General features: G+C 44.4%; 12 protein-coding genes across 17 annotated transcripts in view; 7 read left to right on the forward strand and 5 right to left on the reverse strand.

Annotated features, from left to right (window-relative positions):
* Nucleotides 1-5035: 5035 nt before the first annotated feature.
* On the forward strand, nt 5036-62201 carry OTUD7B (OTU deubiquitinase 7B). 2 transcript variants are annotated; one of them, XM_043878311.1, is made up of 12 exons: nt 5036-5345; nt 37532-37681; nt 42131-42319; nt 44252-44479; nt 45926-46027; nt 48159-48286; nt 52636-52748; nt 54453-54580; nt 54988-55137; nt 55719-55833; nt 56826-56910; nt 58126-62201. In XM_043878311.1, exons 2-12 carry the CDS (start codon nt 37597-37599, stop codon nt 59332-59334), a joined length of 2532 nt encoding a protein of 843 aa, XP_043734246.1. In that variant the 5' UTR covers nt 5036-5345; nt 37532-37596; the 3' UTR covers nt 59335-62201. The 2 variants fall into 2 exon arrangements, with proteins under 2 accessions (XP_043734246.1, XP_043734247.1); XM_043878312.1 differs by lacking the exon at nt 5036-5345 and having other exon boundaries at nt 37543-37681; nt 44386-44479.
* On the reverse strand, nt 9265-9779 carry LOC122677976 (60S ribosomal protein L23). The gene has a single exon (XM_043878316.1). The coding sequence runs from the start codon at nt 9747-9749 to the stop codon at nt 9327-9329; it is 423 nt and encodes a 140-aa protein (XP_043734251.1). The 5' UTR covers nt 9750-9779; the 3' UTR covers nt 9265-9326.
* A 3282-nt stretch (nt 62202-65483) lies between the features above and the next one.
* MTMR11 (myotubularin related protein 11) lies at nt 65484-74539 on the forward strand. Of its 2 annotated transcripts, XM_043878313.1 has the most exons (17): nt 65492-65811; nt 66156-66246; nt 67382-67503; nt 67730-67790; nt 67961-68103; nt 68546-68624; nt 68752-68887; nt 69138-69225; nt 69383-69471; nt 69557-69681; nt 70127-70193; nt 70418-70488; nt 71158-71324; nt 71584-71757; nt 72479-72661; nt 73093-73386; nt 73662-74539. In XM_043878313.1, the coding sequence occupies exons 1-17, from the start codon at nt 65746-65748 to the stop codon at nt 73806-73808; spliced, it is 2103 nt and encodes a 700-aa protein (XP_043734248.1). In that variant the 5' UTR covers nt 65492-65745; the 3' UTR covers nt 73809-74539. The 2 variants fall into 2 exon arrangements, with proteins under 2 accessions (XP_043734249.1, XP_043734248.1); XM_043878314.1 differs by lacking the exon at nt 71584-71757 and having other exon boundaries at nt 65484-65811.
* Nucleotides 74540-75324: 785 nt separating this feature from the next.
* Nucleotides 75325-79076, forward strand: SF3B4 (splicing factor 3b subunit 4). Its single transcript, XM_043878315.1, has 6 exons — nt 75325-75427; nt 75882-76010; nt 76244-76786; nt 77105-77311; nt 78292-78465; nt 78665-79076. Exons 1-6 carry the CDS (start codon nt 75394-75396, stop codon nt 78850-78852), a joined length of 1275 nt encoding a protein of 424 aa, XP_043734250.1. The 5' UTR covers nt 75325-75393; the 3' UTR covers nt 78853-79076.
* Nucleotides 79077-89303: 10227 nt separating this feature from the next.
* On the forward strand, nt 89304-103485 carry SV2A (synaptic vesicle glycoprotein 2A). Of its 4 annotated transcripts, none has more exons than XM_043877512.1 (13): nt 89304-89458; nt 93081-94047; nt 95568-95748; nt 96535-96686; nt 96801-96934; nt 97506-97595; nt 97828-97938; nt 98108-98196; nt 98863-99027; nt 99242-99375; nt 100231-100437; nt 101030-101189; nt 101603-103485. In XM_043877512.1, the coding sequence occupies exons 2-13, from the start codon at nt 93426-93428 to the stop codon at nt 101784-101786; spliced, it is 2229 nt and encodes a 742-aa protein (XP_043733447.1). In that variant the 5' UTR covers nt 89304-89458; nt 93081-93425; the 3' UTR covers nt 101787-103485. The 4 variants fall into 4 exon arrangements, with proteins under 4 accessions (XP_043733447.1, XP_043733448.1, XP_043733449.1 ...); XM_043877513.1 differs by lacking the exon at nt 89304-89458 and adding an exon at nt 90349-90500; XM_043877514.1 differs by lacking the exons at nt 89304-89458; nt 95568-95748 and having other exon boundaries at nt 93910-94047.
* Nucleotides 103486-106328: 2843 nt separating this feature from the next.
* On the reverse strand, nt 106329-107303 carry BOLA1 (bolA family member 1). The gene is made up of 2 exons (XM_043878254.1): nt 107169-107303; nt 106329-106818 (listed from the first exon to the last, which is right to left on the reverse strand). The coding sequence occupies exon 2, from the start codon at nt 106813-106815 to the stop codon at nt 106408-106410; it is 408 nt and encodes a 135-aa protein (XP_043734189.1). The 5' UTR covers nt 106816-106818; nt 107169-107303; the 3' UTR covers nt 106329-106407.
* Nucleotides 107304-116900: 9597 nt separating this feature from the next.
* On the forward strand, nt 116901-117459 carry LOC122677083 (histone H2A type 2-B). Its single transcript, XM_043876876.1, has one exon. The coding sequence runs from the start codon at nt 116993-116995 to the stop codon at nt 117383-117385; it is 393 nt and encodes a 130-aa protein (XP_043732811.1). The 5' UTR covers nt 116901-116992; the 3' UTR covers nt 117386-117459.
* A 70-nt stretch (nt 117460-117529) lies between these two features.
* Nucleotides 117530-118009, reverse strand: LOC122677084 (histone H2A type 2-C). The gene has a single exon (XM_043876877.1). It carries the CDS (start codon nt 117938-117940, stop codon nt 117551-117553), a length of 390 nt encoding a protein of 129 aa, XP_043732812.1. The 5' UTR covers nt 117941-118009; the 3' UTR covers nt 117530-117550.
* Nucleotides 118010-118226: 217 nt separating this feature from the next.
* Nucleotides 118227-120541, forward strand: LOC122677085 (histone H2B type 2-E). The gene has a single exon (XM_043876879.1). It carries the CDS (start codon nt 118264-118266, stop codon nt 118642-118644), a length of 381 nt encoding a protein of 126 aa, XP_043732814.1. The 5' UTR covers nt 118227-118263; the 3' UTR covers nt 118645-120541.
* A 16294-nt stretch (nt 120542-136835) lies between these two features.
* Nucleotides 136836-137411, reverse strand: LOC122677561 (histone H3). The gene has a single exon (XM_043877694.1). The coding sequence runs from the start codon at nt 137308-137310 to the stop codon at nt 136900-136902; it is 411 nt and encodes a 136-aa protein (XP_043733629.1). The 5' UTR covers nt 137311-137411; the 3' UTR covers nt 136836-136899.
* An 860-nt stretch (nt 137412-138271) lies between these two features.
* On the reverse strand, nt 138272-138847 carry LOC122677562 (histone H2A type 2-A). Its single transcript, XM_043877695.1, has one exon. It carries the CDS (start codon nt 138773-138775, stop codon nt 138383-138385), a length of 393 nt encoding a protein of 130 aa, XP_043733630.1. The 5' UTR covers nt 138776-138847; the 3' UTR covers nt 138272-138382.
* Nucleotides 138848-139022: 175 nt separating this feature from the next.
* LOC122677563 (histone H2B type 2-E-like) overlaps nt 139023-139495 on the forward strand; it is a 1062-nt gene continuing 589 nt past the window's right edge. Inside the window, exon 1 of the mRNA XM_043877696.1 lies at nt 139023-139495. This exon is cut by the window's right edge and continues 589 nt beyond it. Within this exon, the coding sequence (XP_043733631.1) occupies nt 139117-139495 (379 nt within the window). The 5' untranslated portion in view covers nt 139023-139116.

Consider the following 139495-nt stretch of genomic DNA (forward strand, 5'->3'; position numbering starts at 1 on the left):
TCAGGAGTTTCAGCTCAAGGGGCTCTAGAGAGCTGACTCAATAGTTGTGCACGGGCTTAGTTGCTCTGCAGCATGTGAGATCTTCCTGGACCAGGGATCAGACTGGTGTCCCTTGCATTGCAAATTCTTAACCACTGAACCACCAGGGAAGCCCACTCCTAGGTTCTTAACTTAATTGACTAAATAGTTGACAGATGAGTAAATGCTTGTGAAGACTAACAGTTCAAGGCAATTACTGGATTCCAGTTGACTGGTGTTGACTAGTGAAGACATTTATAATTTAAGATTTTATAGGATGTCTTTAAAAGTGCATGATACAGGTTAAGCCTTGAACTCCAGTGAGAAAACTTATAGACAGAGGAGAGGAAGGTGGGTAGTAGCGTGGTAGAGTGCTCTTACTTGCTTGCTAGTTGGCTAGTTGGTTGCGTGTCTCTCCCCAAGTCTGTGTTCAGTGACATCACATTAGCAGCATGAAATTAATCAGAGCAGGAATATTTACACCATGGAAATTGGTAAATGCTATAAATCAGGGCCTTGTCCACCTGGAGAGCTGGTTGTTAATATTTACCACTGGTGGTAAAGAAAGCAGAACACAAATGGAGAGATGGAAGTTAACAAGCCACTTTCTGGAGTTAGTACTAGACTGGGATCAGGTTATATAGGATCTTACAGGGCAGACTGAGGAACTCTGGCTTCATTTTATAGATACTAAGGAGTTGTTGATGGCTATATTAGCTGAGATGCTTTTCATTGCAAGCAATAGAAAAACTAAGTTCAATGTAGCTTAAACAATAAGGAGGATGTATTCTTACATAATAAGAATTTCAAGGAGGATGGTTGAGGGTTGGCTAATTTAGCAGTTCACCCAAGACCCAGATTCTTTGCATTTTTTTGCTCTGCCATCCTTAGTATGTAACCTTGTCCTCCAAACAGAACAGCAGCTCCAAATCCAGCCACACTCAGCAGCAGAAAAGAATCATTTCTTATTTCTCTTTCTTTGTCTCTTTGTAAGAGCAAGGAAGTCTAGTCGACTTCCTCAGATCTCACTTTGGAGAGAATGTTATCATATTCTTAAGCCAGGCACTGGCAAGGGCAATGATCCCCGTGATTGGTTTAGATCCATCAGTGTTTCACCCATCTCCCTCCCACTTAGTCCCCACCCTCCACTGGAGTCAACCTCCCTGAAGTCCATGGCCACACTGAAAACGACGGCTGCTTAAACGTGATCAGGATTCTATAAGCAAAGAGAGAGAAGGGGAATGGATACTGGTTAAGTGGCCAACATGCTGCTACAGCTTTTGAAAAGAAAGGAAAATAGCGATGAAACATTTTAGGAAGCATAATCTAGCTAAGGTATGCAAGCAAATAGAAGGCCAGGAAATAGACCCAGTTATATTATTCTAAGTCTAGATGTGACTCTAGTATAAATAGAGTCTGATATTTGCTACCAAAGCAATGGGTCTCAGCTGTCAGTTTCTTCATTCATTCATTCATTCACTCAATAGATATCTAATGAAACACTGCCATGGCTTAAGCAGTATGCCAGGTACTATAATTAAAAAATGGTGAACATTTGCAATCTAATGGATGAAAAAATGTAAATTTATAATTTAATTGTTATGAAGGAACCCAAGATTTTTTTCTATTTTTTTAAATTGAGGTAACGTTCACACTGTGAAATGTGCAGATCTTCAGTACACAATTTGACATACATGTGTAACAGCGATCACTGTCAAGATACAGAACATGTCTATCAGCTCAAAAAGTTCCCTTGTGTCCCCTTTCTATTCAATCCCTACCTCCACCAATATGCAACTATAACTCTGATTTCTGTCATCAAGGTTACTTTCGCCTGTTCTCGAATTCATATAAATGGCTCCTTTTCCCTCAACAAATGATTTTGAGATTTATCCATTTGGTGGTGTTTAAATGGGGTTCATTTTTTAAAGATTGCATTCCGTTTTTTGACTAGTGTATTTGTCATTTTTCCATTGGTAGACATCTGAAATATTTCCTGTTTGGACCTGTTACGAATAATGCTGTTATGAACATTTACATAAAAGCTTTTTGTGAACATGTTTTCATTTCTATTGAGTAAATACCTAGGAGTGGAATTGCTCGGTCATTTGCTTCCCTGGTGGCTCAGTGGTAAAGAATCTGCCTGCAATGCAGGAGACGTGCGTTTGACACCTAGTTTGAGAAGATCCCCTGGAGAAGGAAATGGCAACCTACTCTAGTATTCTTGCCTGGGAAATCCCATGGACAGAGGAGCAAGGTGGGCTACAGTCCATGGGGTCACAAGAGTTGGACATGATTTAGTGACTAAACCGCCAGTCACCGCAGGGTAGGAAAACATTTCACTTTATAAGAACTGTGGATATTTTTAAAAAATATAGATTCATGGTCCTCAGTCCCAAGAGTTCTGAGTTAGTCCTCTGAGGTTCCCAGGCACAAACAATATGTAGTTTTTAAAACTCCACATAACCACTGGCTAAATTATAGTGATAGTAGTGAAAAGGAAGTTATTTTGGTTTGGTTTTCTTTTCTACCACAAAACCATATAAATGCAAACAATTGCTGTTTTTTTTTTTTTTTTTCCTGGTTAGCTGCAAAATAGCTTTCTCTGAACATTTCCCTCTAGTCTATCCATTAGCCCCAGTGTTGAAATAATTTCTCCTTTTAGTTCCTCCGCAGAAAAGGCAAAGCTCTTTTTTTCTGTTCCTGCATAAAGTGAAGTGAAAGCTCTTTTAACTCCTTGGAGCAGCCCTTAGAATCACAGAAACAAGCCTTTAGGGAGGAGAAGAACTTTGTACTGAATGGCAGATAAGCGTGTGTGGCCCTGGGAACACAGGTAGGGCTTTCTCTGCTGTTTTTTACTTTCTTTCCTTGCTATTCTTCTGTCAGAAAAAATAACCAACTGTGTTCTGGCTGCTGACAATGACACCGGACAGCTGCTTCCGAGAGTTTAGCACAGTGGCAGCCTGAGGGACCACATCACTACAAAAGAGGTCCCCTGATCCTAGGCAGAGAAACTGACACGTAAGAATAGGGAGTCCCTTAATGGATCAGGGGCTGGCTGAGCTGGGACCAGAACCCAGGTGGCCTGGCTCCCAGCCCAGCTGACCACACTGCTACCCACACAGCCTGGGCTAGCCCAAAACAAGCAGTCCATTGAGCAACTGCACAAACAATGAGTGATGGATGGTCAGAGCAAGAAACAGGCACACAGCAACTGCAGCTCCCTCACTTCCTGGCCCCTACATTTCCAGACAAGCCTGTAAAGTGTGGTCACTTAAATGAGTTTGACCAGCAACTTGGCCCAGCTTTCAAGTTTGGAAACTTTTCATAGTCACTGCCAAAAAGTAAAATTAGGCCTTGTACTGAGGGTGGAGCGTGCCTTTGAATGTCATACCTGATCCTAATAAGTCTGTAGTAGTGGAGTCAAGACTAGAAAGACATAGTTAACAGATGGGCATAATCTGGTCCTGGGAGGGCCTTAGTGAAACAAGACAGCTTTAGATTTTTGACTGCTCATCTGTGGACCTTTCCTCCTACTTCAGGTTTAGCTGGCAAAGAGGGTGGGTGTGACCTTAGTCTGGTCCCAGGCTCAAAATCTTCAACTCTAAACTCAGGGTATTACCAAGAGATATAGCTGTCTAGGAAGTTTCCTGTTTCAGGTGTCAATTTTCTGGTCTTGAGTTGGATAATTCTCAAGTGTCTATGCTCCTCTCCTTTCCTTTAGAATCTGAGGACTTCAGAAAGTAGTCAGGGGACAGAAAAGTCAACTATTTGTTTTTAAATAGGCCTAATGGGCACAACATTTTGAAAATGCAAACCAGTTGCCACAATGTTAGGAATCTGAATTAAAATTCACCATTTCTTTGGCCCTATTTTGTGTTTGTCATAAACAGGTTGTTTTTAAACGGCTCTTCTTACTTAAAACAGTCAACGTTTGTCTAATATTTTATTCACTCAACAAATATGAAAAGTCTGCTATGTGCCAGGCAAGGCTTATGTTCTCATAGCCATAGGTCCTCCTAACTCACACAGCACTTAACGTGAGTTCTGCTTTATATAATATGGGCTTCTTTTGTGGCTCAGATCGTAAAGAATCTGCCTGCAACACGGTTCAATCCCTGGGTGGAGAAGATTTCCCCTGGAGAAGGGAATGGCTACTCACTTGCCTGGAGCGTTCCATGGACAGAGGGGCCTGGTGAGCTACAGTCCATGGCATTGCAAAAAGCTGGACATCACTGAGTGACTAACACTTTCACTTTATGTGTTTTACTAAAGTGTAAGGCCCTTGATGCCTGGAATTACGTCTTATTCATTTTTGTGATCCTGATTATCAATGAGCACAATGCCTTGTACACAGCAGGGAGTCAGTATTTGTGAATTGAACAATGCGATAGCATAGTTTAAAGGCATTACCATAGTTTAAAAGGCATTACCAAAAAAGCACAACAAAACTTGTTTTGATTACGCTGTCTAAAGTAGATATGTCAAGAGGGTATAATTGTTATGCAAGTAAATAAATATTGAGTGTTTACAGAGAAAAGCATGTTCACTACATGAGTGAAGGAGAGAGAGTGGATAACTGGGTGGAGACAGATCTAGAAGAAGCGTTGTTAATTTTCCTCCAGTTAGTCCAGAATGACCGAGTAGGGTAACTAGAATTTCAGTCTTCTGGTTCTCTGAGAATTTTCATCCCTCTCACCTCTCTAGAACTATCCCGCCTCTTTCTGCTTCTTCCCAAAGGGCTGTGTCCAACTGACTACACCTCAAAGTCTCAAGAGTCCACCCAGTGCCCATCTAGCTCCGGCTCAAGAACTCTCCAGACCAGGGATTTTAGGAACACCAGCCAGGAAAACACGGGTTCACGAGCAGGGCAAGCGCCAAACTGGTCGCAGCCAGGGGAGCGGCGCTCAGGGCGGGGCTGTTACGGGGCGGGGCCGGGCCGGGCCGGGCCGGGCGGGGCGGGAGGAGCCTCTGGGGCCGCTTGGGTGTCACCACCAACCAGCTCCGGCCGGAAACTGGCGCTTGTTTCCGGCCGGACGGCCGAAAACCACCGATCCTGAACCAGCAGCCGGGAGTCCGAGTGGCGACCGAGTGGGGAGCAGGCAAAAAGCCACTCGGGAAGCCAGTCTAGATCAGTCCTGTCTGGCTCCAGCTCCTGATCCTGTGCGGAGCAACAGCCGCGGTCTCAGTCTCAGCCAACGCCTCCGCCTCCATCGTCGACGGGGGAGGGGCCGGCCGGACCCCTGGGTCACAGCCGAGGAATGAGGAGAGGCAGCCGGGCCCCGCGCTCCGCCCCGGCCTAGGGCCTTGCCCCAGGAGCCGCGAGGGTAACGGAGCCCCCGCATTGTCACCCTCCCCCGTCTGTTCCCGCCCCTCCCGCCTCTTCAGACTCCCAAACTCTGACCCTCTGATCGCCACTGTCCCTCTTCTCCTTTCTGATTGTATTTCACCCGGAGCCGTCTCTTCTCGGCACCCCCTCCTCGCCCTGACTGTTCCTTGCTTGGTCCCAACCTTTCTCCCGTTACTCCTCCCTTTCACCTGCGTCCCACCTTCCCAGCCCCCTTCCCCGTTCGTGGCCTCCCTTCCTCAGCTGTGCTGGGCAGTTTGGACGGTTCTCCTTATCAGCTAGACTTTCGGGGAGGGATGGTGGAATTTTAAGGTGGCCAGGAGTGCCGGCTACTACTCTCATAGTACGATAAAGTTCATTTTAAAGTCTCAAAAGTAAAATGAGCAGAAACCAAACTGTTCTGCCATATCGGTAGTTAAACTGAGGTGCGTCCAGTAATGGAGGAAGGGAGCGAAAAAGAAATGTGTATATGAGAAAGAGTGATAGAGAGATTGATTCTATGGTAGGCTTATGAACTTTGGAAAAAAGAAAAGTTGCCATGAGCCGATGGAAACTTTAGAAGCTGATGATGAGTAAGCCGGGGGCTGCGTGATCTCACTCCTCTTCTCATAATTACTAGGTTAACGGTGTGGCTCCGGTCTGGATGGAATGGGATTTGTTTACTGGGCCGGCGTATTTTTAGCTTGTCGGCTCACAAGGAGCAGCGCTCTGAGTCTCTCTCTCCCCCTCTCTGTCCCTCTTCCTCTCTTTTTCTCACTCTTCTCTCCCTCTGTGTATAGGTAGTCTGTCTCTGGAACCTAGGTGGCCTCTCTGGGCACAATAAATATAAAAATTAAACTAAAATAGCTTTTATATAAAAGATTCTCCCCAGCTCTTGAGGGAGTTTTCATGAATGCAAAGGCAAAAATTAGTTGACTTGTAGTTCATATATGTATAAAATACTTTCTATAAAATCAGAAACGGGTAATTGTTTAGTCTTTGACTCATCATCCTGTGTATTTAGATGTTAGAGGACGCTGGAACCCTTTGTCTTTCAACCTATTTCTAAAGTGAGAAAAGACAGAGGGAAGAAGTAGTAGGAAGGTGGGTCCATAAGGGTAGCTAGTCTTAAATCTTTTAAAAACATTTTCTATACTACGTAACTTTAAAAAGAGAGAAAATTTCCTTCCTAATAAATGAGGTTGCATTCTTGATGGAGAAGACAGTAGGGACTTAGGTTGGGTGGCTAGGGAGAATCAGACTTGTAATTAAACATTTGCTGTGCATAATTTACAAATGAATACATTATGGGCAAACAATTATACTCTTTGTCCTCATTGTTTTTCCCAGCTTTTCTTTTGAAGGTTAATAACCAACCTGCTGTGCTAGTCTATTGATATTTTGAAGGCTGGACAGAACTGTAAAATAAATGAAATTGATGATGTTCACAGGGAAGCCGAATACCAGTCTGTTCTAATTTCTACTGGCTACTCGGCGTGCCTCGGAGCACTTGCCTAAGTTGGTGGCCAGTTACTATGTACTTAGAGATTAGAAATGAATACACATATTAGGTCATGCTAGGAGTAATTGAGAAGTTAAACGTACTGAAAAGATTTTCCAAAACGGAAATAGATTATTTTTTGATTTTTTCCATTTTGGATTATCAGCACCTTTCTACTGATAGTCATCCATTAACATGAATGAATAATTTAGAATTGAACAGATACCCACTTTGGACAGTACGCATTGAAGCAGGAAAGAAAGAAGGAAAATAGTTTCCAAACTATCATTTTTGTTGTTGTTGTTGATGCCTACTTTGACTTATCCCTTTCATTTAATGCCAAAGACTTCCTTGTAAAAAAAAAAAGGGTGAACCTTTGCTAAAGGAAGGTCTATATACTGACTTGTATAAGGCAGGCTGACCAGTAATGGATTTTAATTATTAGTTGGACTTTGATGCAGTTATGTTGCCAGTAACTTGGAAATTTTCCTGACACTTTTTTCCCTTAATCTCTTTGTTTGGGGCTCCTATTGAAATGATTTAATTTGGAGGGTAATATCTAATTTTTCAAAATTACACACACAGTCCCGGAATCTTTTGACTATCAATAATTGTTTTAATTTGTGAGTTAGTTGGTGCCATTATTAGTGATGATATGTGGCAAATTCAGCTTATATCTGTATTTAGCAACTTCCCCTAGTTGAACTGCCTGTGTTATTCCCAGGGTTAGGGTTAGGGGTGGGGATTGAAGGGGTGAATAAAATTTAAGAATAAGTGTAGGGCAACCCAACAGCCCATCACTATTTTCAGTTCTCAGCAGGCTTTGTTGGTAATTTGGAGTGTCAATATACGTTACCAAATGAATTATGATGGAATAACTCAGTATTAAAAATAAGTTTTCAGATTGTCATGGGGCCACTTGTTAAAGTTTTAGAGCTCCTGAATGTCTCAAGCATGCTAAGTATGCTGGAAGAGGGCATTGTAAGGGAGCACTCTTTCTCCTTACTCCAGACACTCATCCCACCAGGGAAAAAATCCTGAAACAATGCTTTGAAGTATGACTTCAGCAGTATCTTTCCTATGCAAGCTTAGGAGCTGTGGAGTGGCAGCCTGGAATCCACTCAGCAGCGCCTGATAAGTGAGATAATTAAAATCTGTGTAACTAGAATATAGATGGTGTAACTAGAATATAGATGGTGTAACTAGAATATAGATGCAGAACAGCTTTTTCATGAATGCTTGAAATTAGTTGATTTTTCAGTATGATAGAAGGAAGTTGATTTTTTTAAAGTAATAAATCCTTACTGAATAATGATTGAACACTCCTATGGATAAGACAGTCTCCAAGCTTCAGTGACAGGCTTTGGGGAGATACAAAAGATGTAAAAAACAGGTGTTCTTGCCCTTGGGAGAAGGGTGATGTTGGGGAAGGCAGTATATAAGTGAGAAGGCAGACTGTTATTATAAGCTTTAACATTTAGGAAAAAGCGTGTAAGCAAAACCATGTTTAATGTGCTACAAATGGGATATGTGAAGACTAGAAAATTTTAAGTAAAGTATGAATGAGGTAAATTAGAGAAGATTTGAATTAGGAAAATTTGAAATGGACTTGGGAAGTTATGGATTAGAGTCATAATGATGCGTGGGGTATGAAATTAGGTGGATCTTGGTTCAAATTGTGGTTCTTCTGTGACCTTGGACAATTTACTTCTCCATCTTTATATAATATATGTGAGCAAGTAAGTGAAATAGTTATTTTGTGTTGGGAGTAAAAGGAAATAGATCTTCTGGGCAGAAAGTATAGAATGTACAGTGTGCAGTTATGGTATGAATGACTAAGTTGTGTTTGTGGGGAGAATAAATAAGAATGACTAGAGAAAATGTGGGTTGCTCAAGTCATGGGTAGAGCAGGGGAGAGGGTGGAGGGGACTCAGAGGCCAGACTCTGTTGGGTGTTGAAGAAAGGGTCAATAGAGTCATTGTAGGTCCTTGAACAAAGGATGGATTTAGTGAGAAGTGAGCCCTCTGGTCCAGGAACTCAGGGACAAGGAGTGAAGCACCAATACATTGTGACTCTCCTTCTTTTCTGGACTATCCAGGCCTAAAGAGGTCAGCCAGGAGACCTAAGATTCCTTGTAGAAGTCTTTGTATTCACGCACCTTACTCACTATGTTGAACTCTGCTTGTTACTGTCTCACATTGTACCAGCCTGTGAGGCAGTCGTGCGACTGTGGTTGGATTCTCTTCAAGCTTATGGTAAGGACAGTGTTGTGTTTCAAGTGCCTTTGACTTTCAGTTACCTCTGCTATTGTAGGGAGCACTAGTTTAGGTAATTCAGAGCTTAAGAAATTTCTTGTTTTAAAAATCATACTTACTTTAGTGTTTGGGGATCATACTGATAGAATGAATTTGCAGTTCTGTTTCTTTTTTTTTTTTTTTTTGGGAGCAAATAATTTTTATTTTTTACAAATACACCAAAGAATCATGCAATGCTGCCAGCATTGGATGCAATCCTGGGCCACAAGTCTGCACATTCCTTTGCAACTGGTCCTGTGATGGCAGAACCTTTCATCTCGCCTTTATTGTTTACTATGACCCCTGCATTATCTTCAAAATAAAGAAACACACCATCTTTTCTCCGGTATGACTTTCGTTGTCGAATTACCACCGCTGGATGTACCTTCTTTCTGAGCTCTGGTTTGCCTTTCTTGACTGTGGCCATCACCATGTCACCCACACCAGCAGCAGGAAGTCTATTCAATCGTCCCTTGATCCCCTTTACAGAGATGATATACAGATTTTTGGCTCCTGTGTTGTCAGCACAGTTGATCACGGCTCCAACCGGAAGACCTAAGGAAATCCGGAATTTCGCACCAGAGGACCCACCACGTCCTCGCTTCGACATCTTGAAGGCCGGAAAGGGACAAAAAGCTGCAGTTCTGTTTCTAAACCTGAATTACCTGATAGGAAAATATACTGATAGTCAAGAAACATCAGTCTTGAATTAAAAATTTTGCCTCAGAAATCCATAAAATGAACAGTCCATATGAGGATAATTAAGACTGGGCTACACTGAGTCTGTTAATGAAAACCAGTTTCTTTTCAAAATCTGTGTGGGTCCAATGCGGCCTCAGGCTGTCTGCTTTATTCCTAAGAGCGATTGGTAGAAGATGCCTATGTTGCATTCTGAATAAGTCTTTACGCACAGTATCTGGAGGAGTCCTGTTGCATCATACTACATTGTTGAAGATTAAGCTGGCCTTTTCAAAGGATTTGAGCTAGAGGCTCTGCAGGTATTAGCTCCTTTGAAAAATCTATTAGATTTTTCCTCCTGAAGTAAACTTGTTGAAAATATGGCCAATTTAAGAAAAAAGAGAAAAAGGAAGGAGATGTGTCCACACTTAAGAAGTAAACAAACAAACAAAAAACTCACACAGCTGTTCTTCCATCCTTGTCCTTTCAGTTGGCTTGTTTTCCTTCATCCTTGCCTCCCCCAGCCTTCTCATAATCATTACCAGACTATGTGCTTGTGATGTCATGGGCACAGGATTATTATTTACCACTGAAGTCAGGAGATTGTATTTCTGAGCTAAAATTCAGAGGTGGAAAAATCAGGCATTTTCATTTATGCAGTTTTGTCCAGGATTATTTGTAACTGTGTTTTTTAGAATTATGTCTTATACCTTAGACTTTAAGAAATAGTTTTGCATAGGAGAGACCACTAAACTATTATTTTTTGTGACTTGCTGTGAAATTGGTTCTATCAGGTGGTATGGAGGATCAGGAAAAATGACAGTTTTGTGCCCTTGAGGAATTTACAGTCCAGTTGGGAGTAAGGGGAGTTGCTTCGAAGAGGTGAATACCTATTGAGCCTCTTTATACCAGAGAAAATTTTAAAATGTGAAAGTATATTATCAATTGCATAATACAGATCTCAAACCATAAGTATTTTGGGAGAAGAATACTCAGGTAATTATGAGTGATCTCACAGAGGAATTGTAGTTTACTACAGATCTTTAGAAAATTGTATTAGGTGCAGGAAATGAAGATGAAGCAAATAACAAAAAAAAATCATTTCATTTTGGAGCTTGGAGGGATCAAGCAAAAACTTGGAAACAGGAATGTACTTGGGGTGTTCTTGGGGCAGTGATGAGACTGACCTGAGTTGAAGTGAATAGTCATAAAACAAAGGTGGTTAGGTTGGTTTGGAGCTGTGGTTTTTAGAGGGTCTTAAAAGTCAGGCTTGTAAGTTTAGATTTTAAATAATGGAAAACAGCTAACCACTGAGAATTTTTTATTAGGATCATAATATGATGATAACAGGAAATAGATTTGTTTGGAGGGAAGGGAAGCGAGCACCTGGGGTGTTTGCGGTGATGAGACCTGAGTTAGGGTTGTGGAGGGGAAAGAGTGAAAAAAAAGATTATGAAGGGAAAATCAAAATCAGGGAGGACTGGATGTGGAAGATGAGGGAGGGTGATTGATCAAACGTGAATATGGCATTTTAAGCCTGGGTTTCTGAGACATTGACTGGAGTAAAGAAGTCGGGGAGGTTTCCTCATTTCTTAGGGAAATATGAGCTCAATTGTAAATGTTTTGGACTTAAAAAGTGGCAACGAAATGTCCAAATGAAAGCTGTTCCAGTTGTTAGAGATGAGCCTTAGCTGGTGGAGAGGTGGGGGTAAATAATGCTTGAAAGTATGGTTTTGGAGTTCATTAACATTACTGTTACAGCTGTAGCCAAGAAAATGAATAAGCTCTCTAAAGACTAGAGCTTCGGAAAAGAGTGGAAGGCCACAGATAGTGGTACTGATAAGCACTACTATTGTCTACTCTTCAGGCCATTTTAATCAAGTTTTTCCTTCTCTTTTCATCTTTTCCATTCCTGTCTTCCCTACCCCATCAAATATCCTTTGAATGGGTCTTACCTTGTAAGCACTGTCTTAGGCACTGAGGAAGCGGATAAGTTAGACAAGGTCTCTGCCTCCAGGGAGGTTATGGGTCTAGTGGGAGATAGATGTGTCAATATATAGATGAAGTGAAGTGTGATTGATGTTATGATAAAGGTATGTAGGGGGCAGTTCTGCCTTGGACGTTCAGAGGTTGGGAAGTGCCTCCCAGAGGAGATGATATTTGAGCTGAGTCTTGAAAGATGAGTTAAGGATGTACCCTACAGATGAGAGAGACATACACTTGAGGCCGAGAAAACAGCATGAGTAAATGCTTAAAGGCACGAAACGGCCAGACTTCTCCAGGTAACGTTTAAGTACTTATTAATATTATGGTTGGAGGATAGGGTTGGAGGTCAGGGATGAGGCTGGAGAAGTAGGTAAGGCTGATCATGGACAGTTTTATCTTGTGCTGCATGAAATGATAAGCCATTTAAGGGTTTTTAAACATTGGTTGATAAAGTTTCATGTTCTAGAAAGATTATTTTGTCAGTGGTATAGAGTAGATTGGAGAGGAACAGAGCAAAAGACTTTTGAAATAACTTACTAATACATTTTTTGTCGAGTTATCATGTTTGTAGAAATAGAATCAGAGAACAAGAGGGACTGTTCCCCTTTCTTTGTCTCCTTCATTGATTTTCAGATAGAATACCTGAGATTTACTCTGGATCACAGAAGTAGTGAAGTGATGGCTTAGTCTGAAATTCAGTATTCATGGCTGTAATGTAGTGGGTGATTAATAATTGTTAGCTCACCTCTCTAATTCCCTCACAAGTCCTGTTGCAATGTTTGTTCCATTCTGCCACGCTGCATTGTGCTTGAAGACAGAAGGACTTCTGTCATTTCATTCCATCGTCCTTTTTTCTAGTTGAGAGTGAACAGTGCTATTTTCCCGGGTCTGACTGAGGAATATTTGCCCCAAGAGTGCCATGGGGATTTGGGGCTTTGGCCTGGGGCAGTTGGATGCCCTGGAGTGGAGTGACTAGGGTGTTAGAGTTCTTCAGTGATTCAAGAGATTCAGATGTGGAGGGATGTCAAGGTATTTGTTTTATTGTGTGTGCAGATGTATTTATCTCTCCTGCTAAGTTCCCTTCTAGTTTTCTTTTAAACTTAGTTTTAAGCTGTATCAATGAAACTTTGATAAAAGAAATAAGTTATGATAAATTGGGTACCAGCAAAAAGTATATCTAAAAAAAAAAGATTTGTCATTATTCTTGGATTCTACCTCTTTCTTCCCCATGTTTTTAATGTCATTGGGTTTTTGTGAAGGTAAATTGTTTGGGTTTAAAGTGCAAAGTAAGAGTTTGGATTTTGTGTTTTACGTCTTTTTTTGCTGGAGAACAGAATAGGATAGAAGACCTCTTAGAGGTCCTTGGGTTCCCCTGGGAAAGTTGGAACATGAGGGGGATGTGGAAGGATGGATATCTTCCATTGACAAGCCTTCATCAAAACTTAACTGATTTATGAGCTCCTTACTCCTTCCTCTGGGCTCTGTCAACATCTTCTCTAGAGAAGGGCCTTGGATTGGATACTGTCCACTTTAGCAGAGCTGCCAATTCTTAATTCTTTCTCAAGTGGGCAAGGGTACATTTTGTTTTTGTTTGTGAGTGTTTGGGGGAGGGGTGGAGAGAGAGGAGGCACAGAATAGCTACTCATAGTGAGTCTTTATCTGAATTCCTATGTAACTGGAAGTTTCCTTGGCTTTGTTTTAGGGGAGATGACTTGGTTACGCCGGCATTTAAGTTACGTGGGAAGGTGGTTCTCACTCCCTTCAGTTATCTGATCTAGGATGGCAATAAATACTTCTTTCTTGTCCATATTTGTCAGCCCCCCGCCCCCGACTTTGCTCCCAGTGCCTTTTCTGCACATTGGCTGAGGGATGTGAAGGGTCCTCTTCAGTCTCAGCTGAGCTTATCAAGGGTCCTCTTCAAGTTTAGGGGAACCTAAACCAGCTCCTGATTATTCTTGTGTGAATGACTCCCCTATTCTTCCAGTCTCCCGGCCCTTTCTTAATTTTAACATTTTGAATAATAAGATATTTTAGATATTTTGATAAGTTCAGGGGAAAAAATCCTAACATGATTTTGAGCCCACAACCCAGATTTAATGGATATTAACATTTTGTCAGGTTTATTTTAGATTTCTCACTGTCTTTAAGATATAAACTGTTAAGTATTAGATATAGCCAAAGTCCTACTCTGCATCCTTATCCCCTTCCTCGTTCCTGGGAAATGAATACTGGCCTAAATTGGTATGTATCATTGCATTTTATCTTTTATACTTTTAAAAAAATGTGTAATGTAGGCACAAGCAACATATAGTTTTCTTTTGAAATCATAAATAGAATCACACTGCAGGTATTTTTTGCAACCCTGTCTCTCAGTGGTGTTTTTCAGAATTATTTTCATGTAGATCTAGTTCATTTAACCACCTAATCTTTAAGCGTGTTTCCTCTACTGCTCTCCCCACTTGCCTTGTGAAATAGTCTACCATCAAAGTCCCAGTTTAAACCCTATCTTCCATGAAAACTTTGCTGATTTTTTTTTCTCCTGCAAGCCGTGATCTTTCCTATTTCTGAAGCTGCCTATCATTTTATTGATACTGATCTGGTCGTAGTTATGAATTTTTGTGTTTTAGTTTATTTATGCCCTTGGCTTGCCGCTCCTTGAAAGCAGATAAGTTTCTTTTATCTTTGTATCCCTCATGGCACTTGCCACAGTAACATAAACATATTAGGCATTTAGTCACTATTAGTTACTAAATGGTTAATTAATGAATAAAACAATAAAAACAGTCCTCTGAGTTGGTGAGCTGTGTAATTATGAGCAATATAGTGTGGCCTTTATGAAAATAAAGCTTATAAAGAAACAGCACTGGAAATTATATAAAAATGTACATAAATGTTGAGTACATTCAAGACTGACTTCCTGTGGGAGATGAGAGCAAACATTCCTGAGAAATGAAATGAAAATTGATTGGTGATATCATCCCAGGGAGGAAACTCCTGGGAATTGATCCTGATGGCATTTGAGGCAGTGTACTTCTGTGGCCAGACTCATTTCACTAGCTATCAAATTCTGCTATTGTCATCAAGGTCTTGATACCTTCACTGGAGATTTACATTGGTGGTGAGAAAAAGCAGCCTATCTGTTCACTTAATAAATACTGCTGAGAAACAGGAATTCTTTGGCCTCTAAAAAAGAAAGCCTAATAAATGTACACATTTGTGTGTATATGTACATGTATTTTTAACAGCACCATTTTAATCAACGAGACCAGATTGTACCTCAGCAAAATATTCTTAAGCTTTTAATTCTGGAATGTGTAGTACCAACATAACGTTGTTTAGGCCTCCCCAAAGCCCTTCCCTCCCCAGCCAGGAAGAAATTAAATGTTAAGTTGAACTATAATGAAATTGCAATTTTATAGATAAAATAAGTCATATTACCAATGGTTATTCTTTAAACTTATATTTAGGTTGTTAGGTTTAATGGTTATTGTGTTAAATGGTTATTGCTTAAGCTTGTATTTAATGGTCATTGCTTAAACTGTGGTTAAACTTAATAGGTCAGGTCTTGATTTCCTGTTGGAGTTCTAAAGAACATTATCATAGACCTTTTTGAAGTGAATAATTCCAACTCTATTTATAATTCTAAAATGCACTTCTGAACTTTGCAACAGATTTTCTTTTTGTAGTTATCTTTAGCTCCAATTTTTGATAAAACGTTCTTATTTCTCAGCAGATGTTTAGTATATTTGGGAAGGTTGTGGGGGAATGTGTGAGGGTTTTAGGGCACACAACCTCACCTCAGGAAAATGAGCCTGAGATGAAAACTCTTGCTGTCAGTAGCTATAATACATGTAATTGATTGAGTTGATTTTAATGAACTTACAACCTTTGAGTAAATGACTCCCCCACTATCGTTTCCTGCCACCCTCTCATGTCTTTTCTCTAGTCTTGATAAGGGAGATCTGGAGTGGTGGGGAAAACCATGGAAGAGAAAATTTCTTGTCACCATTGACTTTATCTGGAGACTTAACAGGGAAGAGTGTAAGAGCCCTAACTCCTGGCACCAGATTCCTACCTGTGGTTCCCCCAACAGTTCTTAGGTTAAAAGGGAAGAGGAATGCAGATGTCAGGGGAAAGAGCAAAGAAACAGTGTAGAGAGCGGGAGTTAACAGATATCATAGAATAGGACTGAGGAACAGGGGATATGCATACAAATTTAAAGAGGTTCTATTTCCTCCTGTCATTCCAAACCTGGCTTAGAATTCTTTATAAACCTTGTACCTTAACTATACCAAAGGTGTATCGAGGAGGCCACATCAGCTTTGAAAGCATCATCTTTGTGTTCTAAAATCATTCTTTGAAACGTCAGGTCACTTTAAATGAGGTGGTCTACTAGCGCGTTTGGAATCATTAATAGCCAACTTTAAAAGAAAAGAATTCATCTGAGGCTTTAGAACTAATCAGTCTTGATATTTACATGAAGATAGTCCCATGTGAGGAACTGAGGCAAGATAATGGGAACATATAATAATGCTAACAAAAATATTTTAGTATGCTCTCATTTCTTTTAAAAACTTTCCTGCTCTTTTGAGTTTCTTTGTGGGTATTTGCTTTCATTGTTGAACTGGGAGCTCACCTGGCTGAGTGTTTAGACTCTTCATTTTCTGAAAATTTCCCTTAGTACTAGGGGCAAGATTATCTAATATGAGGAATACTTGGTCCCTGTTTACTGACCTGGGATAAAGACTTCCCAGATTCCTCAGAAGTCTGCAAATAGAATTTGAGAGTTAGACTTAAGATTTGCTGCATCCTAACTTCTTTGGATGCCTAAAGTAGATTCCTAGCTATTTGACACAAGGTGACCTCTCATTTTAACGTTAAGTTCCTTCTGTCACACATCTTTGTAATTGTTTGTAGTATTCTAGTTCATGATGGAAATTTAGATTGAAAAAAGTCATGTGCAGAATTCCCTTGATGTTTGCTTCCTGGCTGAGATGATAGATTCCTTTTTACTGAACACGTGCTGTGTACTGGAATTTGGACAAGATGCTCTAAGGAGATGCCAAGGTTATGTTACCTACTAAATAAACTAAACAAGTATTAGGAGAATTGGCTCCTTGGGAATTTATATTCTGGGTTAAAATAGGATACACACACAAAGACACATTTAGAAAAAAGAAAAACAGACTGCATAGTATTATGTATAATCTCACATAGTATTTTAGAATGGAAAAGGAATTTACATATTGTCATCATTTTCTAGGTGAGGAAAATGAGGCCCAGAATATTTAAATGACTTGTTCAAGGTAGTTACCCTTACCAACAAACATTTTATTGGATATCTGCCCTCTGAAAAGTTAGGCCTCAGGTATAGAAAGATTAAAGTCATGAAGAACTTAATAATTAGTTATGAAGACTGAATGTTTGCATAAAAAGATAACTAGTAATACAAAGTCATGGGTATTAAGTGTCAGTACCCATTGACACTGCATATACTCTCCAACCCCCAGTTTTGAAGATAAAATAGTCCTTCCCCCTGCTTGTAGGTAGGTTGCTCTGGTTACAAACTGTAGGTGAAGTAGCCTCAAAGGCTGCATTAGTCTTTTTGGGGTAAAGGGATAAAGATATATAGTTATACAGAAGTCTAGAGAGAGTGGATAGGGAAAATTTGTACCCTTAGGATAATCTAGGCCTCAGAGAGGAGAGAAGACTGGGTAAGTGTAGAGGGGAAACATTCAAGGTGTGAGAACAGGGGGCTGAGCCTGTCTTGTTTGCGGGGGGCAGAACAAGTAGACACAGTGTTTCATCTAGGAGAGCAATGAGGTTAATAAAGCTGGAGGGTTAGATGAATTGGAGAGGACCTTAAATCCCATGTAGAGGATTTCAGTTTATCTTTACAACAAAAAATCCTTGAACAGGGAATTATGTATGTAAATCAGCATTTTCGGAAAATTGTTTCAGCCATGTGGTATGAAATGAAAGAAGAGAGAGCAGTTAGAAGACTATTAAATTCTGGGAAAGGAGTCTTTACAGGGCCGATGGGAATGGAGAAAGGGGAGAGATTCAAGTGATTTGAAGAAAACTAAACACCATTTGGTAACTGCTTTTATAGGAAAGGGATAGATAAGAACAATGCACATGTTTTTAATCTGGGTTATAGCAGTAGGGGAGCTGGTTGGTTTCTAATACATTTATTCTCCAAAGGAATGCCTTGGTGGAAAAAAGCAGAGTCTAGCCCAACATTCAGATAATACTGAGCACAGAGTTTAAGTGACTGGTTTGCATGCCTCGTAAGTATTGGAACTTGGTGTAAGCCCATGCTTTTGACTGTTGTCCAGTGCTATTTCTATTATATACAGCTTACAAGGGGGTGGGTCAAGTGGTTAAAAACACAGAGCCTAGAAGTGAAATGGGAAGTTGAAGACCACATTATGATGAGGTTTAACCACAAGCTGTTTCAGTTCTACATAGGTTTTCCTTGTAAATGTGTATAGTTCTCTCAGGCTCACAATGTTACAATGACCTGGGTTTCTTAGAACTATCTTCTGAGTTTCACTTCCTCACAGTCAAGGAAAAAACTTCCCTTTAGATTTTGGACTTAATTGCATATACTCTCTGACCCCCAGTTTTGAAGATAAAATAGTCCTTTCCCCTACTTGTAGGTCGGTTGCTTTGCTTACAAACTATGGATGAAGTAACCTCAAAGGCCACCTTAGTCTTTTTGGAGTAAAGTGAGGAGAGTTCTGGACCCAAATCTTTCAAGCTTATTTACTCTGTCAGCAGTTAGGAACAGTCTCCTTACACAGATCTTATTACCTAAAAAGGGCTGTAAATTGTATGGATCAATATGGTATTTTTGCTAATGGTATGTTTTTAGAGAATCAAATGGCCTTGTGAAAAATCATTTATATTTTGTTTTTAAATATGTAGTCAGGTATATTTAAGGTGGGACTCTTTCTTACACCTTTTTTCCTTTTCTTTTCTTTCCCTTTCTTCCAGGGTTTTACCAGGTGTGGTAACAGATACCTGCAGACTCAAAATAGCATTTTCTGGATCAGCTAACACTTACTATATATCTGCTGTAAGGGTCTAACACTGTTATGTAATTTCATTAGCCAAGATTAACTATTTCTAGATTTTATGCTAAGTCCCTACTAGCCAGTGTATTCCAATGTTTGGCTTCTACAATTCTTATCCTATCTTAATCCTTGCCATGACGCTGCTTCTGTAACTTTTTCTTGGTATGTAATTTTATTTATTTATTATTCAGGCTGTGCTGGGTCTTCGTTGCCGCCTTCCTCTAGTTGTGGAGAGCAGGGTCTGCTCTAGCTGCGGTGCGCGGCTTCTCATCGCGGTGGCCTCTCTGGTTGCAGAGCATGGGCTCTAGGGCGCGCAGGCTTCGGGAGCTGTGGCTGTGGGCTCAGGAGTTGTGCATAGGCTTGGTTGCTCCACAGTACGTGGGGTTTTCCCAGATCAGGATCTGCCTTGTATTCTACGTTGGCAGGCAGATTACTGAGCCCTTCTTTTATAAAAAAAGGGAAGCCCTTCTTTTATAACTTTTGCCCTGGCTAGGGAATAAAGGGGAGAAAACTTTACTATTTATTAGTGAAGACCCTACGCTGAGTTATACTAAGGGCTTTATATTACCACCTTATTTAGTACTAATAACAATTCCGTAGGTTAGATATTCTTATACCTGCTTGCAGATAATTCATCCAGAGCATTTATTACTATGGTAATATTAATTCACCAGGATATTTCGGCACAGTGTAAGGTGCTGAGGGATATCACAGTGAATATCAGATAAGGTCCCTGCTAAGGCATAGAGAAGTTAAATAGCTTGCGCAAGGTGACATAGCAAGAAAGTGGCAGAGCTAGGATTTAAATATAGATCTGATGGATTCCAAAGGGAATGTCTGCAACAGTTATTATAATATGCTGCCATTTACATATATTACATGTTCTCTGTAACTGCACATATCAAGTTGTAAAAACAGGTGAGTTCCCCCAGTATTTCCTTTTTAAAGGGCTCTTGATGAGTCCAAGAGAGAAATCTGCCTTGGTGCTGCCAAGGGCAGCTGCACAGTTCTTTTCCTCTCTTCCCCCCCTCTCCCCACTCTGTCTGAACCCACTCATACCTGGCTTTAAACTGGACAGCCTGACCTGCTTTGGCATTTGGATGTGTTTGTGCTTTGAGGACTTTGTTTCTTTGACTTCCTTGCCCACTTGCAAGTTCTTTCTTGTAGCACAATGATGAGTAATATGTTGTTAACATTGTAATGTGGTCATGCCAGTTGGAATTTTTTTTTTTTCTTTTTCCCTTGGTTCTTTCTGATGAGTGTGTGACTCTTGGGTCAAACTTGCTTTCTACAGCTCATTCAAACAGAGAAGACTTTCTGTATTCAGAGGACTAGAAAATAGTCTCGAGATTGGGAGGACTATTAAAATTCAGTGTCTTCTGCCCAGCTGAAATTCAATTTTGTTAGCATTTTGGGTTTATTCTTTAGCAAGTGTGATCCAAGAGAGTACTTGTTAGATTAAGGCCATTATTACCATGTGCCATATTTGGAATGAGCAGTGTTCTGGAGTTAGGAGCTTAAAAATAGGCACAGGTTTTTTTTTTCATGAGCATTACATAGTAGAAAGCATTAAAAGATGCTTAAATCTGTGAGAGTGATGTGCTGAATTCCAGTAGGAACTGTATTCTAAGAACTAATAAGGTGGGATCAAGGTTGTAAGTGTTAAAACTAGTATTGGGGATCCAGTCAATTTAGCATTTTGATTCCAGGAATTTCTGGGCATCACTCATGAGGTTAATGAGGTGATTTATGTGCATGTGTCTAGCCTAGTGCTTGCTACTTATTTGGTGCACAATAAATGTTAGTTAAATCTTTAAAAGATACTTGAATACGGAGTGTTGTCAGTTTGTTTTTCTAGAGCAGCTTCTTCATCATTAAGTATTCCTTCTTTTGAAGAATATTTGTTGAGCCTTTAACTGTGGGTAAAGCATTTGGGACAGATTTATAATAGCAGATTCTTACTGAGTCTGTGATCTTAACATTTATAAATTGAATCAGTTAGGCCTAGTGTTTAATGGGGAATTTGTGATTTTACTTTGCTAGAGTCAGTCCTTTGCTTTTTTGATAGAAATAACTTCTTGACTCTTTGGTGGAGTTAAAAATGCTTGCTTTTTAATTCCAGTTAAACTGGGTTTGATTTTTTTGATATTTGAGATAGTTGCCTATGATGTTCCCTTTTATCCTTTCTTCATTTTTTTCAGTAAATAAGACAATATATTTGAAAAATGTATTGTGAATTGCAAAGCTAGTGGTTGTTATCTCCACAACTGCCAGTACTAATGTTACGGATTAGTAATGAATAGGATTCATTCTTAACAGGGGTTAGTTTCCATGATTAATTTCAAGGAGAAAAACTCAGAGGACAATGGGATATTTGCCATATGATTTGTGTACTAATTGATGATACCTTTTGTACTTTTTGTGGAAGGGAGAAGGAGAAGCAGAGACTTGTCACCCTGAAAACTTGGCCTGGTGGTCTGTCATTGTGAAGGGTTGCCTTATACTATTTTGCTGTGCTCTGTAGTGGCAAGAAAATTAAGCAGGATTTATTGTCTGTTAGAAGCTTATAGTACATTTTACTGGAAGCATCTGTCTACACAGGAAACAGTTCATCCCAGTTTGTTGGTAAGATCAACCGCATTCCTACATTATAGACCTTATAATGAATAACAAAGTTAAGTTGGTCAGTCCGGGGTAGTATCTGCCTGGCCTCACAGTGTAGGAAGATTGAGGAGACAGTGCCATTGGCCAAAATATTTGGTTAGCTGTTATCATCAAAAGCCTTTGCAGTCAACTTCTGATGACTGGCATTTTTGGAGAACATGTGATTTTTATAATCCAAAATAAGTTATTTGGTAAATTTTGAAAAGACTACTTACTTTTCAAAATTTCCTTTTCATCTTTTTCCATCTTTTGTCCCTCTCCCTTAGTAAATCTTTGTCCAATAAAGGAATTTCGCTGATACATATCTGGCGTTTTCTGTGGAACCAGCCCATTAGATGAACATATAGAAAGCAGGGATACTGTCTCATAGCTCAGTTAGTAAAGAATCTGCCTCCAATGCAGGAGACCCTGGTTCGATTCCTGGGTTGGGAAGATCCACTGGAGAAGGGATAGGCTACCCACTCCTGTATTCCTGGGCTTCCCTTGTGGCTCAGCTCATAAAGAATCCATCTGCAATGTGGGAGACCTGGGTTCAGTCCCTGGGTTGGGAAGATCTCCTTGAGAAGGGAAAGAGTATCCACTCCAGTATTCTGGCCCGGAGAATTCCGTGGACTGTATATAGCCCATGAGGTCGCAAAGAGTCCGACCTGACTGAATGACTTTCACTTTCAGTTGATGCATGGTGTGTTCTCTTCACTCAGCAGGCTGCCTGGCATTGAGTGGGTCCTTAATAAGTGCTTACTGAATGACCGAGTCCGGAGGCTAAGGTTTTCATTGGGGAGAACTGTATGACTCTCAGTGCTACTGTGCTGATAATGGCCCTTTCTAAGAGGACGAAGCAATGTAGCTTTCTTGAAAATAAATGTGAATGCAAGGAAAGTTTTTGCTTTGATATTTGCAGGCATTTTACATTTTTGGACAAGGAGAAGTAATATGTTAACGGTTTGTGCTTTCTCTCTTGATTTTTGTGTTTTATTCTATTCAAAGTTTAATTATTGCTATGATATTTTAATAATGTATGAGAAGCATAGCTTCATACTATCAATAGAAAAGAAAAAGAAAAATCTCTATCTCACACATAATTTTATAAAACTTCAGACCTGAGGAATGTAAGTCTAGAAGAATATCGTATCTCAAATCCAATTTATATTTTTAGTGTTGTTGAGCAAAACAAAAATGATGATTTGATTTGAATGTGTCTTTGTGATTTTCTTTATAAATGACTTTCCTTTTTTAATATGGTTTACTTAAGTAATTAAATTTCCCAGGTACACATTTTTTTCTTTGATATACATCTGTAGAAGTAAGAGATTTAGCTGGGTAGCAGGAGGAGATGGAATTTTCATAGATAAATCCACAAAGTGGATTACATGGAGAATTGAAAGTTAGCAGTATATGTGAAGTCAAGTGAAGATTTCTGGAATAGGAGTTAACCAACTTATGTTCTACACAGTTTTCTCACTAGTTAGCTTTGGGCAAGTCACTTAATCTTGCTAGTCAATTAATCTCACTCACCTGGTTCTCATTGTTCTAATCTGTCACTTGAGGGTATGGAATGAAATGATCTCTGATACCCTGGTTCTAAAGTCCGTAATTCTAAAGGGCCAAATAAAGAAAATAGACTGACTTTTGGTCCCTTACCACCAGCCTTGTTCCACATAAGTTCTGAATGTGACATGCTGATTCTGTAAATAATAGAAGTGTATAACCTATATTCCCAGGCAGACTAGACTTGTCAGATTGTGTTATATGCTCATAATTGATTTTATGTGCATAAATATAAGAGGCTTGCTTGCTTTTAAAGGAGCAATTATTACCACAAAAGGCACAACCTAGGAGGCGCTAGTGGTCAAGAACCCGCCTGCCAATGCAGGAGACATAGAGCTGCGGGTTTGATCCCTGGGTTGGGAAGAGACCCTGCAGAAGGAAATAGCAACCCACTCCATTATTCTTCCCTGGGAAATCCATGGACAGAGGAGCCTGCCAGGCTACAGTCGATGGGGTCACAAAAAATCGAACACAGCTGAAGCAACTTAGCATGCACATGCATACAAATGAAAGGGACCCCAATAATGCTCAAGATACCCTGGGTTGGAGTTTCTGCTTCTTACCTGTAACCTGGAAATAGGAATATGTTTGTGTTGGCAGGCTTGGTGGAGGGCAGGAGAGGGTTGTGGTGGCTAGCAGACAGTGTGGGTGAATGTGGATAGTAGTTATAAAAGCAAAATATTCAAGAGTTCTCCAACCTGTGGACTTTGCATGGCTAGACTGATTTGACTGTGCTATAAATCCCTGGGGAACTGATATGAACCCTGTGTTGTATTCAAATTCAGAATACGTAGGTCCAGGCTCCTTGCTGTCTGGGTAGCACTTAAGCTTTGTAAGCTGCTCTGTGTGTATGTGTTTTCCATCAGAAAACGGGGGATAAAAGTCTCAATGGGTATTTTTAAAATTTTTATTAAATGAGGCCATATTTGTGAAAATGCTTTTAAAACAAATAAATTACAGCAAAAGAGAAGCTATTCTCGTGAACAGGAAGCTGTACAAATACATTTATTCATTTAGATCTTGATTATGCATATCTGTGGGTTGAATGGTGACATTTAATAATTCAGAAGACTATTTTAGGTATTTTTTTAGGTATAGATTAGCTCTCGATTATCCACATACATGTACTAGCATGAATAATTTAGAACCACAAATATTTGTTAGGCATCTGCTATCTGCCAGGCAATTTATTAGGCCTGTTTAGAATTTTTTAAAGTACAAAATAAAGGTGCCAACCTCAAGGATCTTAGTCCTACCTAGAATGCATCTTGTTTTTCCGTCTCATGAGCTCTTACACATCCTAAAGCCTCAGTTTGAGAAACTTCCCTAACCCATCCAGGTAAACTAGTTGCTTCTTATACTTCTTACCCCACTGGGCACTAGAAACATGTTTAGATTTCTCACACCAAACTGGAGTCCCTTGAAGGTAGGACTGTGGCTTCTCCCTTTGTATCCTCAGGCTGTGGTGGACCCAGCTTGGTAAATTTTGAATGAATGACTGATAGATTGGTGAGATAAATGTCAGGAAGGCCAACTAATATGACAAGGTAGTATATGGTATCAGCAAGTGCCAGTGAGCGTTTCACACATTGTACCTATAGGGGTTCAAATGAGGTTTAGATATAGCCAGGAAAGGTGGTTCCATGGAACTGCATTTGAAGAATTAAAAAAAATAATAGTGATTAAAGTATCTTTCTTTGAACTGAATTATATAATTTAAAAAAAGAAAAATTTCTTTTTCCAGTTGTTTGAGGCTTTTATAAAAATTAGTAATCGTATGGCGAAGGAAGTTAATTTATCAGAAGAAATTTACAAAGTGAATTAATTTCATGTGGGTAACTAATCTCAGATGGGATAGTCATTGTAATTTTTTTTCCTTCTGCTATTTCTTCCCTTAAATGGAAGTTCTGTAATTGACAGTGAAATGACCATTAATTAGGAATCAATAAGGGGAGAGAAGGTTGTCAACTACTGAATATTTGAGGGTTGATTCTAGAGAAATGGTGTGTTATTAAACTAGCCTGTGTGGTTTCATAGTATTTATTTTTCTCTCATGTCAAAAGTTCAGTAATTAGAATATTTTTAAGGGCTCGTAGAACTTTTGTTTGTTTGTTTTACAGGTTTTTCTTCTAAAAGTTGAACTTATTGGTAGTTGAACCTTGGTCTACCCTTGACCCTAACTGAAAGAAAAAAAAAAAAAAATCATTGTGTGGGCAAATAGGCATACTGGTCTGGATCTAAAAAAAAAAAAGTAAACACTAACATGGTTTCTGTTTCTATTCAAGTTACTCTTGTTGTGCCAATAATATAATAATAGACCTTCTTTGTGACTCTCTCTACCCTTATTTTTCCAAAGGTCACTTCCATTGTACAAGCCTTCCAAATTATTAAATTTCCCAAATAACTATAACCCAGGGAGCCTTTTATCAGTAGCACTGAATAGACATGCCAGTTCATAAGGAGTTCTCTGTGAGCTTCTCCCTCATCTGTATATTAGCATTTGGCTGTTGATGGGATTTGTCCTTTAGGAATTCATTTTGCTGTTTGTAGCCTGATTTTAAAAAAAATAAACTAGAAACTTTTGGAAAAAAAAATAGTTAAATCTTGTTCTGACACATACCAGTGGTAGTGATAAAGCCAGAGGGCCAATTCTTGAATCTTCACTAGTGTGTTTCCACAATAGCCTATGATATACTGATAAATTGTTTTGGGGGTGGTAAATTATATGATCGGGTTCAGTTTTTTTGTCTTAAGTTTGTTTCTGGGGGAGAAAATAGACATTTGGAATGAGTAGGATAGTAAGGGTTAAGGGTAGGGAAGTAGGGCTGGTAGATTAAGGCATGAGAATTTTGGTCAATATGTGGGAAATTGCTGTTCCTGGAGATCTGGGGATAAATGAACTATTTAATTGTGCCAGTGCAGGAGACGCAATAGACACGGGTTCAATCCTTGGGTTGGAACGATCCCCTGGAGGAGCAAATGGCAACCCACTCTAGAATTCTTGCCTGGAAAATCCCATGGACAGAGGAGCCTGGCAGCCTACAGTCCATGGGGTTGTAAGGAGTCGAACACCACTGAGAGGCCGAGCACACACACAGTGAGCTATGCATGTACCTCTGGGAGAGGACAGACTTTTTTTTTTTGCTTTTTTTTGAGGGACTATCTGGGAGAAGATACAACTAAGGGACTCTCTTTATGACATTTTCTTGAGGACTTGGAAGACACTGGAATGGGAGTGATAGAATAGGTACTGTGTTTATGTGTCAAGACTGTGCCAAGAAATGGTTGTAGGACTGGAGGGTTTGTTTGCAAGAGTAGAGGGAGCTTCTGAAGGAGAGAGACAAAGGCTGTGTTGGACACCAGTGGAGTGAGGCAGAGCTTGTGGGAGGGACTTAGGTGCAAAGAAGGCAACTGACATGTTTTGAAGACTTACTGAATGCTAGGCACTGTCCTAAAAGCTTTTCATATCTTACATTATTTAATCCTAACAGGAAGTCTGAAGTGTAGATAATTCCCCCAGTTTATACATGAAGGAACAGAGGCACTAAACAGCCTTATTGCTTACCCATGATTGCATAGCTGTTAGTAGTAGATAAGGGATTTGAACCTAGATCTGTCTGAATCCAGAGCCTATTCTGTCTCTCCAGGTGGAGTTGAAAGGAGTTGAGGCAGTGAGGGTGGACTTGCACATGGCAGACTGCCCATGTTTCCTCAGTTTTCCTCCCTGGACTAAGTGGGGTTTAGTACTTGGGAGTCAGATTGGCTGGACTTAGAAAAATCCTGGTCCTACCACTTTTTACTGTGGATTATAGCATTTAGTGATACATCAGGCTTCCCTAGTGACTCAGAGGGCAAAGAACCGCCTGCCAGTGCAGGAAACATAAGGGATGCAGGTTTGGTCCCTGGGTCGGGAAGATCCCCTGGAGAAGGAAGTGACTACCCACACCAGTATTCTTACCTGGAGAATCCCATGGACAGAGAAGCCTGGTGATATATAGTCCATGGAGTTGCAAACAGTCAGACTTGACTGAGTGACTAACACTGTAACATTTAGTGGTACATAGGTCTTTTTAGCATAGAATTTAGTCAAATTTTTCTTTTTTTTTCTAAGAAGGTAATATTCTGTTTCTTTCACTTGGAAGGACACACATTAACTAAAAACAATCTGCCAAGATAGTCTTTCATCTCTCCCACCCACCTAGTCATCAACTGTGTGAAATTCTAAGGGTTTCCGTCCTTTCTCTTTTTCCTTGTCTGGATTCCTTGGAACTGACATCACAGACATGGAGGAGTCACTGACCTTTGAAAATTCTTGACGGTCTTGAATGTTGTGGTTTTCCAGTGAGTTTGGGGAGGAGTTGGAGAGTACTCAGACACAGCTGTAATGCATCAGTGGACCAGGAGAGTGGGTATAGTGTGAGAATGTGGACACTTTGGGGGATATTTTAGATGAGAGAATGTAGGGTCAGTAGTTTCTCACGCATTTCAACATAACTGTATTATCTACAGCTATGTATTATCTGTAGCTATGTTAAATATCAGTTAGTATTTAATTTTGAGTCACTTTTCTCTGTTACTAAACAGTTGGGCACTCATGAAGACTGATTTTAATATTAGTCTGAGCTAAACAGCGTTTCGGGAGAGAAATCTGTTGCAAATAAGATCATATAACAATCTTAAGCAAATGTATTTGAGATGCCCACTGTTTAAAAGATGGTGAACACTTTCAGATGCCTGTTTATAACACTGAATATCTGGTTATTGTCAATACTAGAGGGGTGTGTGTGTAGTGGGATACTGTACAAATAGAATTCAGTTTATCTGAATGAAAACTAAGTACTTACCAGGTGCTTGGATGCTAGGAATACAGGACGAACAAAACAGGATTCCTGCCCTCAAATTGTTCATGGTTTAGTGGGGAGACAGACATGTAAATAAACACAAATACTGTGCAGTATAATATGCTAGAGGAAGAGTACAAGATGAAACACCAAGGAGGAAGTGGGCACTTTAACTTGGGAAGCCAGGGGAGGTTTTGCAGATGAGGTAGTACTTACAGTAGCCTTAAAGACAAAATAGGAATTCGCTTGCTAGACCAGGAGCCAGAGGGAACAACATTCACAAAGGAACTGAAATTTGAAGCCTGTAATATACTTGGGGAACTATCAGTACAAGGAGGGGAAAGGTGGGATGTAGATAAGGCCAGAGGATTGGGTAGAGCTGAATCATGAAGGGCCTCATTTGTCTTGAGTAGGAATTTATATATTAAGCTCTAGTCACTGAGGATCCATTGAGCAGTGGGATATAATACTATCATATCTGTGTTTTAGATTGATCAGCCTCTACAAGCAACCACTGTGAAAAATGGCTGGAAAAAGGAAGAGGGAGAAATCAGGAAGTGATTTCCTGGGGTCCAGGTTTTGAACACCTGAGAGAAGATAAAAGAGATGTAGCCTGTAGAAGATGTTGGATGGATCTGAGAATTCTTTAAGATTAAAATTACTAAACTTTAGTAAAGGACAATTTGTGAGTGAGGATAAGGCGAGAGAGAAATCCAGGGTGGCTCCCAGGCTTGTGACTTAAGTGATAGGAGGGATGATGGTGCTACTTGCTAGAAAAGGCAATTCTAGAAGAAAAATAGCTTGAACAGGTGGAGGGATAGTGCTGAGTCTGAAGTGCCTGTGGGATTCCTGGTTGAGTTGGAAAGAGTTGGGGACAGCAGATGCCTTTTGAGTCATTGACATTTGGGTGCTCAGGGGCATGAATGAAGTTCTTCAAGGGGATGATATAAAATGAGAAAGTGGAAGGCTTGAGGTTAGAACTGTGGGTGAACTAACCTTTGGTGCAGGCACAGAAAGAAAAATTCACCAAGGTGACCAAGGCACAGAACGAGAGAGGCAGGAAGAGTGGTTCGTGTGTCTCAAATGCTATAAAGAGACACTCTAGATAAGCAGTAAGCAGGATGGTGATGGTCTTCTGTTTAAGACAATGGTGTCATTGTCTTTCTGTTGAAGCCAGTTTTAGTCTGTCGAGGGCTGACCATCAGGTGAGAAAGTACCATCAGTGCATATAGTCTAATTTAAAGAATTTTGCAGGGAAGATGAGAATAACAGCCAGCCGATAAGGCAGGAGGAAAATCTGAAGGAACACCTCTTGCTTTGTTTCATAATTTTTTCTGTGAAGTCGGAGGAAAGGTCATCTACTGGGAGCAAGGGAGATGATAAGGATTTGGTGGGAGGCTCAGGGTGAATGGTGAAGGGATAGGATAGTAGCTGAGAAGACTGGTTAGGTACTAAAGTCAAGCAAAAGACAGCAGTGTCTCATTGAAAGGAATGAGACAGAACATGATACATCTGTGGTCATATTACTCTGTATTATTGTGGGCTCTTGTCTTGTACAATAGCCTCATTTAGTAGTGGAGAAGTTAAATGTGAGGTCTATCCAGATTGGGCAGATGAAAGGATAAGGGAACTAGGTTTTTGCGGGAACATAAAGTGATCATTCATTATGTTTATGTTTAGGTAGGCAAGAAAGGATAAAGTGGAATCTAACGATTTTTCTCGTCTTCTCTGCTCTCATCCTAGTCTAGCTCACTGTCATCTCATTTTACTGTGGTTTTCTAAACAGTTCTCCCTAAATCCACTTGTGCTCCTTGTAAAGCATTCTTCCCACTGCAGCTGGAGTGATCTTGTAATATTTTCAACCTGATTCTGTCCTGTCCCTGCCTGTAACTCTTCAAAGGCTTCTCCTTACTTTTAGGATGTTAATAAGATCTCAGTCTTCAATAGGGTCCACTGGGCCCTCCCTTTGTCCTCATTTTTCACCATTTTCACCTGTCTGTACCTCCTTGCCACAGAACATTGATATGTTTCCTCCGCTCAGAGCATTCTTTCTTTCCCAATTTGTCTCCAGTTCCTACTCATTTTTCAGTTCTTAGATGTAATATCACTTCCTTGGGAAAGCTTTTCTTGGTTCCCCATATGCTATAATGCCCCTCCCCCTATTGTAATCACAGTTGTTTGTGAAATTTTGTGTTTTTTACTCTATACTAGAAGCTTTATGAAGATAGAGATTATGTCTAGTTCATGGTTATGTTCCTATTCCTGACCATAGGGTCTAGCCCAGAGTAGGCACTCCATTAATTTTTGTTGAATTAATGAATAAGATGATTAAAGAATTGGATGGCTTAGTCTTGAGGTAAAAATGTCCTGAGGTGAGATAGCAGGTTTAGTAGTAGAGAGAAACAGCTGGAGGGAGATGAGGTTGTAGCCAGAGTAAGATGTTGGGAGTTGAAGATTTAGAGGTAGAACGGTTTCAGGGCATGGTGGGTCTGAGTTGCTGAGGTAGAGATGGAGGTCTTGGAATTTGATGAGTTTATGAAACTTTAAGGCAGAAATGTTGGATAGATTATGCAGGTGGGTGTTGAAATTGTTCAGGAAGGTGATAGGATTTGAACTGAGGAAAATATAAGGCAGAGTCATGAATCATTAATAAACATGAGAGATGGGCAGAGCCCTTTCCTGTGGCAAAAGAATTAAATGGCTAAAAATCAGTGCAGTTCTGGAAACCAGTAATGACTGTCCCTAGAGGTGGCACTAGTGGTAAAGAACCCACCTGCCAATGCAGGAGACATAAGAGACTGGGGTTTGATCCCTGGGTTGGGAAGATCCCCTGGAGGAGGAAATGCCAACCAACTCTAGTATTCTTGCCTGAAAAATCCCGTGGAGAGAAGAGCTTGGTGGGCTACAGTCTTTGACCCTACAGTCGGACACGACTGAAGGGACTTAGCAGACACACTTGGAAGCAGTATGGTACAGTAGAGAGAGCATGTGTTCAAAGTGTCTGGGTTCAGATTTTAGGTAACCCACCTGACTTTTCAAGCCTTATTCCTTTCTGTGTAAACTGAGAATAATAAGCCTGCTGCAGGAGTTTTGTTGTTAATGAATAAGAAGTGTTTTTGAAAGTGCTTATTATTAACTTGTTATTCTTTTTAAATTATTCATTTATTTTTACCTACATGCAGGCTTCTCTCTCTAGTTGTGTCAAGTTGGGGCTACTCTTTGGTTTTGTTGCACGGGCTTCTCATTGTGGTGACTTCTCTGGTTGAAAAGCACAGGCTTCAGTAGTTGCGGCTTGCAGATTCTAGAGTTTGGGCTCAGTAGTTGTGGCACACAAGCCTAGTTGCTCTAGAGCATGTGGGATCTTCCCGGATCAGGGATTAAACCCATGTCCCCTGCACTGATAGGCAAATTCTTAACCACTAGACCACCAGGGAAGCCCTGACTTATTTTCTTGATTACTATCCTCACTTCAAGAGAGCATGGAATTGGCAGTAGGGATGAGAAGCAAAGATAGTAGCAGAAGTGAACTTTGAACAAGGAGTACACGTCTTCATTTATTCTACTTGTTGAGTTTGTAATATAGGGTCAGCATAAACATTTATGCATGAATACAGGTAATGGCAAGTACTGATATAAGGAAGAATTTTGTAAAAGAAAAAAAGAGGCCACTGGCTGGCTCATGATAACATTGCAGTGTTGACCTACCACAAATTTTTATGGAAAGAAATGCTTTATATAATCATTTTCCATGGAAATTCCATCATTCCTGGAAGTAGATCAAGCACCATTATTATGAGAAGAAATCAAGCACCATTATGCAAAAGAGAGAGGGGGGCTGGTGATTTAGTTAAGAAAAGCATTTTCTAACAATTAGAGCTGTCCAACAATAAAATGGACATTGTAGCAAAGAACTGAGTCTTCATCAGAACTTGTATTCTTGTGGAGACTGGATGATTTATCTGTCAAAGAGGCAGTAGAAGTATTCTTGTGTGGAGGCTGACATTTATTAAATTATTGCTTCAGTCCCTTTTTGCTGAAGAAGTTCAACTTCATGTTTCAACTTGAAAACTTCCTGTAACTTGCAGTAAGTGTTAGTGATTTCTACACTAGCGGGAAAAGTTAGAAGAGTTGCTTACCAGTCCAGATTAGTGGTTTAAAAACTATGGGAGATTCACAGTCCTGGGTGTTCATTGGAAGGACTGATGTTGAAGCTGAAACTCCAGTACTTTCGCCGCCTAATGTGAAGAGCTGACTCATTTAAAAAGACCTCGATGCTGGGAAAGATTGAGGGCGGGAGGAGAAGGGGACGACAGAGGATGAAATGGTTGGATGGCATCACTGACTCAATGGACATGGATTTGGGTGGACTCCGGGAGTTGGTGATGGACAGGGAGGCCTGGCGTGCTGGTTCATGGGGTCGCAAAGAGTCAGACACAACTGAGTGACTGAACTGAAGTGAATATCCAAGAATTGGCTTTGTAGGTGGCACAGTGATAAAGAATCTGCCTGCCAATGTAGGAGATGGAAGAGATGCAGTTTCGATCTTTGGGTCAGGAAGATTCCCTGGAGTAGGAAATGGCAACCTGCTCCAGTATTCTTGCCTGAAAAATTCCATGGACAGAGGAACCTGGCGGGCTGCAGCCCATGGGGTCATAAAGAGGTGGACATGACTGAGTGACAGCACGCACACACCAAGTCCCTCTGATTGGAAGATTGGAGGATTGGACTCCAATTTAGATTTGTCTAAACACCATTCAGTCAACTAATATTTGAGTGCCTCTTCTGTTTCATTTGAAAGTTTGAAAGCCAGTGTTTTCTTTTTTTCCTTCCTGTGTGCTGAGAACCAAGGACTGTGAGTCTTTGTCATCACCTTGGATAGTCCCAGTTGGAATTTGAGAAGCTCAAGCCAGGTGTTGGTAGTGGTGAAAAAAAGGCTGCAGTCCTCACCTGTTGGGTAGGGAGAGGGTGGAGTCCATGGCATGCACCTTGGAGACATCAAATGTAAGAATGTGCTGCCAAGAAAGTTTGGTTTAGTGCTTTGAATCTTTGAGCAAGTCATTCTAGATAATGTTGGACCTTGAAATTATTCTTAAAAACTGTTTGGAAAAGAATGACATACTGTGTTGGCATGTGAGGTCTGAGATGCCATGATGTTGATGGTTTTCATTGGCTTCTCTCAGAAGCCTCTGGCTGGCTTGGAAATTGCCTATGAGCCTGTGGCTTAATCAGCTTCTCTCTTCTGCTGAGCACCTTTTTGTTGATTGTTAAGGAAATGGCATCTCACTCCAGTATTCTTGCCTGGAGAATCCATTGAGCAGAGAAGCCTGGCAGGCTACTGTCCATAGGGTTGCAAGAGTCAGACATGACTTGGTGACTAAACCACCACCACCATTTGTGTGCCTGTTGTGTATTTCCCACATTGTTTCAGAAAGTTATTAAAGTGGCTTTACCTAGTTCCTTTACTTTTTTTTTTTTTTTTTTAAGAGAGAAGGTTGAGATTCATTTAGCAGCTATGCTCTTGGTTTTGGATTATTCATGTGTTTTAAGTTATTTGGACTGCCAGCATCTCCTGGGACCTAAGATGGTGTCTAAAATGGGCTTGGGGAAGGAATCTTGTCTGAATTAGAAGAGGGGGAAACCACTCATTCACCTGTGAATTTTGAAGTAATTCAATTCTTAAGCATTTAATCTAAGGAACTAATTTATTTAATAACTTAGCATTTTGAATTTGAGGTTCAGTTCAGTTCAGTTCAGTCGCTCAATCATATCCGACTCTTTGTAACCCAATGGACTGCAACACGCCAGGCCTCCCTGTCCATCACCAACTCCCAGAGTTTACCCAAACTCATGTCCATTGAGTCAGTGATGCCATCCAACCATCTCATCCTCTGTCATCCTCTTCTGCTCCTCCCTTCAATCTTTTCCAGCATCAGTGTCTTTTCAAATGAGTCAGCTCTTCGCATCAGGTGGCCAAAGTATTAGAGTTTCAGCTTCAACATCAGTCCTTCCAATGAACACCCAGGACTGATCTCCTTTAGGATGGACTGGTTGGATCTCCTTGCAGTCCAAGGGACTCTCAAGAGTCTTCTCCAACACCACAGTTCCAAAGCATCAATTCTTCAGTGCTCAGCTTTCTTTACAGTCCAACTCTCACATCCATACATGACTACTGGAAAAACCATAGCCTTGACTAGATGGACCTTTATTGGCAAAGTAATGTCTCTGCTTTTTAATATGCTGTCAGGTTGATCATAACTTTCCTTCCAAGGAGTAAGTGTCTTTTAATTTCATGGCAGCAGTCACCATCTGCAGTGATTTTGGAGCCCAAAAAAATGAAGTCTCTCACTGTTTCCATTGTTTCCCCATCTATTTGCCATGAAGCAATGGGACCAGATGCCATGACCTTAGTTTTCTGAATGTTGAGCTTTAAGCCAATTTTTTCACTCTCCTCTTTCACTTTCATCAAGAGGCTCTTTGGTTCTTCTTCAGTTTCTGCCATAAGGGTGGTGTCATCTGCATATCTGAGGTTATTGATATTTCTCCCAGCAATCTTGATTCCAGCTTGTGCTTCCTCCAGCCCAGCGTTTCTCATGATGTGCTCTACACAGAAGTTAAATAAGCAGGGTGACAATATACAGCCTTGACGTGCTCCTTTTCCTATTTGGAACCAGTCTGTTGTTCCATGTCCAGTTCTAACTGTTGCTTCCTGACCTGCATACACATTTCTTAGGAGGCAGGTCAGGTGGTCTGGTATTCCCATCTCCTTCAGAATTTTCCATAGTTTATTGTGATCCACAGAGTCAAAGGCTTTAGCATAAAGCAGGAATAGATATTTTTCTGGAACTCTCTTGCTTTTTTGATAATCCAGCGGATGTTGGCAATTTGATCTCTGGTTCCTCTGCCTTTTCTAAATCTAGCCTGAGCATCTGGAAGTTCACGGTTCATGTATTGTTGAAGCCTGGCTTGGAGAATTTTGAGCATTACTTTGCTAGCTTGTGAGATGAGTGCAATTGTGTGGTAGTTTGAGCATTCTTTGGCATTGCCTTTCCTTGGGATTGGAATGAAAACTGACCTTTTCCAGTTCCATGGCCACTGCTGAGTTTTCCAAATTTGCTGGCATATTGAGTGCAGCACTTTCACAGCATCAGCTTTTAGGATTTGAAATAGCTCAACTGCAATTCCATCACCTCCACTAGCTTTGTTTGTAGTGATGCTTCCTAAGGCCCACTTGACTTCACATTCCAGGATGTCTGGCTCTAGCTGAGTGATCACACCATCGTGATTATCTGGGTCATGAAGATCTTTTCCGTACAGTTCTTCTGTGTATTCTTGCCACCTCTTCTTAATATCTTTTGCTTCTGTTAGGTCCATACCATTTCTATCCTTTATTGAACCCATCTTTGTGTGAAATGTTCCCTTGGTATCTCTGATTTTCTTGAAGAGATCTCTAGTCTTTCCCATTCTATTATTTTCCTCTATTTCTTGCACTGATCACTGAGGAAGGCTTTCTTATCTCTCCTTGTTATTTGGAACTCTGCATTCAAATGGGTATATCTTTCCTTTTCTCCTATGCTTTTCGCTTCTCTCCTTTTCACGGCCAAAAGTTCTTTATGTATTGGTAGACTTTTCTGACAATTGTGATATTGAAATGGAAGTAAATTAGACATTGATAATAAGCAGAGCAAAAGAGAATGTAAGGATCATAATTTATGACGCTTTAGGGAACTGAAGTTATTTCTTTAAACCTGGAAATCATCTTGGAAGTCATCAAATCCAAGTCTAGGACATACAGGAGGCAACTGAGACCCTGTAAGTAATTTGACCAAAGTCACCCAGCTAATATATATAGGTGTAAGTAAAGTCATATGATATGAGGGTAGTAGAAATAATGACAATATGTTAATATCTCTTTAGATAGGAGACCTTGTAAAACTTTGAGAGATGGATTGAGACTGGAACAGACCATTAGAAATAGAGGGGTGATGTGAAAGATCAATTACTTTTGAATTTCTGATCTGAATTTTAAACCTTTAATTGATTGGTTTGGTGGTGGCTGATGTGGAGGTTCAGTTAGTCATTTAATCATTTATTCATCAGGCATTTATTGACTGTCTTCAATATTGTAGATTCTTAGCTAGATATTGGGGCTACAGATATGAATTAAACATGTCCTTCTACTCCTGGACTTCTTGTCCTCCTGGAATAGAACCAGAAAGAATACTTTCTATTTTGTCTTGTCTCTCCCTCTCAAAAAAAAAACAACCTACTTGGTTATACAAATCACTGCTGTTTCTTTGCCTTACTATTTCTATGGAATGCAGAAAATTAGGATCTGATCACACCAATAAGTAAGTTGTGTCTTGGGGTCTGGGGAGGTGTGATGAGAAAGTACCTGAGAATCATCCTTGGCGTTTAGGTTGTTTAGAAGGAGTTGTTTCTGGAGAGAGAGTCCGCCGAGCCCCCGCTGCTAGCCTTGGGAACTCCACTTTGGCATTCCCCCAGAGCAGGGCTGGTGGGTGTGCTGGGGCAGGTGTGTGCCTGGTGGCTTTGTGAACAAGCCCTCTTCTGCAGAGAACTGGAAACTGTCGGAAGCGGCAACTTTTGGTGAGAAGTTGTTCTTCTCTTGGTTATGCTTTCTCAGCTGGGACTGCTAACTTTAGAGGAATGTGGATTGGTGCCAGGCTGACGGGTCGAGGACATAGTTCCTGCCAAAGTCAAGTCTGAAGAAGAGACCTTTTTCAGGTGAACTTACTTGGCAGTCATTTGTCCTGAATGGAGAAAAGCATGTTTCCTGGGTTCATGAAGTTAGTGGACAAAGATTGACCTTTGTTACGAACTCTTGGCATCTCTACCCTGCTTTGCGTAATTGCAGAGTGCTTTATTTTGAGTGGTTTCAGGTATCTGTTTGCTCCTCCCATTTCCTCAGCTAGCATGAGAATACCAGTCAACTCGAAAGTTACTCAGTGTGTAGTGTTCATTGATTCAGCAAATGTTTACTGAGGGCTGGGTGCCAAGGACTGTGCCAAGGGGTACATGCTGGGGATCCATTAGTGAATAAGACACACAAGCTCTGTACTTTCAAGAAACTTGTGTATTGGAGGAGGAGGCTAGACAGCAACTAATTAAAATAATTTCAAAGTATATTGAGTGCCTGGAAAGAAATAAACCAGGTGCTATGTTAGGGAATAATGCAGGTGGGAAATTCTTTAGGATGGGAGTTTGCTGCTGCCTTCCATTAGTTTGGACAAGCAAACTGAGGAATAGAAATGGAATACTCTAGAATGGCAGAGGAGCATTATATAGGGGGAATGGTGAACTGTATGTAATGAATGGATGATAACTAGACTTGTGATGGTGATCACTGTAGTGTTTATAGATGTTGAACTATATTGCTGGGCACTTGAAACTTATGTAATAAAAGGGAAAACAACTAACGTTAATAAGGAATTAGGAAACCATATTACTCTTTATAGTAAATTCAGCTGATATGAATGAGCTGGAATAGTTTCCCCATTTGGTTAGGAAGCTGCTGATACTGGGCTATGATCATCCCGTTCCACTGTGAGTTAGGCCTTATGTGTTTATTCCCTCCTCAGGTGGAGGCTTGACTTTTGATCTATGTCCTCCCTACATCAGCTGCCTGAAAGTACTGAATGATCACATGACCCTGGACATGGATGCTGTCCTGTCGGATTTTGTCCGTTCCACAGGAGCAGAACCAGGATTGGCCCGAGATCTTCTGGAAGGTAAGGAGTCTGGGGGAGAATGAGAAGAGAGAAAGTAAAATGTGATATTTATTGTTAGGATAATTTGGAATGTAACATGATCAGAAAGATACTTTGTGTATGGTAGGCCTTACATTTAAGTTACTGCTAATAATCTATTTTTGTGTGACCCCCCCCCCATAATTTTAAAATGCAAAATTCCTTTTTCACCTTGAATTTTTGGGTAGCTTTTCACCACTGTCAATTTATGCTTAGGTAATACAAGTGAAATTTGAGATTAGTTCACTAAAAGCTTAATTTTAGGTCTGTAAGACTTCCTTTTTGTATATAAATGACTTTGGATTTTCATATTTGGGATCATCCATATTTGTTTTTTTCTTTCCTTCCCTAACTTATATGGATCATTCTATATAGAGTGGATTAATTTAATGTTTTCGTTTTGCTGCTTTTGTTTACTTATATCTGTATATACACGAAGTGTGAATATTCTAAATTTTAAGATCATTTAAGCTTGGCATCGTGTCAGCAGGATTCTTTGTTTGGAGTCATAGTTAAAAGATGCTTTTTGATGATGAAAATACATAGTGACACAGTTAGGTAAACATGTTGGAGGATGGGCCAGTTCTTAGTATACACAGGTAATTTTTTAGATTGTCAGTCCTTAGTAAGGTGTGGCAGTTTGACATTTACGTAGCTACCTGTGAGACTAGTGTTGATTTGGAAATGGAAGATCAGGGTTTAAATGGCTTTGCCCTTAATTTACATTTGCAGTTTCATCTCCTGCTACTGTTTGCTACAGTGCCCGTGCTCCAGCCAGGCCTGACTTGTCACCTTTTCCTGATCATATTAAATTGTCTCCTAAGTCTGCAGTGTCCCTTCATTCATTATTCTCCTGAAATTCTCATCCTTCTGGATTCAACTCATATGCCTTCTCTTCTACTTGTAGCATGTGTTGAACACTTCTATGTGTTTAGTATGTGTGAGCTACTTGAAATATTTTATTTTCACAACCATTCTGCAAAATAGGTTTTATTTTTCCAGTATTCCAGTTTTAAAAAACCTGAGGTCCAAGAAGTGAAGGAGAGTTTGAACCTATGTGATCTGGTTTCAGAGTTGGGCTCTTAACAAGTATGTTACAAGTTAATGTTTGCATGCTGTCTCTCTTTCTGTTGCATACACATCCATACATCCATGTACACGCACATTCATGCTGTGAAAGAAAAGTTGAGGGTTGAAAGAAAAGTTGAGGGTGCTGTGGAAGTTTAAGAGAGAAACCTAATTTAGATAGAGAGTGCAGAAAGGCTTTTTCTGAAGAAGTGACATGTGAACTGAACCCAAAAGGATGCATAGGAATAGCAAGACAAAGTAGCTTATACAGGGACCCTAAAGTGAAAGAGTTTGGCACTGATAGTGATTGAAGTAGGAAGAGTAGTACAAGAAGGTGGTAGGTAGCTGGTTAGATAAGTGGAAAGCAGAATACAGAGAGCCTTTGTAGGCTAAGGTAAGGGTTGTGCATTTCAGTGTATGTTCAGTGGGAAGCTTGTGGAAAATTTTAATCAGGGGAGTGAAATGACTGGATTTAAGTTTTTGAACAGGATACTGATTAAAGATAATGGAACTGACTGGAAGGTGGCCAGAAATGAAGTGGTAAAATCAGTTAAGAATATTGTCATAATTAAGGTGAGTGGTGATGGTGACTTGGACTACAGTGGTAATAGCAAAGTGAGAAGTGGGTGGATTTAAGATATAATTTAGAAAGGGAACCAAAGGACCTGATCCTCATTTTCTGTCTCTTCCTGTCTTTCGCTTTTTCTTTTGAAGTTAACTCCGGTTATAGTGTAAAGAACAATTTATAGTGGGGAGGGACTAGCAGTAGAGAGACCAGAGAGCCACCTCCCAGAAGACCAAAGACTGGGTGACAATATGAGGACTTGAATTGGGGCAGTGATGATAAAAATGGACAAGAAAGAATAGATTTGAGAGATATTTTAGGGGTACAAACAACCCTGAGAATTGAATAGATAGTGAGGGAAGAGGAAAAGTAGGGTCTGAGGAATGGTGAAGAGCTAAAATGACTCTAGTTTCTGGCCTGGAGGGGTTGAGATGCCATTCCTGATTCAGGGAATATAGGAGAAGAAGCACGCTTTAGGAAGGAAGATGATGGACATTCAGGTTTAGTCATACTGACTGTTAGGAGGACTTGATTTTAAGCAGTTTAGCAGGCAGTTGGAAATAATGATCCATTGCTCAAGACAGATCATTTATTCATTCATTTATTCATTCATTCAATGGAGGACAAAAGTCCTCCATTCTTCAACAGATATTTTTTGAGTACCTATTATGTGCCAAGTTCTAGATGCTTGAATAAAACAAAACAAAAATCTCTGCCTTTACATTCTAGAACAAGAGTCAGTAAACAATAAACTTGATAACCAAGTAAATTGTAAAGTTCAGTTCAGTTCAGTTCAGTAGCTCAGTTGTGTCCGACTCTTTGTGACCCTGTGAATCGCAGCACGCCAGGCCTCCCTGTCCATTACCAACTCCTGGAGTTTACCCAAACTCATGCCCATCAACTTCGGTGATGCCATCCAGCCATCTCATCCTCTGTCGTCCCCTTCTCCTCCTGCTCCCAATCCCTCCCAGCTTCAGGGTCTTTTCCAATGAGTCAACTCTTCGCATGAGGTGGCCAAAGTAATGGAGTTTCAGCTTCAGCATCAGTCCTTCCAATGAACACCCAGGACTGATCTCCTTTAGGATGGACTGGTTGGATCTCCTTGCAGTCCAAGGAACTCTCAAGAGTCATCTCCAACACCACAGTTCAAAAGCATCAGTTCTTCGGCGCTCAGCTTTCTTCACATGTATGGATATACATGACCACTGGAAAAACCATAGCCTTGACTAGATGGACCTTTGTTGGCAAAGTAATGTCTCTGCTTTTTAATATGCTATCTAGGTTGGTCATAACTTTCCTTCCAAGGAGTAAGCGTCTTTTAATTTACTATATTATAAAGTGTTAGGTGCTATGGAAAATGGTCGGGAATGGTGAGGCAGGTTGTGATTTTTAATTGGGTAGTCAGGGTAGGCCTTATTAACTTATTAAGAGTGTGACATTTGAGCAAATACCTAAAGGAGTTAAGGAATTGACTGTGTAGATATAATGGAGATAGAGCCTTCTAGACAGTGGGGATAGTTGGTGAAAGGCTGTAAGTGGGAGCAGTCTTAGCAAGTTTCTGGGACCAGCAAAGAGGCCAGTATGACTGATGCAGAGTGAGTGAAAGGAGTTGGAGCAGATGGTGAATCTGAAGGTTCAGAAGTAAATTCATCCAGCATGGATGATTAATACGGCTTAACTGGAGAATTATAATTACAAGAAGCATAACAGCAATGTCAGTAAATACATGTATAGTGCTTTCCGTGTGCCAAACATTGTTTTAAGTGCTTTCAATTAATTTAATCTTAATAACAGCTCTATGTGGAATCATCTCCACTTTCATAGCCAGGGAACTTGAAGCACAGAGGAAAGATTAGAAAAGTAGGCCAGGTCATAGAAAGCCTTGAATGTCAAACAAAAGAGCCTCAGCTTTATTCTGTAGGCAATGGTGTATGCCACTAAAAAAATTTGATTATGGAACTGAAATGATCAGAATTGTTCTATAGAAAGATTAATCTCATGGGATCCTTCAGAATAGATTGGAGGTGGGCAGTAGGTGACACAGGAATTGAATTAAGGTGGTGACGAGTGAAATAGAGCAGAAAGAGGTGTGAATAGTTACTTGTTTATTAGCTAGTTTAACTGGAGAAAGCAATTTTAAAAGTCAGTGGTAACAGATCTATCATTTGAGTCTACTGATAGTCCCTCCCCTCTATAATTTGTTCTTTACACTACAACCAGAGTTAACTTTCAAAGGAAAAAGATTAGTGATTCTTAAGTTTGAGGGGAATTAACAATTCCCTTGGATAGCCTGATGGCAGCTATCAGCTCTTTCTTTAGAAAAATACACATACCTGTAACTTTGTGTACAACTTCAGGTGACTTAGGACACCCCAGAGCACATCTAAGCTCAGAACTCTCTGGATCTCAGAACTAGGAGACCTGGGCTTGTGTCCTGCTGAGGCCCTGGTGCAAACTAGCTGTGACTTAGGGCAAGTAACTCTACTTCTTAAGACTTGCTTTGTCTGTAAAATGACATTACTAGGTCTCCAAGGGCCTTTTCAGTTCAGAGAGACCAATGTTCTGTGCTCATGGAGCTTTCTTAGGAAACAAACAGCAAGTAAATAAAGAAATTGCGGTATTTCAGGCTGAAGTGTGTTGAAGGCAATTAGAGTAGGGGAAGGAAAAGGAAGACCGGAGTGTGCATGAATGTATGCTTGCTAGTTTCGGTAAGATGCTTAGAATGATGGTTCTGTGTCTTTCCTCAATTTTCCTGTACTCTCAGCACCCAATTCACTTTTTGTTTTGTGTCCTGACAGGAAAGAATTGGGATGTGAGTGCCGCCCTCAGTGATTTCGAGCAGCTACGTCAGGTCCATGCTGGGAACCTGCCCCCACCCTTTAGTGAAGGGAGTGGTGGCTCCAGGACCCCTGAGAAAGGGTTTTCTGATCGAGAGTCTACTCGCCCTCCCCGGCCCACCCTACAGCGGCAGGATGACATCATTCAAGGTATTGGGGTACCGAGGGCTGTTTCTTATATGGAGTAGGAAGGAAGGGAGACAGCTGCTAACCAGTCAGAATTTTGTGATCTTTGGAAATGATTCCTTTCTTCTTCCATCTCCCCAGTCAAATGATCAGAGGTGACCTCAGTCCTCCAGCTGCTGGAACCCCTCATTGTTTGTATCTGGAGTACTGTCCAGGATAAAAGCTTTCTTCAGATACTATGAGAGAGAGAGAAGAAGGGTAACAATCTCATTGTCAAGATAAAGTACACAGAAAGATAGAATTCAAAGGATCACTATCACCTACCCTTTTGGAGGGCATTTTGTTAATATTTATTAGTATCTGTCAAAATTTTTAAATGCATGTATACTCTGTCTCAGCAATTTTGTTTCTAGGAAGATTTTATCATGTGTATGTGTGTGTATCTGTGTGTGTGTATCCTTTTAAATAAATACATACATAATTCATAAGTAGACACAAAGACATGTAGTGTAAAGCTTGAAAGTTAAAGCCTGAAAACAACTTTTAATACCCATTAGTAAAGGAGTGGTTAAATAAATGGTAATCATCCATATTGTGGAATACTTTGCAGCCATTAGAAAGAATTAAGTAGAACGTGATGGAACCTGTTTAGAAAAATCTCTTTAATCTATTGAGAAAGGTAAGATGCAGAACAGTATAGTATATTCCTGTTTATGTTTTAAAAATTATTATAAAAGCTATGTGCACTTCTATGTGCATAAAAAAATTGTACAAGGATACAGAAAGTCCCCTTTAGGGAGGGGATCAGGAATTTTGAATGACAGGGAGATTTCTTTTTAACACTTTAAACCTTTTGGTAGTATTTTTTATTTTTTACATGGGCATGCGGTACTTTTAAAACACCTTAAAAAAGAGCTTAAAAAACAACATCACTATAGAATAGCATTAGATTGACTCCTTACTTACTTTGTGCATCATCCCTGGCAAATACTAGATTAAAATCTGCTATGCAATATGATTTTTAGGTCTTTTGATAGTCTTTATATAACTTAGGCCATGCAAATGAATTGTAATACTATACTGAGCAAGTTACAATCACAATGGAATATCTGCTGGAGAATTATAAGTGCCATGTATTCAAAACAAATAATTTGGGGGGCACTGTCTGTATTACTGCCTTCCTCTGTTAAGTAAGAAATGACTATACCTGTAAATTTCTGATAAATGTATCAAGAAAAGTTGTAGTAAATAGTGAAAGTAAATGTTACTGATGGTAGATAAGAAAGTTCCTGAATGTGTAAGATTTGTCATTAATTTTTTGTTTTTAAAAATTTATTTAATTTTTAAAATTTATTTAATTTTTTAAATAAAATTTATTTATTTAAAAATTTTTTTCATTTATTTTTAATTGGAGAATAATTGCTTTACAATGTTGTGTTGGGTTTTGCTGTACAATGTGAATCAGCTATAAGTATACATATGTCATTAATTTTCTATAATGGAAATCCTTTTTCTACATTCTCCAAGACCTTGAAAATTATCAGCAAGATTATTTGACTCAGTCTGTTGATAGCCAAATGGAATTCTGTTTCTCTTATTCCTTCTTCCTCTCACCAAACAATGACCAAGTTGCCAAATGAATAGGTCCCTATTATGTTGTGAAATGGAAACGGAAGAAGACAGTGTCATGGGGAGAAGAAGTTCAGACAAATTCCAAAAAGGGTAGAAAGAGGAATGTATATTTGGTGCTAATGTGAGTGCCTGAGAAAATGCCACTTTGTATATTAAACAATTACATTTGGCATGAGAAAGAGGGTCGTGAAATTTGGTAGCCAGTTAGACTTACAGTTTTTCCCTGAGTGGAAGCCTTGTCAAGAGGTAACCATCACCACATGAGCGGAAAGTTCTTTGAGTGGGTTTTGTATGTTCTAAGGTGACTCCCATTTCTCATTGCAGAAAAACGCCTGTCTAGGGGCATCTCCCACGCCAGCTCCAGCCTTGTTTCCCTGGCCCGGTCCCATGTCTCCTCCAATGGTGGGGGTGGGGGGAGCAGTGAGCACCCCCTGGAAATGCCCATCTGTGCCTTCCAGCTTCCAGATCTCACTGTGTACAATGAAGACTTTCGCAGCTTCATAGAGAGAGACCTCATCGAGCAGTCCATGCTGGTTGCCTTGGAGCAGGCAGGTCAGTGAGCGCTTCCTTCCCCGTGCTCCTCCACCCCTCTGCCGAGGGGCCGGGCCTGACCAGCAGCTTCCAGTCTAAGCCTGTGATCTGACTGATGGCAGTCACACTCAGTGGTCAGTCAGAGAGACATGTGCTGAGCTAGGCACTTCTTCAAGTTAAAGAAAGGACACAAACAGGATACTTGGCTCTGGAAATTTCCTGTTTGATGGAAGGGAAACCAGATACACATGTGAAAGGCCTAGGAATCAATACCTAAAAATCAATACATTAAAAAAAAAAAACAAGTGAATTATAATTGGCTCTGGAGCACCATGTGAACAGAAAGAACCAGTGTTGTAGACGATACACAGTGGTGATTAACTAAGTCACATTTATTTATATAAACCTTTCCCAAAAGATTTATTTACCTTTACAATTATGTTTGTCTTAAATTATTGTTAAAATTAGTTGGTATAATGGATGAGGCAGCTGAGATTTCTGGGAAACCTAGTCAGGTATTAACTCCCATGGAAGAAGGACTGGGGGATGGGAGTTGGGGGCATGGAAAGGAAGCTGTTATTTTTCATTTTGTGCCCTTCCATACTAATCATGCACATCTATTTATAATTTTTAAGTAGTTAGCCATTTGTCTGGTATGATTATAGGCCAGTTTTTCTTTCAGTAGACTTTTCAGTAATTGAAGAACATTTTTAAGCATCATTCATACAATATTTTCCTTATGTAAGTAACAGATTGACAATTGTAGGATGACTGCAGAACTGAGACTCATTTTCTTAGGTGTTTTAAGTACTTCTTCTTATTGCTTCTGTCTTTAAAATCATACCACATGCATGCTGACATGCTTACTGTGATATATGCAGATGATACTTGCATGACACTTTGAATATATGTGTTGGGTTGATTTTCTTTTACTGATGATTGATTTGTACTGATCTTTATTGCTGCAGTGTTTGCTGGTCTTCTGACCAGAGTGAAGGAATCAGAGCCAAACTAGGTAGCCAACACAAATTTCAGTCTATGACCTTGGCCTCATCATCCATCCCAGGGTTGTTCAATCTTAGCACTATTGACATCTAAGACCAGATGATTCTTTGTTGTGTGAGCTGCCTTGTGTATTATGTTTAGCAGCCTTTCTGGCCTCTGTTTACTCGATGTCAGTAACATACCCCTCACCAATTGGGACAACCAAACCTATTTCAGGATGTTGCCATATATCCCTTTGGGGACAAAATTGGCCCCACTTAAGAACCTCTAATCTAACCAATTATACCCACCAGATTCTGATGAACCAGATATAAGTGAAGAAGATACACAGAGTAATAGAGTGGTGGTTTGATTCTAGGTAGGCTTTCTAGAAGAGGCAAGCTTGGAGTCTTGTATTAGAAGTAAAAAAGTAGAGAGCTTTATGGATAATCTGCTCATCTCCCTTTCCTCATGTTTCTGTAGGGCGTTTGAACTGGTGGGTGAGTGTGGACCCCACCTGTCAAAGGCTCCTTCCTTTGGCAACTACTGGAGATGGAAACTGCCTCCTGCACGCAGCCTCTCTTGGTGAGTTATGAGAATGGCCCTTGATTCCCTCACAGAAAGGAAGCAATAGTTAAATCGCATGTGAAGGACTTGAGCCAACCAACCTTGATCTTAGAAATGATGGCTCAGAGCAAGGTTGTGTGTGTGTGTGTGTGTGTGTGTGTGTGCTGGTGCAGGAGAAGAGAAAAGAGAGCCCTGTCCTGGTTGTTCAGTCTTGTTGAGAAATTGTATGGAGAGCACAGGATTTAGCGTAAGTCCCACTCAGAGAACTGACCCCTAAAAGTAATGAACAGCAGAAAGCAAGTAGTATACTGTTTGTGTATGGATATAATTCTACTTAATATTCATTCTTTTGGTATATAAAAAAGATATGTTTTCATCAGACCCCTATGAAACTTGTTTATTTTAATATTATTTTTAATTAACCTTTATTTAATGTACCTTTAATTTTTAATTTTTACTTAGAGGATAATTGCTTTACAATATTGTATTGGTTTCTGCTGTACATCAACATGAATCAGCCATAGGTATATGTATGTCCCCTCCCTCTTGAACCTCCCTCCCACTTGCCACCCCATCCCAGCCCTCTAGGTTGTGTATGTCTAATCTGGAATAATGTATTTTTCTTTTTCTTTCTTTTTTTTCCACTTCCAGCTGTATTGATGTAATTGACATACAGCACTGTATAAGTTTTAAGATATACAGTATAGTGATTTGACCTGCACACATCATGAGATGATTACAGTAAATTTAGTGAACATCCATCATCTCATACAAAATTAAAGAAATAGAAAAGAAAATTATTTTTTCCTCATGATGACAACTTTTAGGATTTACTGTCTTAACTTTCATGTATAATGTACAGCAGTGTTAATTGTATGTATCATGTTGTACATTACATCCTTAGTACTTAGTAGCCTTAGTCTTGTATATATGGAACTTTGTACCTTTTAACTACCTTCATCCAATTCTCCCTGCTCCCACCCCCTGCCCTTGGTAACCACAAATCTGATGTCTTTTTCTGTGAGTTTGTTTTTGAAGTATAATTGACCTATAACACTTGTATCCTGGCACACAGTGTGGCGATTCAAATATTTCTATACATTTCAAAATAATCACTGTGTTAAGTCTAGTTACCGTCTGTCACCATACAAAGATATTGCATTGTTATTGACTTGTTTACTTTAAATTGTTATGTCTGTTTAAAATTGCCTTCGTTTTTTAAAAAAGTGTCCCCATTTTCCAGCCATTCCTCAAGCTTTGATGCTGATTGCCATGTGCCAGACCCATCTTGTCTGCTGCTACTCTGTGTTTTATTTATTTTTTAGCTTTTTAAAAAAATTGTCTGAGCCATGTGGCTTACAAGATTTTAGTTCCCCATCAAGGAATTGAACCCAGGCTCTCAGCAATGAGAGTGTGGGGCAGTGAGAATATGGAGTTCTTAACCACTGGACTGCCAGGGAATTCCTACTCTGTATTTTAATTTGTTAGACTTGGTATCAAGAGTAAAGGCTTTCTGGGACTTCCTGTTGGCCCAGTGGTTAAAGACTTCCCCTCCCATTGCAGGGGGTGCAGGTTCGATCCCTGGTTGGGGAGCTAAGATCCCACATGCATCATGGCCAAAAAACCAAAACAAAACAGAAGCAATGTTGTAGTGAGTTCAGTAAAGACTTAAAAAAGTCTTCTTGTCAGGAGTTCGTAGGATGTGGTCTATCCTCTGCTTTTAGGCTCTCAAAAGTTTCTGAGCCTCTAGAATAGGAACATCTTTTCTTTCCTGATCACCTTTCTCCTGAGTTATAGGGAGTTTCTTTGAACCTGGGCTGCAGGCCTGATATCCTTCATGCCAGAATCTGTATATCATAATTAATAAGTGGAGTTGAGTCAAGGTAAGGTGTCTTGAAAGTGAAAGTGTTTGTCACTCAATTGTGTCCGACTCTTTGTGACCCCATGGACTATAGCCCACCAGGCTCTTCTGTCCATGGATTTCTCCAGGCAAGAATACTTGAGTGGATTGCCATTTCCTTCTCCAGGGGATCTTCCCGTCTCAGGGATTGAATCCATGTCTCCCGCATTGCAGGCCGACTCTTTACCAACTGAGCCACCAGGGAAGCAATGCAAAAGGTGTCTTAACCATTATGTTTTCTTGCCATAGGGATGTGGGGTTTCCATGATCGGGACTTGGTGTTGCGGAAAGCTTTGTATGCACTGATGGATAAGGGAGCTGAGAAGGAAGCATTAAAACGGCGCTGGAGGTGGCAGCAAACTCAGCAGAATAAAGAGGTCAGGAAGCTTGGGTGGGAGCACCTTGTTTCCCAAAGTTATGTAAGGGAATGCTCAGTGCCTGCCATAGGAAATGTCTCCTGTTTAGGTGCTCTTAGATCAGTGTTACTCTTAATCCTTTTGAAAATTCAGATACCACCAGAGGGTACATGCCTTCTGATAAGAGTTACGAGAACTGGTGTGGCGAAGTGGGGACCTGTAGAGGAGGTATCTAATGCTGTGCTTTTCCTGATAAGGCACTCAGTAAGCCTTTGGTGACTGTCTTTTGCAAAATGAAATACAAGCTTGTAGGATTTTTGTATTGTTTTGGTTTTTTACTTATAATAAGACTAGACCAATTTTTAAGGACTTATGTTTTCAACTCTTATTAATATAAATGTGTAAAAAAATTTGGGGCTGTATATACCATTTGTTTTTTGTAAATTCAGTTTACTTGTTAAAAAACTGTAAAAGGATGAGTTTGAATGTTTTATTATTATTAGAATTTCATGTTCTGAAGATTTAAAACATGGAAATAGAATGTCTTATGTTTCTCAAAAATGAACTCAATTGTTAAAATTAAGATGCTATTAAGATCAGAATCTGGTCTTTGATCAGCCAGTCTGCCCCAGAAGATTCCTGAGGGAAATGAATGTGCAGGGTCAAGGCCAAGTAAACAGCATTCTTTATTGACACCAAACCCCCTGGCTTTCTGGTGAGCTGAGCGGGACTTTGTGGAGTTTGTTTGGTTTTTTTTTTTTTTGTCTGAGCTAGAGCCAGTCTTGAGTTTGTCGTCTTCACTGTTGAATTCACACTATACCTGAACCTTAGATTTGACTACTTCAGACAGGAAAAGGCCAAACCAGATCCTGCCGTTTAGTTAAGCAGACAGCCACAGTCAGAGAATAGATACCAATTCCAGCTATATTAAGCTATTTATAGTTATTATTTTAAAGGTGGGGTTAGGAGCTTCCCTGGTGGCTCGGTGGTAAAGAATCTGCCTGCCAATGCAGGAGACACAGGTTCGATCCCTGCTCTGGGAAGAGTCCACATGCCTCAGAGCAACTGAGTTCATGAGCCACAACTACTAAGCCAGCACTCTAGAGCCCAGGAGCAGCAACTACTGAAGCCCACGTGCCCTTGAGTCAGTGCTTTGCAACAAGAGAAGCCACCACCGTGAGAAACCTGTGTACCACAACTAGAGAGTAGCCCCCGTCACTGCAACTAGAGAAGGCCCACACAGCATCAGAGACCCAGCACAGGCAAAAAAATAAAATAAAGGTGGGTTTAGATGATGATGATAGTTAGCCAGGAGCCTCAGAAATTCCGAAATTCTCTTCTTGGTCAGCCACCTTTTCCCTCTCAAAGTCTCCAAATGGAAATACATGCCTCGTGAATAGTAGATATTGAAAGAGTAGTCTTTTTACTCCTTTTGCTCAGCACGTTGAAAGTTCCATATGGAAATGAGCTAATTCTTTTAGCTCAGACGATTTATAGCACTATAGTGGGGGTGGGGAAATGGAGATGGGCTGGGGAGCTACTTTTAGCCAGTACCAAACACCAAACAAATTAAATTGGTTTTGATTTCCTAGGCCTCCCTGTTTTGTTGTTGAAAATGGTGGTAAAACCCAGTAAGAACATTTTCAGCCTAGAAGGATACACCACCTAGTGGCTGTGTGTATAAAAACAGCAAGCGAGAATAGGTGAGAGGAAGAAGGAGACAGTCTCATGAATGTGTATCAGGGACCTCTTATCAGAGTGAATAGAGCACCCCATATATATAAACTGTGCATTCTTCTTACTTTGAGTTGAAAGAAAAAGTTACAGAATTATACAAATTGAAAATAGCTTTGTTGTGTTTTTGTTGTTGTTTTTATTATTAACGTATGCTCACAATAGCTCTTTAATTCCTTTTACATTTGTTCTGATACTTCTCATGTTTCTAGTGTCATTATTTCTACTCTGTCAATGTGTGTTTAAAGCGTAAACTTGGGACTTCTCTGGTGGTGCAGTGGCTAAGACTTCGAGCTCACAATGCAGGGGCCCCGGGTTTGATCCCAGGTCAGGGAACTAGATCCCATGTGCCCCAACCAAGAGTCTGCATGCTGCAATGAAGATCAAAGATCTTGAGTGCTGCAACTAAGACCCAGTGTAGCCAAATATAAATAAATAAATATTTTTTAAAAATAGTATAAACTTTTTTAAACACTTGGCCAAATACAATTAACAAGATAGACTTTCTTCCAAACCATCATATACATCCTAAAGCCAATATAATATTTTAAGATTATTTGTGCTATTTCTTCCACTCCTTTGATAAAAATTATAGTTTTACTGAGCATGTATTTATTGATTATTGATCACATGGTAAGTACTAAGCATATTGCTTAAAACATGGTCCTGGCTTTTCAGAGTGGTAGTGGGAGATGGACATGTAAGTATATGATTACAGCAAAGTAACCGGTTATGACTTCTGTGATAGAAGTCTATGTAGCAGTCCAGCAGGGAGGGCACAAAGGAAGAAGTGAGTGGGTGATGGACCAGGGCGATTTAGGAAAGGCTTCATAGAGGAATGGTACTTGAGATCTTTCCTGACAGTTGAGAGATTATTCACCAGGTGGATATGGAGTGGGCTGTCTCTGGCAGAAGGCTGTCGAGGCAAAACGTAGACAAAAGCTCAGAAGTATAAAAGGACATGGTGCATTCAAGGAAGTATAACTAATTAAATGATGTTAGAGGGGTAGGTCACAGCCCAGGAAGTGGAGTCTTTATGCTGTGCTTAAAGAGTTTGCACTATTTTTTTTTTTTTTAATATCTATTACATTTTATTGTGTCTCTCAGTGATAGATTCTTTTTTTTTTTTAGTGGGTTTTGTCATACATTGATATGAATCAGCCATAGATTTACACGTATTCCCCATCCCGATCCCCCCTCCCACCTCCCTCTCCACCCGATTCCTCTGGGTCTTCCCAGTGCACCAGGCCCGAGCACTTGTCTCATGCATCCCACCTGGGCTGGTGATCTGTTTCACCATAGATAGTATACATGCTGTTCTTTTGAAATATCCCACCCTCACATTCTCCCACAGAGTTCAAAAGTCTGTTTTGTATTTCTTTGTCTCTTTTTCTGTTTTGCATATAGGGTTATCGTTACCATCTTTCTAAATTCCATATGTATGTGTTAGTATGCTGTAATGTTCTTTATCTTTCTGGCTTACTTCACTCTGTATAAGGGGCTCCAGTTTCATCCATCTCATTAGGACTGGTTCAAATGAATTCTTTTTAACGGCTGAGTAATATTCCATGGTGTATATGTACCACAGCTTCCTTATCCATTCATCTGCTGATGGGCATCTAGGTTGCTTCCATGTCCTGGCTATTATAAACAGAAGAGTTTGCACTATTATCTAATAGATAATAACAATTCTTAAAAGAATTTGTAGCAGGAAGCAAACATCATCAGATTTTAATTTTAGAAAAATCTTTCTGGTAGCATTGTAGAAAATGGATCATAACAATGTATGACTAGAAGTAGTGAAACCAGCATCTATTACAATAGCTCATGCTTAATAATTACTGACTAAAGGGATCCAGGTGTGGGATGGGTGAAAGGAGAGGAGTCATCAGTAACTCCCTGGTAGTTCTAATTGGGTGTTTGAGTGATAGTGTTGCTTACAAAGGTTGGAAAACAGGAAGAGTAAGTTTTAGAAGAGGTAGAAGTTCCAGAGTGTAAGGTAGTCATGGGCAGGTGACAGCCTTCAGTAGGCTGCTGGATGTGAACATAGAAATGAACAGGAAGTCTGGGCTGGAGAGGAGGATAGCTGAGTCCTGAGCATGTAGATAGAAGTAGATGAGATTATAATAGTAGAAGAGATAACCTGGATAGAACAGGGCTAAAATTATTTGACACAACATCAATATTTTTAAGACAGAGTTCAGAAAGTAGTGTTTTGTGAGCTGAAGGAAAAGAAGGTTTAAGGGGGAGATAAATGCACATGAATGCTGAGAAAGATGAGAACTGAAGAGTTCACTGAATTTGGCCAATTAGAAGGTCACTGTCTTTAGCCAGAGTCAGTTAGGGGAAGTAGTGTGTAGGGGTAAGGGGCATAGGCTGGAGGGCAGAAACAAGCTGGATTACAGTGGGCTGGAAAAGAATGGAAGAAGCGTGAGGGTGATCATAGACTATTCTTTCATGAATCTTGACTATAAAAGGGAGAAGAGACTGGACTTTGTAGTACAAATTGTAAGAAAAGTGCTTACAAATTATAAGACAGGAGCATAGAGTGGAATAACATGAGTGAGTTGGAGTGGCTATTTCCTTTTGAACTTAGCCTCTAACTGCTTAATATACCTTGCCTGTCTTTCACACAGTCAGGGCTGGTATACACAGAGGACGAGTGGCAGAAGGAATGGAATGAACTGATCAAGCTAGCCTCAAGTGAACCCCGCATGCATCTGGGTACCAATGGAGCCAGCTGTGGTGGGTAAGTATATCTAACTGGAGGAGGAGAAAGTAATCTTTGCTGAGTCCTCAGTGTCCAGAGAGTTCTGTCCTAAGAGGGTGTTAAACAGAAAGACAGGAGAGAAGCCATGACAAGGACAAAGAAGGGTGTGACAGCATGGTATGCTCTAGGAACCACAGGTAGTTCAGTATTGCCAGAATACAGAATATGTGATGCTGAATGATTGATGAACTAGGCAGTCCAGATTTTTGTGTGCCATACTGAGGAATTGAAATTGTACTGTATCCAGACTTTGGGAAACTGCAGGACAAGTGACTTGGTTTCCTCAATAAACAAAGGCAAAGAAAAGAGAAAGAACCTAAGTTTAAAGACACCTAAGAGTCGCATCAACCTGTTGGAATGTATGGATATGTATAAGACAATTGGGGAAATGTGAATAATGTCTACATTACTGTTAGGTTTTTAAAGTGTGATATTGATGGGATTATGGTAGTTTTTAAATTGTGATATTGATGGTATTGTGGACATCTTTAAAAATAGTCTTTATTTTTTAGAGATTGAAGCTGAAATATTCACGGATGAAATTATGTGACATCTAGGATTTGCTCCAGAATAATCTGGTGGGGTGGAGTGGGTGTAGGGGCTGATCCCTAGGGAAATATATCAAGGTCTAGGCGTTGAACAAGATTGACCATGTATTTATGATTATTGAGGTTGAATGATGGATATATGAGAGTTTAGTGTACTATTCCTTCTAGTTTGAGTATGTTTAAAATTAAAAAATTTTTCTAAAGTAAAAAGTTAAAAAATATAACCTATCCAAACTTTATTGTGTATAAGCGTAATTTGGGCAGTCTATTTAAAATGCAGAATTTTGGACCTCCACCCTAGGGAAGTATGGTTGCGTTGCCCAGAAATCTGCATTTGTAGCAAGCACCCAATGTTGAATGAGATTGGTTTTGGGGGCAGGAAGCCACTCAATTGTGAGTGTGTGAGTGACAGGAGCAAATTGATGTATTTGAGCACAGTGGCAGCCAAATGGCTGATGAAGTGGAGGGGGGTAGTAGTGATCCAGGAAAGAGGGGACGCGGGTGTGAGCACGAGGGGCGGCTGCAGATGTGCCAGGGGAGACACTTAAAAGATGGGATTGGTCGGGCCAGGTGATTAACTGAAGATGCGATATAAAGAACAGTAAATATTTCACAGATTTCTGATTAAGCTACTAAGTATTAGCCAAGAGATGGGTGAGGCTGTTCTTCTTCAAGTAAGGGAACATCAAGAAGGGATTTTTGTTCTCTTTCCTTTTTTGTTTTTCTTTTTTGATAGGACATGATGAATGTGATATGTGGGTGGTTGTGGTGGGTCAGGTAATAAGCAGAATGAGGCTACACAGTTGTATATTGAACTACTGGATAAAGAGAGTTGGGGAAGGTTGTTGAACCAGGTAGTTATTAAGAGGGGTTACTTCCCAATTCTGAGCACTACTTTAACCCTCAAACCTTCACATTTCTTTTCTTGAATTTCCCAGTCTGTGAAATGGAGGTGGAAATAGCCACGCTAGCATAAAATAATCAGCTGTGTCTATGGCAGCCTTCAGAATGGAAAATAGGAAATGGACATTTTTTTTCCTCTTTGCAGAACTGGTCTTCAGAGGTCTCTTGATTTGTTTTCTTCCCTCTCCCTTCCACTGCATCCCTTCCATTCTCTCCCCTCCTACAACTCTAGGGTGGAGAGTTCAGAAGAGCCCGTGTATGAGAGTCTAGAAGAATTCCACGTCTTCGTCCTTGCCCATGTGCTTAGGAGGCCCATAGTCGTCGTGGCGGACACCATGCTGAGGGACTCTGGTGGGGAAGGTGAGCCAAGCAGTCCTCACTCTACCATGAGCAGCCCTGTCTGCACCGGGGATAAATGACCCTCGGGGAAAAACACAGTGTAAATTAGAACAATGCACAGTTCTCACAGAGTCAGAGTAAAGCTGCTGCTGCTAAGTCACTTCAGTCGTGTCCGACTCTGTGCGACCCCATAGACGGCAGCCCACCAGGCTCTGCCGTCCCTGGGATTCTCCAGGCAAGAGTACTGGAGTGGGTTGCCATTGCCTTCTCTGCGAGTAAAGCAGTTGAGGTTAATTGATGAAACTTCTTAGGAAAGAATTATTAAACACAGGTTGGACTGAAAGGGGGGCTCAATTGACAGAGTTGGATGGAGAGATTTCCCACTAGGCAAGAATATAGCCATAATAATAATCTGTGATTTCCTGCAGCATTCGCCCCTATTCCCTTTGGGGGAATCTACCTGCCCTTGGAGGTTCCAGCCAGCCAGTGTCACCGCTCCCCTCTGGTGCTCGCCTACGATCAGGCCCACTTTTCTGCACTTGTGTCCATGGAGCAGAAGGAGAATGCCAAGGAACAAGGTACAGAATGCAGTGTCTGGGTCTCTGGTGTCTTTTGGTCTGCTTTATTTTCACTTAGAAGAACTGAAATGAGAGAGGATGGAGGAGGAAAGAACTGAATGACATGCAAGCCCAGACAGAGCATGTTGATGCTGTTTTCTTAAGCTCTAAGATAAACAGAGTTTTGTTTTGTTTTTTAAAAAAAAAGGCTCGGGGGGAAACTCAGCCTGTGTTCCCTGATCTGGAGTAAAGAAGCTTATACATTAAGGTCAAGAACTTTCCAAATGATGCTTTGCTCTATTTTCCTTAATAATGACTTTGAATTCCCTGAATTCACTTTAATTGGCAGGAACATCATGGGTGCTAGCTGACTGGTGGGAAGTCATGGAGATAAGTGGCCTAAATTGTGTTCTGAGTAATAAGGGAAACCCTGCCTGTTATTTTTTTCTGCTAAGACAATTCATCATTAAGAACTGAGATGTGACTACAGTTAGAGACCTTTGGTATGATTCAGCTGCCTTTTTCCTGGAGTCAGTCTGTGTTCAGTTGCCTTCATCTTTCCTCAAGAAGACTCCTTGATCGTATGTGTGTTTCCTCCCCAGCTGTGATCCCACTTACAGATTCAGAGCATAAGCTGCTGCCTTTGCACTTTGCTGTGGACCCTGGAAAGGGCTGGGAGTGGGGCAAAGATGACAATGACAATGTCCGATTGGCGAGGTGAGGCACGCCTAGCCTTTCCATCTGCTTTGTAGCTTCGATCTCTTCCACATGCAGCGTCCGTCTCCCGGGGATTTTCCTCAGCTCAGGGGTGGAGATGGCCACATCCTAGTTCCAGTGTCTTCAGGAAGATGGAGAGGTGGGAGACATATTGGGCACCTGGACTCTTGCCGCTGCTTTTTCTTCCCATGAAACGGAAGGGAATCCTGGGATCTGTTTATAGCGTGAGGCGCATTCTCACAGAATCCCCAGAACAGTGGTCAGGGAATCGAGATGATCAGATCACACTTCTCCCAGCCCAAATGAGAAGGGTTTTAAATAGCTGATCAAAATCATTTGCTCTAGACTTTTGCATTTTTGGGGGAACTTAAATGGCAAGAAAAATATGTTCTCCCCACCACCACCCCGATTTCCCTGAAGTTGGCTTCCTCCTACTTCCAGAGCTTTCTGTGAAGAGCTTAGGAGCGTAAAAGCTCCTGAGCTTTCTGTGAAGAGCTTAGGAGTGTAAAAGCTCCTTTCTCACCTCTTATCCAGTGCTGCCTTCTTTGGGCTCCTGAAACTGGAGCCAACTGGGAAGATTGTGTTTAAAAAAAAAAAAAGAGTTTATGACTTTTTAAGTAAGTTCTCACCTAATTGTCAGAAGCGCCTTCTAAGTAATAAAGCAACAATAATAGTGGGTACTGTTTAGTAAGTATTTCCTATTTTCCAGGCCCTGAGCTGGGCCCTTTCTCAGTACTATTTTAATCTTCACAACAGCCCTACAGGATAGATACTATTATCTATACTCATTATCAACCCCTACTGAGTTTCAGGGAGGTTGAAGTGACTTGCTCAAGATTATAAAGCTTAGTAACTGGTGCAGCCATAATTCAAATCAGCCCTGAGTTCTCAGCCATATAGGCTTCTCCCACCCTGCCTCCCAACTGGATCACACTGCTTTGCTGTTTAAAGGCCAGAGTTCTTTGAAATTCTTTTTTTTCTCCTTTTCACAGTGTAATCCTATCCCTAGAGGTCAAATTGCATTTGCTGCATGGCTACATGAACGTGAAGTGGATCCCAGTGTCCTCCGATGCACAGGTGAGGCTTCTCCCACTCCACCCTGGCATGTCCTCCTTTTCATGTCAGGGAGAACAAGGAAATTTGGTGGTGGTCTCCTTCCGAGTCTCTTCGGGATAGTGGCTTACGATTCAATATCAGGAGTAACTGGAAAATACCAGAGAAATTCCAAAAGAGACTTTTCCTGCCTTTCTGCCTGTTAGTGCCCTTTGTTTTCTACATCTTCTCACCAACCAGGCTCTGCTTTCTGATGCTAAACACATTCTTCAGGAGAAGTTTTCTTGAACTTGAGATTGTTATTACTTTATTCTAAGCCCTCTGTACATAGACCTCTGTGTTGGGCACTGGAAGAGATAGAATAGCTTAAAGAGCTCCTGATCTAGTAGGTTCTGAGGATGTCATTATCCATAGAACAGGAACACAGGAGCAAGGGCCAACTGATGGACTCTGGTGCTGAATGTCTGAAAGTGGATGCAGAATGGTTAAGACTTGGGGTGTTTATTCAAAACTTCCTTGAGATTAACTTTGGGCAGAATCTGGCATAGAGAAATTTATAATAAACGCCATTCTAGTGTCTACAGAATATTCTCCCACCTTACCCAGAGGCTATGTATTTGTATAGTTGCACATTGTTCTAGAAGAGCAAAATCTAGTCTTCATTTTGCTTCCTTATTACAGAAGGGCATCACGTTGCAGGGGGGGAGATAAAAGCTAGACATTAGATACACTTTTCCCTGGTTCATGGGGGAGCTGGTGAGCTGGGGAAGGACAGTGCCCTCCTGGGTGATCCTTCCCCTCATGAGAGCAGCGCTTTTCTGGAACCTGGCAGTCATTCCAAGGAAGGAGTTCATTGGGGTGTTACCACCCCTCTCCACATGGTTAATTCCTATAGCAACAGCTGCAGAAGGCCCCATGAGCCAGGTGGATGGGCCGGAGGTTCCTGGGGGCTTCCTTCAACCTAGGCCAATGGAATAACTGTCAGCCATTTTTTTTAATTTAATTTTTTTTATTAAAGTATAGTTGATTTACAGTGTTGTGCCAATCTCCACTGTACAGCAGAGTGACTCAGTTATACACATATAGACATTCTTTTTTTAGATATTCATTTCCATTATGGTTTATCACAGGATCTTTTCCATTATGGTTTATCACAGGATATTGAATGTATTTCCCTGCGCCATACAGAAAGACCTTGTTTATCTGTTCTGTATCTGTCAACCATCTTGTCTCTTCCAGGCTCCACTGGCCCAGCCTGAGTCCCCGACAGCCTCAGCTGGAGATGAGCCCCGGTCCACTCCTGAGTCTGGGGAATCAGACAAAGAGTCAGTTGGCAGCAGCTCTGCCAGCAATGAGGGCAGCAAGAGGAAAGAGAAGTCAAAGCGAGATCGGGAAAAGGACAAGAAGAGAGCAGATTCTGTGGCTAACAAACTGGGCAGCTTTGGCAAAACCTTGGGCAGCAAGCTCAAGAAGAACATGGGAGGCCTGATGCACGGCAAGGGTTCTAAGCCTGGAGGGGTGGGAGCAGGGTCGGGGGTAAGCAGTGGCACTGAGACGCTGGAGAAGAAGAAGAAAAACTCACTGAAGAGTTGGAAGGGTGGCAAGGAGGAGGCAGCTGGGGATGGGCCTGTATCTGAGAAGCCCACATCTGAGTCTGTTGGTAATGGAGGGAGCAGGTATAGCCAGGAGGTGATGCAAAGCCTGAGCATTATGAGGATTGCAATGCAAGGGGAGGGGAAGTTTATTTTTGTTGGCACCCTGAAGATGGGTCACCGCCACCAGTATCAGGAGGAGATGATCCAGCGCTACCTCACTGATGCTGAGGAGAGATTCCTGGCAGAGCAGAAGCAGAAGGAGGCAGAGAGGAAGATCATGAATGGAGGGGTAGGGAGTGGGCCGCCTCCAGCCAAAAAGCCAGAGCCAGATGGTGGGGAGGAGCTGCTGACTGCCCCTCCAGCAGAATCCAAGGCAGTGGCATTCTCTACCGGCTACCCTGGTGGCTTTACTATCCCTCGGCCTTCTGGGGGTGGAGTCCACTGCCAGGAACCCCGGAGGCAGTTGGCAGGGGGGCCATGTGGGGGGGGCCTACCACCATATGCCACCTTCCCCAGACAGTGCCCTCCTGGGCGACCCTACCCCCACCAGGACAGCATCCCTTCTCTGGAGCCAGGCAGTCACTCCAAGGATGGAGCTCACAGGGGTGCACCGTTAGCACCCCACTTCCGCGTGGCTGATTCCTATAGCAACGGCTACAGAGAGCCCCCTGAGCCAGATGGATGGGCTGGAGGTCCCCGGGGGCTTCCCCCAACCCAGACCAAGTGCAAACAACCGAACTGCAGCTTCTACGGACACCCTGAAACAAACAACTTCTGCTCCTGCTGTTACAGGGAAGAACTGAGGAGAAGGGAACGGGAACCGGGTGGGGAGCTGCTGGTGCACAGGTTCTGAACGGGAAACCTTGGAGGGCAAGGGGGCTAAACAAAGAACGTTAAGTCAATTAATTGGCTCATAAGACCCAGCTCCCATGTTGATGGGGCGAATGCAGTAATGTTGGTGTGAATCTGGCTGGAAACTCTTAAGTGTATATACTCTGAAGAGCTGCCAGGCTGGCAAGAGCAGGTCAGGGCTGCATGGTGCCTCGAGGGCTATACTGGTCCTTTGCCGATCTTGACTTGATGGTACTGAGGAGGTACAAGGGGAGAAAGATGATAATTGTGTGTCATAACCCCTTGGGTCCATCCCAGGCCTAAGGGAAAGTGTAAGGGAAGATTCGGTGTGGGGGTGGGTAGGTGGGCAGAAGTCTGGGGGAGGAACTGGCAAAGGAGGTTCTCAGTCAATAAAAGAAAAAACAGACCAAAGTTCTTTTAGGTTGGAAAAAAGCACACGGTGGTGGAGTTGGGAGTGTGGAGGGAAACTGGGAAATTAGATTTACTATTGACTTGAATTAAAGTAGATGTTTAGTGTTGGATAAATTTTTCCTTTTGAAGGATCTGGAAAGACAGGCAGAAATGTGTGCTTCTGGGTGCTTATTAGGAGGGGGATGGCTTAAATCGGTTTAGTGAGATGGCAAAGGCAAGAACTTAAAGGGGGAATCTTTTTCCTCTGAAGTTTGATTTCCTTCTAAACAGCCATATGTCATCCCTTCTAGTTCGAGAGGAGATTACCGATTGCCCCCTATCTTTTCCTCATCCTTTTTGAGGGCTGAGCTCAGCTAAATTAAGAAGGTTGTGATTTTTTTTAAGACTTTAATTTTATTAAAAAAAAAAAAAAACACACAAAAAATGTTCCCTCTGGGGAAGGCAAGAGAATGATAAGAACAGCTGTGTATGTTGAATTTTTTCCAGGTGAATTGGTGCAGAGGTGATCTTTTTTTAACTACTAGCAATAACCACACATTTGAGTGCGCCTTGGGAGGGGGTGGGAGGAGGACAGACTTTTGGCCAGACTGTTTCAAACAAAACCAAAAACCTAAATAGAGCACTACCATCCTCTGCTGCTGCATTTCTGTAGAAAGCAACTTATTTTTTGGATTTTTTTTTTTTTTTTAAGAAAAGAAACAAAAAGACCCTAGCAAGCAAAAAACATTTTAAAAAATTAGTTTTTCCCCTCCTATTTAAGTGATTCTTTCTCCTTCGTCTCTACTTTTGGAGAATGAACTTAACATCCCGGCTTCTTTTGTTAAGCCATAGCTGACCTTAATCTGTGGTTAGTTTATTAAAATAATTAAAAAAATACTTTGTAAGAAGAGATATTTTTGATAATAGGACTGATGTCAAAACTTGGGATAGGGGTTAGGGGCAATTTATAAAGAGGTAGTTAGAGAAATATATATTTTAGTGAACTATAACCACAGATCACAGATTACTCCCAATGAGCTGATCTGTCATTGGATCTTCCTCCTCTCCCCAAACCATCCTTTTCCCCAGGGGGTGGGAGTGGGAGTGGGTCTGTGGACACAGTAGTGGGGGAGCTCCTTTGCATTTTGCACAAAGCACAAGTCTGGACAGCCTATGCTCTGGCCAGCACCATTTCTAAGAGCTTTAAACTGGAGGACCTATCCTGGGCCACTTTTCCCTTGTCTTTAAATTATTTCTTTCTGGGGGAAAAAAAAAATCAACTATGCAATTGTATACACTCCTGGGTGCATATGAAGAAGGGAAATAAGTGTACTTAAATGTGTCTAGAGTGTTAATTGGGGCTATTTTTGTGTATTTGGATTTCTCTTTTGAGGTGTGTACTCTTAAACCATCCTGTGGAATGTAATCCTCATATTGATCCAAGGCAGACATGGGTTGGGGGTGTGCGTTGGGGGGACTTGTGTTTGCCATATGTTGCTTCTGCCCAATCAGGAAGGTTGTCATCCCACCTCCCCCTTGATAACAAAGTCAGCCAAGACTGTCCTCTTCATTGGAACTTCTCACAATTTAGAAGTTTCCTTTCTCCTCAACAAACTCGAAAAGCCACTTATTTTCTAAATCTGATTGTCTGTTGATTTAATAATTTCCATGGCTATTAATTCTTAGGCTTTTATTTGGAAATGGATGTGTTAAGGAAGCAATGAGATCAAAGGAGATAGGTTCCAAAGGAGGGTATGTTTGTATTCCCAGGCAGGACTGGGGCTGGTGTGAGAGGAGCATTCCCTTCAGGGTCAAAACTTAAGGAGATGCCAGAAGCTCACTAATCAAGAAAAATACTGTTTTAATGCAGCATTTAAGAAAATTAATGCAAAAAATCCATCATGAGCAAAATATCAAAATCTTTAAAACAGACAGGATCCATCGGAACTGGGGTTAGAGTGAGGGAAGAAAAGCTGAATTGAGCAAGGAGGGGTTGAATCTTGTCTTCATTTAAAATTTTGATAACTTTATTCATTGTGGCTCTTTTTATATTAGTTTTGATTTTCAGAATATATTGTGTGAAAATAGCATCTTGGTCACTGGCTTTTGAGGCATCCTTAAATTTTGTGCCCAAAGTGAGTGCCTTGCTCACCTCACCCCATGTCTGGGCTTAGAACAACACTGGTGACACCACCACCATATGAACTTCTGTCCCCTAATATGCACCCAAACAGCAAGTGACTCAAACTCACACCTAGAATTTGCACAGCTCACCTAGCTTTCCCGTAGGCATCCATCTATATCATAGGATTTTGGCCTGGACCAATAGGAATGGAAACAGACCAGGGATTTTCCCAGAGAATAAAACCAGGAAACTTAATTCTCCACTGGACTGCTGTGTTTGGATTTGATCTATTAGTCTAGTTAATATTTTTGTTTTTAAAAACTGAGGACAAATGAACAAAAATGGAAACCTTGTGTCATGTTTGCTTTTGTTTTGATTTATAAACTGACCAACCCCAATCCCTTTTGACTTCTTCAAATAAAAAGGTGGAAATTCTGAGGGGTGCCCAAGGGGGTGAAAATGGTGAAAAAAGGCGGTGGGGCGGGGGGGAGGTTATTTAGGCCCTATAGCTTTTTCACTAAGAATTTTTTGTTTTTAATTTGGGAAGGTAACTTTATTGAGGCGTTAAGAAAAAAAAAATAACCTCTCCATTCTAAAAATGAGGGACCCTGAGTCAATGGATATTTTTCCGTAGGGATGAGTAAAGTCTGTTCTGCTTTATATTTTGAGACGGCTGTAGGATGGGAAGGTGGTGAAAAATTGCCTGGGAAATGACAGTATTTGGGGAGGGAGAAGAGGCAACCTCGTGCAATTACTGTGTTGTGGGGAAGGGAGGAGAGGGGTATGTGACATGCACTCCAAGGGAGCCAAATTCCTTAGTTGAGGGTGTGATTGAAGGGGGGGGGGGCGGGGGCAGGCCCTTCAATCCTAATTGAGGGATATCATCTCTCAGGCTTAAATAAGTGCACTTAGTTATTTTAACCCAAGGCACTGGGGTACCTACTGAGGTGGTTATTGGAGAGGGGAGATTTTCAGGGCTCCTATTTTTCCCTTTTTGATTTCAGACAGTGCTACCGCCTCTACCCACCCTAGGTTCTCCATCTCAGCACTGATGGAGCAAATAGGTCTATAGGACATGCCTCCAGATTCCTCCTTTTAATTTATGCTGATGTTTGATTGAGAGTTACAAGACTTAACCAAACATTTTCCCCTCACACTGGATTCTACAGCAAAATAAAATGATGATATTAAAAGGGTTTTTTTTTTTTTTTTTTTTTTTTAAGATTCAGTCTATGGAGTGGGATGGTGTTCAACTCAGTGCTCTCTGGGGCCTGGATGGAAGTTCCTTCCCTCTGCTGTTAGCTGTTTCTTCTCAAGTGAAACTAAAGCTCACAGACCAACTAAACAAAAATCAGCAATGACTTTTTAGTGTATGTTTGGGAGTGATGCTGAGCTGGAAAGGATGGAGCTGGTTCTGAATGACCTCTGAGAACCTAGCATTTGCTATTCTTACCACTTGCTATACAGCCACATGTCCAAAGTTCCAATCACATTTTATCTTTCCCAATAAAGGAGTTTCAAAAATAATTGTCCCCAAGTTACTCCAACACCTCTGGACTCTGCATTCTCTTCTTTCTCCAAGGAGTCAGTGTCCCAGACCCACCACCACAGGTGAGAAGACAGAATTAGTAGTCCCTTCTCGTCCTGGAATCACCTGCACCACAGATTTTTCTAATTTCCTTTTCCCTCCAGGCCCTTCAACTACAGATTCAGTGACTCATACAGGCAGTCTGTTTCTTTCACTGTGTAGAAATCACAGGCTGTTTTGCCCCCTGAACTTAAGTGGATTAACAAAATATTAGGATACCCTCCATGGAGACTTTCTCCACAATCCCTCCCTTTACTGGCCACTTGGGTAAGGGTTGCTAGAAAAGAGGAAGGGAAGCTGGCTGCCAGTAGCGCAGAGAGGAGCAGGGTGGGGAGGACCTTGGCCTCTTTCTGTGCTTATAACTGGATCTATGATTCATCTTGTGAGTCACTCAGCTCCACCTCCTTCCTCTAGCTGCCCCTCCCGGCAGCCTTCACTCCTGGCACAAACCTGCAACCAGACCAGGATTCTGAAAATGGAAAAATCTGATACAGACACTTGCCTCTCCACCATTCCTTTCATCCCCTAAACATCCACTGGGGGTGTGGGGGGTGGTCAGAGGCGGGGTGGGGTGGGGGTCCTCCTGTTACTTAACACTCAGCTGCTGTCCCCTTTGCATTCCTGGTTAGATGCTGATCCAAGTCACCCGTCTTTTTTCTGGCTCTGACCTTCCCCCATCCCCCCTCATGTTTTCTCTATTCTCCTGCTGTTCTACACCTCAAGTATTAAAGAATAGAATGAGGCTCTTGACTGAAGGGTGGTGGGGAGAAGGAAAGTGGATAATGGATTTTTAAATTGTGGTACACACCTTTTTCTATTGCCACAGACCTTGGGAAATATTTTCTTCCCGCGAGGGATTGAGGCTGATGGAATGCAGGTGGGGGTGGGGAATGTAGCAGCTCTTAGGACTTGTAGAATCAGGCTTCTGGGACGCCTTCCTAGCAGGTGTATGCCTCTTTGTTCCAGATGGACTCCCTGTCTCACGATATCTTCACTATTTCCACAGTTGCAGCCAAGACAGGGAACTTTTCAAAACTGAGGCCGGAAGGGTGTGTGTGCTGGGGGGAGGAGAGTTGAGTGTCACTCTGGAAAACTGGGGACCCCACCTAAGGACTGCTGCCTCTGTACAAACTCAAAATCAATAAAACAGCAGCTCAGTAATTTCTTATTTTGTATCTTGTCTTTTTCATATCTAAAGGTAGATTTTTGCATACCTACCCTAGTTAATGTTCCTTTACTTCTCTCCTACAGCCTTCCCCACCCATCTTTGCTTCTTGGGTTTCAAGGGGGAGGGTTGGGGGATGGGACTGTTGCACTGAACAGAGGGTTCCAGCCCTCAGCTTTCAAAGTCCTCAACATGAATCATTAATTTGGAGATCTGATGTCTGGGTTGGAGGGAGGGCTCCTGTACCTGGAATGGGCTCTAGTTTCCAATTGTTTGGATGGGGTGTGTGTGTGTGTGTGTTTCTTGTGTGTGTGTGTGTGTTTCTTTGGGCCTCCCACCCCCAGCCGTAGAACTTGCATGTACCCGTACCTGTGTCAGCATCCTGCAGATATTTCAGTTTCTCTCCCCACTTTTCCACTGCACCCTTCACATGAGATATGTTTCACGCTCTCTGGAGAAGAATATACAAAAACACTTCCACTTGCCCCCACCCCAATTCTTGGGCTTCCCCAGGCAAAAATCCCGACGGCCAATTTCCATTTATTTCTTCTCAACCACTTTAGTTCAGACTGTCAGGAGAGGTGGTAAGGAGACCTGAAGTACTTCTAATCATTCCTCGCATCCCCTTAAAGAAGACAAAAACAGCTTCCCAGGGAAGCCATCAGTGAGAGTCCAGGGAAGTGGCCCAAATGATTCCAGTTTAATACTTGTCATTACTGCTTCACTCAAATAGTCCCCAAAGCTCATGAACAGAAAGAGGGTAGGATCTGGGTTTGGAGTAAAGAAGGGAATGTGGTTATTTTCTCAGTTCCCCAATTTTCCCTCACCTTTCTTAGGCTCCTCCACTTTCCACTTTTCCAAAATTGTGTGTCTTCTCCTTTAAGGGGCTGGGCATCTCTTCCGCCCTCTCCAGAGTCGACTGAAGTTTCCGTGGAGCTTTCTCTAGCTGGACTGGACACACCTTTCAAAAGACCCCAAATCGTGCTCCTTGCACCTCAAATGCTCCTTTCCCTTGAATCTTTCTCCTGCCCCTCTCCCTGACTTCCCTCCTGCTAGCCACAGGATTCAGCCTCTCCTCAAGGGGCTTGAGCATCCTCGAGGTTTTCCACCCTTGACTGCTCCATCCCCGGATGGAGCCAGAAAAATGTGGTGGGGGGGCCGGGGCCAGAGTTTCAACATCGCCCCCCAGAAGGAGGAGCCAGAGATGGGGGTAAGGAGAGGAAAACGGCTTGGGGGAAGGGTTTGTCATATAGAGGGTGCGAATGGGGGTGATGTGGAGAAAAAGAAAAGAATCTAGAGGCGGAGGGTATGTCTCATATCAACCTCTGGTTGATGGTGCTTGGTCTTTTTTGCAGTCTCAAGTTCATTGTCTCATTATCCATTAACCAGCCCCTCCCTTCCTTAACTCTCTGCTGACGCCTGTCCTGAGCTCTCCACAGCCACTGATCGCAGTGTCTCCTGAGAGTCTGAGTGTAGGCCTCCAGGGTGGCTGCTGAAGTAAGCCCAGACTCCAGGACCAGAGAAGCTTGGGGATTAACCCTACACCCTTCACAGCTCTCTGGACCGAAGTCTGTGCAGGGGACTGGGATGCCAGAGCCCAGGAGTCGTCAGCTGGGCAGCTGCCTGGCCTCTGGAGGCCTCCCAGGTAATAATGCCTTCCCAATACTTTTGATTTCCAGACTGTTCCAAATTTCACACTCCTCAAACCCTGTTTCAAACCTCACTAAAGATACCTCTGTATTCCTCTTCTGGCTCAAAGTGCTTTTGCCTAAAGTTTGCTCTATTCTCTGCCCAGGGCTGGCTAGGAGCTTGATGGTCCCTCTGTTTTCTTGACGTTACTCCTCCTCTCATTAACTTATTCAAAAATATTTGAGGGCCTAAAATCTCTCCTCTTAAGCTTTCATTCTTGTGGGGTTAGGGAGGAATCTTGGTCTTTCCTCTTTAGATTCCCCTGTTGCAGAAAAACTGGCCTCTGTTCACCTACACTGAATAGAAAGAGGTTTAAAGGAGAGAGAGCTTTAAAGGAGTAGAAAAGAAAAGAAAAAAAAAAAAAAAAGAGTAGAAAAGAGTAGCTTTATTACTTTGCCAGGCAAACGGGGCCACAGCAAGCTAACGCTCTCAAGACTGTGCCCTTTCCCTTCCTGGGAAGTTGGAAGAGGTCTTATAGTTTTAGGGTGGGAAATGGGACTGAAGATAAGGATAAGGGTTGATGTAGACTTGCATTCTTCTCCTCTTGGAGTCACTGGAATCATTAGAGCTGGCTTGGGGCCATTCCAGAACAGGTTCTGGTGGTCCTCAAGGTCATTGTCCTATGACATTCCTTCTGGAAAGAAGAAAGCTCCCAAGGAAAGGGAAAGCTTCCAAGGGAAGGTTGTCTTGGAGGGGTAAACATCAAGTAGCCAGAAGGCAATCATTTTCAGAGTGCAATTAAGCAAGAAAGAGAGGGAGAACAAACATGGCTAGGTTGAGTGAGTGGAGAGAATAAGGGCTGCCTAAGGGCTAACCTTCTCCAAGGCTTCTTCCTTGGAGATGGAAATAGCAACCCACTCCAGTAGTCTTGTCTGGAGAATCCCATGGAGGGAGGAGCCTGGTAGGCTACAGTCCATGGGGGAAAAGAGTCGGACACGACTGAGCGACTTCACTCACTCACTCACTCAAGGGCTAACATAATGGAGTGACTCAACTAGTTTCTGCTACAGAATGTCTGAGAGGAGTGTGTGTATACGAGTGGGGGCAACACTGCGAACAGTCATAACCTGGCTTCCCTTCTTGCCCTGCAGGGGAGCGGATTCTAGCATGGGCCCCAGGGGTGAGGAAGGGGCTGGAACCTGAAATGCCTGGAACCCTGATCTGCAGCAACTTGAGGGTCACCTTCCAGCCCTGTGGATGGCAGCGGAGTCAGGTGAGGAGGTTACGGCAGTGGAAAGGACGACTAGTGGCAAGTGGAAAGGGAGTCTAGAAGATTTAGACAAACATTATAGAAGTGAGAGAGTTATGCTTAAAGGGCTGTCTTCTAAGAGTATCAAGGATTGTTGTTGGGAAGCATCTCTAGGGAGGTTAGGGCTGTCAAGATAGGACAATGAATGAGACTTCACATGTCTTTAGCATCAGTCATGTGCTTCTTCTAGGAGACTCCCCTGAGCAGTGAGTATGATTTTTCCCTGGCCAACATTGGGCGATTAGAAGCTGGTAAGTGTGGCGGTTTGGTGAAAGGGCTCACTGTGGGTGCTGGAACCCTTCCTCATCCTTCCTGTATTCTCAGAGGACAGACTGAGTGGATGGAGTGGGATGGGCTAGAAGAGTTCCTCCTAGAGGGACCCTGATTCATGGCTATACCACTCTTTAACTCTTGACTTCAGTGAATGGCCCTTCCCGAGTCCAGCTCCTCCGACCAGGGTCCCTGCTTAAATTTATCCCTGAGGAGATTCTGATTCATGGCCAAGACTTCCGGCTACTCAGAGTCGGTTTTGAGGCTGGAGGACTAGAGCCTCAGGCCTTTCAGGTAAGAGGTCTTCAACCCAAGAATCCCTCCTCCCCTTAGAATCTTGGGATCCTTTCCCTCGCAATCCCCAATAGTCCCATCTCTCAAGATCCCTCTCATCATTCTCTCTGCTTCTCTCCTCTAGGAAAGACTAAAATGAGAGTATGGTGAGAGTAAAGGCCTGAGGAGTGTAACTGTGGATGAGTGTCTTCCTTTGAAAAACAGGGAGGGTTGGACAAGATTATTCCCAAGATTCCTCCCAGCACTACCATTCTGTCATTTTGTGGTTCTAAATGTGTTTTCCTGACTCCAGTGTTCATGACCAGTGGAGGCTCCCTTTGTTAGGGACAGTCTTCACTTTTCTTCTCTATTAGTGGCCAAGACAGTGAAACAACATATGAGCCTTATTGCCTCCTTTTTACTTTAGTCTGAGGCAAAGGATGGGCTGTCCTTTCTTCCACAGGTGACCATGGCCATTGTCCAAGCCAGAGCTCAGAACAGTCTAGCCCAACAGTATGCAGGGATAACCCTGAGCAAGGCTGGTGAGTGAGGGTGCTTTGGGGGTAAGGAAAGGGTAGAGTCTGAAAAGCAGAAGCTGGCTGGAGACAGAAGAGCTAAGCTGTCTCTGGTTCGTCTTCCTCCTCCTCTTGTGCTGACCTCCTGCCCTAGGCCAGAGTTCTGACTCCAGAAAACCACCTATTCCCCTCTTGGAGACAATAGAAGACTGGGAGACTGAGCGGAAAAAGCAGGCAGCCAGGGGCTGGAGAGTCAGCACTGTCAATGAGAGGTTCGACGTAGCCACCAGGTGATGCCCCAGTCCACCCAACCCCGTGCTGCCCCATCAATCTTCCCACGCTACTCTGATCTTCTAGAACTTGGCACTTCCCACAAACTCCAGCCTCCAAGGATGTCCACAAAGCCAGCCCCCTTATCTTCTAGATCTCTAAACCTGAGGTCCTTCAGAATGATGCCTCCTAAGCAACTTCCTTGTAACGACAGGTTTGCATTGTATTGAAGTACTGGGCCAGGCTGTGACATAACTCTCAATTTCACAGCCTCCCCCGTTACTTCTGGGTCCCTAACCGAACTCTGGACAGTGAGGTCAGGAGAGCATTTGGCCACTTCCATCAGGGCCGTGGACCGGTCAGTGTGGGGATGATGGTAATATTGGGGGATTAGAGGGTCATGGGGTGTTAGGGGTCATTGTGAAGGGAGGGGATCCTTGAGGTCAGTGCTGGGGCAAGGGTAGGGTGGGGCTAGGAGTTTCTCCCTCAGTGATCCTTCTCTCATCCATGTGAAGCGCCTGTCCTGGCATCACCCTGGGGGCAGTGATCTTCTTCGTTGTGGGGGCTTCTATACAGCCAGTGACCCCAACAAGGAGGATATCAGGTGAGGGGAGGTTTGATAAGCAGAATCGAGGGTTAGATGTGAGGGGCAGACACCTTCTCTTACTTTCTGATTCCCTTCCCTCCAGAGCAGTGGAGTCCATGCTTCAGGCTGGGCATTCAGACGTTGTCCTGGTAGACACCATGGATGAGCTGCCTAGTCTTGCAGATGTCCAACTTGCCCACCTGAGGCTGAGGGCCCTCTGCCTGCCTGGTGAGATAAACTTTGACCCCTCACCCCACCTCTAGGTCTGTTGACCCTAACCTGGTTTGCCCTTTTGCCTGATATGGATGAGTACTCCTTCAGCCCAATAATCCTTCGTTTTCCACTCAACTCCCAATTCCCACAGACCCATTGATTTCCTATCTTCCTGATCCCAACATTTTTTTTTTAAGGCAGCTTTATTGAAATATAATTTACATACCATAAAATTCACCCTTCACCCATCTTGAGTGTACAATTCAATGCATTTCATTGTATTTACAATGTTGTACAACCATCACAACTTAATTGTAGAAACCTCATGGCCATTTATAGTTACTTCTCATTCCTTTCCCCATAAGCAACAACTACCCAACTTATTACCCCTTAATTCTGGACCCTGAATCCCCAGTTCTCCTTATCTCTTTGCCCTTCTGACTCCTCTGCACTCTCTCAGATTCATCTGTGGCTGAGGATAAATGGCTCTCAGCTCTGGAAGGAACACGATGGTTGGACTACACCAGGTGCTCCATCTTTTTCTGGCATGATTTATAATTCAAACTTCTGTTAACCTGGACTCCTCAGTCTTCCATTAACTCTCCTTGGTTCCCCAAGAAGACTGTTATTTGTTGCTCCTTAGAAGGTGGGGCAGGGCGGCAGGAATTGGGAGTCCGCCTCCATAGTATCCCATGACCCATCACTCCCTTCCTCTAGGCCTATTCTCTTCTCTTCCTCGCCCACCCTCCAGGTCTTGTCTTCGAAAGGCCAGTGACATCTCAGTCTTAGTGACATCCAGGGTTCGCTCTGTAGTACTTCAAGGTGAGTTTCTTGGGCCAACCCACTCCATTCCTTGCCATTTTTCTTTACTCACCTGACTGGATTCTGCTCAGGAAGGGAGATCTAGAAAGTTTCCTTGTCCCCTTCCAGTGCTGGCATCCTCCTCTCATTTTGCTAGGCACTACTCGTGGGAAGATCCTCTGGAGAAGGAAATGGCAACCCACTCCAGTATCTTGCCTGGAAAATCCCATGGATGGAGGAACCTGGTAGGCTTACAGTCCACAAGGTCGCAAAGAGTCGGACACGACTGAGCGACTTCACTTTCACTCGTGTTTCAGTGCTACTTCTGCCTCCCCATTAAGCTTGTGGTTCCTAACAGAGAGGTTCTCAGCCTTCTGTTCTTGTCCTTCCATCAGTGGATGGGGACTGGGATTGGGGGCGGGGGAAGGAAAATGAGGAAAACTGGTTTGGCATTTGATTCTGCTTCCTACATGTGAAGCTGGGTATTTCTATCTTGGTGGAGTATATGAAGTGAATCACTCAAGGTCTTTGTTTTCTCTTCACTTTTATGTGCCCTCTCAATCCTACCTACCCAAAACTTTCCCCCTCTGTGCCTCTTACTTCCTCTTGCCATGTTTTCTTTTCTCACTCTCTTCTGCCCTAGTTTCTTGGCCTTTCTTTCTTTGTCCCTTATCCCTCTTTATCACCCAGAGCGCGGTGATCGTGATTTCAATGGCCTCCTCTCTTCACTCGTCCAGCTGCTTTCAGCCCCTGAAGCCCGAACACTGCTTGGCTTCCAGTCACTAGTGCAACGAGAGTGGGTGGCAGCTGGACATCCTTTCCTGACCCGACTTGGGGGATCTGGGGCCAGTGAAGAGGTGAGAATGTTTGGGGAGGGTATTAAGAAGTACAGGGATGAGGAAATGACATACTAAAATCCATAGGAGGTGAATTAGGTCCAAATTGGGTCTGAGGTTGGGCTGAGCTTGAAAGGAGATCCAGATGAGGGACCACAACCCCCCACCTCAACTAATTTCCACTCCCTGACCACCTTAGTGTCCCCATTCCCACGTCACTCATCCTCCCCATTTAAGTCCCCACAACCCCTTCCAACCTCTTAAATTTCCCTCTTCTCAGGCCCCAGTGTTTCTCCTCTTCCTTGATTGCGTCTGGCAGCTCCTCCAGCAGTTTCCAGCTGAGTTTGAATTTTCTGAGTTCTTCCTTCTTGCTCTTCATGACAGTGTCAGAGTTCCTGACACCCTTACATTCTTGAGAGACACTCCCTGGGAGCGTGGAAAGCAGAGTGGACAGGTCAGCGACTTGCATTTTTGGCTTTCCCCCACCCATTAAGTACTCTCTGGGAGTCTCCTGGTGGGCTAGTGGTTAGGATTCTGGGCATTCACTGCCATGGCCCAGGTTCAATTACTGGTCGGGGAACTGGGATCCCACAAGCTGTGCAGTATGGCCAACAAAAGAACTACTCTCTGAAGTTTACTCTTGAATATGAAAAGTGGTCTGTGGGTGGGAAAGGGGAAGGAGACTGGTGCTTTCTTTCAGGACCGGACTTTCACCCTACATCTGATTTGTTTCTTTGTGTGTGGCTGTGCTGGGTCCTCATTGCTGAGTGGGCTCTTTAGTTGCAGCGACTGGGGAGTGGGGGCATATTCTCCAGGTGTGGTGCATGGAGTTCTCATTGCGGTGGCTTCTCTTGTTGCGGAGCATGGGGCTCTAAGGTGTGTTGGCTTCAGCAGTTGTGGCATGTAGGCTCAGTAGTTGTGACTCCCAAGCTCTAAATCACAGGCTCAATGGTCGTGGTGCTCAGGCTTAGTTGCTCCAAGGTAGATGAGATCTTTCCGGACCAGGGATCCAACCTGTGCCTCTTGTACTGGCAGGTGGATTCTTTACCACTGAGCCACCAGGGAAGCCTTACATCTGATTCTTAGAGTAACAGATGAGTTTCACGATTTATCTCTAAACTGGGGAGGATTATATATTTTTGTTTAACCTTCCTCTTCTTGTTTCCTCCATCTAGTTCAACAACTATACACAAGTCTATACTGCTGGGTACTCCCAGCCCCTGGCTGGGAACTCTATTAACCCACAGCTATCTGTCTGGGACTGGAATTTACGCTACAGCAATAAACAAATACTACAATTCCATAATCCTGGCTATGACCCAGAACACTGCCCAGATTCCTGGCTCCCTAGACAGCAGGTAAGGTGTCCAAAGTTCCTAAATTCCTTTGATTTTTCTCACAGGCTCATCCTACTAGATGAGGAGAAGTGATAGTGTCTGAGTTCCTCATTCCCCTTCTGTTAGTTGCCATTTATAGTCCTAACTGTCCCCAGGAAGACAGAAATCCTAGAAATCACAAACGGCATCTTTTTTTATCCTCCTCATTCTTATTAGTCTTCCTGTCTCATGCACACATTTTTATGTTTTCCTAAAATCAACTTTAATCAGTCCTGAGGCCTAGTTTGAAGTATAATCAGGAGAGCAGATAAAGTGTTCTCAGGGGGAGGCTTGTACTTTGATCACCGGTGCAGTGTGCAGTGTGACAGCTGGACATTACTTCATGACCCAGGTTGGAGAAACTGGGGTCATCAGGTTTCTAGGTTGCCAGTTGATTTCCCTTTCCTCCTTAGCCAAGCTTCATGGTTCCGGGCCCCCCCAGTTCTGTGTGGCTCTTCTCTAGAGGGGCCCTGACACCCCTGAATCAACTCTGTCCTTGGCGGGACAGTCCCTCCCTGCTGGCAGTCTCTTCTCGTTGGCTCCCTCGACCTGCTATTTCTTCTGAAAGCCTGGCTGATCAGGAGTGGGGGCTCCCCTCACATTGGGGTGCTTGCCCTTTACCCCCGGGACTGCTGCTGCCTGGATGTCTGGGACCCCAGATCAGGCTCTGGAGACGCTGCTACCTGAGGGGAAGGCCTGAGGTCCAGGTGCGAAGGGAAGACAAAAATTGGGAGTGGGAGAAGGGGTCTGACTGCTGAACCAGATATTCTAGGAGAAACCAGATGTTTCCAGGAGGCAGAAGGGCAAGGGTTTGGGGGACTGGGAAGTGAGATACCATTCCTATTGGTATCAAAGTGGATAGATTTGGGAGTGTGGGAAAACTGCTTCTGGCTTATATCAAGTGGAACCTAGGGCAGAGTTGGAGGGGGAAAGGGAACTAAGAATTAAGGATCCTCTCTGCCTCTCTTCACCCTCTTCCCAGATGGGCCTCTCAGCTCCCACAATCTCTGGTCTCCAGGAGGAGCTATCCCACCTTCAGGAGTTATTAAGGAAATGGACACCACGGATATCTCCCGAGGATCACTCCAAGAAAAGAAACCCAAATACCATTCTCTCCCAATCCTGTTGAAATTGGCTTTCTCACGGGGCAGGACAGAAGGTGGTCTGGGGTGAGGGAGAGTTTTGTCTAATCCTTCGGTTTTTCTTGGACTTCTTGGTGTCTCAGACGGTAAAGGGTCTGCCTACAATGCAGGAGACCAGGGTTCCATCCCTGGGTCGGGAAGATCCCCTGGAGAAGGAAATGGCAACCCACTGCAGTACTTTTGCCTGGAGAATCCCATGAACGGAGGATCTTGTTAGGCTACAGTCCATGAGGTCGCAAAGAGTCGGACACGACTGAGCGACTTCACTTCGGTTTTTCTTACCTCGTCTTGCTGCCTCGGCTTTCATAAACATCACTGACCTGAGTTTCTATTGCAGATAAGCGGTGCTAACCTTATCCAACTCTTACCCTGCCTTGTTTGGTTTAAATAGTTCTTGTCATTTGAAGAATTAAGAAACAAAAACAATCCAGAACACTTCTTTTTTCAGGGCAAGTCCATGCCTTTGGGATGGAAATTTTGGATATCGCGCTGGTAAATTGTGATAATCAGGTATACTGTTTATCAGTGCTAACAAGATGGCCTACAGGCCTCCTTCTCACCTCCTCTTGCTGCTTCTTTAATTCCAATTTCTATTTCTTCCCTTATAGTTTTCAATGGGTATGGAGTATACATGGGACACCCCATCTCTTCCAATTATATATTTTCGTGGTGACATTTCTATTTAAGGAGTTCATTAAAGCACAATATTTATACACGCCGCTGGCATTATTTGTGTCTGATTAAAGGAACCTTAAGTAAGGAAGTGGTGGGAGAGGAGGGAAGGGAATGTGACCCACGCATCGACCATACTACTGCTAAGGAAGTAAGGGGCTGGGTTGCGTGAGGCGCTGCAGGATTCACAATTTAAGGTCCTCTCTTCCGTGCAGACGGGGCAAAGGCACACCCAGATGTTGCTGGGGTTCAGGGTGTGCTCTAGAGGTCGAGGTCGAGGCCTCTGGGCTTCAGTATCAAATCCCCGTCAGCTTCGGTACCACCCCACCTCCGAGCCTCAGGTTCCCCTCACCCTCTATGCAGTGACTAGGCGAGCTCAGACATTCCATAATTCCCTCCCTGAGGAAAAAGGAAATACCTCAAGCCCAGGCCTGGGCTGTGAGGCCGCATCTGTTCAAGGACTGCGGACTGGAGTGGACGGTTGTCCCCACGCCCTGCGTTGAGGGGTTCCTCTGCACACCCTCCTAAGAGGGGAAAAAAGGCTACAAAACACATGAAAACAAAAGTTTTGTTCTCCCAGCTTCTGAAGTGACACTTTCGGGAGCAGTGTGACCCTTTCACTTCTAACATTGCCTTAAAAGACACAGAACCTTTCCTTTTCACGTTCCCCGCCCTATCCGCTCACAGCAGCACTTCTGCACAGGACCGTGGACTGAAGTGCACCACTGCCTCAGCCGCTTCCAGTCCCAGCGTTTTCTAAGATGGCCGAGGCCGCTTCCGGCTCCTCCCCTGCCGCGGCCCCGCCCACCACCTCACGCCAGCCTTCGCCTCGGAAGTAGAAGTAGTGACTGAGGTCAGGGGGCGGGATCGCTGCCTGGAGACGGCGGGAGCGCTTTCGCCATGGCGGCCGGGCCGATCTCCGAGCGAAACCAGGGTGACTGGAGGGGACAAACCCAGAATGGACTCTGGGGGTTTGGGGGACCTCGTAGCAATGTTTCCGCTGGGGCGGGAGATTTTACCTTTCCGAAGGGCGCGAGACTGGTCCCGATGCCTTATGGGGACGGGATGGACAGGCTTGAGGCCTGTAGTTGTGATGCTGTGTCCTAGCCTCTGCTGCCTTCCCACTCAGGAAAAAAAAAAAAAAGAAAGACAAAGAAAAGTTACAGAGTGAACTTGCACCGTAACTCTAAATTAGACTTAAGAATGTCTATTTTCTGAAAAGGAGGAGCTTCTAAAAGCTTAATCTAACGCCTTTTTTTTTTTTCTTACTCTTTGCTCTTCTACCCCATCTCCACCCCCACTTCCTCTGCCTGGGTTCCATCTTCATGTTACCGCTACCTCCTTATTTCCCCTCATCTCTGTCCTCACCTCCTAATCCTGTCCTCCAGATGCCACTGTGTACGTGGGCGGCCTCGATGAGAAGGTTAGCGAACCACTGCTGTGGGAACTATTTCTCCAGGCAGGGCCAGTAGTGAACACGCACATGCCAAAAGATAGAGTCACTGGTCAGCACCAAGGTGAGTACACGGCAAAAAGTGCAGTTATGAATAAGAGGGGACAGACTGCTCCTGGAGGTCCCCAGTGGTGTTAACTGTTTTGGAGTGAGCAAACTAAAGACTTTGTTTCTGGAACTATTCTCAATTGAAGTTGGGATTCTTATTTCTTATCCTTTGTGCTTTAGAAGGCAAATGAGTTATAAACTCGTTTTTAATCACTTCAGTTGCTAACTTCTTCTTTTCCATTTCCCCAGGCTATGGCTTTGTGGAATTCTTGAGTGAGGAAGATGCTGACTATGCCATTAAGATCATGAACATGATCAAACTCTATGGGAAGCCAATCCGGGTGAACAAGGCATCAGCTCACAACAAAAACCTGGATGTGGGGGCCAACATTTTTATTGGGAACCTGGACCCAGAGATTGATGAGAAGTTGCTTTATGATACTTTTAGCGCCTTTGGGGTCATCTTACAAACCCCCAAGATTATGCGGGACCCTGACACAGGCAACTCCAAAGGTTATGCTTTTATTAATTTTGCTTCATTTGATGCTTCGGATGCAGCGATTGAGGCCATGAATGGGCAGTACCTCTGTAACCGCCCAATCACTGTGTCCTATGCATTCAAGAAGGACTCCAAGGGTGAGCGCCATGGCTCAGCCGCTGAAAGACTTCTGGCAGCACAGAACCCACTCTCCCAGGCTGACCGCCCGCATCAGCTGTTTGCAGATGCACCCCCTCCACCATCTGCTCCCAATCCTGTGGTATCATCATTGGGATCTGGGCTTCCTCCACCAGGTAAAGCTTTTGATAAAAAATGTTTGTCTTGGGTTGGGAAGGGTGGGGCCAGGAAGAAGGAAAAAGAACCTGGCAAGGAGGGGACATTGACTCATTAGGTGATGAGAAAGGGGTTGAGGGATGATGATTGTGGTGGGAAGAAAGTTGTTGAGTTTCTCCAGAAGGTGGTTGTTCGAGTCATTTAATGTTGCTTCTGACTTTAGAGAGCTGGGAGGAGGGGAAAAGAGCTCATTCTGCCTGGAGAGGCCAGGATGGAACAGGCTTTCTAAAGGCACTCTCTGCTCACTATCTTTAACTGTTTTTCCGTTTTCTCTATAGGCATGCCTCCTCCTGGCTCCTTTCCACCTCCAGTACCGCCTCCTGGAGCCCTTCCTCCTGGGATACCCCCAGCCATGCCACCACCACCTATGCCTCCTGGGGCTGGAGGACATGGCCCCCCATCAGCGGGAACCCCAGGGGCTGGACATCCTGGACACGGACACTCACATCCTCACCCATTCCCACCGGGTGGGATGCCCCATCCAGGTGGGTGTTCTTTGCTGGGAAGGAGAGGGAAGAGCTTGGTGGAAGAGCTCTGTCAGTACTTAATGCTGCTGTTCTTTGTCCTTTAACAATATTAGATAGTGCCCAAGCTCTCCTTTCTTTCAGACATTCTTTTATGAAAATAAACGCAAGCTACTTTACTGTTTATTTTAACAACCATCATGCTGTCTTCATTTCTTGTTTAAGTTTTACCAAAGAGAACAACAGGCTCTTCTGCATTGGTAGGTGGGTTCTTTACCACTAGCGCCACCTGAGAAGCCCAGGATCTCCTATCCTCATTATTTCACACCTAATTTATTTTAGTAATATCCTAACTGACACTTTGACTCTAGTTATCTCTACTTTGATTGACTATCTTAGAGTAATTTTTCTTAAATACAGATATTCACACACCTTTGCTCATAATTCTACTGTTGTTCCCTTTTACTTACAGAATGAAACCCAAACTCGCTATCATAGCATTCTAGGCGTTGCATGATCTGGCTCCTGCAGCTTACTCCATAACTGCAAGCTGTTTTACTGGTTTTCCTTTAACATACTGTGCTGTTGATCACATTCATGCTTTGCACCTGCTGATTTTTTTCTGCCTGGAATGTTCTTTTCCCACTCTGTTGTCCACCTGAAAAATTCCTGTTCATCCTTAAGAATTAGATCTTTGCTGTGACGGTGTCTCTGTTGTCTTCCCAGATTCTATTCAGTAGAATAATCACGCCATTCTGCAGCACTGTTACAGTGCCTAAATCATGGAAGGAGGGAACGGGCTTCAGGGAGTAGGGAGCGTTGGGTAGTTGGTTGATTTAGTCTCTTGGGATGGAGTCAAGGATAAGGGCACTTTTTACCAGCTTTAATTTCTGTATTCTATCTGATGTCACTTTGTTCATTTTCTTCTCTGTCTTGTTTTCTTTGCCCTCCTGTCTAACTTTCTTTTGTCTCCTTTCTCATTGTGTCTTGTGTCCTCATAGGTATGTCTCAGATGCAGCTGGCCCACCATGGCCCTCATGGCTTAGGGCACCCCCACGCTGGGCCCCCTGGCTCTGGGGGACAGCCACCACCCCGACCACCACCTGGAATGCCTCATCCTGGACCTCCTCCAATGGGCATGCCCCCCCGAGGGCCTCCATTTGGCTCTCCCATGGGTGAGTAGTCTTTAGCCACCTCCCTGATCCTCACATTTTGTTCTTGCAGCTTCTTTTGTCACACCTCTTATCCCCTGCACTTTCTTTTCTTTCTTCTATTTCTTTTCACTGTCTCCCTGTGTATCCTCTCCCTACATTGTCCCAATATGAACTGTCTTCTATTCCTTGTTTTTACTAAGTTTTCCTTTTTTACCTGCAGGTCACCCAGGTCCTATGCCTCCGCATGGTATGCGTGGACCTCCTCCACTGATGCCTCCTCATGGATACACTGGCCCTCCACGACCTCCACCCTACGGCTACCAGCGGGGGCCTCTCCCTCCACCCAGACCCACTCCCCGACCTCCAGTTCCCCCTCGAGGCCCACTTCGAGGCCCTCTCCCTCAGTGATTTCTCATTGTTTTTCCTCCTGTCGTAGCCTCCCAATATCTATTCACTTCCTTGGACCAATCAGAGTTGCTATAGCTCGGAGGGGCTAAGGCGCTAATCCCTCTCAGGCCTTTCTTTTGTAAGTGTAATTTTTTCACAGGAGGCTTCATTATTATTATTTTTTCTATGTTGGCCCTAAGTGTTTTACAAATACCCAGAGAAAATTAAACTAAACTCCTTGTTTATCGTTTGTGGTGCTTAACTTGACAGAATAACTTCTTTTTCTCTGAGAAGAGATGTCAGTATATTGGGAGAAGAACGGTAAGGTAGGAGTGAGGGTGTTTATTCCAAGTTTTAAAGACTTACTCTATAATGTGCTATTGCAAGTGCTGGACTGCTCTGTACTGCAGCACTTGATTCATTACATCAAAGTTATACATAAGATGAAGACCCAGTGTCTGTGGCATAGAGTTATTGTGAGGATTAAGTGAGAAGAGAAGTAAGTTCCTGGAAATAAGATGGCAAAAATAGGAAGTAACATGCACAAAGCTATTCATTGCAGCACTATTTGTAATAACAGATTGGAAACAATTCTCATATCAGTCAGTAGGGAACTGGTTGAATAAACTGGTAAATTTATACAATAGAGTACTAAGCAGCAGTAAAAAGGAATGAGGGAGACTACACACTGATTGAAGAGATCACGAGGCTATATTAAGTGAAGAAAGTAGCATGTAGAACAGAGTGTGTAATGTGTTTTCCTATCTAAAGGGTGACACATAATGTATATTATACATTTGTCTCCATTTTAAAACTGGAAGGCTAGGGCTGCCCTGGAGCTCCAGAGGTTAAGACTGTGCTTCCACTGCAAGGACCACAGATCCAGTCCCTAGTCGGGGAGTTAAGATCCCACATGCTACACAGCCAGAAAAAGGAAGGATAAACCATAAACTAATGGAAATTGATACCCACTGGGGAAAGGGATATGGAGGGAAACTGGATTTCTCAAGCATACTATGTTACTGTGGAACAGTTTATCTTAAATGGTAGCAAAGCAATTGCAATGGGACTAGGAATTCAGTAATCCTTCATTTTCTTTTGTTCTTTATACTGCCAAATATCTTGGGTAAGGGATTTGTATCTTATTCCTATTTCTTTTCTCCTCAATCCTTCCAAACCTGATTTCCATCATATTTAAATCTGTGCTCAGACTTTTAAGTAACTAGATCAAATCCAGTGGCCTATTCTGTCCTTTGCCACATTTAATCCTGTTATATCATCCTCATCTCCAAAGCTCTTTTTGGCTTATGTAACCACGGACTTTCTTACACTCTAGGCAAGAAAAGGTAAGCCTGGCCCTCTTGTTCTTTTGCATCATTCTCATTCAGGTAATGAAGTACACACAAGGGCTCTGCTGGTGGCCGCTGAAGATACAAAGATGAGCAGGGCAGTTCTGCTGTCTGATCATTACCAGGGGGGTGTGAAAGTGTTAGTCACTCAGTTGTGTCTGACTCTTTGTGTCCCCACGGATCATAGCCCACAAGGCTTCTCCGTCCATGGAATTCTCCAGGCAAGAACACGGGAGTGGGTTGCCATTTCCTTCTTGGGCATCTTCCCAATCCAGGGATCAAACCTGGGTCTCCCACATTGCAGGCAGTCTCTACCAGTCTGAGCCACCAGGGCAGTAGACTGATACGTAAGAGATTACTTTGAAACAAAATACTTGGAGAGCGTAAGGAAGGGTATCCAACCTGCCCTGAAAGTCCCAAGAAAATTTCCTGGGAGAATGACAGTTGAATGATCTTGAAGGTTAGAAGCTTCTCAGACAAAGATGAAGGGAAGCTCATTTCAGATCTGTGGGATGCTTTTGAGCAGAAGTAAGAGACCGATAAGTAACAGTGTTTAATGTGCTAAAGCTAAAGCTGTTCAGTGCTGGAGGCAGGGTGAGGTCAGAACCAGTCAGGGAGTGCCCAAAGATTAGTTCTCAGCCCTTCTCACATTGTGGCACAGAGAACATTTCAAACAGCACACAGATAGGATGCTTCAGGCTTTAGACTATTGACTTAAGAATTCTAGCTATCCCAGGCTCTGCCTAGCAGTCCAAAATGCTGAGGGAATTAACATCATTGTCAAGACACGCTGGCTAGGAAGCTGCTCCATGATGGGAAGCCACAGTGGGGATTTAAGCAAGGAGATGGCAGATTTGGTGTTTTAGAATCATGGTTGCACCATAGAGGGTAGATTTGGGGGAGACAAAGACTGTTAGGCTATGCATCTGGCAACAGCTCAGGTGAGAGAGTGTGTGTGTGTGCTCAGATGCTCAGTTGTGTCCGACTTGGCGACCCCATGGACTGTAGCCTGCCAGGCTCCTCTGTCCATGGGATTTCCCAGGCAAGCATACTGGAGTGGGTTGTCATTTCCTCCTCCAGGGGATCTTCCTGACCCAGGGATTGAACCAGCATCTCCTGTGTCTCCTGCATTGGCAGGTGGACTCTGCCACTTTACCATTGGGAAGCCTCTGGTGGGGAGATACTTAAAAAGCAAGTTAGGACTTGGTATCAGATTGGGTACAATTAATAAAGGGAAGAGCGGAATCAAAGATGAGAGTATGCAGCAGGAAGAACTTGGGGAAGCAGGATAAAAATGATAAGCACAATTTTGGGTATGTTGACTTTGAAGTGTGTTGGAAGCTGTGCAGGTTGAGTCATATAGTGGATGTCTGATTACATATGCCAAAAGTTTGAGGGAAGGACTTCTCTGGCGGTTCAGGGGTTAAGACTCTGTGCTTCCCCTGCAGGGTATACAGGTTTCATCCCTGCTCCTGGAACTGAGAGCCTGCATGCAGCACTTACATTGACCAAATGAAAAATTTGGGGGAAGATTAGACATGGTATTTCACATCATGACTGGAGGCCAGGCTTCTGAGTAACAAGGGGACGAACTGACCACCTTAATTTCAAGCAGAGTTCTGCTATATGTGGTCATAAGCTGAGGTCCCAGAAACGCTTGGAACCTGGCATAGCCAGCAGCTGGATCCTGGCCCCACACACCAGAGGCCAACACTGGAGCATCCCCAGGTGTTGGGAAGCTTTGTCTCAGTCTCTGTGTGCTTTCTGCCTTCAGGTTACCTATCAAATGAATGGATTCTTCTGAGATCTCACTTCCTTGACTGGAGATTGAACCTGGGCTGTGGCAGTGAAAACCTGGAATCCTAACCACTAGGCCACCAGGGAACTCCTATGAGGCATTTCTGGCTGTTTTCTGATATCATGTTGATGAATTCACACTGTCATAGAGTAAATTAGTGCCTTTGCTGAATTCCCTACTGTCTTTATTCAAACCACTGTTTTCTCGGGCATTTATTCTCAGAATCATCTCTGAGCTTTTATTCATTCAATGATTCCCGAGTGCCTCCTCTAGTTATCAAGTTTGACTCCCCTAAACTCTCCTTTATCTCTCCACCCTCTGGTTCTTTCAGACTCTAGTGCTCAGCAATTATCTGAACAGAGTACGCCTTGCTACTTCAGTTCACACATCTGTTTGTCTTTTAGTTTTTAGTCTTTTAGTACACCCTCTGACATTTTTTGTAATTGCCCTCCCCCATGCATGAAATTTTAATATCACCAATATGCTATTGTATCTGTATACATACTATGGCCCTTTGGAAGGACACAAACAATTTAACATCTAAGATTCTCATCCCTGTATCAATTTTTGACTTCTTGGGAGGGGGCAATACTACTCCCATTGACAATGCAGGCTCTAGACCATGGGGCCTTAATGTTTGTAGGCCATGGGACAGTCCTTTGAGAATATGACAAAAACTCTGGACCCTACCCAAGAAAAAAATGCATGCATGCATATTTACCCAATATCCTGAAGCAAAAATTCCAGAAGATTCATGGATCCCAATCTAACTATCTCTGCACTAAACTGAATCCCTTAAGAATTCTTAATCATTTTCATTCTATTAATCTGTGTCCCCTGAGAGTGTTGAAAGCTGCCTAATATATATAATAATTGTAAAAATGGTGGTGGTGGTTTAGTTGTTAATTCATGTCCAACTCCTGTGTTCCCATGGACTGTAACCTGCCATGGGATTTCCATGGGATTCCCCAAGCAGGAATACTGAAGTGGGTTACCATTTCCTTCTCCAGGGGATCTTCCTGATCCAGGGATTGAACCCTAGTCTCCATCATTGCAGGCAAATTCTTTACTGACTGAGCCACTAGGGAAGTTCCAACTGTAAGAATAATAATAGCTAACATTTACTGAACTCTTACTACATGCCAGGTACTGAACTGTTTTATATGCACTATCTCAATTAATCCTTAAAACAATGCCTTAGATAGATTTTACTTTTACGATTTTTAGATTTTGCTTTTACACCAATTTTAAGATGGGGAAGCTGACATTAAGTTCCTTGACCAAGATCACATGCTAAGAAGTGGTAGATGTAGTAAATGAAATAAGATCTGTCTGTATGCAGGTCAAGAAGCAACAATTAGAACTGGACATGGAAGAACAGACTGGTTCCAAATAGGAAAAGGAGTACGTCAAGGCTGTATATTGTCACCCTGCTTATTTAACTTATATGCAGAGTACATCATGAGAAATGCTGGGCTGGAAGAAGTACAAGCTGGAATCAAGATTGCCGGGAGAAATATCAATAACCTCAGATACCCAAATGACATCACCCTTATGGCAGAAAGTGAAGAAGAACTAAAGAGCCTCTTGATGAAAGTGAGAGGAGAGTGAAAAAGTTGGCTTAAAGCTCAACATTCAGAAAACTAAGATCATGGCATCTGGTCCCATCATTTCATGGCAAATAGATGGGGAACAGTGGGTTGACTTTATTTTTCTGGGCTCCAAAATCACTGCAGATGGTGATTGCAGCCATGAAATGAAAAGATACTCCTTGGAAGGAAAGTTATGACCAATCTAGACAGCATATTAAAAAGCAGAGACATTACTTTGTCAACAAAGGTCGGTCTAGTCAAGGCTATGGTTTTTCCAGTGGTCATGTATGGATGTGAGAGTTGGACTATAAAGAAAGCTGAATGCCGAAGAATTGATGCTTTTGAACTGTGGTACTGGAGAAGACTCTTGAGAGTCCCTTGGACTGCAAGTAGATTGAACCAGTCCATCCTAAAGGAGATCAGTCTTGGGTGTTCATTGGAAGGACTGATGTTGAAGCTGAAACTCCAATACTTTGGCCACCTGATGCGAAGAGCTGACTCATTTGAAAAGACCCTGATGCTGGGAAAGATTGAAGGGAGGAGGAGGAGGGGACAACAGAGGATGAGATGGTTGGATGGCATCACCAACTTGATGGACACGGGTTTGGGTAGACTCCGGGAGTTGGTGATGGACAGGGAGGCCTGGTGTGCTGTGGTTCAGGGGGTCGCAAAGCATTGGACACGACTGAGCGACTGAACTGAACTGAACTGAACTTCGTAGCCAATTGCTTAGTCACATTATACGATTGTATTTACTGAATAAATACTTGTTGAATGAATGTTTTGCTTTGTGACTTATTGGCTTTCTATATAAGCTATCCCCTCTCTAATTGGATTAAAAGTTCCTTGGGGATAGGAATTTTGATGCTTCACTTGTTAGCATCTCTCACTGGAACTTTATGGTATCTTAGAGAGGCTGTTATTGACCCTCTTATATCCCTCTTTATGCTCCCCATCCTGACAATCTCATGTGTGTGAAGTGGAGGTGGGTGCCTGGTGTTGAGGAGTAGTCAATATTAAAAAATATTTTTTTGGCATGCTATGTGCTTGGCATGCAGGATCTTTAGTTCCCAACCAAGGATAAATTCATGGCCCCTGCGGTGGCAGTGCAGAGTCTTAACCACTGGACCACCAGGGAAGTCCTGAAGAAGAGCCAATTTGATGGGTAAGTGGTGAAAGAAGTTACACAAGAAAGTAGTATAAGGTCGTGATTAAAAACCTTGGAAAGCTCTGAAACCCAGAGCTATCAAGCCAGAGACCTATATACTGTGTGAACCTACATATATGAAGCTCTAGAACAGACAAGTCTATGGTGACAGAAAGGAGATCAGTGGTTGCCAAGGATAGGGAAATTAACTTCAGAATGGCCCAAGGGAACATTTAGGGGCAATGTTCTTTATCTTGATCAGAAGGATGCTTACAGGGAAATATACATTTGTTAAAACACATGGAACTATACACCTAAGATGGATACAAAGAACTCTGCATCTATACTGCCTTTGTTCAAATCCTAGTTTTGCCATTTCTGAGTTGTGTGATTAATCAAGTTACTACTTAACTAATCAGTGCCTCAATGTCATCTGTAAATGGTGATCATTTCATAGGTTAATAGGGGTGAGTTAATTGTTGTAAAGTGGTCAGAAAAGTGCCCAAGTCAGGTAATTCCTCTAACAATGTCAGCCATCATTACTATACACCCATTTATCACCTCCTGCTCCATAGTCTTATTTCCCACACCCAACATAGGCCATTTGTGGAGAAGAGTGGTCTGAGGGGTAGGAACAAGTCTAGACTAAAAGACTTCCCTGGTAGTCCTGTAGCTTAGACTCTGTACTCCCAGTGCAGAGGGCCCGAGGTTCAATCCCAGGTCAGGAACTAGATCCCACATGCCGCAACTAAAAGTTCACATGCCACAACTAAAGATCCCGCATGCTGCAACGAAGATCTAAGATCCCGCATGCCGCAAATAAGACTCGGCACAGCTAAATAAATAAATCAGAGATAAACATTAAAAAAGAAAGACACACACAAAAATCTTCAATATTTTTACTTAAGAAATACTTAGCAGTAGTAGTGTTAGTCGCTCAGTCGTGTCTGACTCTCTGCAACCCCACAGACTATAACCCACCAGACTCCTCTGCCCATTTAATTCTCCAGCAAGAATACTGGCGTGGGTTGCCATTCCCTTCTCCAGAGCATCTTCCCCACCCAGGGATCAAACTTCAGGTCTCTTGCATTGCAGGCAGATTCTTTACTGTCTGAGTTACACAGATCCATAAACAAACAAAACAAATTATTTAAGTATTTCTGTTAAGTATTTCTTAAGTATTTTTACATATACATGTACCTTTTCCACTGCCATTTAGATTACAATGTAGCACATTCCCACCATGTGACCACTATTTTTTTTTCACTGTTTAAGTTGCTTTTTCTTGAACTTTATGTAAATGGAATCATATAGTGTGTACTCTATTTTTTGGGGGGGGGGTTGAGTCTGGCTTCTGTGCTTAGTAGTGAGAGTGCTTGTGAGATCTTTTTATGTAGCTGTATACTACTTTATGCAGCTATATACCCATGGGGTCGCAAAGAGTCAGACACGACTCAGCGACTGAACAACAAATACAGTAGTTCAGTCTTTTAAAGTAGTATTTCCTGTATGGGTCTTCCCCACTGGTTCAGCAGTAAAGAATCCACCTACAATGCAGGAGACATGGGTTTGATCCCTGGGAAGATTTCCTGATGGCAACCCCCTTCAGTACTTTCACCTGGAGAATCCCATGGAGAGAGACGCCTGGCGGGCTACAGTCCATGGGGTCACAAAGAGTGGGACATGATTGAAGCGACTGAGCATGCACTCGTTTGCTATATGAATATGCCACAATTGGTTTATCCAAGTTTTACCATTCTTTGGCTGACAGACATTTGAAGTTTTTGACTATTACAGATAGAGCTGCTGTGGAAAATCTTGTACTATCTTTTTTGTAGGACATATGCACTCATTTCTCTTGGGAGAGTATTTGTTGGATCAGATTTGACTTGTTTTTAAAGGATCACTCTGACTGCTGAGAATAATGGGTTTTAAGTAAGCAAGATTGGAAGTAGGGGAGCCAGTTAGGCTGTTGCAGTATTGAGGTAAGAGATGATGGTGGCTTAGACTAGGGGGCAGGGGTGGAGATGTGGTTGACACAGAATATATTTTAAAGGTAGGGCCAACAAGACTTGCTGATATAGGGATAAGGGAAAGAAAGGAAACAAGGATAACTGTAAGGTTTTTGGCACCTTGGTGAAGAGATGGGAAAGAACTCATTCAGAAGTTTAAGGATATGTTAAGTTTTGAGATGCTTGTTAGATATTCATATGGTTGAATTGAGAGATGTTGAACTGACAGATGATGATTTTGAGTTTGGGCTTGGTGGAAAGGTCTGGACCTTTGGAGATAAAAATGTGGGAATTAATATCATACAGACAGCATTAAGGTCAAGGATCTACTTGAGGTGATCACAAAGAGAGTAGGTGGAAGCAGAGAAAGGCCCTGGACTGAGCCCCTAGGAAACTTAATGTTAATGGACCCAGAAAAGGGGCCCATGAAGGAGTAGCTGGTGAGGTGCATGGGTCCTTGGTTCTAGGGAGAAATGATAAAGTCTTTCCTTAGAACTTGAAAAATATATCCACCCTTTCCCTCTAAGAGTACAAGATTTCTATTTTAGAAATGGATAAGTAATGGATAAGTAGAGAGTATGCAGTTACCTTAAAGAGAAGACATGGCTCCCTGCCAGCAGAATTTGGCTATGACCTAATTGAAAATATTTATATATTTAAATGAAGAATATGTCAACCTGAAGAGAAGTCAGCAGTGAATGCTAGTAAAGGGAGAGTCCCTCAGTCCCATGTCGGCACAGCCTTTCCAAGAGCCATCCTGGAAAGAGTGCTTTAACCAGCAGAGTTAGAGTAGTCCAGGAGCATTGGCAAGACTGCCCACAGCGTAGAGATGGGGGTGGAGAATCGTAGCCAAGAAGAGTTTTCTGAACCCATTGGCACGACTTCTTGCTGGGGATGGCCAGATGCCATTAAAGATACAACTCCTCCTCTTTGGTTATATCAGTGTGCATTTATATGTTGACATTATTGTTGACTTGGTTTAAAGGGAGAGAATGTGCTGGACATGCAGACATGCGTTTTCCTTCAGTGTGAGTGACAGTTAAATTTCTTGTTGTAAATTAACGCTTATGTATTATGACTTTATGTTTTAGTAAATTGTAAACCTTGTTGGCACAGAACAGTATTTCCAAGATGTAGCTTTGTGAAACTCCAGAGACCCACATCTTTGTCAGTGGTAAATTCAATGCCACCTGTGAGGTTGGGGACACACAGCCTGCCAGCCCTCTTCATGTAACGTATCCCAACATTTTGAAACCTCTGTGCTTAACAGAAAAGAATCACACATTATTAAATATAAAAGAGGTCCAATGCAGCATCTACTCTAAGCCCCTCATTTTCCAGATGAGAAAACTGGGGTTCAGAGAGACAGAAAACTTGACCAAGGGCCCACAGCTTATTGGAAGTGAGAACCCTGGTCAGTGCTCTGTCCAAATAACCCCAGGCCTTACCTTGAATAGGTAGACCCACATTCAGTATGAGCATCTCCAAAGCACCCTGCTTCCCTCATCTCTGAAGCAAATATGTTCACCAAGTGGTATGTGTTGGATCTCTAAGCCCAGGTTACTGATACAGAGGCAAAGGAAAGATAAAGGAAAGAATTAAAACCAGTTCACCTCATTCTTGCCCTGGAAGCAGAAGTGTGTGTGTGTGTGTGTGTGTGTGTGTGTGTGTGTGTTAAGAGAAAGTGGGGAAGAGTACTGTGGGAGTTTTTTGGTTTTTTTTTCAGTCATTGTAACAAATACCTAGGGCTTCCCTGGTGGCTCAGTGGTAAAGAATCCACCTGCCAATGAAGGAGATGCAGGAGATCCCTGGGGTCAGGAAGATCTTCTGGAAAAGGAAATGGCAACCCACTCCAGTCTTGCCTGGGAAACCCCATGGACAGAGGAGCTTGGCCAGTTAGTCTATGGAGGTGATAAAGAGTAGATATGACTTACGGACTAAACAACAACAATAAGAAGCAAATAATTGGAAGGGGAGATGCCCAATTGGTCATGCCCCTAAAACCCCTGCATCTTCTCCAACCTCTACTGTCACCAGCAGAACGGAGGACAAGGAGGTCTGATTGGAAATAAATAGTCTGGACTATCTCTGGAAAGAGATAACAAGGATCCAGGAGTTTCCTTCTCCTGCAGTTCAGGATAAAAACCACATGTTGTTATTCTTGCTTCCTGAGACAGCCAGGTAAACTTGGAGTGGGAGCAGTCCAGATTTGGGAGTTTGGCTGGGAACAGTGAGGAAGGGAAAGGGGCGCGATTTGAAGGCAGAGCGAGTCCCTAAAATTCGTGGGTCTTCCCATTCTGGGACTGAGGCGCTGAGGAAGGGGCCGCCTCGTTCACCATCTCCCTTTCTGTCTTCCCACTCGCCTTCCTGACATCAGTATTACTTTCCTTAGATCCTTTAGTCTTTAACTAGGAGGGGCTGGTGTCATCTCCAGCGGCCCCTGTGACAGCCCCCCCAGCTCCCTCACCACCTCTCCCCGGAGCCCCGAGTCCCTCCCCATCCTCTTTTTTCTTCCACCCCCCACCCCCCAACAATGGTCTCTCCCGAAGCTCACTGTGCGGGGGGGCGGGGGAGGGCGGGGGGAGGGCGGAGGCGGGGCCGGAGCCTGTGGGGGGGCAGGTCTGCATTGCTGCTTCCCCCGGTACCCAGAGCAGACGCCGCTGCCGCCTGCCCCGCTGCCGGGACCCCCGCCCTCACCCGGACTCCCTTATCTGGGGGACTCAGCCCAGGTGAGACCCCTCTCTCAGTTTCTCAGCTTCACCCCGCCCCGGGGCAGAAGCAGCCTCGCCTTGCCTTGCAGCCATTTTATCCTCCGATGCTTTGCTTGTGGGGAGGGTGACCGTCCCTCATCAGGGGTGAGGGGATTGCTGGTGGTTTGAATGGACATTTATGGCGGTTGCTGTGCTGATCAGAGAAGGAAATATATATATATATATTTATACATATGTATGGAGGAGGGGTGTTTTTCTCTACCTTAACCAAGTCCATACTACTCTCCTCAGATTTTAACGGGGGTGGGGGCTTGTAAGGTGGAATAGGGTTCCCTCAAACTCCAATTCCCAACTCATCTTCCCCGCCTCCCCCCGCACCGCGTGATAGATGACCTTGGCTGGGGCGGGAGAATATACGCTGCCTCAGTCTGTGCGCCTGGACTTGGGTTGCGGGGTGGGGGGGGGCGGTTGGGTTTGTGGGGGGTGTGTGGGGGGGTTGGTGGAGGAAGGGCAGATGAAGGAGGGAAGGAAGGGAATGGTGAACGGAAGTGTTGGGTAGATAGAGGTGGTGAACAACCAGGCTTGGGGGCACGGTTGGGGGTGGGGCTGGAGGCAGGCAGTCGCTCCGGGGCGGGGGGGGGGGGGGGGGGGTGTTGAGTGCTGATGGGCACCAGTCCAGCAGCAGAATCTAGGGTGAGGGGAGGCGCTGGGAGAATGGGTTCAGTTAGTTCTAGGGGCTCCGCTCTTATACCAGAGTAGGGCAGGATGGGGAGGGTCGCCGCGGATGCTGGCAGGGGCGGTCTCTATGCCTGTACGCGTGAAGGTCTCCCCTTGCATTCTGGTTCCTGCCTCTCCGAATTCCTCCTTGGACGTTCTCGGCTGACACCTTGATCTTTTCCCGTCAGAAGTGTGGAGACTCCATCTTCCAAACCGTAGGGTAGCATGAAGGCAGGGGTGGTGCAGCCTTGGCTGTCCTGGGGTGGGGATCGAGGCTCAATTACCCAGCAGTGATAGGGAGGGTGCTCCAGCACCTCTCTCCCCCACATCCATGGATGTTTTGGTAAGTGATTGTTTCTAACGACCTTGTCACCTGGGCTAGGGTGGGTTGGGAAATCCAGGTGGCTTCTAAAGTCAGGGGCTTTGATGGAGGTGAGGGGTTCTGGACTTCCCCACCCCACAACCAATCCTGGGCTGAGTTATCCTGAGAGGAAGCCTTTGCTCAGAGTCTTCCGCCTCCCCCCACCCTCTGAAGAAAATCTCCCGGGCATGTTTTCCCATCAGGTGAAGACAGCCGACCTTAAAGGGCCCTGTAACCCTGAATCTTGTCTCCTTTAACCTCTACCTCTCTGAGTCTGTCTCCCTCCCACAAGCTTAGCCACCCTGTGCTGCTTTGGGGGCTAAAAATAGCACCACTTCCTCACCGGCTTGAAGAATTTGTGTTCCTTCTCTCCCTCCTGACCTCCTGGGTTTGTTGGCCCTGGGGGAGCTGGCTGTTGAGCCATCACATCCTGCTGTGGCTCTGGGGCCCTTCTGTACCCTTCCCGTTCCTCTCAGGGGTGAAGAGTGTAAACAAACGCAGGGCATGGCTCCTGCTGGGTCCATCTGCCTGCGTCAGGGTTTGGGTGGAGATCCTAATTGGGAAGGAAAGGTGAGGCAAGCAAATTGCATGCAGAAAGGGGATCCCACTGTTCCCTCTCTTTAATGGGGGATGGTTTGGGCCTTGAACCACAAGGAAAGGAGGTGACATAGGGGTCACTGGTTCTGGGTATCGTGGTCCACTGCTCACATCTGACCTGAGGGGGTAGGGCTCTGCTTTGCCAGTGCTTCTTTCTGAACTACATAGCATTACTTACCCTTTCTGCCTGGGCCACTGTGTGTGTGTGTGCGTGTGTGTGTAAGTGTATGTGTGACATTTAATGAAGGCCCTGGATGGGTGGGAACAGAATGAAGCAGGATATTTTTAGGGGAATGCTCTCTGATCAGAATCTAGTCCTGCTTCCTCTGCTTCTATGAAGGAAGAGGAGCTTCTCCCATGCTTGCCTCTGGAGGATGTCTTTTGTGGGGGAGGGGAGGTCCAAGCCCCCTTCATTCTATATCAGCTCCTACGCAATGCGGTATTTATGGACTCTCTTTTCCTTGACTCCTGGAGGAGGAGCAGAAAGGATTAAGGGGGATTAGAAAGGGAGGCCATGGAGGAAGGAGGTACAACTATAGACCTTAGACGCCCATGTTGGAAATGTATGTGTTTGATTTTCCAACCCTACCCCCGCCAGTGAAAGGGGGTCCATTTATGACATCCTGAAGGAAGGTGGCAAGCCAGTCATCACCTCTTTTTTAGAGTTTGGTCTGCCCTTTTTCCGCATGATCTCAGATTCCAGGTCTCCCTTTTTGCGAGTCTTACATTGTTTGTCTGGAGCATACAATATGGGTCCAGCTGCTGGCATTTGCTTGAAAACAGACAGAGGGGTCTTGGGACTCTGTATTGGGAGGTTACAACAGCATCCAAATGTGACCCCCCCTGCTTTGCCCTTGCTGCTTCTTTCACAGTTTTCAATCTAATAGGAAGCAAAGAAACTAATAGAAGGTCTGTTGTGAGATTAAATTATCACATCAACTTGGAGAAATAGAGATTATTATCCCCAGTTTAAATATAAGGACTCTGAGGCTTAGAGGTGTTCAGGAACCTGCTCAAGATCAGTTAGTAAATGGCAGAGCTGGAATTTCAATTTATGTCATCTGATTGTCATGCGCTTTGCACTGAACCAGCTCTCCTTGCCAGTATCCCTTTCTGCCATTCACCCTAAAGAGCATCCACAGGTGGCTTTTGTTCTAATGTCTTGTGAGGGAGTGGAGGTCATCTTACCACATCACTATCACCATGAAGAGTAATAACTAATATTTATTCATCAGTTGTTATGTGCCAGGCACTATGGTAAAGAGCTTATACTTATTATGTTATTTAATCCTTACTTCCCCCTCTTAAATGAGAGGGAACTAATGCTTTGAGGATCAGAGACATGCTCATGGTCACTTAGTAAGCTTTTGAAGCAGGAAGTCAAATCTAAGTCTGTCTGACTCTGGAAGCTGAGCTTTCACCCACTGAGCTATGTTGGGAGAAGATTCCACCTTATGAAGCCTACAAACATGGAACCTGAGGAAGGACCATGAAAGTCCCATCTTCAGATGCCATCAGTGGTCTGAAGGCAACAGATTGAAGGATTCAGTTGTCCTTCTATAGGTTCCCCCCAAGCTCTGCTCCCAGTAAGAAACCCAGACCAGACTAGAGAAGGGACTTTTGGTTTCTCTATTTCCTCTTTTATCCTTGGCAGACGGTGGTAAAGCAAAGGTCTGATCTTGAAGTGGGGCCAGGGATCAGGAGATGGGCTCGGGTAGGTGATCGTGACTTTGGAGCAAATCCCATGGGTCTAGTCTCCAAGGTCAAAGTAAGGGACGTATACTGAATGGCCCATAGCAGGCCCAGACAGTCATCCTTTTTTCCTGAGGTGGGCTTGAGGCCAGCAGGCCATCTCTGTAACACAAGGCCCAGGTGGGGCTCTGGGTCGGCAGGAGCTCTATATTGGCCTTCTTCAGTGTTTTAAACCTCACAACCTCCTTTTTTCTCCCTCTTATCTTTTTCTAGATCTCCAGAGGCTCCTGGAAGAGAAGTGGCAGCTTTTTCTGAGTTATCCTGGCTCCCCAGCTTAGCCTCCCCAACCTGGCTCCCCCTCCCCTCCCGGTCCCCCCGGTCCCCCTCTTCCTTCCCAATGCACCCAACTGAACTGGGTGTGGGCCAAAGCTCTTCCCTCCCTTCCCCTCCTAGACACTCACTGGCCAGATCCTATATTCTATTCTGTGCCCAGAGTTACTCAAACACACTTTATCTAAGTAACTCCGGGAAGTGGTCTTTCTGACTCCACGAGCCTTTGCGCAGAATCAAAATAAGGAAGGCGGGGGAGATTCAGTGAGGTAGTCCCAAAGCCCCATCATGGAAGAGGGCTTCAGAGACCGGGCAGCTTTCATCCGTGGGGCCAAAGACATTGCCAAGGAAGTCAAGAAGCATGCAGCCAAGAAGGTGGTGAAGGGCCTGGACAGAGTCCAGGACGAATATTCCCGGAGATCCTACTCTCGTTTTGAGGAGGAGGACGATGATGATGACTTCCCTGCCCCTGCTGATGGCTATTACCGCGGGGAAGGGGCCCAGGATGAGGAGGAAGGCGGCGCATCTAGCGATGCCACGGAGGGCCACGATGAGGATGATGAGATCTACGAGGGGGAATATCAGGGCATCCCCCGGGCAGAGTCTGGGGGCAAAGGCGAGCGGATGGCAGATGGGGCGCCCCTGGCTGGAGTGAGGGGGGGCTTGGGTGATGGGGAGGGTCCTCCGGGAGGGCGGGGAGAAGCACAGCGGCGGAAAGAACGGGAAGAGCTAGCCCAGCAGTATGAAGCCATACTGCGGGAGTGCGGCCACGGCCGCTTCCAGTGGACACTGTACTTCGTGCTTGGTCTGGCGCTGATGGCCGACGGCGTCGAGGTCTTTGTGGTGGGGTTCGTGCTGCCCAGTGCTGAGAAAGACATGTGCCTGTCTGACTCCAACAAAGGCATGCTGGGTAAGGCACGCTGCGCTCCGGCGCATCCCGCCCCGAACTCTGCAAAACAGTTCTCTGTACCCGAGAACTGCTCCTGTCCTCACCACTGCATTCCTGGGGACTCTGGTCCCAAGATGTACCCGGGAGGGCTCAGGGTTCCTCTGACCTGCTCTCCGCCTCCCCTCCCCCGACCCTGACACCCTCCTCTGGAGGTTGGGTCATGGTGAGGTTGCTTGTGCAAGAGAAAAGGCAGCTGGGCTGGGGCTGGGGCCTGTAGTTGGGGGGTGGTCTGCTTAGTTCTGTAGGAGACGGCTGTGGTGGGATGGACCCCCATTTAGTGTTTCTTCCAAGTATTTCCTCTTGTTATCCTGATTCCTTCCCCTTTTGGGGGGTACAAGAAGGCAGTATCCAAACTCCCTGATTTAAATGAGGAGAGTCAGTTTGGGGTGGTGGGGGGCTGGGGAGAATCCAGCCAGAGAAGCTGGTCACACTTGTTCTTGGTTAGCATTGGGAATGTTCAGGGGCCAGCGAGTGATCTTTAATGGCCCTTCCTGATGGAGATCCCAAGGGAGGAAATTCCCTAAAAGGGAATCCCTCAGAAGGGATCAGGTCTTGCTCTGTCACCAAGTTGCCACGAGATCTTGGCCAGTTTCCTTCTCCCTCGGGCTGGGCTTGGGCCTGGGTAAAATGCAGAGTTTGGAGTAGATAACTTTTAAGACCAATTCCAACTCTGATTTTATGAAGGAAGAAAGGAACAGGGGAGTTTTGGGACCAGAAGTATTGGAACTGGAAGGAATAAAAAATGGATTTATATGTGGGCTTCCGTGGTGGCTCTGTAAAGAATCTGCCTGTAATGCAGGAGACTGGGGTTTGATCCCTGGGTCGGGAAGTTACCCTGGAGAAGGAAATGGCAACCCACTCCAGTGTTCTTTCCTGGAGAATTTCAGGGACAGAAGAGCCTGTGGGCTACAGTCCATGGGGTCGCAAAGAGTTGGACACAACTGAGTGATTTTCACTTTCACTTTTGTGTGTGTGTGATTTCCTGGGAGGATTGAAGGAACGGAGCCTCTTTCCCAAGGAACATGAGAGACACCTCCTGCAGCTTGGAGGGCATCAAGTCAGAGAGGCTAGAGGGGATCCTGGGAGGGTCTGGGAATCTAGGCAGATCCACTTCTCATTCCAGGCAAGCTAGAGATGGGGGTATTGTGTATGCATGTGTGTGTGTGTGTGTGTGTCTGTGAGGCAGCAAGAGAGTGTGAGCGAGCAAGAAGGAATGAGAGGGAAAGAAAGGAGAATTCTAGGGTTGTCCCCTGTCTGCATCTCTGCCTTTGAACCTCCAGGCTGCAGAGATGACCTTCCATCTTTGCTCATGTAATGCATCCTCTCTCACTTGATCTCATCTCTGGGTAGACTTAGCTCCTACAAGTCCTTCAGATCCTCTGTCCATGCTGCTGTAGTTTCAGCTCATTTAAATGTCTGGCGAGTGGGAGAACCTTGGTGTGTCTGCTCATACCCCTCCTGCCTCTGTTCTTCTCCTTCAGGCCTCATTGTCTACCTGGGCATGATGGTGGGAGCCTTCCTCTGGGGAGGGCTGGCTGATCGGCTGGGTCGGAGACAGTGTCTGCTCATCTCACTCTCAGTCAACAGTGTCTTCGCCTTTTTCTCATCTTTCGTCCAGGGTTATGGCACTTTCCTTTTCTGCCGTCTCCTTTCTGGGGTTGGGTGAGTGTTCCCCTCATGAGCCCCTGGAAGGCAGGGCTGCGCCTTGGTTGCTGTTATACCTCTAGGGCCCTGCATACTGCCAGGCACACCAGCTATACCTCAAATATGTGTGAGCTGAATGAATGAACTCCCCTCCCTTCAGGCCAGTTTCTCCCTGTCCAGGACCTGTCTACTGTCTGTCCAGATTGCCATTCCATATCTGGTTCACTCCTGAGTCTGCCACCCTACCTTTCAGTTCTATTCTGAGTCTGGTTCCCTCAAGAGACCCAGTGGGGCTCAACTTCACCCCTGGGTATCTGTGGTTATCCCCTTCCCAGAGTATAAATATTTCCTGCATTCAACAACAAACCTTGTTCATACCCATACCTGCCAGAACTCTGAAGTCTTGAGCCACCCAACTTCTACACTTCCTCTGCCACCTGCATGTACCCTCTGCATTGTCTCCCAGCTCTCTTCTGGCTTGCTTCCTCAGAATCCTCTTGTTCTTCCTTTGGGGATTTTCCCTCTTTCCTGTGAGTATCAGCTCTCCCTTCCAACTCTGTAGTCATCTTCAAGATTCAATGTTTGTTCCTTACCATTCCCTGAGAACTGCCTGACTGTTTCCCAGGGTCCCAAGGATGGGTGCCTGATGGCTGGTGGTGAGGGAGCTTATAGTGCATGTTGTGAGGAGTAGTTTCTCTTTAAAAGGTTCAGAAGATGAAAGGGACTTGGGGATCCAGAGCAGTGGGGTATGGGATCAGGAATATGGCCATTTTCTAATGCTGAAATTCTTGCAATGCCCTCCAGGATTGGAGGGTCCATCCCCATCGTCTTCTCCTATTTCTCGGAGTTTCTGGCACAGGAGAAACGTGGGGAGCATTTGAGCTGGCTCTGCATGTTTTGGATGATTGGTGGAGTGTACGCAGCTGCTATGGCCTGGGCCATCATCCCCCACTATGGTGAGCAGCCCCCAGAAGATGCACCCCAGACTCTCTCTCCTCTCCTGTGCTCCCTATGGTAGGACCCTACAGCCTTTAGCCTCTCTGCTGACACTGTGACTCTGTCCTTGCCAGGATGGAGCTTTCAGATGGGGTCTGCTTACCAGTTCCACAGCTGGAGGGTCTTTGTCCTCGTCTGCGCTTTCCCTTCTGTGTTTGCCATTGGGGCTCTGACCACACAGCCTGAAAGCCCCCGTTTCTTCCTGGAGGTGATTGGGGCTGGGGCTGGGCTGGGGGGAGGGCAGCAGGGGCTCCTGCGTTCAAACACCCACCATGGGCTGGGTCTGGTCCACGTGGCAGCCTTCCTTTCTCAGGGTCCAAGGTCTGGGGGGCCTTGATTTCACTTCCTTTGTCTTAGAATATGTTTCCAGGGGAGTTCCGTGGGTGTTAAAACCAGAGGACCTGCTTCACCACGGGTGGCTTAGGGTTTTGCAGGCAGGGGTCCTGATCCTGGCCCTGACGTTATGGTTCAAAAGAGGATCCTCCAGCCCACTCATCGCCCCTCCACTTTATCCTGACCCAGCAGGGTGAGGATGCTCCTCCTGCTCTGACTACATACTTGCCCAGCATCTTCATTTCCCCCTTTTCAGTTTCTCTTTCCATTGTGCCAGGGGATCCCCGACTCTTGCCCAAGCCTGGTTATCTCTTGCTGTGCTCCCCCTTGGGCTCTTTCGGAGTGGTTGGTGGATGTGTCCCTAGGTCAGGTTGTGGGAGAGGGATCTGTAGCCCTGGGTCAGGAAGGGGCTGACCCAGATATGGGGATTGTTTCTGTGGCTCTAGAATGGGAAGCATGATGAGGCCTGGATGGTACTGAAGCAGGTCCATGACACCAACATGCGCGCCAAGGGGCATCCTGAGCGAGTCTTCTCGGTAAGCCACAGTCCTCCCCTCAGTCCTCCGAGTGCCCACACCTGGCCCCTCCCTGGACTCCTCCCCTCACTCACATCCACCTTCCTAGGCCACACTGAGATCTCAGTGGGATCTCTTAGGGTATCATGTCTCCCTCCCATCTCCCACTTTGCTACCGCAGGAGAAACTGGGGTACTTGGAAGGGCTGGAAAGTACAGACTAAGTGACTGCTCACTCCTTCTTTTGACCCCAGGTAACCCACATTAAGACAATTCATCAGGAGGATGAGTTGATTGAAATCCAGTCAGACACAGGGACCTGGTACCAGCGCTGGGGGGTCCGGGCCTTGAGCCTGGGAGGGCAGGTAATGGGGGAAGGGATGGTGGAGAGATGGAGAGGAAGGCAGGGCTGGAGCCTGGGTGTGGGGGTGATGGGTGAACTGGAGGGAGGTGGTAGGGCAGAAAAATGAGGATCTGGAGGTGCTAGAACTACTGGCTGGCAGCCGCTGTATGACTTTGTCCTATTCCACCTAGGTCTGGGGGAATTTTCTCTCTTGTTTTGGCCCAGAATACCGCCGCATCACTCTGATGATGATGGGTGTGTGGTTCACCATGTCATTCAGGTGAGGAGCTGGGTGGGGTGGGTCGGAAGTGCTGGATGTGATGGTCTGTGGGTTGGGAGAGAGGTGGAGAAAATGGAAATGAAGGGGATGAATGATGAGGGAAGGTGCTGTTTGGATCCCCTCTGATACTCCACCCGGCTCGTCTACCTCACTCCTTAATCCAACAAACTTATAGGCAGAACAGTATTAAGTTTCTATTCTGTGCCACGTACTCTGCTGGGATGGAATAGATGTGGTCTCAGTCCTCACGGAGATTACATTTTGGTCTAGGAGCCAGACAAACTAGCTGTAATGAGGAGTGCCACGGTGGGGGATGTGCACTGGGAACAGGCGAACGGGCTTCCCGGCCCAGATCGCTGGTAGGCTGGAGAGGGGATGTAAGTCCTGAGGGATGAATAGGAGTTAGGCTGAGGGTGGGATGGGGAAGACTGTTTTATTTAAACAGAAGGTAGAGCAAATGCCTGGGAGGTAAGAATAGGCGGGAAGGTTAGAAAAACATGAAGTCCCCCAGAACCACAGCAGTTGGTGAAAGATGAGATGAGGTGAGAGATGAGGTTGGGGAGATGAGCACGGTCCTAACATGGGCTGACTCCTCTGTTTCTTTCTCCTTCTGGATTGTGTGGTTCTAATCCATGAGCCCTGATTCCATTGCCCTTGACGCTTCAGCTACTATGGCCTGACTGTCTGGTTTCCCGACATGATCCGCCATCTCCAAGCGGTGGACTATGCAGCCCGCACCAAAGTGTTTCCTGGGGAACGCGTGGAACATGTGACTTTTAACTTCACCTTGGAGAATCAGATCCACCGAGGGGGACAGTACTTCAATGACAAGTATGTGGGGATCTTTGGGCTTCACCCCTTCCATCCCTCCTACCCTTTGCCTTTTTTGTGAGCCTGGGGGTTCAGAGACAAGGTGTTTGGGGGCAAAGACCTGTGGTTCTTCTCAATCCTGCAGCTTCCTGTCTTACTTCACTGTTACTTCATGAGTGTTGGAGGAGGGTATAAGAATGAAGGGAAGGTGGCTTTCATCATCCTGGCTTTACAGGTTCATTGGGCTACGTCTGAAGTCAGTGTCCTTTGAGGACTCCCTATTTGAGGAGTGTTACTTCGAGGATGTCACATCCAGCAACACATTTTTCCGCAACTGCACATTCATCAACACCGTGTTCTATAACACTGGTAAGGTGGGATGGCTAGAGGCTGACAGACCAAAGGATTGGGTGGACCCTGAGCTGGAGAAAGGGAACCTTCTTCATTCCCTAACTCAGAGTTCTCAAGCTGAGCTCTTCAGAGCCTTGGAGGTGATAGGGGGGCCTGTTAGTTACTACCAGCAATTACAAAAATCTAATGGTAATTGATCATTTTTCTGTAATAAGTAGAACATCTGATGAAAACATCAAGTTTGCTTTTGGCTAGAATTGAAACAACTCAATATTGTGATATTAATGCACTTTTGAAGAGGGCAAAATCATTCAAAAGAGCAGCCTTGGAAAAAAAAGAAAAAACAATAAAAGGGATATTTGGTGGAGAAAAGGGAGTCAGGGCCTTAATCCTTTGCTTTAACAGGGATTCTCAAACTATATGCACAGGAAGTGCTGGTTTTGTGAGCTAGACTGAGGTTTCCCACCTCTAAATGGAGTGCTAAATGAGTTTTCCTATCTTGCAGGAAAAAATAATGGATAGGACTTCTAAGGCTTTTTAATATTTTGCTCAGTAATTCATCCTAAACTTATGACTCTGCTACTACTTGTAATTAGCTAGAGCAGACAAAAAGAATGAACAAGAAAGCAGTAGACATCATTAAGGAGAAAATATGGAAACAGCCAAGTGCATTGTTTCATTTCTGGTCATTTTGTGACATAAAAGGATCCTAGCTCCTATGGTGATGTCATCTGATATTTTGCCATAGTGTCCTGACTGATTCTGAGAGCCCCGCCTGCTAAACCCCTCAGAGGCACAGCCCTGGGCATGAGCACTAGCAGCCCCCCTCTCACACGTGCCATGACTGTCTGCCCGTCTTGCCTTCGCCCCCAGACCTGTTTGAGTACAAGTTTGTGAACAGCCGTCTGGTGAATAGCACATTCCTGCACAACAAGGAGGGCTGCCCCCTGGACGTGACGGGGACGGGTGAAGGCGCCTACATGGTGTATTTTGTCAGCTTCTTGGGGACGCTGGCTGTGCTTCCTGGGAACATTGTGTCCGCTCTGCTCATGGACAAGATTGGCAGGCTCCGAATGCTTGGTAAGGGCGAGAGGCTGGGTGGTGGTGTGTCACAACTGGCCAGGAAGCTGGGGGGAGGGCATGGCCGTCACCAGGCTTCTCACCTTAGTCTGTGGAAAGCTTAGCCAGAGAAGGGTCTCACGTCTTCTGCTTGGAGGGAGTGGGGGGAGGTGGGGGCTGCATGACCAGGCGGGGTCTGGTGAGGAAGCTCCTCTGGGGATAGGAGGTGGGCAGAATAGCAAGTCTAGGGTACAGGCTTTGGGGTCATGGGTTCTGAATCTCAGCTCTACTGCCTTCTTAGCTAAGTTACTCACCTCTGCGAACCCAGCTGTCTCATCTGCAACATGGCAGTGATGACAGTACCTCTTAGGAGGCTGAATTATTAGTAATGTGTGTAAACCATCCAATTGTGTGGTGCATAGCTTGCACCGAGGAATGGTTGGTAGTGATACTGTTAAAAAAAAGACAATGTAAGTGAGGTTGGAGATAAGGAAGTAGCCTTCCTTTTGGGTACCCTGGCAAAGAGTCTCATCCTGGTCGAAGGGACAGAGTGGGCTGCAGGTGGCTTTCACCGTGGCCACGCTCATGCTGCGTTCTTCCTCCCTGGCTCCAGCTGGCTCCAGCGTGATGTCCTGTGTCTCCTGCTTCTTCCTGTCTTTCGGGAACAGTGAGTCTGCCATGATTGCTCTGCTCTGCCTTTTCGGGGGGGTCAGCATCGCATCCTGGAACGCGCTGGACGTGTTGACTGTTGAACTCTACCCCTCGGACAAGAGGTAACAGGCGTGTGGTGGGGGTAGGGCAGCAGGTTTAGGGCTCAGAGGGCAGGACAGAAATGGGGTGAGGAAGGGGCTGATGGGGAAAAGCATCTTTAAGGGTAAAAGGGTACATATTCCCCTTGAGTTTCGCTTCTAAAAGCTGGTAGCTTTTTTTTTTTTCCAAAGCTGGTAGCTTTTATATTCACTCCTTGAAGTCTTAACTATTAACCTAATTTTTTGGTGTCCCTTCCCCCTTGCCTCCCAATTTATCTGTATTCCCTGGTGTGCACCCCTCCTCTCTAATTGCTCCATCCTTCCTCTCCCTCTTGGACACTGCCCACCCTTCCCCCACAAATCCTCCCATGCCTCTCCCTTTGGCTCCCTCCCCGGCCCGTCCATCCCGTGTGCTGCGCTGGGGGACTCCTGAGCAGGACCACAGCCTTCGGCTTCCTGAATGCCCTGTGTAAGCTGGCAGCTGTGCTGGGGATCAGCATCTTCACGTCCTTTGTGGGAATCACCAAGGCTGCCCCCATCCTCTTTGCCTCAGCTGCCCTTGCCCTCGGGAGTTCTCTGGCCCTGAAGCTGCCCGAGACCCGGGGGCAGGTGCTGCAGTGAGGGAATCTCTGGAGCTTTGCGGGTGGCAGGCACACTGTGAGACCAACAATTCCCTCTTCCCGTTCCCTGCCCTGCCATCCTGGCTGCCAGAGCCCTCGTTCCCCCCTTCCTGTTTAGTGTCTTAGCCATGTATGCGTGAGTGTGTGTGTGTATGTATGTGTGTGCATGTGTGAGACCCCATGGGCAGGGACTACAGGGAAGGCTCCTCCATCCCAGATTTGGGGTGCAGCTCTATTTCCCACCTCTTACCACCCCTGACTTTGCACAAGAGAAGGCTTGGCCCCACCCTTCTCCCCCAGTGTTAGTGAGAGGCCCTTGCTCTTCCCAGCTCCTGGGGCTTTAGAACAGGCTTCCTGCCTTCCCTCTTATTCCCTCTGCCTGGGCTCTGGTGAAACCACAAGCAGGTGGTTATGCCGGGGGCTAGGGCCTGATGTAGACCATGGACCAAAAGAACTTCTTAGAGTTGGAAGGGCCTAGAGTGCCCTCTCATGCCTCCTGTTGGATGCTGGGGAAGTAGCAATAAACCTCAGCCCCCTGGCCTCCAGTTCCCCCTCAATTTGGGCTACAAGAAGCCTGAATTTTATGAAATTAGCTTTCTGATTCTTATTTATTTATATATTAAGTTCTGAGGCAGCTCAGCAGGACTGTGTGTGTGTGAATGCTTGTGTACACTTGTGTGTGTGTGTGTGCTGTGGGGTGGGGGTGTCATTATACTGTCCTAAAATACAAGCCAAGGGTAATTTCAGTGGACACACACACAAGTACCTGCCTCCCACAGTACCTCCCCTAACCTTGTTTCTGAGCCTGGCCTGGGTGGGAGGAGCTTCGGCAGGCTGGGAGAAGAGTCTCATAGTCTAGCGAAAGCCAAGGGCACCTGACAAGGTTCATCTCCTCCCCCTCTCTCAAGAAGCACAGGCCTCCTCTGGTGTGAGAGGCTCTCCCCACTACATAGCACAGACAGGAACAGCACAGCTGCCCTCCCACCTCCAGACTGTCCCCGCAGAGGCAGAGGAGCAGGGGAGGGAAAGAAACCAGTATGTGGTCAAACCAGCAGATCAAAAAGCACAAGGAGCTGGGGAGGGGCAGGAACCGGGCTTTCCCAGCAACTCCTGCAAAGTGGGAAGAGTTTCAGCAGTAAGCCAGGGACCCCTAATGCAGGGACCAGAAGCCTCAGTTTCCCCATCTCACCCTCCCCACAGGATAGCGCCTGTAGGTTAAGCTGCCCCTGCCCCCTGCCCCCACCCCGTGTGGCTGCTTTCTTTGGTGCCCCCGTCCTCCACCCCCCACACTGTAGCTGTGATGTGTTGTAGTTTTTAGCCGTTTGTAAATGTTAAAAAGTTAAAAGAAAAAAAGTGAAAACAAAAAAAGAAAATCCAAATTCAGCCTCCTCATGCTGCGTCTGGTGCCCCCACCCTTTGGTCACTCCCATTTTGTAAAAGTGAACCAGGTGGTGACTGTTTAACTCTGATGTCTGTGCTCAAAGAACTGCCTTCTCCAGTGCCCAGTGTATGAGTGTGTGCCCTCTCTCTTCACCCTTCACTTGCTGGACGCAGCCCTCTGCCCTGCACCTCCCTGGAGGGACCCATCCATCTCCCTTACTCTCCTGGGGAACCCTAAATCCAACTCTGTTAATGTAAAAAAAATTAAATGAAAAATACTGATGAAAAATAAAAAGGAAACAAATCCTTAAAACCTAAAATGGCTAAGTCTGCTTCTTCGCCTCTACCTACATCCACCTTTATTCTGCCTCCTGAGGCAGAAGATGGTGAGCTGGGAAAACTCCTTTCTCCAGACTGAAGGCCAGAGTAACATGATGCATCACATTTACTTCCTGCGTTGGCCTCTATGCTGACCTTTCCACTTTTATAGATGGAGGGCCCCCACAGTTTCCTAGATTTGAAAACTTGGGGTAATGTCCTACAACTTAATAGCAAAACAACTAATAACCTGATTAAAAAATGGGCTAAAGACTTGAGTAGCCATTTTTCCAAACACATAAAATGACCAATAGGTATTGTTCAGTCGTGTCCGACTTCTTTGCAACCCCACGCAGTGCAGCACGCCAGGCTTCCCATCCTTCATTATTGCCCAGTTTGCTCAAACTCATGTCCATTGAGTCGATGCCATCCAACCCTCTCTCCCTCTTCTCCCGCCCTCCATCTTTCCCAGCATCAGGGTCTTTTCCAGTGAGTCGGCTTTTCACATCAGGTGGCCAGTAGGTATATATGTATATAAAAAATGCTCAATGTCACTAATCATCAGGGAAGTGCAATCAAAACCTTAATGAGATACCACCTCATACCTGTCAGGATAGCTATTTTATATATACGTGTGTGTGTGTGTGTGTGTGTGTGTATATATATATATATAGTGAGTGAAGTCGCTCAGTCGTGTCTGACTCTTTGAGACCCCATGGACTGTAGCCCACCAGGCTTCTCCGTCCATGGAATTTTCCAGGTAAGAGTACTGGAGTGGGTTGCCATTTCCTTCACCAGGGGATCTTCCCAACCCAGGGATTGAACCTGGGTCTCCAGGATTGCAGGCAGATGCTTTACCCTCTGAGCCAACAGAGAAGCCTCCAAATAATATATATATATATATAATATAAAGTATTGATGAAGATGGGGAGATAGTGGAACCCCTGCACACTGTTGGTGGGAATACAAAATGGTGCAACCACTCTGGAAAATATGGAAGTTTCTCAAAATTAAAAATAGAACTACCATATGATCCAGCAATCCCACTTCTGGGTATTTACCCAAAAGAACTGAAATCAGGATCCTGGAGAAGTTTTAGCACTCTCATGTTCATTGCAGCATTATCACAATTAGCGAAGACGTAGAAACAACCTGAATGTTCATTGACAAATGCCTGGATGAAAAAAAATTAATATATACATACAATGGAATACTTGCCAGCCTTAAAAAAAGGAAATTCCTCTGTGATAAACCATGAGGACGTTATGTTAAGTGAAAGAAGCCAGTCACAGAAAGATAAATATGCACGATTCTACTTATATGAGTTATCTATAATAGCTGAATAGAATCAGTGGGATGTTGGCTGCTGGGGCAGGGGTGGGGTGGGGAGAGGGACGAAGGGAATTATCAATCAACAGGCCTTAAGTTTCAGCTGAGCAAGATGATTAAACTCGAGATCTGCTGTATGACGTTGTACTTGTCAGTGATAATGTATCATACACATCTCATATTAAGTTTTGCCATAATGAAATAATATTTACAAAAACAAATTTAAAAAATCTAAAAACTCCGCAAATGAAAACAAATAACTTGGGAGTGATATTTCTTGAGAGTAGAACCAACTTCACTCCAAATCCTTTTGTGTCTGTGTTTTTTTTTAAATATAGATTCCAGATTCCATTCTTGATTTGTGGATTCAGAATCCTTTTTTTGGAAAAGAGGTGACCTAGAATCATATTTTAAACAAGCTCCATTGGGAATTCTTATCTGTGAGGAAATTTAAAAACCCTGCCTGAGGGTTACCATTGACTCCCCTTCTCACTGAGGGTTACCATTGACTCCCCTTCTCACTAGTCCATTTCAGTTCTAATCAAATCCTTTTGACTTTTTAAAAATAATAGCTCTCAAATCAACTCCTTCTTTTCCATTTTAACAGCTAAGCTCTCGGCCAAAGTTCTGCCTTCACCATTTGGTTACTCTCCATACCTCCAATTTCCTATGACAACCCACTAACATCACTGCCCCAAAATGCTCTTTGCCATCCTTTTCTCAAAACTCTTCAATGATGACTGCCTACTGCCTAACCAGATGCAGTCTAAACTCTTTAGCCGGAAATAGTAGATAAATGTTAACCAAGCCTTTTCTTTACCAAGTTCTATCCCCACACAGAGATCATCAGAAAATTGCTTCTCTAGACATTACTTGTTCCCCTCAGAATTATGACAACGTTTGGAAGGCTCATAAGAAAAAGGGCTATGTAAAATTTTCTCCATCTTCTAGACTCATTTCCTAGGTTATGATCTTTTCACTGCTTTGGTGCTTGTTTTTTAAAGATTTTTTTTTCCTCACAAGAAATGCAAATCCTTTTGGAAATGGACAGGTTGTTAGAAAGCCAAACATCCCCCAAGTCTGAAGTTCAAATGCATCCGTAACTGCTGTTTTGTCCAATAACTCTGCCCAGGTCAGCTTCTTTGCCCTTGCTTGGGCTCTTTACCCTGTTGGCAACAACTTTCCTCTCTTTTCTGGCTTAACGAAGCTCTTTCTGACTATGCCTAGGCTTCAAGTATCTTTCTTTTCCGAAGAACATCTGTAGCACTGACAGCAAGCCATTAACACCACTGCAATTCACCTCATATGATAATTTCTCTTTTAACGTACAGGATTACTAGTAACTTATATAAAGTCGGGCGATTCCTTAATCACAATTTAAAATGAAACAACAGGGCAGCTTTTGTCTGCCCTCCTTAGCTTAACCTTAATGTGAAATGAATCTCTCCTGAGAATACGCATATGCCAGTTAAATGGGCATATTACATTACTCGTTTCCAACAAATACCAGACTGTATTAAATGGAAGAAAGCCCCAGTAGTTTATTCTCACGCAACGCGTTTGAATCCTGGTCCTCCCTTTCTCCAGGTCCAGGGTTAGGTTCGACTTTTCTTGCTCCCACCTAGGCAGGGGGGGCTTGTGTCCAGTTGAGGGTTCTCCCTCCACTGGGCGGGGGTCCGCGCCTGTATGGCCAGGGCGTGGACTGGCCCAGCCAGCTCTTCTGACAGCGCCTCATGGACCAGCCGATGCCTTTGTAGGGGGCTCAGTCCCTCAAAGCGAGAGCTCACCACCGCCACGCGGAAATGGGTCTCACTGCCCGGTGGGACCGCGTGGCCGCCGCTCTCATTACGCAGCTCCAGCACTTCGGGGTTCAGGGCCTGCTCCAACTTCGTGCGAATGGCAGCCTCGACGGGACCGATGACCCCTGATCCCGCGCTGCCCCGGGACAGACAGACACGGCTGGCCATGGAGAACAGGCGTACGACCAGCTGCCCACTCAGCATCGGCTACGGCAGAGAGAAAGACGGGGGCAGTGAGGGTCAGGACCTCGCTCTTACTACCAGAGTCTCAACCACCCCAGCCCCCGCCTCCGGCCAGCGTCCACCCTGGGAGCCCGTCTAGACGACAGACAGTGAGATGCGAGGCACTGCCCCTTTCCTCTGTGTGACGTGGGGGATTGTGCCCTCCGCCGAGAGCAGCTGAAGGGCGGCGATGATTAGAGAGAGCCCGCGCTTCTAAGGGGATTCGCAAAGAATGAGCTGGAGGTTCCAAGAGTAGGGTGTATGCAACTCCGGGCTTTTGGTTGAGCCACTGTCCCTGTGCCCCCTCCCTGAACCCCAAACTGGACCCTTTCTACCTCGCACTCAGGCTTGGCTACCGCAGTTCCCCCTCTGGGACGGAACTCCTGACAACCCGGGCGAATGTAGATCTCGCGTACAGAGGCACTCTGGGAAATGGAGTCCTCGCTACGCGATAGAACAGGCAGGTGAGGGCTCACGGGAACTGTAGTCTCTGCTTGTCTCTTGAGGTCGTGCGTGTGTGCAGGCTCAGTCACTTTTGTGGTCTTTGCGACTCTTTGCGTCCCTAAGGAGACTGTAGCCCGCCAAATTCCTCTGTCCATGGGATTCTCCAGGCTAGACTATTGGAGCGGGTTGCCATGCCCTTCTCCAGGGGATCTTCCTGACCCAGGAATCGAATCCAGGTCTCCTACATTGCAGGCAGATTATTTATCATCTGAGCTATAGGGAAGATCCAGGTTTCCTGAGTCTTATGCATTGCAGCGCAGACAGATTCTTTTACCGCTGAGCAGCTGGAGAAGACCCTCTTGGGGTCCTAGGAGGTTCTGAACCTGAGACGTTGTGAAGAAAACGAGAATTCCTGCGCAATGGGGATTGATCCGTTTTATTGCCAATAGATCTTGTAGATCGATCCCTGGCTGGGGAAGCTACCCTGAAGTAGGAAGTGGCAACCCACTCCAGTATTCTTACCAGGATAATCACGTGGATCACTGCTGTATACTTAAGCATATATATTCTGAGACAAGGACATTTTCCTATATAACCACAATACCATTACCGCACCTAAGACATTTAACATTTGTTCAATACTATTATCTAATATACAGTTGATATTCAAATCTCCCCAGTTGTCTCATTAGAGCCTTTATTTTTTGAAAGTCAATCAAGGATCATGCATTGCATTTAGCCATCTTTAAATCTGTATTTTGCAAAGCTCCTTGGCTTCAGTGTGAGAACCGTAAAGGAGGTAATGGCACAAGCAGGAAGACCAGTTTGGAGTCTGGTGTAGCAGTCTAGGTGAGAATGTTGATGTCTTGGACCGTGGTGGTGGTGGAGGAGGTGGAGATGGAAAGAAATTGTGGGTACAAGGTATACATTAGGAGGGTAAAACCCATAGCGTGTGGTGATGGGCTAATTATGGGAGGGAAAGTATGAAGGATAATTATCAGCTTTGTGCATCAAGATGGATGGCATTTGTTCCTAAGATACAGAACTTTAGAAGAAGGGTTGGAAGGGTGGGGAAGGGGAAGACTAGGTGTCCATTTCTTTTTGGACTTGAGTTCGAAATGTCTTTATGATATCCAAGAAGATATGTCATGTTGGATATATGGTTCTGTGTGTGTATGCATTTTATTTTTAACTTTTTCTAAAGTGCTTTCAGAGCTACAGAAATTACAAATAACTACAAATTATACAAATAATTCTGTATACTGCTCACCCTGATACCCACATTATCCAAATACTAACATTTTATCATGATTGCTTTTATTTATTCTCTATCTGCACATATATAATTGCGCTCTCTGTTGTGGCTGGGTCTCATCCAATCAGTTAAAGGCCTGAACAGAAAAGGCTAACCCTCTCTGAAAAAGAGTTCTTTCTGGCCTGATTGCCTTTGAACTGGGACACTGGCTTTTTTCCTGCCTTCAGACTTGAACTGAAACACTGGCACTTCCTGGGTCTCCAGCCTGTTGGCTTTTGACTGGCACTACGGCACTGCTTCTCTTGGTTCTCAGACCTTCGGGCTTGAACTGTAACCACACAATCAGCTCTCCTGGGTTTCCAGCTTGCTGACTCACCCTGCAGATCTAGGACTTGTCACCCTCCATTATCATGTGAGCCAACTGCTTATAATAAATCTCTCTCTCTCTTTTGCTTGTTTGCTCTTATATATATCTTTTTGTTCTGTTTCTCTGAAGAGCTCTAATAAAATTTTTTTTCTCACATAACTACAGTATAATTGTCAAATTTGGGACATTAACATTGATACAGTACTACAGATTTTACTGAAAATTTGTCATTGTCCCATAACGTCCTTTATAGAAAATGAAAAAAAAAAAAAATCTGGGCCAGGATCTAGTCTAGGATCACATGCTGTATTCAGTTGTTATGTCTCTGTGGCCTCCATTAATGTGGAATAGTTTCTCAGTCTTTGTCTTTCATGATTGACATTTTTGAGGAGTACAGACCATCTGGGCTTTTCAGGTGGTGCTAGTGGTAAAGAACCCACCTGTCAATGCAGGAAACACAGGGTTTGATTCCTGGGCTGGGAAAATCCCCTGGAGGAGGGCACGGTAACCCACTCCAGTATTCTTGCCTGGAGAAGTCCACGGACAGAGGAGCCTGGTGGGCTACAGTCCATAGGATCGCAAGGAGTCTGACACAACTGAAGTGACTTAGCACGCACACACAGACCATTTATTTTGTTGAATATCCCTCAATTTGGGTTTCTCTAATGTTTCTTTCTGATTCAGATTTAGTATATACACTTTTGGCAGGAAAACTGCAGAAGTGATATTGAATCCTTCTCACTGAGCTAGTAAGGAGGCATATAATTTGCTTTGTCCTATTGTTAATAATTCTGATCAGTTAATTAAGGTATCTCTCAGAAAAAATTGTAAAATATTTTCCATTTGTAATTGTAGGAGATTTTTGAGTCTATGTAATATTCTGTTTGTCATTAAGATTTTGTTTATTAATTTTGGCATCTGAGAAGCAAGAGTTGAAATGAGATCATGGGCAGTGGAGGGGAGGTGGGAAAGTGGGAAGGAGGGGAGTGAAATCACCTGGGAAAAGGTATAAAGAGAGAAAATAAGATTTTCTTTAGAGGAACACTTTGGCTAGTGGCTATATTAGGGGAATAAAAAGAACTGAAGCAAAAAGAAAAGAGCCTTTAGCAGTAGTCTGGTGAAAGATAATCTGAGTGAAGACAGGAAATGGGCTAGAGAGAGAAGTAAAACAATTAGAATGATGTTAAAGAGATGGAATCTTTAGCACTTGTTTTTGGTGAGTGCCTTGTAATTTGTTAATCCAGTGACAGTGGTGGGGAATGGTGGGAGGATGCTTCGTTGGTGACAGGTACTATTCTAAATGAACTCTCAATTCTTGCAACAAGTCCATGAAGTAGCTACTGTTATTACTCTCGCTTTACCATTTTGAGGAAGCAGAGACCCTTACAGGTTAGATAACAAATTAATTAGTCAGTCTATGGTCATAGATCTAGTAAGCAAACTCAGGAGTCAGGCTGCAGAATTTGAACTCTTCACCACTAAGTTATTCTGCCTCCTAATCCAGCATTTTGGCCTCTCAGGTTCCAGCTCTGTACTAGGCTCCTTATATTTAATTCTCATTTATTCTAACAACTCTATTATGGTAGGGTATATTATTTTTCTTTAATTGATGAACTTCTATTGTATCTTCTGTCACTCTGGCTACCATAGTCTACTGTTGATAGCTAGCATCTGGAGAGTGGTTTGTTGACCAAAGGCCAACTATAATTGTTTCACAAATAAGTAAACCAAGGCTCAGAGGAATTTAGGCACTTGCTGCTGAAGGTCACACAGCCACTTATAAAGACATGATTAGAACCAAGGTCGGCCTTACTCAAAGTCTGTGCTCTTCATCCCTCCAAGCACACTACTTCACTAACGAGATTATGGGCTTCATGAAGCAAGCCTTGTTTCCTCCCTATTAGAGGGAGAGCTACAGAGCATATGAGAGGAGTGGAATTAGATTTAACACTTTAGATTTTATCTAGCTATAAATCCTTATTAGATAAGTCCAGATAGGCCAATACCCTACAAATTATATCAGCCTCAATTACTATCTATTGCTCCCTGGAGTTCCTTTCCCAGCATTCTTACCAGAGCCATTAAAATATATAACAGAGTAGGCCATTTATAAAAGCCGAACACCTTCACAAATAGACTGGATCTTAGCCCCTTTAACACCTCTGGGATTTTTAACTGAAAGCAACTGAATTCCTAAGGAGGCAATCTAGTTAATCAAACATTTAGTGCATTCGAGCTCCACTCCATCATTCCAACCATACTGCTTTCCACTTTTCCCCAACTCCACCCTTATCACCCCCATGCTGAGCTGCACATCATTCATGGCACAGCCAGGCCGTCCCACAGCTCCTTGCCATTGCACATAAAGTTGCCTTTGGCAAGAATGCTTTCGGTCTCCTCTTGACCCACAAAGTCGTCCTAATGGTTCCATGAGATATCACCTCCTCTTTCATGAAGCTTCCCTACTCCCACACATATAGCCTCAGTGTATCCACATCTCTTTGTTCATGTCCTGCTGATAGACTTAAAGCATTCTGTCCTGGGCTTTGACCTTGGTCTCACTTCCTTTCTGGGACCACTTCAAGGGTGAGACCATGTCTTCTTCACCTTTAAATCAGGAGTCCTTTATTCCTTCCACCTGGTTCTTAGAAGGGTAATAAACTTTTCTAAACTATTTCTCCAGCTCTCCCTAACAGAGGGAGGAAGCAAGGCTGGGCACAGTGACTTCATGAAGACCATAATCTCGTTAGTGAAGCAATGGACTTGGAGGGATGAAGAGCATAGACTTTGAGTGAGGCCGACCTTGGTTCTAATCATGTCTTTGTAAGTGGCTGTGTGACCTTCAGCAGCAAGTGCTTAAATTCCTCTGAGCCTTTGTTTCCTTAATTGTGAAACAATTTCGTTTGGCCTTTGGTATCCATGGGTTCTGAATCTGAGGATTCAACCAACTGTGGGTAGAAGATATTTGAAAAAAAAAACCCAGAAAGTTTCAAAAAGCAAAACTAGAATTTGCCCTGCCTTGGCAACTATGTACGTAGTTTTACATTTTGTTTACAACTATTTACATAACATTTACGTTGTATTAGTTTAAAGTATGTCTAGATTACTTTTAATACCTATCTGAGAGAATATGTGTAGGTTATATGCAAATACTACACCATTTTATAGGGCTTCCCTGTTGGCTCAGTGGTAAACAATTTGCAATGAAGGAGACCTGGGTTCATCCCTTGGAGCAGGGCACAGCAACCCACTGCAGTATTCTTGCCTGGAGAATCCCATGGACAGAGGAACCTGGCGGGCCACAGCCCATAGGGTTGCAAAGTTGGACACGACTAAAGCAGGGATCTTCCCAACCCAGGGATCAAACCCAGGTCTCTCGCATTGTGGGCGGAGTCTTTACCAGCTGAGCCACAAGGGAAGCCCAAGAATACTGGAGTAGGTAGCCTATCCCTTCTCCAGCAGATCTTCCTGACCCAGGAATCAAACCGGGGTCTCCTGCATTGCAGACAGATTCTTTACCAACCGAGCTATGAGCTAAGCCCAACTTAGCAACTCACACACACCATTTTATGTAGAGACTTGAACATCTTCAGATTTTAGTATCCCCTGCGGGGTCCTGGTACCGAAGTATGACTGTATATCTAAATACTTCATAGGTAGCCCCTAGCACAGGGTTTATCTTATTGAACAAGGGTTCAATGTAATCTCTTTTCCCCTTCATCCTTCCAAGTAGCACAGTGTCACTGTAATGGAAGTAAAAACAGTTCAGAGATCAAAGAGAGTGGGAGGTCAGCTGGCCCCTCAAGCAGGGCCTTGAAGGTACTGGTACCAGAGTTGTTATGGGGTCTGTACTATTTCGTTCTGTGCTCTGTAGGCCTGAAAAGCTGACACTGTTAGAACTTCTGGAGAAGGAAATGGCAATGCACTCCAGTATTCTTCCCTGGAGAATCCCATGGACAGAGAAGCCTGGCAGACTACAGTCCATGGGGTTGCAACAGTCAGACATGACTTAGCGAGTAAACCACCACCATTAGAACTTCCAGAGTTGACTGGCTTCTTGGGGAGAAAGTTACACTAACAAAATACACAAGAAGTTGATGAGTTCAGAATGCAAATTAACTTTTAGTGATAGATAAATCTTCCCATACTAGTTCTTCCCTTCTCAGTTTCATATTTTAACCTTGAAATAGAATAATTTGAAAGTTGTTAATTGAGAGCAGAATCTGAGTTAACAGAGTTGAATAATCTTCGGAAATATTTCACCCCAGCTATGAGAACAAGCTGATGCTTTCACCAAGGAATTCTGTATAATAACTAAACCTTTGTGTCTAGCAAACACATAGTATTAGAGAAACGCAACACATTCCCACTGTAATCGCCCCATTAGATGCTCTGTGGACCATGTCTTTCCATTAATATATGCATCTTCTGAAATGCTATAATCAGTTTGGTTAGAATTATCTTCAGTTACATCCTACTATTGAGGAAGCACTCCCATTACTTTCGACTTGGTGGTTTCATAAATCTACACTAGCATTCTTACCAGGGGTAAGCTCTACAGATAGCTGATATTAACTGTTTTAACTTACAGGGTCAGCTTTCCTCCATTTTCTAGAGGCATCTCATTACAGATGTCTTTGTATCAGTCTCAATTATCTGTGTAGCCATTGCCTGATAGTTAGCATGTACTCAGTAAATGTCAGTTGGGCAAAGCTGAGGATAAAAAGAGGAACACTATAAAAGAGCTCAGGAAGTAAAAATTTAAGTCTATTCTTTTCTCTATAGCATTCTACCTTCTGGCCTTGATAGCGACAAAGTAAAGGAACAAATTAATCCCACTAGAGGATTGTAAGTAAAGAAAAATGTATGGGAAACCCCTGTAAGTTAATGATCATGCAAGAATTCAGGTTTGCTTAACTTCAAAACCAAGCAGGCTTGCTTAGCAACAAAACCACAAAACAAAAACCCCCAAACAATAAAACAATGGTGGCATGAGACCCACATCCTGCCCAGTGAGCTCAGCAAACTGATTCTTAGGACAAACTTCTCTGCACATATTAAAAACAAACAAAAAATATAAGGAAAGGGTGACAAACTGAAACTTGAGATGACTCACCACTTTTAGTATATGTTACTGTCTTTTCCAAACAGGAAAAGGAGTACACATCAAGGCTGTATATTGTCACCTTGCTTATTTAACTTACATGCAGAGTACATCATGAGAAACGCAGGGCTGGAAGAAGCACAAGCTGGAATCAAGATTTCCGGGAGAAATAGCAATAACCTCAGATATGCAGATGACACCACCCTTATGGCAGAAAGTGAAGAGGACCTAAAAAGCCTCTTGATGAAAGTGAAAGAGGAGAGTGAAAAAGTTGGCTTAAAGCTCAACATTCAGAAAACTAAGATCATGGCATCTGGTCCCACCACTTCATGGCAAATAGATGGGGAAACAGAGGAAACAGCAGCTGACTATTTTTGGGGGCTGCAAAATCACAGCAGATGGTGATTGCAGCCATGAAATTAAAAGACGCTTACTCCTTGGAAAGAAAGTTATGACCAACCTAGACAGCATATTGAAAAGCAGAGAGATTACTTTGCCAACAAAGGTCCATCTAGTCAAGGCTATGGTTTTTCCAGTGGTCATGTAAGGATGTGAGAGTTGGACTGTGAAGAAAGCTGAGCGCTGAAGAACTGAGGCTTTTGAACTATGGTGTTGGAGAAGACTCTTGCGAGTCCCTTGGACTGCAAGGAGATCCAACCAGTCCATCCTAAAGGAGATCAGTCCTGGGTGTTCTTTGGAAGGACTGATGCTGAAGCTCCAATACTTTGGCCACCTCATGTGAAGAGTTGACTCATTGATAAAGACCCTGATGCCAGGAGAAGGGGTCAACAGAGGATGAGATGGCTGGATGGCATCACCGACTTGATGGACATGAGTTTGGGTAAACTCCGGGAGTTGGTGATGGACAGGGAGGCCTGGTGTGCTGCAGTTCATGGGGTCCCAGAGTCAGACACAACCGAGCAACTGAACTGAACTGCCTTTTTGCTCATTTTTATCGTGCCGTGACAGTCCCAGGTTGACCATGTAGGGAAGAGAAAACGCCCCTGCGGATGTGGAGGAGGGACTGGTTATGGAAGCTTGATATCCACTCAAGAATGAGGAAGAAGGTAGTCTCCCTGCCCCCCTTTTTCTTTGATTATAAAACTGCAACCCACTTAAATTCTCAGGGCATGGCACCCTCTCATCCTTCCACTTGTAAGCCTCATAAATGCCCTATTTTAATAAATCACCTTTTAATCTATCAATTTGCCTCTTGCTGAATTCTTTCTGCACTTAGACAAAGAATGGAAGCTTGGAAGCTCTGCAGAGCCCCAAAGACATTTCAGCGGTTTCAACTTTGTGGGATATTTAGAAAAGAGTGAAAATGGTGTGCAGATGTAGAACTCCCAGGCATGGGAGGCTGAGGAGGAAGAAATGGAACTTTCAGGAAAGATTTCTCTGGAAGGTTAAGTGGAGGATTGGGCAAAGGAGTCTCTAGGGACTGTTGTTGAGTCTAAGATCATGGAGGAAATGGCTGAAGTTAAAGAAATAACCGTGCATATTATGCTGTTCTCTTTGCGATCCCATGGACTGCAGCACGCCAGGCCTCCCTGTCCATCACCAACTCCCGGAGTTTACTCAAACTCATGTCCATTGAGCTGATGATGCCATCCAACCATCTCATCCTCTGTCGTCCCCTTCTCCTCTCGCCTTCAATCTTTCCCAGCATCAGGGTCTTTTCCAGTGAGTCAGCTCTTCGCATCAGGTGGCCAAAGTATTGGGGTTTCACCTTCAACATCAGTCCCTCCAATGAATACTCAGGAATATTCATGAATATATGCTGTAAGATACAGGAAACTGTAGATGTTAGCTCAGGTACCGGGCAGACTGTTGGTGCAATTCAGGAAAAGAACAAAGAGAGGGGAGCTGGGGGGGGTGGTGGGGTGGTGGTGGGGTGTGTGTGTGTGACTGGATGAGTTTGCTTTTGGCTAGGTTTTGGGTAGGTTATGAGTTATTGGGACAGATAAGTTGAAGTATCCAGTAAACAGGTATATAGGCCTGAGCTTCTGCAACAAGTACTAGTTGAAAGCACGGAATTGGGTACGACTTCAGGAAGACTGAAGAATGGAGGTGCGCGGAAAAGGCGAGTAGGGAGGCAGAGCCGAGCTGAACACTGGGATTTAAACACGGGCAGAGGAAAAGAAGGAAAGACGGAGGGCGACGTTTTGAAGGCCAAGGGAAAGACGCCTTCAAGTTGAGGGCGGTTCGGGACGCCTCCTGGAGATCAAGAGGAAGATGACATCCTATTGTGGGCTTCCCTAGTGGCTCAGACCGTAAGGAATCCACCTGCCTGCAATGCTGGAGACCCGGATTCGATCTCTGGGTCGGGAAGATCCCCTGAGAAGGAAATGGCCCTCGGTTAAACCGGAGTCTGAGGTACAGAAACGGGTGGGGGTGGGGCGAAGCCACACCTCAGGCAACAAAATCGAAAGAAGAGGCCTCAGTAGTTCTACATTTTTTAAGGTAGTCTGGCTTTGACAAGCCAGAAAAGGAGGAACTTAGTAACTTAAGGTTTCAAGGGATAATTAGCTTCAGAATTCGGGACCCTCGAGTGGGAGTAACTGCCATCTGCTAAAGGCTCTCCGCAGCCCTTTAGGATCCTTTCTGGGATTTCCCTTGGTGTAAACCGGAAAAAACCTACCATCCCTAAGCTAGAAAAAAATTACCACTCAGTAAATAAACCAAAACAGAAGAGCGTTTTGTTTGAAAGCCTTCACTTTAAAAACACTGGCATGCAAATAAAGGGCTTTAATGTGGCTCACAACGATTGGTAGGTACTTATAGAAGCCGTCATTTCCTCGTAGCGCAAGATGCAAACGAAGAGTCTGCTTTTCGCTTTCCTATTGGCTGTTCGATCGGACTCCGCTTTAAGCCAATCGAACCACTTCCCTTCACCCCTCCCGGTAGCTCTTATAAATTACATCAAATTGGTTATCCTTGCCATATCCTTCTCCTTGAAAAAGAAGCTGTAACTGCAGTTTTAGCAGTAATGTCAGGCCGCGGAAAGCAGGGAGGCAAAGCTCGGGCCAAGGCTAAGTCGCGCTCATCCCGCGCTGGCCTTCAGTTCCCCGTAGGGCGAGTGCACCGCCTGCTGCGCAAAGGCAACTACGCCGAAAGGGTGGGGGCCGGCGCGCCGGTGTACTTGGCGGCAGTGCTGGAGTACCTGACCGCGGAAATCCTGGAGCTGGCGGGCAACGCCGCCCGAGACAACAAGAAGACGCGCATCATCCCTCGCCATTTGCAACTGGCCGTGAGAAATGATGAGGAGCTCAACAAGTTACTCGGGGGTGTCACTATTGCCCAGGGCGGTGTCTTACCTAACATCCAGGCAGTCTTATTGCCCAAAAAAACGGAGAGTCACAAGCCTGGCAAGAATAAGTAATTAAGAGGCTTGGTACCATCCCCACTCACCCCAAAGGCTCTTTTAAGAGCCACCACCAAAGTGTCAAAATAAAGGGCTGATCACAAAACAGCGCATTAGCTCTTTTTTTGAAAACTTGGGTGGCTCTAAAAAGAGCCTTTGTTCTTTGGTTTACTTTGTAAGGCTTTATTTGCTTTTGGCCTTATGGCTTTCGGTTTTCTTTGGTAATAGAACGGCTTGGATGTTGGGCAGAACGCCGCCCTGGGCGATGGTGACCTTGCCCAACAGCTTGTTCAGCTCTTCGTCGTTGCGGATGGCCAGCTGCAGGTGACGAGGGATGATGCGCGTTTTCTTGTTGTCTCGCGCCGCGTTGCCGGCCAGCTCCAGGATCTCGGCAGTCAGGTACTCCAGGACCGCCGCCATGTAGACGGGCGCGCCGGCCCCCACCCGCTCAGCGTAGTTGCCTTTGCGCAGCAGGCGGTGCACCCGCCCTACCGGGAACTGCAAGCCTGCGCGGGACGAACGCGACTTGGCCTTTGCGCGGGCCTTGCCTCCCTGCTTTCCGCGACCAGACATGGCTAAAGATAAACGTAGTACAGTTAAAGATCAGATCCCCTGGTCAAACGATTTAAAATATCAACGCTTGGAAAGCCTTTATAAGTTTCCCGAGGGGTGGGGTCAGGAACGAGCTTTTCATTGGTCCTAAATTGGCTCCTGAAACGGCCAATAAGGTTAAAGAGTCGGTGTTGTTCTGTAGCTATTACTGATAACGTAAGGTCTCTCCGCGGACCAATGGAAACGTAAGACTTTTGGAGCCTTAATTTGCATGCGGTGGTTATAAATGGATCAGGCCCGCCCATTCTCATACCTCTTTTTTTGCCAAACGGTGTTGTTCCACAATGCCTGAGCCGGCAAAATCCGCTCCCGCGCCCAAGAAGGGCTCCAAGAAAGCCGTCACTAAAGCCCAGAAAAAGGACGGCAAGAAGCGCAAGCGCAGCCGCAAGGAGAGCTATTCCATCTACGTGTACAAGGTGCTGAAGCAGGTGCACCCGGACACCGGCATCTCGTCCAAGGCCATGGGCATCATGAACTCGTTTGTCAACGACATCTTCGAGCGCATCGCGGGCGAAGCGTCGCGCTTGGCGCATTACAACAAGCGCTCGACCATCACGTCCCGGGAGATCCAGACGGCCGTGCGCCTGCTGCTGCCCGGCGAGCTGGCGAAGCACGCCGTGTCCGAGGGCACCAAGGCGGTCACCAAGTACACCAGCTCCAAGTGAGTCCCTGCCGGGACGCGGCGCTCGCACGAGTCGCAAAGCCGCTTGATTTTCCAAAGGCTCTTTTCAGAGCCACCCACCTAATCACCAGAAAAGAGCCTTGTTCACTTGTTTTTTCCTCAGTTCCTCACAAAGTAAGTTACTCTAGTTGGCTAAAAGTAATGGAAGAGGACACACGGAGCTTTTTAAGCCCTTATGACTTAAGATTCCTGGCGCGTGACTGGCTTTGCTTTTGAATCTAGGGCGCGTCTTAACCCTCACTGCTGCTTAGCTTTCGTATGAGTCAGTTCTAAATTAGGATACTGAGACTGCTCCTAGACTTGTGTCCTGGTGACTCTGTTGGGTACGTTTCACCGGTGTTCCAAAACGAAGTGAGTGATTTTAGCTATCCACATTTAAGAAAGAACCCCAGGACACGACCAAGCCCGGGTCTTCCGAACACTGCGTCACAGCCCTGAAGAATTACACGAGTTTGGCAGCTGCGTGGGAGCCGGATCACCAGTTAGGCCCTTGCGATGAGGCTTCTTGTGGACACCGCGGTTCGGGATACTTCGTACTGAGCCCGCGCTGCCTGGTCTCAGCCTTCCCCTGATTGGACATGAATATTCAAAATCTCCCGCCGCTCCGGAATTCATAGGTTCTGGTTTGCTCCGCTCACTTTGGCGCTGTGAGATTCCTGTTATTTCCTGGTTTGTGGATCATTTTTGCTTTTAATTCTTTTCTCGACATATTTAGGCGTCAAGTCACTGCAAGGCGCTAGTCATTTTAGTTTGGTCTCAAACGTCACCTCTCAGACACCTTCGGGAAGTTGCGCCTCTCCTTCCTGTCTCTGGTCCCTCACTATTTTATCTTCCTCCTAGCAGCTGTCAGAAATTGTTTTGCTATTAATAGTTGGTTTTTTCCCCCTTGTTTGCCATTTTCTTGAAGACCTTAACAAACTATTGGTTTAGTTTTCGTCTATATCGTCCCCGCCAACGAGTGCTTGGCACACAGTGGACACTTAAGTACTTACTGGATTAGTATTTGTTCAATTTATTTTTCTGTCCCTCTTCTTTTAAAAATCGCCTTCATGGATGGATGGATGCGGTTCATTTCCATTAGATGTATGTGAAGACATGATGGAAATGTTTCTGAGCTTTCCCAAGTTGGCTATGGTCACCTCAGGGCAACAGCTGGGAGGAGGGCTGTATTTGTGTGTGTGTTTATGCTAAGGAGGAGGTGGCAGTCCTTTATGCTTTTCAGTTTGGTCTAATCTTTTGGATTTTCATTCAATTCAGAACATTGCTCACTGGAAGATCCTTTTCCTTTCTTCATTTATGACACCCTCCTTCCATCCTGATCTTTTGTTCCCCACTGAGATGAACTTTTCATTTACATTCACAGTTTGATTTGCTCTTCAGGCGGCCCTATAAAATAGACGAGGTTGGGGCTTCCCTGGTGGCTCTGGTAAAGAATCCGCCTGCCAGTGCATAAGACACAGGTTCGATCCCTGATCCAGGAAGATCCCAGAGAGGAAAAAAAAAAAAAAAGAGAATGTTAATATTCCTTTAAAAATCAGGTTGAGAGTTGAGTGGTCCACTGGTCATGCAGCTAACATTGTCCAACTTTGTACCCTCAGATGCAAGGACGATTGCATTTTAGTTTTATTTTACTGTAATTATGGAATGTTGTATTTTTCTGTCCAAGCCTTGATTCTGCTGATAATGGCACTGATGGCCTGATCAGCTATTCAACTCTGCTTTTGGATAAGGGGTCCTGGAGTTGATTGCAGGGGCTTCATGAATCCAAATGGACTCCAGACATTATCAGAGACTAAATAAATCTTAATGTTTCTTACATGTGTGTTTTCAAATGTGTGTATATGCTATTATTGTTAATAAATTTACCAGTTAATTTAAAAGCTTGGCTGTATTCTTTTATCAGTAATATATTTTCTAACTAAATAGATAAAATCACTACTGGGTCTAAGCAAATGTATAGAGATGTTTGGCTGCCTCTGACCTGGAAGGTGAATATTTATAAACCATCAACCAAATTTGCTTTTACTACAGAAGGGTATTGGGGTGAAATAGTCTTTTAGGAGGACACTGTTAATGCTTAGTAACTGAAAAATGCATGAGCACAAAATGAAACAAAGGTCATGACCACAAACAAGCACTATAAATAGAGAAAAAATAGTTACTAACAAAGTTTAGAAAACACATTTAGTATGTGTCTCTTGGATGTTTTTCTAGGTCCTTCACACCTATTGACTCATTTAATCCTCACAAGAACTTTATGAAATAGTTACCACTGTTGTCTCCCACTTTACAGATGAGGAAACAGGCATAGAAAGGCTTCTCAGAAACTCTCAAAGAATAGTTAGTTCAATGTTTCAGGGACTTGAGAAAGTAAGATCCAAAGTAAGATCCCTCTCCAAAAACCTGTATTTGTGGCGAAATACTTATGCTTTAAAATTATATCACCTACTTTAATTTCAGGATGCACCGAGGGTATAAGTCTATGATGGAGGTGGTGGCTGAAAGACTTGAGGTGGTAGTAGTGGTGGCTGAAAGTCTCTGTGTGGAGGGCTCTCATTTTCCATTCCAGAGGCCATAGCTCAACTCTGTTTAGTTTGTCCCCATAGTCATAGGATGGAGAAGGCAATGGCACCCCACTCCATTACTCTTGCTTGGAAAATCCCGTGGATGGAGGAGCCTGGTAGGCTGCAGTCCATGGGGTCGCACAGAGTCAGACACGACTGAAGCAACTTAGCAGCAGCAGCGGAGTCATAAGGCTCACCAGCTGAAATACTTTTACTGAGATAAGAGAGCTTTGGTAACTGGTTGTAGGCTCCTCCTGGGCATGATGTTTACTAGGAAGGAAGTTATAAAGTGAGGAAGGGGAAAGAAGTGTTATAGTTGATATTTTAACTCTGGAGACGAGGTGATTATTGATGGTCAGATTTATCCTCCTAAAGAACCTCTTTGATTTCTTCTTTCTCCTTCTCAAACATCTCTATACATTTGATTAGTGAAGTGAAAGTCACTCAGTCGTGTCCAACTCTTTGCCACCCTGTGGACTAGACAGTCGGCGGAATTCTCCAGGCCAGAATACTGGAGTGGGTTGCCATTTCCTTCTCCAGGGGATCTTCCCAACTCAGGGATCAAACCAGGTCTCCTGCATTGCAGCCAGATTCTTTACCAGCTGAGCCACGAGAGAAGCCCAAGTTGGAGTTAGTAACAATACTTGTTATAAAAATACTTGCTTCTACTTAGCACTTAAACTGTTTAGTTGTCCTCTGCTGAGTGGTTTACATGCATTGCCTCATTTAATCTTCACAGCCACCACTTAAGATAGGTTCTGTTCTTATTATTTTATAGGTAAAGGAAATTGAATCTCAGAGAAATTAAATAACTTGTCCAGGATCATTTCAGAAGTAAGTGGTGGAACTACAACCCAATGTACACTTTGATATTCAGGGCCCTCCATAATCTGCTTCTTCCTTCGTTCACAGCTCTTATCTCCTACTGCTATACATACAGGTTTTCTGCTCTATCACCTTCCCCTAAACCCATTTGCTCTTTCCCGGGACCATACTGCACTGCTCTTTCTTTCTGGCCAAGCCAGAGCTTTCTTTCAAGCCAAGGCCATAATCTTCCACCCCAAATGACACCTCTCAATTAATTTCTCTACCTTCATCTCTTCTTTAAAAATAGTAACAAACTGTTTACTACAGTAATTGGCATACAATAAACTGTACATGTTTAAAATACAATTTAAGTTTAGACATATGTATATACCCATGAAAACATCACTACAATCATCATAATGGACATTCCATTCCCCCCCCCCCCACCCTCCATAAAAGGTTTCTTTATGCTCCTTTTATAATTCTTCCCTCCTGGCCACTTCATCAGTGTCCTCCTTTGGCTCTGTTCCTGCCCTCAGGGAACCACTGGTTTGCTTTATATCATTATAGTTTGTATCATACAGTGGGTATCATTTGTATCTGGCTTCGTTCACTCAGCGTAAGATTCGTTCATATTTAGGTGCAGGTATCAGTAGTTCATTCCTTTGTATTGGTGAGTTGTAGTCCATTTTATGGCCTCAATTGATAATTTCAGTCACTTGATGGATAGTTGTGTTGTTTCCAGTCCTTTCTTCACCTTTTCTTTTCTCCCCTCCTTGGCTTCTCCACATGGCAAGTGAGATCTTAGCTCCCCAGTCAGGGATGGAACCTGTGCCCACTCCAGTGAAAGCATGGAGTGTTAACCACTGGACTGCCAGGGAAGCCACCTTCCTCCACTTTTTAATGCATTCCAACTTTGTGTCATGATGGTTCCACAGTAAAATTTCTGCCTTCAAATGGGAAGGAATTCAGAAGGGGGATAAGGCATATACACAAATAGCTATTCTATTCAAGTAGGACAAAGTATTAGGGTTTCACTTCTGTTATCCTAGGCTCAAAATCTCTCTAATCCATTTTATGTCCTGTGACTAAAGTAGTAGACTATAGCACAGACCTGACCGTATCACCTACCTGCTCACAAACCTCCAGTGGCCTGCCTTACAGCCATAGTTTGGCCTTCAAAAGAAAAAAGAAAGGAAGTCTGGATAACTCTGGTCCTTTAAAAAGGAGGCTAACATTGATTACAATATGGCTAATCAGTGACTGTGGCACAGGGAGTAAGCCTGAGGGGCAGCTCTGTTCGGGTTGCAAACTTGACCTCTAGCTTAAAGACTATCCCTGTGACTAGGGCGACTGGGTTTAATCATTCATTTAGTATAGGTGATTGAAAATCTGTATCTGCTTATTTTATAAATAATTATTATCTAGTCCCTGATGGCTCAGTGGTGAAGAATCTGCTTGCCAATTCAGGAGGCGCAAGAGAATTGGGTTCAATCCCCGGGTGGAGAAGATCCCCTGGAGAAGGAAATGGCAACTCATTCTAGTATTCTTGCCTGAGAAATCCCATGGACAGAGGAGTCTGACGGGCTATGGGGTCACAAAAGAGTCGACACGACTTAGGAAGTAAACAACAACCTGGATTGAAAACCAAGGCTGCTTCTCTGCATCAGAATGATTTAGGTTGTCTGGGCAGGAAGAGGATATTTCATGCTTACTGATAAGATTTCACACAAAAAAAGTTCTGTTAATCTAGGATTTTTAAGAGAACATGGTTTCTCAGTGAGTAAGAAAGCTGTGGTCACTCAAGGGGATTCTGATTCTTTGTAGCTACAGTTATATGTCCTTGGGACTTGTGTTTCCTCTAATTCTTTGACTAGATTATCCCAGCCTGATGAATGGCAGAACAGATTTTTTACTTTCTCAGAATGCATGTAAGTGGTATTGTGTTTTATATTTTATTCTATTTTTTACCTTCTCCCTTTCTAACCTATATTTTAAACATTGACCTTTGCCTCTCTACTCCCACCAGACATTTGCATCTCTCTTTGCTATCCATGTTGTGATATAAATGTGCACTCTGTTGACTGAAGTACTGCACTAAACTTCAAGAAGTACAAACAGCACACTTTATCCCCCTCTCTCCCAGTGAAAAGCACCCACATTTGCTCCAATTCCCCAACATCACAAAAATGCTGTTATAAACATCATTGTTCATTCCCTTATATAAACCTAGCCTATCCCTAATTTTGCATTTGAGGTCCCTGAAACTGGTCCTTAATGTCCCTAGCATGAAAAGCTCACTTCTCCTTATTGCCTCTTGTCTGTGCTACATGTTTGTTTTCACCGCCCCTTCTGCCTGGATTACACCACCTTCCTTAGCCCACAATCTGAACATGTCTCAAATCCTAAATATTCTTGAGAACGCACCTCAAATATCACCTCCTACAGGATGGGTTCCCTTGTTTGTTCAGCTGGAATTGACCTTTCCCTCTCGGCTTCCAAAAGCTCAACCTGCATTTCTCTTTATCATCCTCCACAATAGGCCTTCCACTCCTGCTGTTCACATGGGTATCACTTCCCCACAAAGACAGGCATCAGGTTGTGTACAAGAATAGAGAAATTCAGAAGGCATGTTTCAGAGAAATATTGACTTTAAAACATAAGATGACTTTTACTTTATCCTTTGTAGTGTTCTCTAGCCATTGTTTTTTTAGCTATGGGTTGTAACTTATTAGTGGGTTATGAAATTGGTTTTTGATAGAGATCACCTTTTTCCTCCCCTTTTTTAAGAAGAGAAGAGAAAAATATCAGAGTATGTCACAAATAGTAAATATCACTTTGTGAAACCTATTATAATTCATATTCTTTTGTGAATGTGACTAAGAAGCAACGTAAAAGTGTTTCTTACTGGGGGTTGAGGTTAGAAGAGGTCTCTTCTACTGTACTGAAAGGTCACAGAAAATGCCCCTCCAGAATATACCACTTTGGCATATTGATAATTTTGAGCTGTAGTCACTTGCAAAAGAGGATATGTAGAGGCCGACTTTCTGAACTCCCATTAGCTGCCAAAGAACAGATTTTCCAAAAGAAACTTGATTGTCATAACTGCCCTCCCCCAGGAATTAGACTGATCGGGAAAGATTGACTCATCACAGGAGAGGAGACTAGAAGTCAAGACCATACCCAGACCAACTTTGTCACAAACCGTCACATCTCCCTGGTGGCTCAGATGGTAAAGAATCTGCCCCCAATGTGGGATACCCGGGTTTGATCCCTGTGTCAGGAAGATCCCCTGGAGAAGGAAATGGCCACCCACTCCAATGTTCTTGCCTGGAGAATTCCATCGACACAGGAGCCTGACGGGCTACAATCTATGGGGTGGCAAAAAGTAAGACACAACTGTGTGACTTTCGCTTTCATTATACCTCCCATCTATTATTCTGTGGCCTATTCCTTTCCCCTCAAAGGCATTTATTCTCCCTTAAGAGGCCTACATCTCCCATCCCCTTTCCCTATTAAGAATGATATTTAAGTCTGAATTCTAAGTCATCTTGGGGTGTTACTCAATTTTTTTTTTTCCTGAGTACTTACGTATACATGAGGTATACGTATACATGAGGTATATACATGTTAGCAAACTTTTTTTGACATAAATGAGCCTTGTTCACACCTCTTCTGTTCCTTTTTTCGGAAAGGCTGTCACCTGTTTCTGTCCTGTTTTCTTCATGATAGGTTATTTTAGAGGGATGACCATTTTTCTCCCCACCCACAGAAATCCCCACATCCACCTCACACAAATGCAGATGACCAAATTCTAATCAAGAGTGACTTTGGATCGGATTTCCAACCTCTAAGCAGTAGAGACAGCACAGTCTGAAACAGAGGATGTGACAGTAAATGTCTCCAAAGACGAGGAAGGGCACTTTTGGTTTCCAGAACAGAACAGACTTGTTCAAGAGGCCCACAAGCCTCAGCCGATCACCAGGATCCACTGGATCTTTCTGCTTGGGAGGACTGTCGCCGTCACTGGCACCCCTGATTCATCAGCTGTGCTCCCAGGGCTCCTCAGCTACAGCGAACTCAGCTTGCCTTTACAAGCAAAGCAGGCCCTCAACAAATGTTTACAGAGTGAAAAGAAGGATTACAGAAGAGGTCAGGGCAGCCTCACAGACAATAAGAGTATTTTGCTATACCACAAACACTCCCACACCCATTTCTATTGGTCTAGTGGAGCATTACTTTCAGTTAGGCTGCTTTTAGGATGAGAAAATACACAAAAAAAGTGGGAGACGGCCTTGAGGTGTCACGAGCTTAAGTTCTTTGTGCTTCCACATTACATTAGGGGTTACAAAGGCAAGCTGCAGGGCTGTCGGAAGGAATGATGAAGACTCAGTGCACTCGATGTTCACAGGACAAGAAATCAAGAATAAAGGTTTTAAAAAGCAAACAAACATTATAGATGCAATGCTACTATTGGTGATTATTTTGTGCCTATGTTAGCAAACTTCTGTTTGCTTTTTTCTGGTTAATCTCTCTTTTCTGGTTAATCTCTTTTATTATGGGGTCTCACCTAAAAATTGAAAAGGGCAAATTAACTTTCCTCCCCTACAGTACATGTTTTGATGTTATTTGTAGCTATTGTGTATATCACTTTTCCCTGAAACACTGACTCTAATACAAAAAACTAAGAAAAAGGTAAAATACAAAACTTAGATTCAAATTCCATCTTGGCCGTTTTTTAGCTGGGTGACTCACATTCCTAGGTGTCTCGTCTTCACCAGAAAATTTCTTTTCTGTAAGAAAAAAAAAAACCCTCTTCTTCCTTTCCTGGGTTGTTGTGGAATCAAATGAAAGGACATAAGTGAATGGCTTCTGTGATTCATAAGGCACCCAAGAACCCAAATATTCTTAATGTTGGCTGCAGTGTAGCAGAATCTCAAGATGCTAATTATCTAGAGATGAGCTAATGTACTAATTGTTTCCCATGTATTATTAGTCTTTCCACAACATGATTGTACTCTTGCCAAAGGGAATATTTATCAATTAGTGTTCCAAATATTGTTCATCATAATGCTAATTGAGTAATAATTATTAATTCAATGCTGTGTTGAAACTGCTGTATGTATTTTGCATTAACTGTATTTATCTCATTTTATTCCTGTGGTAATTCTATGACGTGTATACATTTATTGTCACTATTTTACAGATATTGAAACTGAGGCCCTGAATTCTTATTCTAGCTTCGTGTCTTTTCTCTTCCAGCTTTTTCCCAGACAAATGAATCCAGGGAACAATCTACTGTTGCCCAGACAGTTCAGACCATCTCCTGGTTAGCAGAGGCCTTTAGCCACGGGCCAAAGACCATCTCCTGGTTAGCAGAGGCCTTTAGCCACGGGCCAAAGACATCTCCCTGTACTGCCCCTCAAACCTGGGCTTCCCCAAGTGGAGATGCAGCCTTCTCTCTAGCCTCTACACTCATAGACACAGGGAGAATTAGTAAAAATGCAGACTCTCACTCTTAGCTTTAATACTCAGGTGTAAGTGACTGACTGAGGGCCTTTTGGAGGTGAAGGGTTCATGGGCACCTAGAGAGGGAAACCAGGGGAAGTATGGGCCTGCTTCCAGAGGTCCATAGAGCTCAGAACTCAGCATCAATTGTGGGTTGAATAGTGTCCCCCCAAAATGTTCAAGTCCACCCAGAAACTCTGTGACTTTATTTGGAAATTCAGTCTTTGCAGACATAACTAAGGGTCTTGAGATTAAATCATCCTGGATTGAGGATGTGATAAGTGAAAGGAAGAGGCAGAGTTGGACACAGAGATTCAGGGAAGAGGGTCATGGGAAGCCAAAGGGAGAAACTGGAGTTATATTGCCAGAGGTCAAGGAACAGAAAGCATGGAAGCTGAAAGGGGCAAGAAAGCATTCTCCCCTAGAAGCTCTGGACAGAGGATGGCTCTGCTAATACTTTGTTTTCAGACTCCTGATTTCCAGAACTGTGAGAATATCAACTTCTATTGTTTTAAGATACCAACTCTCTAGTAATTCTTGGCAGCCCTAAGGGAAAAAGTACAGCATCCTGGCAGCAGTCTGAGTGTGAGCTGTCCTGAAGAGCAAGAAGAGCTTGCCACTGCTACAGACCACAGCAGAATCAACCTGGGCTCTTTCCGCCCTGGCGTGGCCTCAGGGAGCTCTATAGCTGTCCATGGCTAGGAGAGGTCAACCACTGTCTAGGGGCCTTTGGTAACACTTGTGAAGATAGCGATGCCCTGAGGAACTCTGGGTTAAGCTGGTCAAGGGGTTCATGAAGAGGACAATCTGTTTGCTGTGGAAACCAAGACTCCCATTCCAGAAGCCTGTTTTTCTCCTCTACTATCTTCCTACCCTCCCTCCCACCTTTCTTCCAAGTGTACTGCACACTCTGTTCCTGATCACACTCAAATCTCCCTTCCCACAAATTAAAAAAAACCTAGTCTTTCATGAATGACAGGATGGTGTATTATTTTCCCATTCTTAAATTATCACAGATTTAGTGTCTTAAAACAATGCATTTATTCTCTTGTAGTTCTGGAGGCCAGAAGTAAAAAATGAGTCTTAAGGGGCCAAAAATCAAGTGTCAGAAAGACTGATTTCTTCTGGAGGCTCTGCGGAAAGAGTCCATTCCTTGTCTCTTCTAGTTTCTAGAGGCTGCTGGCATTTCTTGCTTCCTGGCCTCATCACCCCATCTCGGCTTCCGTCATTACATCAGTTCCTCCCCACTTAGCCTCCTGCCTCCCTATAATAAGGTCTATTATGGTTACATTTAGGGCCCACAGCAATCAGTGCAAAGAAATAGAGGAAAACAATAGAATGGGAAAGACTAGAGATCTATTCAAGAAAATTAGAGATACCAAGGGAACATTTCATGCAAAGATGGGCTCAATAAAGGACAGAAATGGTATGGACCCAACAGACGCAGAGGATGTTAAAAAGAGGTGGCAAGAATACACAGAAGAACTATACAAAAAAGATCTTCACGACCCAGATAATCACTATTGTGTGATCACTCACCTAGAGCCAGACATCCTGGAATGTAAAGTCAAGTGGGTCTTAGGAAGCATCACTATGAACAAAGCTCTAGTGGAGGTGAGGGAATTCCAGTTGAGCTATTTCAAATCCTAAAAGCTGATGCTGTGAAAGTGCTGCACTCAATATGTCAGCAAATTTGGAAAACTCAGCAGCGGCTATGAGCCTGGAAAAGGTCAGTTTTCATTCCAATCCCAAAGAAAGGCAATGCCATAGAATGCTTAAACTACTGCACAATTGCACTCATCTCACATGCTAGTAAAGTAATGCTCAAAATTCTCCAAGCCAGGCTTCAGCAGTACATGAACTGTGAACTTCCAGATGTTCAAGCTAGTTTTAGAAAAGGCAGAGGAACCAGAGATCAAATTGCCAACATCCACTGGGTCATCGAAAAAGCAAGAGAGTTCCAGAAAAACATCTATTTCTGCTTTATTGACTATGCCAAAGCCTTTGACTGTATAGATCACAACAAACTCTGGAAAATTCTGAAAGAGGTGGGAATACTAGACCACATGACCTGCCTCTTGAGAAATCTGTATGCAGGTCAGGAAGCAACAGTTAGAACTCGACATGGAACAACAAACTGGTTCCAAATAGGTCAAGGCTGTATGTTGTCATCCTGCATATTTAACTTATTTAACTTATATGCAGAGACTCTCTGTGACCCCATGAACTGCAGCATGCCAGGCCTCCCTATCCATCACCAACTCACGGAGCTTACCCAAACTTGTGTCCATTGAGTTGGTGATGCCATCCAACAATCTCATCCTCTGCCTTCCCCTTCTCCTCCTTCCCTCAATCTTTCACAGCATCAGGGTCTTTCCCAATGAGTCAGTTCTTTGCATCAGGTGGCCGAAGTATTGTAGTTTCAGCTTCATCATTAGTCCTTCCAATGAACACCTAGGACTGATCTTTAGGATGGACTGGTTGGATCTCCTTGCAGTTCAAGGGACTCTCAAGAGTCTTCTCCAACATCACAGTTCAAAAGCATCAATTCTTCTGTGCTCAGCTTTCTTTATAGTCCAAATCTCACATCCATACATGACTACTGGAAAAACCATAGCTTTGACTAGATGAACCTTTGTTGGCAAAGTAATGTCTCTGCTTTTTAATATGCTGTCTAGGTTGGTCATAACTTTCCTTCCAAGGAGTAAGCGTCTTTTAATTTCATGGCTGCAATCACCATCTGCTGTGATTTTGCAGCCCCCCAAAATAAAGTCACCCACTGTTTCCCCATCTATTTGCCATGAAGTGGTGGGACCAGATGCCATGATCTTAGTTTTCTGAATGTTGAGCTTTAAGCCAACTTTTTCACTCTCCTCTTTCACTTTCATCAAGAGACTCTTTAGTTCTTCTTCACTTTCTGCCATAAGGGTGGTGTCATCTGGGTATCTGAGGTTATTGATATTTCTCCCGGCAATCTTGATTCCAGCTTGTGCTTCCTCCAGCCCAGCGTTTCTCATGATGTTCTCTCCATATAAGTTAAATAAGCAGGGTGACAGTATACAGCCTTGACCTATTTGGAACCAGTCTGTTTTTCCATGTCGAGTTCTAACTGTTTCTCCCTGACCTGCATACAGATTTGTCAAGAGGCAGGTCAGGTGATCTGGTATTCCCATATCTTCCCAACTCTGGTATTCCCAATTCTCCACAGTTCTTTGTGATCCACATAGTCAAAGGCTTTGGCATAGTCAATAAAGCAGAAGTAGATGTTTTTCTGGAACTCTCTTGCTTTTTCGATGATCCAACGGATGTTGGCAATTTGATCTCTGGTTCCTCTGCCTTTTCTAAAACTAGCTTGAACATCTGGAAGTTCACGGTTCACATACTGTTCAAGTCTGGCTTGGAGAATTTTGAGCATTACTTTGCTAGCGTGTGAGGTGAGTGCAATTGTAGTGGTAGTTAGAGCATTCGAAAGGATACTAGGTCCTTTTGAGTGAGGATTCAGAAGCCAGGGTTTTAGATCCGTCATGACACAAAACATTTCTTGACTATGTAGGCACTGTCAGGATGCTGACCTACAGATGAAAAGGACCAAATGCCCACTCTGAAGGAACTCAGAGTCCAGTGAGGAACTAGAATGATAAACTAATCCTAGAGGACCTGCCAAAATGGAGAACCTGTATGCTTGTTGCTTCCCTGGTGGCTCAGCTGGTAAAGAATCCACCTGCAATGAGGGAGACCTGGGTTTGATCCCTGGGTTGGGAAAATCCCCTGGAGAAGGGAACAGGTACCTACTCCAGTATTCTGGCCTAGAGAATTCCATGGACTGTATAGTCCATGGGATGGCAAAGAGTCAGACACACCTGAGTGACTTTGATTACATGCTTATTGGAACCCGAGGAGAATGCTGCCTTTTGGCTTAAGGAGTGAGATGGTTGTTGTTGGGGGTGGTGGTGGCGGGGCACAGAAGGGAAACGTCACAAGGCTGAAGTCTACAGACTAAACAATAGGCTTACACAGGAGGGGCACATATCTGGACAGAGAAAGGGTTTTGCCAAGTCATGGAAGTAGCTGGGAATTGAAGACACTGGACAGGGCCAGAATAAACTTATGCAACTTCTGCTTACTGAACCAGGGAAAACTGTTTTTTGGAACTCAGGGAAAGCCTTGGAGGCTAAAGCCTTCCTACAAACAAGAGGTCAGGGGCGGCGGGGTGGGGGTGGGGTGGCCGGCTCAGGAAGGCCCTACAGGGTCCTGCTTGGTTTCACTAGGCAAATAGCTAGGTAACATCTAATTAAACCTATATATAAGGTGGTTTATAATTTTGTTTCAATTTTCTAAATTGCTAATAATAGCATTATAATCTTTTCTAGGGTTTATTTTGACTCACACACTGCTTGCCACTTTACGGGAACTGTTTCTTTAAATAATTCCAACCACCACCACCAGGCTAGTCCCATTATCTCCATTTTACAGATGAGGAACTGAGGCCTGGTGAGATGAAGCATCTTGCCACAATCATGCAGGTAGTAAGAGGTAGAACCAGGACTCAAAGTCACGTCTGGGGCCTTGCCCTTAGCCTCTGCCTCTCTGTACTGACTCTTGATGTGTGGGTTCCATTCTGAAGGTAATGGGGTGGAGGGCATGGAAAGACTGTACAGCACATGAGGGACAAGCTCAGCTCTGGCATTGGGTGGAGATTTTTCTCCACTTGATGATAGGAGACAGGTGGAGACTGGGTAAGCAGGTAGAGAAGATTCCGCTGAAGTAGTGGGGCCAAAAACCTGGTGTTCAATCATGCACCCTCTGGCATTTCCCCTCCCAGCTTCCAGTATGTGCCCTTTACTTGGTGTTTCTTGCTTCATGTGAACTTTGGAGCCCCAGTGCCTTGGTCAGAATCCCTTGCCCTAGCTGTGAGAGCTTGGGCAAAATACTCAAAGCTGCCTAGTCTAAAATGAGAATAAACTGTTTACTTCCCTTGCAGGGTTGTCTTGGTGATTAAAAGAGATACAAAACATAAAGCATGGTCAGAGTCCCTGTGATGACCATCTTTGCCTCTTTGGGACACTCTCTTCCTGTGGCCCTCTTGTTTTTCTGGCTGTTCTGTCTCTTGATGTTCTCTTCATCTGTGAGCCCCCATCACTGCTCCTCCTTGCCTGTCTTCTCTTCTGACTCCTGGGTGCATGAGTGCTAAGTCAGTCTGACTCTTTACAACCCTATGGGCTGTGGCCTACTTGGCTCCTCTGTCCATGTAGATCTCATCTAATTCTCTTCCTCCTATTATCCTTATTTCTGTCCATGTAGATCTCATCTAATTCTCTTCCTCCTATTATCCTTATTTATCTCCTAAGGACTTCCCCCAGAGTAGCTCCAGCTGAGCCCCTTTGCTGATTAAATTAATATTCCTAACTCCTGGTGAATGTACTCTAGATGGATAACCGGAATCTCAGCTTTAATCGCAGCATAGGACTTACTGCAGCTTTTTGGTTCCAAAAGCAATTTCTTCTCCCTAAATTCTCCACCTTAGTGAAATCTACCATTATCTCCTGGCTTCTCAAGTCAAGGAGAGGCTCCTCCCTCTCTTGCATTCTCCAAATACCTCTATCACCAAATATTATCAAATTTACTTTCTATAATTCCCTGAAGTCCATCATTTTATCTCTGTCCACTCTTAGCCACTGCCTTAGCTGAGGCCACCGTCAGCTCTGAGCCTCAAAGTCCAACAAACAAGCCAATGCCATGGCCAACTTTTTCTGAAAACATGCTGGACATGATGAAACTTTTAAAAATAATGTGAATTGATTTTTGCTTGAGTTTCTTTTTTGTCATCTGAAATTGGGAAATTATTTAAGTACCTAAAATAATCAAATTTTGATATTGCCATTAAAAATATTGGGTACTACTTCAGCCTAGTTTTGCAAACAATGAAGACATTCCAAAAGTTTTCTATTAGGCTTAGGAAGTTTGACCTTCACAGAATAGCGGTAGGAATGTCAACTTTGTCCTACTGCCCAAAAGGTATCAATGTTTGCTAAGTGGCTGTTGTGTCCTGCAACCCCATGAACTGTAGCCCGCCAGGCTCCTCTGGCCATGCAATTTCCCAGGAAAGAATACTAGAGCAGGTTGCCATTTCCTACTCCAGTGGATCTTCCTCACCCAGGGATGGAAACTGTGTCCCTTGCATCTCCTGCATGATAAGTACATTCTTTACTACTGAGCCAAAGCTGTCACTAAAATGTGGCAGTTTGGGAAGCCCTGAAGACACTGGAGAATTCCTCAGTCCTCCTAGAACATGCTCACGGTGAGAACCAGATTCTGTTGTCATAAGCTTGTGGGGCAAATCCCCAAGATGGCTGCTGATTGGTGAGGCCGTAGTGTCTTGCCGAGGCCTGACCCTCCACTGGGTGAAAAGGATTGGGTCAAACAGGTCTCGCTTTCTCAGAAAGTGAGTGTGCAGACATCAGTTTGCACTGCCTGTTGTTTCTTGGCCTTATGTGAGGACAGGGGCCTTAGAGAGATGAACAGAGTACACTTCCAGAGTTGAGGCCCAGAGCCCCATTATGTAGCAGCCCTGAAGAGAGATCAATTACTCAGGCAAGACCCTGCCCTTAAGGAGTTCACGTGTGTGACAAGAAGCCAGGAAACACCAACCAGGGAGGGCCTCCCCTTTTCCACCAGCAAGAGACCAGTGCTCCTCTCTCTCTCTCTTTCATCATTCTCCATTCACACCCTGTAACTGTTGAGTTTGGTCAGTGAGCACTCCACTGTTGTTGCAGAAGTAACAGAGGTTGTTAGAAAAATGAAGAAGGCAGGACAGACATTTCTGAGAAGCTAGGAACCCCTGAACTGCTTTAGCCATGAGAGATGCCCCCAGACTGACCCCAAATGTCAGGTCCACGGGGAGATCTTAGATACCTGCTTTAAAATCTGATATATTAATAGTATTACTTCAGGAAATATGATCCTTGGGAGGAAAAGCCCTGACATGGACATCTATACACTCAGGGGTCTGCTCAGCCGTTAATGGCTCAGACGTGCTGGAAAGTCACTCATTGTCTGAGAACTTCAGGCTGTAACTTTGCAAACAAATGTCAGTGGATGAGATGCTGGGTGCACACAGGTCACCCCTGCCCAGCCCCGAGTCACTGCTGCTTCTGCTTACAGATCCCGAGGAACCCGTCTTGCAGCATTGGTCTGAGCAGGGAATGAGACCTAGGGCAGCCATAACAAAATACCACAGCCTGGGTGCCTTAAACAACTTAACTTTATTTTCTAACAGTTCAAAAGGTTAGAAGTCCAAGATCAAAATGTCAATAGGGGGACTTCCCTGGTGATCCAGTGGTTAAGAATCCACCTTGCAATGCAGGGGATACAGGTTTGATCCCTGGTTGGAGAACTAAGATCCCACACGCTTTGCAACAACTAAGACCCAATGTAACCAAGTAAATGAAATAAATGAACAAATTAATAGAAGATGATCAGCTGGCTTGATTTCTTCTGAGATGTGTCTCTTTGGCTTGCAGATGGCTGCCTTCTTGTGTCCTCACAAGACTGTCCCTCTGCTGTGTCCTGATCCCCATCTCTCATACAGATACCAATCATTGGATTAGCACCTATCTTAATGACACCATTTTAATCTTAATCACCACTTTAGAGGTCCTATCCCCAAGTAGAGTCACATCTGAGGTACTAGGAGTTAGGGCCTCGACATATGAATGGGTGGGTGGGGGACACAATTCAGCCCACAACAGGGCCTTTTCTGAAAATCTTTGTGAGCCTGGGGCTAAAAACTGGGTACCTGCTGTCAGAAGCTACAGTCCACTCTGCTCTTCTTTGCCCCCCGCCGCCCCCCTCCAACTCCTTGCAAGGGGCAAAAGTTTTCAACAGTGTGTCTACTTCAATTTCTATTCCCCTCAGTGCATTTTCATTCATCTCTGGTAATGCTTTTACCAACTGTGCTGAGACACAAAACCCCCGAACTCTGACCTCTTCAGGTGCAAACAGGCCATACTCAAGGTTAGAAATAGGTGGCTTCTGAGTCTCGTATGGACTCTGCTCTCCACCCCCCGAGGTGAACAGCTTTGTTCCTAAAAGACAGTAAGAGACCTTAGACTTCTGCTGTCATGTGGTGCAGGAATCCACTCCTCTGAGGCAACGTCAAATCTCTGCTCTCAAATCTTGGGGCCGGGGGATGGGTGGAAGGGAGAGGCTCTGTTCTGCCTTCCACTGGTTCAGTGCTGCCGTAAGCTTCAATTCCGAGAACCTTGAGCTGAATAACTTCTCAAATAACTAAACAGAGCTCAGGCCTGTGCACCTCAGGATGTCTCCAGGAAGAATCAGTCTCCTGCTGTGGAGTGGAGAAAAGTACTGACAAGACCGAGTGGTCAGGTAGTGACCTAGATTACGGTGGCCCACGAACCCCGGTCCATTCATCCTCTTCCCCCCGCTGTTCCTTCGGGCAGGTCAAACCCACTAGACTGTCTTAACTGCATGCCCGGCCGGAGACATAAGATCCTTCTCAATCCTTTGGTCTATTCCAGCACAAAGCTAGTGGTACTTGTCTGAGTTGGGTTGGTATTTGAAAGGAGCAAGGTCAAGGACTTAAAATACCAGGCAAAATCGTTCAGGCTTGCGCGGGAATCATGAGAGTGGGGTAAGGGGATGAATAGCATCCGCTAATATTTTCCCTGAGGGAAGGCCTGGCATAACTGACATTCAACCTGCAGCCAGGGTCAGAAATGCCGCACTTTACGCCGCAGAAATGGGCCTGGACCGAGGAGACGATTTCCCTCCCTCCCAAGCGGGAGATCCACGCCGGCGGGAGGGGCACTTTCCGGCGCGGGAGAGGTCAGATCTGCGCCCGGCTCTCAGCTGCCTAAAGAGCCAGCCCGGCCCACTCTAGCCCGCGAATCCTGAGTCACTCCGCCTCGTTTCAACTCGCCTCCCCGGCCCCCACCCACGCTCCCGGGACAAATTCCAATTCTGGGCTACAACCCAGCTCCAAGACTCCCCAGAAGAGCACGAACCTACCGGACGTCTTGGGAGCGCCCAAGGAAGCGGCGGCAACCCGCCAGCCGAGACAAGCACACTGACCCAACTCTGAAGTTACTGACACCCGGGAAGGCAGCAGCAATCAGGGGTTTAGACCGTACAACTGGCCTCTAGCCTGTTTATCTGTTGGGAGTCCAGTGCTTGGCGCGCTCTAAGGTCCTCCCGTCTTGAGCGCGCCCTACGCTCGCGGAGTATGCGAAGGCCTGCCAAGAGAGGGCGGACAAGCGACACAGCCTCTTTCAAGTGTAGTCGTGGGTGGCTCTGAAAAGAGCCTTTGGATTTGATGGAACCTCGAGCCGAGCGCACACTTCTTAAGCCCGCTCCCCGCGGATGCGGCGAGCCAGCTGGATGTCTTTGGGCATGATGGTCACGCGCTTGGCGTGGATGGCGCACAGGTTCGTGTCTTCAAACAGCCCCACCAGGTAGGCCTCGCTCGCCTCCTGCAGCGCCATCACGGCCGAGCTCTGGAAGCGCAGGTCCGTCTTGAAGTCCTGCGCGATCTCGCGCACCAGCCGCTGGAACGGCAGCTTGCGGATCAGCAGCTCGGTCGACTTCTGGTAGCGCCGGATCTCCCGCAGGGCCACGGTACCCGGCCGGTAGCGGTGCGGCTTCTTGACGCCGCCCGTGGCCGGCGCGCTCTTGCGAGCCGCCTTGGTGGCCAGCTGCTTCCGCGGGGCCTTGCCACCGGTCGACTTGCGGGCAGTCTGCTTCGTACGAGCCATAGCGAACCAAGACGCGAACTTACGGGAGCAGCGCCGAGCAGGGAGAGTAGCCAGGGGTGCGGCCGCTGCAGCAGTCTTTATAGGCACAGTCTTTTCCCAGTTGGGCGGGACAATACTTGAAAGTCCCGCGCTGGCTATCCATTGGCTGGGGCGTCATCCTCTTTGGCGCCACTGATTGGCTTGGGCCGGCCCCTCCCTACGCCGCCCCGCCGCCCCACCCCCCGGCCCATCCGCCTCCCTTTCTACTTTCCAGTTTGTCTAGTTTTTCCCCTCCTCGGTTTTCATTAATTTCAGGGTGAGAGTCGTCATATTTGAGAGCAGCTGTGACAATGTTCCTTCTCAGTCCCTTAGAACACACTACCTGCGATACCCTCTTCTTTTCTACGCTAACTCCCAAAATGAAGCTCGACCTTCTGTTTGCAGCACCCCCGCCCCCAGCACCCTGAACGCATTGTTACTTTTTCCAGAGGTCCCCTGGCCTGGCTGGCTGGACGGACGGATCTTGTTTTCCGCCTTTCGGTGCTTCAAAGGTCGGAAAGTTATCTCCCCCGCGGCAGGGCGCGAGATCCCGTTTCCAAAAGCCGAACTGGGGACCTGTACCTCCACCGCTAAGGCATCTTTATCCCTTTAAGACAGTAGACTAAAGTCAAAAGCCCAACCGCCATCCTTTTCAAACCTGCCCGCTTCCTTAACAGACCGGGGTGTCCCAGATGTATGCGTGTGTGACGGAACATCCCGCTGGTACGTGGACCGCAAGTTGGGCAAAGGCCTGGGGAACAAGTGGTGTCGAGCACTAGACATCCGACTCCAAATACAAGCCATCGCGGAGCACTTAGAACTGAAGCGACCGTGGCGCGCTCAAGTCTCCTACCTTCACCTGGCTTAAGCCCTAGGTTTTACGATCGACCACAGCCCAGGCTGGGCTTCCCCGTTTACTAGCGACATGGTTGGAATCGAGAAGTTACTGTTAACAACTCTTTATTTGAAAGCGTGGGTGGCTCTGAAAAGAGCCTTTTGATTTTACAGATGCCTCTTCGGCAGGAGCGCTAGGTAGGGCTTCCGGAGACCGGCCTCACTTGCCCTTTGCCTTGTGGTGGCTCTCGGTCTTCTTCGGGAGCAACACGGCCTGGATGTTGGGCAACACGCCGCCCTGGGCGATGGTGACCTTGCCCAACAGCTTGTTCAGCTCCTCGTCGTTGCGGATGGCCAGCTGCAGGTGACGAGGGATGATGCGCGTCTTCTTGTTGTCTCGCGCCGCATTACCCGCCAGCTCCAGGATTTCGGCGGTCAGGTACTCCAGGACCGCCGCCATGTAGACGGGCGCGCCGGCCCCCACGCGCTCAGCGTAGTTGCCCTTGCGCAGCAGACGGTGCACCCGCCCTACCGGGAACTGCAAGCCTGCGCGGGACGAGCGCGACTTGGCCTTGGCACGGGCCTTGCCGCCTTGCTTGCCACGACCAGACATGACAGCGTCACCAACTAACAGATGCTCCCGCCAAACGCCCGACACAGTCGCCCTCCACGGCCTCGCTTCACCCTTTTATAGGCAGAACGGCGATTGTCTACGAAGCGCTTTGATTGGCCACAGCACATCCTCGGCCTCGTGACCAATAGGATAGCGCAGTCAGAATCCACTCATTTACATAACCTCGTCTCCCTCGCGAGAGAGCCACTGAAAACTCGCCAATCGCAACGGGGCGTGATCAGAACCTTAATTTGCCTGCAGCCTCTACAAGTACCGAGTCGCTGCTGGGCAGCCCGGGTGCTGCCTGTTTCCGCTAGGTTCTGCAGCTTGTGCTTGCCGTGATGCCTGAGCCGGCAAAATCCGCTCCCGCGCCCAAAAGGGGCTCCAAGAAAGCCGTCACTAAAGCCCAGAAAAAGGACGGCAAGAAGCGCAAGCGCAGCCGCAAGGAGAGCTATTCCATCTACGTGTACAAGGTGCTGAAGCAGGTGCACCCGGACACCGGCATCTCGTCCAAGGCCATGGGCATCATGAACTCGTTTGTCAACGACATCTTCGAGCGCATCGCGGGCGAAGCGTCGCGCTTGGCCCATTACAACAAGCGCTCGACCATCACGTCCCGGGAGATCCAGACGGCCGTGCGCCTGCTGCTGCCCGGCGAGCTGGCGAAGCACGCCGTGTCCGAGGGCACCAAGGCGGTCACCAAGTACACCAGCTCCAAGT

The sequence above is a fragment of the Cervus elaphus genome, chromosome 20, assembly GCF_910594005.1.
Source record: "Cervus elaphus chromosome 20, mCerEla1.1, whole genome shotgun sequence".
NCBI lineage: Eukaryota > Metazoa > Chordata > Mammalia > Artiodactyla > Cervidae > Cervus > Cervus elaphus.

Bases quoted from the DNA above. Each gene is read 5' to 3' on its own strand.
- LOC122677083 (XM_043876876.1), top strand. From the start codon at position 116,993: ATGTCAGGCCGCGGAAAGCAGGGAGGCAAAGCTCGGGCCAAGGCTAAG.
- MTMR11 (XM_043878313.1), top strand. From the start codon at position 65,746: ATGTGGTGGGGGGGCCGGGGCCAGAGTTTCAACATCGCCCCCCAGAAG. The intron at 69,682-70,126 runs GTGAGATAAACT...GCACTCTCTCAG, and splicing joins GAGGGCCCTCTGCCTGCCTG to ATTCATCTGTGGCTGAGGAT. The intron at 73,387-73,661 runs GTGCGAAGGGAA...CCCTCTTCCCAG, and splicing joins GGGGAAGGCCTGAGGTCCAG to ATGGGCCTCTCAGCTCCCAC.
- LOC122677085 (XM_043876879.1), top strand. From the start codon at position 118,264: ATGCCTGAGCCGGCAAAATCCGCTCCCGCGCCCAAGAAGGGCTCCAAG.
- LOC122677561 (XM_043877694.1), bottom strand. From the start codon at position 137,310: ATGGCTCGTACGAAGCAGACTGCCCGCAAGTCGACCGGTGGCAAGGCC.
- LOC122677976 (XM_043878316.1), bottom strand. From the start codon at position 9,749: ATGTCGAAGCGAGGACGTGGTGGGTCCTCTGGTGCGAAATTCCGGATT.
- BOLA1 (XM_043878254.1), bottom strand. From the start codon at position 106,815: ATGCTGAGTGGGCAGCTGGTCGTACGCCTGTTCTCCATGGCCAGCCGT.
- SF3B4 (XM_043878315.1), top strand. From the start codon at position 75,394: ATGGCGGCCGGGCCGATCTCCGAGCGAAACCAGG. The intron at 75,428-75,881 runs GTGACTGGAGGG...CCTGTCCTCCAG, and splicing joins GATCTCCGAGCGAAACCAGG to ATGCCACTGTGTACGTGGGC. The intron at 76,011-76,243 runs GTGAGTACACGG...CCATTTCCCCAG, and splicing joins AGTCACTGGTCAGCACCAAG to GCTATGGCTTTGTGGAATTC.
- LOC122677562 (XM_043877695.1), bottom strand. From the start codon at position 138,775: ATGTCTGGTCGTGGCAAGCAAGGCGGCAAGGCCCGTGCCAAGGCCAAG.
- SV2A (XM_043877512.1), top strand. From the start codon at position 93,426: ATGGAAGAGGGCTTCAGAGACCGGGCAGCTTTCATCCGTGGGGCCAAA. The intron at 96,687-96,800 runs GTGAGCAGCCCC...TGTCCTTGCCAG, and splicing joins GGCCATCATCCCCCACTATG to GATGGAGCTTTCAGATGGGG. The intron at 99,376-100,230 runs GTAAGGTGGGAT...CTTCGCCCCCAG, and splicing joins CACCGTGTTCTATAACACTG to ACCTGTTTGAGTACAAGTTT.
- OTUD7B (XM_043878311.1), top strand. From the start codon at position 37,597: ATGACCCTGGACATGGATGCTGTCCTGTCGGATTTTGTCCGTTCCACA. The intron at 55,138-55,718 runs GTACAGAATGCA...TTTCCTCCCCAG, and splicing joins GGAGAATGCCAAGGAACAAG to CTGTGATCCCACTTACAGAT. The intron at 55,834-56,825 runs GTGAGGCACGCC...TCCTTTTCACAG, and splicing joins GACAATGTCCGATTGGCGAG to TGTAATCCTATCCCTAGAGG.
- LOC122677084 (XM_043876877.1), bottom strand. From the start codon at position 117,940: ATGTCTGGTCGCGGAAAGCAGGGAGGCAAGGCCCGCGCAAAGGCCAAG.